General features: G+C 41.4%; 2 protein-coding genes across 4 annotated transcripts; one reads left to right on the forward strand and one right to left on the reverse strand.

The window, feature by feature from the left end:
* Positions 1 to 8,485: 8,485 nt before the first annotated feature.
* LOC308043690 (putative cation-transporting ATPase 13A4) lies at positions 8,486 to 47,795 on the reverse strand (the record flags this gene model as incomplete). Its single annotated transcript, XM_080349912.1, has 30 exons — positions 8,486 to 8,707; positions 9,220 to 9,300; positions 11,069 to 11,157; positions 11,864 to 12,078; positions 12,552 to 12,726; positions 13,957 to 14,029; positions 14,729 to 14,825; positions 15,143 to 15,252; positions 16,209 to 16,251; positions 17,306 to 17,385; positions 17,967 to 18,089; positions 19,133 to 19,296; positions 20,269 to 20,393; positions 22,245 to 22,356; positions 22,929 to 23,082; positions 23,765 to 23,851; positions 25,235 to 25,385; positions 26,098 to 26,159; positions 26,477 to 26,665; positions 29,907 to 30,064; positions 30,499 to 30,669; positions 31,897 to 32,028; positions 32,665 to 32,737; positions 33,160 to 33,294; positions 34,092 to 34,161; positions 35,011 to 35,091; positions 35,183 to 35,253; positions 37,510 to 37,647; positions 40,141 to 40,314; positions 47,733 to 47,795. 30 exons carry the CDS (start codon positions 47,793 to 47,795, stop codon positions 8,486 to 8,488), a joined length of 3,618 nt encoding a protein of 1,205 aa, XP_080206038.1.
* A 3,615-nt stretch (positions 47,796 to 51,410) lies between these two features.
* OPA1 (OPA1 mitochondrial dynamin like GTPase) lies at positions 51,411 to 104,636 on the forward strand. 3 transcript variants are annotated; one of them, XM_080349774.1, is made up of 31 exons: positions 51,411 to 51,567; positions 54,762 to 55,080; positions 55,376 to 55,472; positions 56,554 to 56,661; positions 57,892 to 57,945; positions 58,565 to 58,632; positions 62,643 to 62,753; positions 66,089 to 66,142; positions 67,650 to 67,754; positions 68,664 to 68,750; positions 69,592 to 69,705; positions 70,025 to 70,105; positions 70,526 to 70,600; positions 70,925 to 70,996; positions 71,146 to 71,245; positions 71,775 to 71,905; positions 72,428 to 72,500; positions 72,592 to 72,664; positions 73,096 to 73,211; positions 73,787 to 73,851; positions 74,468 to 74,544; positions 76,737 to 76,902; positions 77,415 to 77,567; positions 78,190 to 78,298; positions 78,943 to 79,022; positions 80,162 to 80,302; positions 81,672 to 81,788; positions 83,044 to 83,137; positions 84,703 to 84,813; positions 102,101 to 102,178; positions 102,705 to 104,636. In XM_080349774.1, the coding sequence occupies exons 1-30, from the start codon at positions 51,539 to 51,541 to the stop codon at positions 102,163 to 102,165; spliced, it is 3,045 nt and encodes a 1,014-aa protein (XP_080205900.1). In that variant the 5' UTR covers positions 51,411 to 51,538; the 3' UTR covers positions 102,166 to 102,178; positions 102,705 to 104,636. The 3 variants fall into 3 exon arrangements, with proteins under 3 accessions (XP_080205900.1, XP_080205901.1, XP_080205902.1); XM_080349775.1 differs by lacking the exon at positions 62,643 to 62,753; XM_080349776.1 differs by lacking the exons at positions 57,892 to 57,945; positions 62,643 to 62,753.
* The last annotated feature ends 39,543 nt before the right edge of the window (positions 104,637 to 144,179 follow it).

Here is a 144,179-nt window from a genome sequence, read left to right on the forward strand (position 1 = left end):
CCACAAGCAAGATTGTACAGTGCTTTGTATAATACTGCCTTTAGACTAATAAAATAAGGCTATTAAAGAGGAAAACAGTGTACCAGTAAAACTTTCACTGCAGACCATTATCAAGAGCCTACGTGAAAGGGCAGAGTTACAAATGTGGCCATGGTCAGCCCTAGCAGTTGCAGAAAGCACGAGCACTCCAGGTGCATGTCACTGCTCAGCCATGAGGCAAGATATCCCAGCTCATGGGAGATGTTCAGTCAGGAATAAGAGCCTACAGCAGAGAAGGAGGACATCAGCCCCCCATACTATTGCACTCCAAGAAGGCACACGGTCACCATAAGGGGTACACTTAGCTCTTACAAGTATGCAGCACCAAGCATCCTCTTAGCTTCATTTTCTTGCCTGTAACCTCCTGCCAGGAATGTGTGCTAATAGCCATAAAGGAGGTTCATCAACTTTCCCCCACGGCTCATGCTTGTCAAAGGTCAACCACCACATCCCAGTGTGCCAAGGTAAAGTCTTCAAAACACTTCAAACCTGTCCCACCAAGTGCTAGTCTGACTTACTGATCTCTTTAAAAAGTAACTTCCAAACAGGACAGATTTCAATTTCAACGGCATGAGGGACACGCACCAGCTGCCTGTAGGAAGGTAGAGAAGAGTTCCCCATGTTGTAGCTTAGTCACATAGGTTAAGACTTCACGTGGAAAACAGTACGCCCAAATAACAATAACACAACTAAAAAAGCAAGTCCTGGGGGCACCATATGGCTGAGCAGGACAGACAAAGCTGTCAGGAAGCTATTGTATTTGAGGGGACTTTACACAGAGGCAGAATTTTACTATTTCCTTGCTGAAAAGATCATCTGTTTGCTGCTAAACCCTATGATGATCTTTCCAGAGGGCTTTTAAGGAGAAAATGGCAAAGGAAGCCAGTCACAGCTTGCTGTGCCCTGAGCCCAGGTGGAACTGGTAGCATTTTCCCCATACTTTGCCTGGCATCACTGAGAAAATAATGAGCTCAATAGAGAGCAAGGGATAGTGATTTTGCACCTTTCCAAATGTCACCCACACAGTTTGCACTTTCTTTCTACTAAGGTGAGTAGCAAGAAACTCACCTGAATTTGAAAGGAAGAATTATTAGGTCACGCTGTCACAATTGCCTACTTATATGTAGACCATACCTGATCTTCTTCTTCTCTTGTGAGGCCAGCTCCAAACTTGCGGTGTATGCTGTGACACATGTTGCTGTCTTCTAATGACTTAGGATAACAGGAGAAAGACAAAGGAGCCGCCTGCCACAAAGAGGCTGTTGACACTCGCCCAACTTTCTTGAATTCTTTTACAGAAAAGTCCCAAGTATGATGGATTTTCAGCACCTGGATACACCTCATCTGCAAGACCAAATAGAAAAAAGTCCTTCTGCCATTCAAGGGAAAAGCATCTCACTGTTACAGAAATGTTTCCCCATGTTTTATGAGAAAATTTGAGCTTATGTAAACAGGATTTGCAGTAAGATGCTGACAGAGCACCCTTGGGAGACTCCAGGTGCCTTCACTCCTTTTTTCACCCACCTTGTCCCTGCCGTTGTTCTTCTCCATTTTATAGATGAGTTACCTTTAGCTGTGCCTTCATTATGGCTCTGTTTATGACAGAGTCCATATCAGCCACAAGAGGATCATCTGAATTACTACCAACAGGTAGTGCTAATGTAGACAAATCAATCCAGGTCACTTTCTTCCATGTGTATTTGTGAAACTCATCCTAGAGAAACAGAGCGCAGTTCAGTGAAGAGCCCAAAATGCTGCCTGACCCTGTTTCCTGACCCTGGGAAGCATATATGAGATTCCCAGAGAACTACTGTGGCATCATTGCAGTCATAGTAAATGTAAGCCCATAGTAAAAGGGATGCTTGTATCAGTGTTTTCCTACTAATCACTAAGGCACTTCAAAGAGAATCTTGCAGTCATCTCCATTTGCTTTGATTCATGCTGTAGAATTTCAAAGACTAAACTAAACCAGAAGCTTCAACAGCTACTGGGTGCATATTTAGTCTGTGGGACCAGACTAGAGCTACTTGGAAGCAAAAGTCTTCTGAAACACTTCTGGTGTGGACATTGAGACCTCAGCACTAGGTGCTTTGCTCTACAAAACTCCTGTAACACTGTGTTACTTGTACATCCATAGCCAAAAGCAACTCAGTTTTACTGCTACAGATGCACATCAGACTGAATCACGCTTTAATCAGTTTAGTCTAATGTAACTAGTTACAATGAGTAATAGATTACTCATTTAGTGGTTTGAGTGCATTTATTTTAGGAATATCATTGCAATGTTGAGCGTTAAGTGCTTTAAACATTTGCTGTGATAGAATTGGGTTGGGTTTTAATTTACAGTCGTGAAGACCTAGAATATAACTAATGCCTAAAACCCAGCTCTCTAAAACCTATCTACTTAGCATGGAGGTTTAAATTATTATTTAAAACAACAAAAAAAAGGAAGTCCCACATCTGAAATGTATGTCAGAGAAATTCCAGAAGGACAACTGCTGCTTTACAGGGTTTACAACAAAGCAGAGCTCCTTGGAGAGGGCTTGTACAAACAATTGTACTGGTTCAACTTCAAATATAATTTTCAAGTGATTTAAAGGCTGTGGAGTAACCATCTATTTAGGTTTAAGAGACCAATTAACTTGATTTATCTGAACTCCGATCATAATCAACATAAAGTAAGCTAAAATCAATGCAGCTCAACTGAAATAAAGGTAACCATGCAGCCCTTATACCACGTTAGCAAAATCCATTTCAAACCAGCTCTGCAGCTTTTAGATGTGCAGCCTTGTTGTATACAAAATATTCCTTCAGAGGCCACAGGAGTTTAAACCAGTAACATGTGGTGCTTTCAGGCTGGGAGGACAAACCACTGTGTCCACAATTCAGAAAATTCCAGATTTTAATTTGCTTACAGAAGCCCAAGTCCCCCAGGGCAGAGAGGCGGCTTCAGCCAGTGCAGCTGGTCCCTGCACAGCTGCGACACACATCCCATCAGCTGGACCACTGTGCACAGGTGCAGTACAGAGGCAGCCAGTGCTGATGCACAGCCTGTTCTTAGAGACACACGCCGGGTGCTCACACAGCGCTTAGAATGAAGCACTGAAGGCCAAAGTGTAGGGAACCCGCATTCACGGCTGATTTACCTCGCTGAGCCTGTCTGCAGTAAGAAGAGTTTTCCAAGAAGCACAGCACCTGGGAGCAAGGCTGCTTCAGCCAACAGGACCGCAGGAAGATGTGTTTGAAGAACATCACTCAGTGTGCTGCAAACAACCTGGCACAAGGCAGCGATCTCAGCAGCACCCAGTGCCCTTCTCCTCTAGCGGGGTTGCAGCCACAGGCCAGATAGGACAAGGATGGAGTCTCCTGGAAGTGTGCGCAGCTCATCTGGGGTGCGTAGGCTCCCAGCTCAGTGGACACTTGCAGCAACAGCCTCACTCCACCCATCCACCCTGGCCCTCCACCCTCAGCAGGGAGCTGGCACCCCCACTGTTTGTTACACAAGCAAAGGCAGGCATTGAGGGCCATATCCACACACCAGCTAGTGACTCCCTAAGAAAATGCTGCCTGCAGCAATCAGCATACCACAAATAATCCCCACCTGACTCCCTACCTGTCTCCAACAGCAAGCTTTTCATTTTATGCTGCAACAAAGCTGCTGCAACCACCCTGATCTCACTAGTCTAAACCAAGCTCACATAAGCAGCAGTTAAAACCCAGCAGGAATTTGCCAAAGGCAACCAGGGAACCTGGACTCCCACCGCTATTAGTAGCCCTGCAAGCAATCCTGATATAGAGGTGCAGGTGTGCTCTTCAGGGCAGGACCTCTCCCACCTGTGCATGCCCTGAGCACCTGCATCCCCATGACAAAGGCACTTTCTCAGTCTCCAGTACTGGGCAAACAGTGACACTGGAGATGCTGGGAAGCACTTGCTCACAGGCTCTGCTTGCATAGGACAGAAACTCCCATCCTGGGGGCCATGCTGCTGTGCATCCAGTGCACGCAGCACCACATACATATCTCTAGCAAATTCAGGAGTGACAGGACTGTATTTTACATCTGTGCAGAAGTGTCTACCTCTGTGCACATTCTGTGCACTAGAAATATCTGAATTCCAGTTGTTCTCTGCACAGAAAGCTGGAGGAGAAGGTCTTACACCCCCACCAGACTCTGTAATCACACCATGTTAGTAAGTAGAGGTAGAGTTTCCAACTCATGTTTGCAAAGCACTCAGTGCAGCCCTTTTAGGCTGCTGCACATAATTATATGGTCTAATCTTGTGATCCATCTCAAAAAATATCAATCAATCCTAAATTGCTGCTAAATGAAAGCCATGTAAAAAGTCATATTTGGGACATGTCCCCACTGTTGACAGCCAACCAGGAAGAAAATTTACACAGCCTGGCTTGGCTTACAGTGTGTTTGAGTGTTGCCATTCCTTCTATGTATTTAGCAATCGTGCAGCACGCACAGTGTGACCCTCCCAGCTCGGGGGCTGTGTGCCATCTGCCCACAAACTGCATGAGGGCTGTAGAGGGGTTAAGCACTGTCTGGTGGGCGATATTAGCACAGGATGCTCCAGGACTCTTTTTCCAACATGACAACTTTAGAGGCTATAAGAGTGAGTAATGAGTCCTCTAAATTCAGTTGTTGTCACCAGACACCCTCAATATATAACTGAATTCTCTGCTTCCTTTCCTTGAACTGAGTGGTCCAGGTAGCAGCTATTTGTGCTTTCCTATCCTGGTTGATCCTTGGCAGGTACTTTGTCTTCACAGCCTCCTCTGTAACCCTCCTGAAGAGCTGTGTTGTGCAGCAAGTTCGTCAGACAAAAGGTGCCATGTGAGTGGAAAGCTGGTGTGTCTTGTAAAAGGTTCTGGCGTGTTAATATTATGCACACCTACAGCTATTATTGGCGAGGGTCTGAATCTTTTAAATGGAGCTTTGCTCCTCCGTCGGTTGTGTGAGCTGCCAAGAGACTTGAGCTCTAGAGTGCTGATGAGATACAAAAGCTGAGATGACTGTATCAAGATAAACAAGTCATGGAAAAAACGTGAAGGACAAAAATAAAAGTGATTTTCTCCTTTCATTAACTAGGACAAGTGTATTTCAAAAGGAAATCAAATTTTGAGACAAGCTGTTCAGAGTGGCTGTGCGGCTCAGCACTTTGGCTGCGCTCCAGAGTCTGCCCCTTTGATTTAGTTGTAAGAAGCTAACCAGGATGGATAGTGTCTGCTGGCAAGGGCCACCGGGGTCTGTCCAACCATGCCCACTGCCAGGCACAAAATGGGAAAGTGAGCCTGGAGCTTCAGTCCTCTAGGGGATTCTTCAGCTGCTTGGATAGCTTGGAATGCAGACAGGGACTGTGGAAGCCACATCCAGGACTGTCAATCTGTCTCTGCCCTTACGAAGCCTCAGAATTTGCAAAACACTCGTAACACTCCTACAAAACAACTCTTTTCATTAAGGGGCTTTTATTTCTGTTTCTCTACTGTTCTGTCAGTGTCACAAGCTGGGAGTTACAAGCAGCAAGTTCAAACACTCAGACAAAACTGAGCACCCACGTTGCACCTACCTCTCTTGCTCGCATGAGCTAAGATGGGCACAAGGAGCCCGACAGGTGCCTGGCAGACAGACGGCAGGTGGGAGCAGGCTTGCTACTGTTTGTGCCATCCTGATTTCCAGAAGTATCAGGTCCTTTCAAATCAAAGAGACCCTCAAAATGCAAAATGCAGATGTGAATCCTAAACACACTTGAAGCTTGTATTTTTGCTTATTCCTTATCCTGACCCTAAATACATTCTCAGTCCACGTTTGAGGAGACCAGCCCAGCAGTGAGATGTGGATTGGGACCTCTGATATTCCACCAGAGATGAGGGAGCAGAACGCAGGGGCTTGGTGTGTGCATATGAGCTGGTTTCTGCAGCAAGGATGTGTGGATGGCCTGAGTTATGCTATATAAGCAGTTCAGTGCAGCTGGGACATGCTGCATCACTCTGCTGTTCAAACTGTCCCTGATGCCACCCAGGGAAGATGATAAAATACGCCCCAGTACAACTGAAAATATTGGACTTGCATAGGAAGATGGAACACAAGACTGATATCTTAAAGAGTGGTGCAGAGGTTAAATATCACCTATCATCTGAATTCTGTTCTCTTGCAGGTAAGGTTGTATTTCAGCAGCAGGCAAGCAGGTCTTTATCTTGTTGACCCTACAACCACCACAGGTTCAAAAGGAATCAATACTTTTATACTGTCAGTTGTGACATAAACATAAATTCTGTGCCTGGTCGGCAATGCTACTGCAGCTGCCAGTTTAGCACATGCAGCAACATATTTCTTGTGTGTGCGAGTTCATAAATAGGACAGTGAATTTTGTCTCCGAGACAAATGGTACTGTATCTATCTCAAACTGAGGATGGCAGGAATATCTCCTCTCACCTGCTCTGCGATGTCTCCTTAAGCTGCAAGGAAGGCACAGAGCATCTAGTCTTCACTTTCCAATGGATTTTGCTGCAAACTGTGAACTCATCCAAACTTTGGAGACACTTTCATGAATAAATGTGAACTATTTCTGGTTTGTGTCAAGTTGTGTGGCTTTGTGGCAGGTATTTAGTGTTCGGTAAACTGCAGAAGGTAAAAAGGTATTTACTCCATTTGCTTAGGTCAAATTTGTTTAAAAGAGAGAAAAAAAATGCTTTGAGTCAAGTAAATATTTTATTCAAGTTGAAACACTTTTCGTTTGGCTTTTTTTTTTTCTTTTAAGAAAAATAGTATTGGGTTTTTTTTTTAAATTGAAGTTAAATTATTTTCAAATGCTGTTCTGGTATGGACATATTTAATCAAAACAATCCACAATCTCCTCTGATCTGCTCTCGGTTTTCCAGAGCTACTTTTTACCCTTGAAGATCAAGGGAATCTTTACTGTGACTCCCAACCTGCCTGATTCTGAGCTTCTGTCACAATCCAAGAGTTCTTTAGCATGGAGGAGTGGGAACGTCCATTCCCCAACACCAAAGTGCTCCCATTGTGCTCCTCAGCCCCATCACTAAAGCACAGGCAAGCTCCAGCTACAACAAATTTTGCTGTCAGTTCAAGGGGCCAACTCCCCTGCACACTTTATCCGAAGAAGGAAGTGTTCCTCTTGGTCTAAAGCCTCTCTGACTGATGTCTTGTTGTACTCAGCTGGGGACAGAGACTACAAAACATGGTGAGCAGGAAGCCAGCCTGGCATCAAAGGGCTAAGAGAATATGTGCTGGTAGAAGCTGCTTTTTTTAGTAGGTAAAACCTGCAGAAATGAGCAGCGCTGTTGCATTTATGCACTCAGCACAGCAGAGTGAGCAGAAATCTCCATCCAAGGTTAAGAGGTGAGGTATACAACTTGATGAATGACACATGGTGTATAGAATGAGCAATTGTGGTTGGAAACTAGAGCCAAAGCCCTCAGATGGTTCAACTTCAGAGCATGCCACAGGATTTAACAAAATTGTTCTGAGACCTAGGTGGCTCCCCGTCTTATAATTCAGGACTGACGCCCTTGGAGGTAGTCATGCCTTCAGTATCTGCTTGGTTTGGCACTGGTAAACCAGGAGCTGATGCCAGGCAGCAGCCCAGCCGTGCAGCAGCCACTCTAGCACAGCGAGCTCACACCACAAGGGACGGCATGTCCTTGTACAGAATGAGATCATAATTTGCAATTATCATGTGTTTCATTCTACATTTTTGAAATGGATATACTGAGCAAATACCTCCCTCAAAAAAGAACTGTTAAACGATTATATCGCTCTGCTCTGTAGGTCAATAGTGTTTTCACTTAGAAAATGCAAGCACCACATTTTAAACTGAGAAGATGGCAAACATGTTGCCTGGTAGCAGTGAGCTAGCAACAAAGCTATTTGCATCTCCACAAAGCCAAGGACTGCCAGAAGGGGAAAAAGCCCCAAGAAATGCCAGACACCAGGTAGAATTATCTGCAACTTTGAGAGCTCTAGGAGTCCCAGGACCTGTCAATGTTCAGCAGCCTCTATCAGGAGTAAGTTCTAAATGTTCTGTTGAAGGGAATTTCCCCAGGGGAGTGCTGGTATCTGAATTAGCTACTTCTCATCTGGAGGAGCCCCATCCTTTATGGACTTCATAATGCAGTTCAAGAGAGGAATGCAGCAGTGGGGTTTTTCAACCATGAATACTTTGTCAATATTCAGCAAGCTGTTCCGTTTACAGCTGGCAGCCATTCATACATGGGCAAGAGGACAGGGGAAACACTGTTGTGGCTTCATGCTACTGCAGCCAGCTTTTCTGCTTCCAGTTAATTTAAAAATAAGCCAGAGCTGGTTAGTCTCAGAATAGGGGGGCAGTGAGGGGTTGGTCTTTCCTCTTATGTCTCTGAGATAGTCCTCCAACAGCCAACTGCAAATGTCCTGGAAATGTGTCTTCTGTATTTTCCTTCAGAGTGCATCCTCGTTGCTGTCAAATGTTGGATTGCTGTGGCCTCCCATATTTCCCTCCACAGATATTGCCACAGAGTCTGAGAAGAAGGTTTCATTCAGAGGTGGCCAGGCTGGGTCCTGCTCTAACACTCGCTGCAGCCTTTTGTAATGGCTCTTTGACTGGTACCGGAAGGTCTTTTTCAGCAGCAGCCACAGGGCTCTGTTCTCAATGACAGCTTCCTGTAAAAGCAAGAGCAAAAGGACAATTCTGGAGGACCTGGACAGCAGTTTTCCCTCTTCATTCACAGGACACACATGGGGCAAGTAGTGGAGACCCAGATCTTCCACCCTGTCCTGCTCATTCACATTCTTTAAATAGCATTTTGCTGACCACTTCTCATAGCAGCTCCACCAGAGCTCTCCACCAGAAAACTGAGACCAGCTCCTCCAGACAGTTTTCAGGATCTGTGTAGAAAACACCAAAGATTGCCCATATTTCTCTAGTCTGGGGCAGAGCCTGATACATCCCACGTACCAGAGGAAAGAAAAGGTGGTTGGGCCTTGCACTCCCTTGTATCTGATCATTCAGATGTGGGACTTTGAGGAAAGAGAGTAAGGGCAAGGTAGCAGCAACCACTCTTGTTTTACTAGATATTTCCAAGTTGGGCTGAGGAAAAGGGAGAAAGAGTGAGACTTGACACTTTCATCTCTCCAGTTAGTGCTGACAGGTATTTTCAATGAAGCATGCTCACCTCGACAATAAAGGACACAGTGAATGTGACCGCAAGCATCATCACCATGGAGATCCGCCACATGGTAGGGGTGCAAACAAGCTGCGAAAAAAGCAGGAGAAGCTGATCAACAACGTGTACACACACTGGACACCGGTAGGAGCTTGTGTCATAGAATCATAGACTCAGAAAATCATTTAGGTTGGAAAAGACCCTTGTGTCCAAACGTAAACCTTACACTGTCAACTCCACCACTAAACCATGTCCCTAAGCACCACATCTACATGTCTTTTAAATACCTCCAGGGATCGTGACTCAACCACTTCCCTGGGCAGCCTGCTCTACCGCTTCACAACCCTTTCAGTGAATAATTTTTTCCTAATATCCAATCTAAACCTCCCATGGTGCAACTGGAGGCGTACATTTCTATTACAGGAAGCAGTTGGAAGTCTGAGTATTTCAGCTCCACACTCAGCTCCAGCTTCCCACAGCTGGCAGCACTGGCTTTCTGGCTGTAGCTCAACTTATTTTGGAGCTCAGATCCAAAATTTGGATCAGCAGTTTCTCCAGGGCAAGGCTATTGCAGAATTTCTTACTGCCACTCCCTCCTTTTGTCTTAGCAAATCCACTCTATTCCCTCCAGACAGCCCAGGAGTTCTGCAGTTCTCCTCAAAGGCATTTTAGCCCCTCACGGCTACAGTGCTGACGATGTCCTGGGTCACCACAGTCCACAACTAGACTGAGACTTGCTTTGAAGTGCCATCTCGTGGTACATTCTTTAACTGGTTTTGCCTGCCGAGCCACTGCTCTGGGAAGTTACACGGTGAGGCAGCTTTAGCTAAGCTGCTTAGTATTCAAAATCCAGATCCATTCCCCTTGTCTGTGTTTCTCTTTCCATGTTTCATTATTTCCATTTCTAAATCCACTTGCCAACCCTCATGCAAAACTACAGGACTGGAAGCAGCATCTTTTTCAGTATTTGCTATCCAAAGGCACAACACTTCATCATTCTGATGGCAAATGTACTGAAAAAATAGCTGTGCGATGCTTTTGTTGTTTTGTTCCTGCGACTTCTGCTACAAGGCTGTGTCATAGTGGATGAGGTTAACATCTCCCAGCCTCAACACCCTGTTGCCAGGTCCACTGACAACCCTGTCCTACAGCCGATGTAGATCTTATCCTTCCCTTGCATTTCTCCTAAGAATAGATTTGCATAAGGCAACTCCCAGTTTGCATTCTGCCAGACTAAATAAACCAAGCCCTATCAGTATTTATTAATCAAGGATCAAGGCAGATCCCTTATTGCCATGACAGTCCCACTAGTCTTTCTCTACAACTGTTCCAAAGCCAAATACCGCTTTAGGAAACTGAGAACTGTCTGAAATTTAAACAGGAAGCCTGAAAATATTTGGGACTAAGAACCGAGAGGTGCTGTGAGTGTGAACTGGCAGATCTTTGCAGGAGGATCTGTGTGCAGAGCAGCACAGCCTGAGAAACACAAATGCATGGTGCCTTAGTTTAAACTTGCAGGGCCTAGCCCCTTTCCTCTCCTGGCTTCACAACTATCAAGACATCAACATACCAAGCATGGTAAACTTAGTGATGTCATCTTCTCTTGTATGGACAACGTGCTGAAACAATCAAACGTGCATGTGTAGTTGCCCAGGTGCCAGAATGCACAGATCTGAGTTTGGAGCTACTGTTATCTCCAGGTTCTTCCAGCCCATCATCTAAAGTCCATCTCTTTAAATTTGATTTGCCTTTAGAGGTACCATGTATCACTGCAAAAGTCTGTGCCTTTTGTTAAAAGCAATCCCACTTACAACAGGACTGGCAGCAGGAAGAAAACGCACCTTGGAACAATACTCACATCCATCTTAGAGTAGAGATCATCAATATCAGCAAACAGCAAGAAGAGGCAAATGCCCAGCTGTCCTATGAGCACCAGTATGAACACATCTGAAGAGACAAGAAGCAGCAAATAAAACCACAGCATTGTGAGCAATCTCAGCTGCTTGCCTTTACTACTGAAGACTGTAATCATTTTCTGTGTGAAACAGTAAAAAATAAAATCCATTTTAGCAAAGTGAACAGAGTAAAATGCCAGCTTTACTGGTCAAGCAGATATAGGTAAGGCTGGGACAAGCCTTGTAGCCACAGATTTAAAATGCTAAAAGCATCTTTCATAGAATCATAGAATCATTTAGGTTGGAAAAGACCTTTAAGATCATTGAGTCCAACCATAAACTTAACACTGCCAAGCCCATCGATAAGCCATGTCCCTAACCCCTAATTCTGTCTCATCTCAAGAAGACTCATTCAGGCTGCCTTAAGTAATGTGATGCTTCTGTGAGCCATCACCACCTTCCTGCTACTCCTTAAAAGTTTTTATCAAACTCCATTTGTCTATTTCAGAAATCCAAATGCCAGGGCCAAGTTTTTAGCATTACAGAAGCACGAAGTGTGGGCCCAGCTCAGAGAGCTGCTGGTCACAGGATGCCACTGGCACTAAAACTTCTGAAAAGTTGGCCTTTAGTCATTTAGAAATCTAATACTGGGCTTCTGCTTTTTTGGCTGGCATCACTTGAGTCAAGTTTTTATTTTTCTCTATTGAATTGACCTCTTGGGTTGACTTATAGATCCCTCCCTTTCTCCCCACACTTACAGTTTGTGTAGATAGGTTGCCTGAAAGGCTTTCCCTTGGAAAACACTAGTGCTACAATGATGCAGTTGATGGTACTTAGCAGCCACACTGTGGTGTTTTCATAGCTCTTGTAGCCATTGTCCATTTGCTCAAGGGTTACGTCTCTCATCCCACCATGTCCCAGGCTGGAAATAGAGGAGGAATTCTCCATGTGATTGTTCATCAAGAGGCAGGCACTGAAAAAAAGAGTCACACCGGTCAGCAAATAATCACTGTCCTGTTTATTTGCCCCTGCTTCCCACACCACTATCAGGAACTCTCCCTCACAGCCATGATTTGCTCCTGCTATCACAAGGTTGCACGTTTTTGGCAATATCCTCAATTTTACCCACTGGATTGAGCTTTCTGAACTTGGCAGAGCCTGAGCTCAAACCTACTTGGATACTCTGGTCTTCTCTGCAATCAAATACTCCTCTTTGTGCTCAACAGCAGCATTCTCACCACATGTGCTGTGTTGCGTGGAAGACTTGCTGGAGAATGTAGGGACCTGCAGACAACATTGTTTAATATGTCTGCACCCTGTGAGGAAGCACAGGCTCTGCCTGCAGCTGCCGATCAGGCCTATAGTTAAGCCGATTAACAGTACCATGCAGACCTGTCCCACTTGGGTCTGCCCTGTGGCACCCAGAGTCCCAAGAAGGGGACCTACCTGTGTATGTCAGTCTTGGAATACCAAGGCTGCTCCTGGACCACCACGAACCCGAAAATCTGCATGCTGAGGCTGAAGAGGATGTTAAGTACAACAGAGAGCAGCAGCGGGGGCGAGACAAGTTGGCTAGGAGGCCTGTAGGGAACCAGCTTTGGATAGGCACCTGTGAAACTCACTGAAACACGCACAGACATGTTTACTAGTGTGTCCAAAATACAAGCAGTGCTGCTGTATATTACTGTTATCAATGGCCATCACTTTTACAGTCTATAATATTCTTTATAACACATACAAATACTAGTATCAAGTATAAAATACAAAGGTTTTTTCTCACAAAATCTTAATGGCCACAGAGCAGGTTAATTAATGGTGTCTGACTATCATGAGGCTTTCTGGAAAAGAAAATATTGGATTTTTATTTGGCTACTGTCAGGACCAAGGGTATAAGGATATGCTCAGGGTCTCCTGTTCTCTTTCTGTCACTTGTCAACTATGGCTTGGGATTTTCTGTTGCCCATGTTCTGTGCATTCTCCTGGACTAAGCACCTAGTGCCTGGTTATTTCAGCTGGTGGAGGACTGCATTAGCTGAATCAACAGGTTTTCCTTTGTTCTTAGGTTTAACAAAGTTATCCAGACTTTGAGTAAAACTGCTATACAGAAAGCCTTGATGCAGTGTCCCAAATGGGCTACTTGCAAGCAAGGTAGCTTTTGGCACATGGTATTGCAGCTGAGCCTTTTAGGCTTGATTTAATCAAAGCCTTTTCCAGTTGTCTATGTTCCAGCAGAGACGGAAGACAGCTATGTACTTTTGATATGTGCTTTTCATGCTCCTACCCTTGCCATTCCTGATTTTGAATCTCTTCCTGCATTTATCTCAACCACCACTTCTTTCCCTTTCCCCTCTAACATCAGTTTCCTCTCCAATTCTTGGATTACAGCTTCTTGCTCTGTAGTGTCTGACATCTGTCTATTCTTTCCTCTCCATTTTTGTGTCTCTTTCCTCTCATATCTCCTGCCTACACAGCTTCAAATATGAGTTGGATTCCAAACAGTCAGTCCCTACACTTCTTCATTTGTGCACAGATCCTTAGGTATCTTCTTGATCTGCTTTCTCAAGTCAACAGGAAAAAATCTGAATAGACTTCCCACTTCATTCCTCCTTCTAAAGATAACATCCCAGTTACCCACAACCTCCATGTTCAGCAAATGCACCATTAAGAGCTACCCATCTTATTTCAGAGCTTTTCTCAAACAAGAGACCTCTTCTACTAACCTAAACATCCTGTACTCTACATAGTCTCTCCCTTTTCTTCCTTTCTGTACACATGATTATGCATTTCCAAGGAGCTGAAAAACATTTTTGATCATTCTCGCATTAATACATAGGATGACTAAGGGGCTTACTTGTCACACCAATTACAGTGGTAATAGCCAGATCTTGGAACAAAAATTGGTAATTCCCAAAAGAGTTTAGTTGCTGAAAAGAACACAAAGGAAAACAAAATCACAAATCAGACATTTGCCATGGGCAAATATATATCGTCTTCAGAAAGCTGTATTATTTTCATGGAGCTAATGCTCTCCTGTTCGTTCTGAAACGCTAGTCAGCAGATAAGAAGACTACACAATCCACCACCCTGCAGTGAACACTCTCGTTTTGTGCATTGTTCAGCCTAACAATGTTTCCAGTTCCCTCAATGCAATAAAAAAGAAGGCTATTTGAAGAGATGTGCTTTCTCAATGCTGGGTGACTTCTGAAAGCAAAGCCCTCCTCTCTATTTGGGAAGAAGCCATGCAAAAATGCTTCAAGGCACTCTAGGGGATTTTGCTTACTGTCAAGCTAATTCATGCTTTAAATGCTGAGTAAATTGCAACAGCATATGCTTATGCCAGATTCTCCCTTTTCACAGACATATGCCCTCACCCAAAATACTGTTCAATATCTCAGCATTCTTTTTGCCCAGCTTGGATCTTGAGCCTGCTGGCTGAAGTTAATGGGAAGAATCCAGTTTTCAGCTGAGGGTACAAGAGGACCATATGATCATGCTACAGAAATCTGCAGCTCAGATAAAGGTAAAGCTCCATACTCTAGTCTTATTGTGGCTTTTATGGATTGTTTCTCCTACAAGGGAGTAGTAGCTCATCCAGTTCTAGCCAACACATTTGCAAGACATACCCAGTACAGCAGGAGAACACCAAGGTACTGAATGGTGCTGTACAGCGCCATGTACTTGAACATGCAGAAGGAAGTGACAAGGGCAGCACGGCCTTCCCTGTGTGGAGACATGAACAAAGGACAGCAGTTAGATGATGGGTCTGCTCCTCTTGCCAGTCCTCTCAAAACGCTGTTCAAAAAGAAGGCATGTGTCACAAGCAGAGAAGTCTCCACTGTAGATGCCCTCCTCCTGTAGCTTTGAGATAGTTAATGTATCTTAAAGGAATTTCAGATAGGAACTAGGCAAATGGCAATTTCAAGGTCAAAGGCATTTATTTTTTCCTGTTCTGGCTTGGTGGGAACACTCAACACTAATATTTGAGAAGAGTGGGAACTGTCTCCTCTATGTAACAGGAAACAAACCCCCATGCTTACCTGATTAGCTCTGGCACACATGCTATGCTGGGGGTTCGGGATGTGAAAGGTGAAGCCACAGATGCCTCCTGCTCCGACAGTGATATCCCTGCATGTGCCACTTTCAAAGCCTGAAAGTTAATTCTCCTTCAGCACTCACAGACCAGGAAGACACAGCAACTGATATGTCAGCCAAGAAATTACCCCTTGTTACACGACCCCTTCTGTGAACAGCAGCCTCTTTTCACTCCCTGGATGTGCTCTGCCTGAAAGGTTCCTCCAGTGGGATGTGGTTGAGGCATCACATCCAGAAGAAGAATGGGAATGACAGCATGGGAAAGCCCACCTCCCATAGAACCCAAAGCCATCCACCACCAGCTGCAGAAGACACGTTTGCCTCTGCCTCCTTTGTCAGCCCTCACTTGCAATCACACCTTATGTAGACAGTCTAGGTTCTCTGCTTGCTTCCCCCAGGAGAACCCTTGGGACTTATTGTTAAGGCAAGTGAGTGCTTCACTGCCTAGGTGGCATTGCTCCCACTGACACAAGGATGTGCAAAGTCATGGAGTGAACTAAACCTGCCCAGAAGGGAGTTCTGGGTTCCACCTGAACATGGACCCTTCCTTTTGGAAAGAAAAAAAAACGAACCAACCAAACAAAAACTAATTAAAAACAAACAAACAAAACAAAACACAACCCACACACAAAAAAAATTCTTGCACTTCAGTAAAATGTGCACTTATGAAAACCTTGTAGGGCTGCGGCTGTTCCCCATGAAAACTTCTCCTCACCTAAGTCTTCTTATGAAGATGAACACCAATGGAGAATTTGGAGAATCCTCTGGTGGTTTTTGCAAAGGAAATTAATCAGTCCTTGAGACCACAAACCACAAGAATCTCTGCCTAAGGCAGCTCTTGCAATGTGAAGACCACACTGTGGCCTGAATAAGAACTGGCACCAGTACATCTGCTCTGTGACTAAGCAGAGCACTCATATCTCCAGTGTGTGCTCAGTATGGGGTATTCTACTGGCATTGCATTCATTTTTCATTTTTTAAATAAATATATTGTAAAGAATTGTCACTTACCCCACAGTCATTGGCTCCATCTCCACACATGCCCACAAAGTAACTAAAAAATAAAGCAACCTACAGTTCAATGCTGGAGAGAAAATGAGACCTATAAACAGGAGGAAATCAGAGCCTCCTCCATGCAAGTCATTTGTACAAGTCATGTGAGCCTTTTGTTCAAAGCCCTTCTGGAAAGCTGAAATACTGAAATACAAGCCCAGGACCATGGACTGTGCGCGTGCCTTGGGCTTGCACCTCAAATGTGCCTATAGTAAAGAGTTTCTGCTATGACGGACTGAAGAATTCATTACCATGAATTTTTATGTTCACTACAACAGACTCAGTGTCCCACCCTCACTGGGTGTGAGATCAATTGTAAGAGAGGAAAGGGCTAATGCTGGCAGCCCTGCTCAGAAAGGAAGGATTGCAGTCACTGGTACCTCATGTTCACTGGGAACAGACATGAATTGATGGTTCAGGGAAGCCAAACAATGGTTGGGGTGCTCAAAACTGCTCACACCAGGCTGATAATTCTGAAAGAGCCTAAAACTCACCCTGTTCTAAGGCAGGGCAAGGGGCCAGCTAGTTGGCTGGAGGTCTTCAAAAGATTTGGGAAACAGCTGAACAACAGGCAACAAAACACCTGGGACTCATGGATATATATACACCTCTGCAACTGTGAGCAGCACATGACATACTAATCCAGACTGTCCTGCCGTGTTTCCTAACCCATCACACCAAGTCAGTAACAGTGCAGTAAAAGGACTGCCAGCATCTGAGAAGCTGCAGTGCTGGGAGATATTCCCAAAAATCTTGGGTAGACAAGTGCCCCTCCTTCATGCGCAGAAAGTTAAGTAAGGATGAAGGATGATGTGAACAAACGAAACCCAGAATCATGGGAGTGTTAGGTCTTTGATAAGTTGCCAAACCAACATGAACTTCAGCATCTCTTCTTTCATAGGCTTTTGCAATTTAAGTGCCAAAGTGTGGAAGCTTCAGTTTTGTGCACTTCCAGGGAATGCTATGTTAGACAAAAGCTAACTCTTACTAGACTCTTTTCAAGCCTGGAAATTCACCAAACACCTCTTAACTCTTAGTGCTCATTATGAACTTACTCCAGCTTTTGAAACTCTTCTACAAGGCTGGATTTTTGACCAGGAGACATTCGAGCAAAAACTGTTCCGTTCAGCAGGAGCTGGAAGGAGAAAAAAGGAAATTATTTTTAAGCACTTGAGGCAAGCGTCACAGTGATTTCAGTGATTATCTGGAATAGAAATCACCAAAAATTCACATTTCCAAACAACTCACACTAGACTCCAAAACAGAAAAGGCTGATGATCAAAGATAAAAGGTATATTAATTAATATTTTGAAAAAAATAACAATTACAATAAGGACAAGAGGCCTGGTGTGTCATTTGAATTACCTGATGAACAGAGATTACCAGGCAGGGATTTACTAGAAGACAATTCATGAGACAACCCTTTCCGTAAAACAGGCAAATCATGCTGAATTGCATACATATGGGCACAAATGTTTTAAGTTACATCCTCCCACCATGAGGCAGGTTTGCTCCTCTTATGTGCAGGAAAAATCCAGGGATTTTCAGATCCTTCTCCATATGTTAGTATCAGAGATACATCCAGCCCATTAAGTATTTCAAGGTTAGAATTGCTCCCAAAAGATGTCCTGGTACAGACCTCTTCAGCTAATTATATCAGGACAATCCACATCTACTGAATGGCAAGCTGCTCCAGTTAAACAATCCAGACCTTACCTTTGGAAGTAAGTGTCTGAAATGTTGTGCTATGATTTGGTAAGATTTTCCACTCATAGCAAAATGATACTGGCCCGACTCCAACGCTGGCCTGATTCGTCTTTCAGTCTGACTGTCATTCTCCTATAAAACAAGACAAATGAGTGTTGCCTGCAAGCCCTCAAAAGCTGCTATGTGCATTTACACGAGCACTACTACAGACAAAGAAAAGGACATACCAGGGGGAGGGCACTTGTGAAGACTCTGGGAGACGCGGGTACAAGGCCCATTGCCTTCGCCTGGCTTTGTAAAGGGATTTAGGCATATAATGCCATTAATTTCAGTGTGAACTGGATCCTTCATTTGTCTTAAAAGCTGGCCCTCAGCATTGCCACGTTTGATAGAATTTATGCAACACTGCCCATCTGGTGGGCTGCACTGTGAGAAGGGTGAGAGAGCATATGGGCACCACAGCTGGGTGGTGCCTTTTTGTGGTGAAATATGGTGAAGATGCTGCTCAGGCTGAGGTTTGGCAGAAAGGAGGCGCTCAACAGCCCCTGCAGAGACTCCTGACCATCTGCCTGACTCCAGTACCTCTCAGAGAATGGTCAGCATCTTCGGACATACTCTTCAGGGAGTCTTTGTCTCAGTTTCTTTGTGGAGATGCTTGATTAAATATAATTTCTTAGCATAGCCAGCCTATGTTTCACCATGTATATGCAATTTCTCAACAGTTAATCTGTGTTTTAATTCTGCAGGTATGGGGAAGTGCTAACTACCTGCTTGAACAGGTCTGGTTTATAGAGTGCAGTTCCATAGATTTTAAGTCCACATCTGTACTATCGAATTTACCTTGCAGGGAAAGGAAACATGCTTTAAACTGGCATCAGCTAAGCATGTGGGCTGGAAACAAATCTTCCTTGGGTTTCTGCAAAGCTATTCTCAAACCTAGCTAGGCAGTTAGCAAAAACCTGTTCACAAGATAATACACTAGGAAGGAAGATCTAGGGGAGTACAATATAAACATCCATTCTTTTTAAACACTTTCCTAGCACATAACATTCTGACATGCAGAAAATGGTGAATGACTGGTCTCTGTTACACCAGCATAATCTCACTGTATTATTTAAAGCATTCCAGCTGAGTTTGTTTAGCTGCTGCACAACACCTGCTTCTCATATGCTTACCAGGGTTCTGTAATCTCCAGTTTTGTTTTCTTCTAGTGGTTTCCAGGTTATATATGCTGAAAAAGATCCAGGTATTTCATTCGCTTCCACAAGAATCACTCTGTTCATTGGAGAAATCATCCCAGCATTTTTGGCAACAGTTACAGCTGTCTGAATGTTGTCACCTAGAAAAATCAAGAGGAGTGTCATTTTTAAATTTCTGCAATGAGGAATTGCTTATGGAGGAAACATGAGTCTTTTCCTTAATCTCACAAGAAGCAGCAAAATTTCAGAGCATTGCCTAAGAAAGCTTTGGTAAAAATCAAAAATTTGCAGGTGAGGTCCATCTCAACAATTTAATGTATTTTCATCTGGAAATGAAATATTTTCATTTTGATGTGGAGATGAAATATTTTCATCTTCAGCTTCAGGAAATCCAGATGGGGAATGTGCTCCTAGATGATGTGTTCTAGACAAAAAACAACAAGGGATTCACTGCTAGTATTGCCGATTCTCACCAATTGCCCTTAGACAGCTTTGGTGTAGGATGTGTTCTGAAAGAGAGGAAGCCCAATAAGACAAGATTTGCATTACTCATAGAAAAATGTCTTTGGACCATGTGAAAACTGGGGGTCATCCCATCCAAATACAAACCAGTCCTTCAAGAAAAAAATGGGATATATAGGGACTGGTAGGTGTGATAACCAGATGTCATAAGGTTCAGTGACTTGTCCTGGCATCCGTGCTCCATCTCTGCTCATTTATGAGAACAGGATTTCATGAGGGCCTATGAAGAGGGAATCTTGCATGACATGTCTTTGTCCATGTCATCTCGTAAACTTAGCAGGGAGAACAAATGGACTCACTAGAAAGCATCAGAGGAACAGGAAGGCTCTGATCTGTGGTGAAAGGCAGACAGATTAAGAGTTGGGTATCTGACACAGCCTGGTGAAGTTGTCAGGAACATAAACCTGCATAGTTCAGCTCACACCATTATTACAACACAGTTGCTTCGTGGACTACAGTTGTCTGAAAGATACCAATGTCTGTGCCTTCCTACCTGTGGTGGCGAGAAAGCAATAGACTGTTCACTCAAACATCATTGAACTCTCTGTCTGGGACAGCGGCCACATAAATAATCCACCTTTTTTAGATACCTGTGACCATAACACTCCTGATTCGGGCAGCACTGAGCTCTTCCAGGACAGGCTTTGTCTCCCTCTTTAATCGATTCTCCATTATCAGCAGACCCAGGAATGTCAGATCAGATTCTATCTCCTCCCTAAGAGTGAAGAACAGACAGATTTAATTCTTCTTTTTGCCTTTTGCCTGGTTTTGCATTGAATTTGGTGATAGTCAGTTCTAACTGTTAACCACCCCACCTAACTCAAAAGAATGAAAATAAGGTAGTTTTGTTGTTTGTTTTTTTTTTCAGCAGTCTCAGGCTGTCTGTATTTCATGGTGCTACTTCAACACCAGCAGGGCTTGCTTCCCACTGTCTGGAGAATCTTCACATGACTTTTTATCCTTCTCTTCTTCTCTTGCTCTGAAGAATGAGTTCAGGGCACAGTCAGCTTCCAGATCATGTTTGCTTAATTACCAAATCAAAAAAAGGGCCAATTTTGACCTACCTGCTCCACATATCAACACGAAGCCTGATGGATACATTGGATGGTTTTCCATTCATACACCATCCTTAGCCAGCATAAAAAAGCACCCTGAATTATTTCCTGCAGGATTCCCAAACTGTGGTGGTCTGATTTGGAAAATTCATGTACACTAGTCCTTCTCATTTGAGGACTGTACAACAAAGACACACACCTTAGTAAACATATCTGCTACTCTTGACAGTAGGATCTGTGCAAACAGCATGTGAGAACGCTGATTCTGTTCTCTCCTACTCTTTTCTTTATACCTGTGCTATTGCCTGTTTTACAGTTCAACACATGCAGCTGAGAAGAGAATTGGGTAAACAATCTGATCCCTGAGTCATAAACTACAGGTCTCTTAGGGAGACAGGTTGTCTCCAAAGAGTCTGAAAAAAACTAAAGCTTTCACATCCTTATTTTAGCCACTGTAGTGAGAAGGTGATGCCAAACACTTTCATGGCTGTCAGAGTAGCTGAGTCAGGTAGTGCTCGAATAGTCACTGCTTTCACAGCAGATCTTGCGTTTGACCTTCAGTTTCCTTTTTTCGCCTGGCAGTACATACATCACACATGCTGTAACTGCACACACAACTGCAAAATCTGAGCCATATCACACACATTTGCTCATTGGGTTGGATAGGTCTGTTGTGACACCTGTCACAAGAATTAAACAAGCCACTTGCACTTTGCCTCGGTGTCACTGGCCCTTTCAGCAATGCAAAAAGCCCATGAAAGAGCAAGTGACTCCTGTCTGGATTAGGACCCACAGCTATTAAACAGAGAGGACAGCAGATGCTAAGTAATGGCAAATGTTTCAGAAGTGATGTTTTTAGAGTATCACAGGCAAAAGCTAGAGGGATTTGTGTAAAAGCATATGGATTCATGTGTAGGTGTTCTTGTGTGAGGCTTGTGGAAAACTAATACCATGAGCACACCAGAAGAGTTTGTTTGCTTCTCTAGAAACTAAAGAAAGCTAAAGCGAGAAAGCTAATGGATTGGACCTAGGCAGCAGCAGAAGACAGTCTGCTAACTTTGACTGGGCTAGAGAACAGACGGTGTAATGGAGACCATCTGCTGCCTTTGCTTAATCAAGGAACCAGGATTAAAAAAGGAAAAGAAAAAAAGATACTTCTTTTGAGCTGAAAGCCTGGATAAACTTGCAAGAAGACTGGTAGAAATGATGCACAGAAGGACGCGCATACTAGCCTTCAGAGTGTACTAGAGTTGTACTTCCTATATTGATCCACTGTTAAGAAATGTGTAACAATTGTGGGCACGTGCTATAGGCATGGGATAGTGAGGCGCCCTCCACCCGTTCTCAGACAGACCTATATCCAGACTTGAATCAGATTCCCTCTGGCCTAAATCTAACAAAATTCTGTACAACATCCCTGCTCTTGGTAGAGGTGTTGTGGTAGTGGTACCGTGTGAGGCACCACTAGCCCATGGCTGAATGTGGCTGATAAGAAGCAGTCTATGCCTTACCTTGTCAGATCCATAGATTGCTTCCCTGCCTGGAGAGATTTACACGCCAGTCCAATGACCCTGAAGCCCTGCGCTGTGTAGAGCCGAAGCTTGCTTTCAAAGTTTGGTGGAACTGTGCAAAAGAGGAAAAGAGAGTTCATCAGTGCATTGACAGCTTTCTAATAAAAAGAGCACCTTGGAGCAGGGAAGGTTCTTTTCCCAGAGGGCAGGTACACTTAAAGTCTACGAACAGGCCAAGGACACCAAGGAAAGCTGCTAGACTGAACTTCACTTGACAAGAAAATCATTGCCTCTCCTCTGACACTTTGCACTTAGGATCCTAAACTATTCTGCAAAGACTTAGCTCCTTCCAGTGTGTCACCCTCCCAAAGCTTGGAGAAAAAAGAAAACTTTTTTTGGTGTATACTGAATCAGTAGACAACTTTTTCAAATATCTATTCTGGCAGAGACCGTACACCTTGTACAAGAGTTGATACTTGCTTTTATCTCTCAGCAGTCCTTCTTTGCTGAGAAAGGCTGTATGGGAGCTCAGCCTTAGCCCTGGAGCACAACAGAGAGACTCTGACTTTTCAGGCTGATAAAGTCTTAGACCCAGAAATCTCATTTGGACCTTCCACTTCACTGCACCATCAAAAGTCACTTATACAAATGTGTTTCTAGGAATCATTTATAAATATTACTTACCTGTTTCTGCTCTACATAACATGGCTACCGTTTCTGGAGCCCCTTTTGTGAAGACCTGTTGTTCACCACCAATTTCCTGGGCAATGACAGACATTCTCTGCAAAGCTGAAGAAAATGGAAACTGATGTAAAATGGTAACTCCTTCCACTGGGGCCTAGGAGAAAAGCAAGTGGATTAGATACTGCAACAAAGATTTTAAACTCAGGCTAAAGGATTTTAGGTCTGTCCTTTGGGCAATGGTAAGAAGCTAACCATGTATAAGAGGCTAATTTGTCACAGTGGGACAGAAAGGACTGGTATATAAAGAGGAGGTGAAATTTCTACAGAAATATTTAGCTTAAGCAGTAGGAAAAGTTCACTGACAGTTTTAGCAGACTATTACATGTAATTGCTGAAAGGAACTCACCAGTCTTGTTTCTTTAACAAGACTCTGTTAGATCTTACACTGGTCTTGCAAAGGGAAAATGGATGTCTGAAAGCACCCGCCTTGGTGTCTATCAGCAGTAACAGTCTGACATCAGTTACCAGACTCCACTGCACTCCCAAGTGCTTTTAGAGATCTTCACTACTTGCCTGAGTTTGGACTGAGTCTAGGACCACCAGGACAGGCAAATTCCTGAGATGGACAAAATGTCCAGCATCCCCCTGCTTCTGGTGTGAGCTGCATCTCTTTTTAATCAGAGAGAGCAAGTCAATCTCTCTGCAGGCAGTACAAGAAAGAAGAAGTGTGGAAGAGCTGTCCTGGCCACTGACAACCAAGTGTTTCTCTACCATGAGGTAGCTCTTATACTGACAATTTAACTTGATCATGAATGTGAATCTTGCAAGTAGCTTACACTGCTGGCTTTAGGCCCAGGTCTAACAACTGTGGCATGTGTGGATCCATGACCTTCAATCTGGTGTCCGCTGGAATCATCTATCACCTGTGTATTGAAAGACAAAAATCTTTCAGGTCACAGCACCAGCAGAGCTAAAAGGAACCCCAAGAAATCATTTAGAGATTTTTCTTCTCTCAAAAGAAGGTATCTTATCCATTCCTGAGGGAAATCTGCCTGATTTCACACTAAAAAGCTCTAGTAATGGAAATCCTAGTGCTTTCCTTGGCAATCAAATCCAGAGCTTCACCACCTTCACTAAAATACTGTTGTACTCTTGCATGGCAAATAAATTATGTCTTTTCACAGACAGTAAATCCTTTATTCATTACAACTCACTTAGATATGCAAAAATCTTTAGATATAACATAGAGTCAATAGGAAAATAATAAATAAGAGTTTGTATTAATGTAGAAAGCACGATCCTCTGCTACTTGAAGTACTGCACAAATCACCTGGGTTTTTCAATCATCACAACGTGACTGTGAGGAATAAAAATATTTCATGGTGTCAAAGGGCACACTATTATTCATGTTTCACAGGAATTATTTAGCAAGATTATTCCTGTTTAATTTACAACTTCGATGGGCGTCTGCCCAAGGCTGAGATGGCAAAGTGATGCCCCTGGGGAAAAACACCCTCTAACTCCTGTCATTACTGGATAATTTATTCCTTGAAACTTGGCTGGTTTACATATTTTTCAGATGCAAACCAGACAGGTGTTAAGTACAGATGTTGTCACCCACGTAACTGGCTAATCCTGCCCTGAGTCTCTTATCTTGCATCAGCAATGGCTTGTGGATGTACCTTCCACCAGGTAATTATTTGCTGTTTTCCTCTTATCCATCTCAAACTTGCAGACTTTTAGTTTTCATAAATGCCCATTCCCCCCTCTTTATCCCTGCAAATGATCGGAGTGTAAATAGTAACACTGGTGGCTGTTTGTAGGTCATGGGACAGAGACTGAACACTTTCATAGAGGCATGAGCTTTAAAACATGAAGATGGTGGAAATATCTTCACATCGACAGAGCTCTAACAAAGGTCAAAATCTTGTATTTAGTTCAAAGCTTGCTGAGGTCTGTTACACGCTCTATAAAAGCAGTCTTAATCTGCATTTCTGCCATATCTGGGAATGCCTGTTATCTGGCAGCAGCCACAGTCAGAGCTGATAACCCAGTGGAGTTCACATGATATCCACCACTTCCAGTCAAATGAGTGAAGTATTTGAAGTACTCATAGGTGAAAGCTCTAGGCAGAAACAAGGAACATTTCTCCAAAAGCCTGCACAAGTGCTGTCTCTCTGGGTTTTAACTGTTTACCTTCTGTGTGAGAAGTGGCTATGTGCCTGGCAGGGCTTGGGACCTTTCTCCTTTGCAAGAACACCAAAACTCCCCACCACTATTTGCATAACAACAAAGCACAGCTTTACCCAGTTAGTGGCCTCAAACATTTTCACATCCAGTGGGTCTCCTTGGATCTTGCCCTCCCAAACAATTAATGAGTGACAGACCGCCATAGCTCTGAACACTGGGCCCCAAGGCAGGCTGCGGTCTGCAGGAAAGCTGTGAACGTCCTGGAAGCTAACACAAAAGAAAACATAAAAATTATCATCAGAGAACACCAAACAACATATAACTAACAGAAAAAAAAAAATCTTAAGTCAGGAGGCTGTTAAGGCCCTATCCTGTGGTCAGACCACAAGCATATTGCTGGGGAGCTATTTCTTACACAGCTGTTAAGGGCTGGGATACACTTGCTCAGAACAGGGGTATTCCACAGAGTTAAGGAATCCATTGGGATGGACAGAGGAACAGATTATTATAAAATACCTTCCTTGCAGCTTGTGTAAGGGCTCAAGCTGTGAGGATAAGTTTGAGCATTTCTGTGCATGCTCATTTCTGGAAATGTAAACGGGCAAAAACATGGGCACTGAAGGAACTGAGTGGCAACCTCAGGGGTAATGGTGATTTTCTGCCACAAAGGGTTGGTTGTGGATGACTGCAGCTTTGAGATCTAACCTGGCATGTCTAGGGCAGCCTATGTTGCCTGGATGTGCTGTGCCAAATGCTGGTGACAGCAGCTGCATCATTTCATGTAGAGCATGACTCCTGGGATAAGGCAACAAACTCATTTTACAAAGGCTACAGAAGTAATATTGGAAATCTAAAACAGGGAACTTCAAACTGCTGTTTTGACATTAATTATCTTTCAGATTTGTTCATATGTGTATGAGGAGAATCCAGTCACTATCCCACCAAATTTAAATGCCATTGGTGTGTCAAGGAGCCTTACCTGTTTCTTTCAGAGGGCAGCAAGCCCCAAAGATCCAGGCCATCTTCTGTTAAGGTGCCAGTCTAAGTTAAAATGTACATTTACATTAACTTCCCACATGAGAGCTCCAAGAGGAATAAAAAGCATGACTTATTTTAAGAAGTTACTGTTCAGAAAATGCCAACACAGTGCAGAGCAAAAATGCTACCAGCCAGTTCCTAGATTCCAAGAAAAACAACAGTTTGCAACAGTGTCTGTTTAGACAACACAAACTTAAGTACACAAGAGTGGTCAGTGTGTTTCTATAGTATGATGGAAGTGCTTGATCAAAACCCACACTTTCCCACCGCCAGCGTGGCTCCCATTACTACTAAGAGAGTAACCACCACATAGCAGTTACTTTGTCAAAGCAGATGAGGTTCAGCTGTCCACACATGTTGATCCTTTGTGGGCTGATGCAGAAGATGCCCTTTTTCTTCAGCCTCCGCTGGGTATAAATGATCCCTGTTGTCAAGGCAGCTGGCAGAGCTGGGGGGACAGCAATAGTGATAACATCCAAAGCCTTCTTCACCACTTCTCCTGTCTCCTCCTGACATGAAACCAAAGGCAGTTATCAGCAAGAGGGTGGCAAGGAGTGCTGCTTGGATTGTCAGAATGCAGCCCTCTTCATCCCTCCACCTTTCCACTGCAGGTACTTCATGCTGTGGTGTTTTCTGCCTATGGTCCATCACGTATTCATCTCCCTAAGAAATTAATTGCTTTGATTTAACCAAAGGCTTTAAGGCTACACCACTGCTAAAGAGCAGCCTCCAGGCCTTCATTCTCCATGCCAACAAACCTGCTGGGTAGAGCTTACAGCCTCCTCCACAGCATGAGTTCAAACATGTCAGTTAGGCTATTGCACCCTCAGTCAAGCCCAGTTTCCCATGATATAGCACACAAGAATCTGCCATTTATATGGGCATTCATCCAACTGCCTACAGGCACAGCTCCGGACTTGATGTTAAGGTGAAAGGTGAGACATATGGGATGGTGCTGAAAAGGAGGGCAGAATGCATGAGCTAATGATTTCTTCTGACCTTATGTTCTAGGAGTTGTGAAAGGAAATTGCTTTTACCTGCAGGAAAAGTCATGTAAGTAAAAGTTACATTTCTAAAAGTGATCTTGAATTTGGGAGCTTAGAGGTCGGTGTAAAACTGCAACTATGCTGAATGTCGACACTGTTATTCTTGGCAGTTGATATTACTGCTAAAGGATTGAATGCATTTCAAATTAGGGTCCCAGAACCAAGACACTGCAAACTAAAGCCAATTTGCAGTTCAGAAGGATCTGCAAACTGTCATTAGAGCTCTATTATTACTGCTTCTGAGCTTGGGACTTTGACCATAAATCATGTTGCATTTGATGTGATGAATTTCCATCATGTGCTCATTCTCCCTTCATTGATATTATTTCAGACCACAGAACACACCAGTTTGATAATATTTTTTTATATATTTTATGTGAGAATGAAGCACTTATCACTTTTAGAGAAACACTCTCACAGGAGAGCATTTAGTGTATCATGTGACCGAGTCTTACACCAGACAACAGTCTGACAAGACAGTTTCAGCTGCTGTGATAACATCAGCATGTATTTTACATATTACAAGGGTGAAGCTAAACAAAAAAAAAAAAGGAAAAATGGCAAAGCAGACACCAAGGTGTGTTCTTAAACACACTTCCTTTGATATCCCGAGGGGAATTAATCTTCTGAGACAACTGACCATAGATTATTGCAAAGGAGAAAAATGATTCAAAAGCTGAATTGCAGAATCAACCTTGCAACTCAGGACTTGGACTTGACATAGGCAGATAATTATCAAGGCATGAAATGATGTCCTGAAAGTTTTTGCATAAGTTCTAAAGCAATTAGGCTTTAAAAACTGCAGAGTTACTGTTTACAGTGTACAACTTTTTCTTATACTGACCTTGATGCATGAGAATGAGCAAACTGTTTTTAAAAGGGCTTCAAGTGAACCCTTCAGAGACTTCACAACCAATATGGCAGGGCCCTAGGTGCACTGAGTGGTCTTAATTAACCTCACTAGCCTCAGCTCCACCTGCTTATGAGTTCTGGAGCTCCAGTTAAGCTCAGGCCTGAGCCTCCAGTCCTTGTCTGCACCATGTCGTAGGTGTACCTGCCTCTAGCACTGTCTCCTCAATGGATACCTTTACATACATGTTGCCTTGTCTCCTGTCCTCATCTCTTTCTGCTTTTGACCAGTCTGCCTGGATTATTTACCACTTTGCCTTGCCTGGGAATACTGATGGGCTGTTCGCAGCACACAGCTCTGCCTGCCATGTTCAGATCCTGTGTGACTGTGCCCTGGTCAGTGAGGGTACTGCCTGGGCTCTGCTCACCCTCAGCTCCTGGCTTGCCTTCCCCTAGGGAACAGCTGGCTCCTGCTGCTTCCTAACACTGTAAGTCTTAGTTCTATGTTGAGAAACTTGTTTAAAATTATCACATAGAATTAATCAACCTTTGGTGTACATGGCACATTAGAGAAGAGCTAACATGGTCTTCACAGAGGGAATTAATACTCCATAAGCCTCCTGGAGTACTCTGTAAAAAATCAGTGGAGATGTGGGTGACTCAACTGATACAGGATAGTTGGCTTTGCAAAAGTTATTTCTCAAAAGATCTCAAGGATATTAAGCTGAGTTATAACCAAGTGAAGGTTATATCCCTTTCCACCACTCTGCAAATGACTATACAAAGATATGAAAAAAAGTAGAAGGAGTTCTACATGATATCAATAAATTTCAGGGATCTGTGTTGATACCTGGACTGTCCAGGGCCCTGTAACGTGGAAGAAAGGTGGCTGAAGGGGTGGCAGATGATCTCTAAATCCTGAATAGTATAGGAAACATCAAGTAGAAAGCTATTCCTACTTCTCTAAAACAAAAATCTACAGTGTCTTCAGTGATTCAGATAGCAGCTTTAAAAACATTTTTACACAGTATATAATGAAACTGTGGGAATCATTGCCACAGGTGTTGTCAAGTCCAAGGCACAAACGAATTCAGAAATATCTTGAATCATACTCTGGGAGATTTTCAGTGGCTATTAACGCTAGATCATCTAGATACAAAAGACAGCTTTCAGAACTGTTAAACCTTTTTCTACAAGAAGTCAGAAGAATATATCAGGGAAGAATTGTTCTATACTTGCCCTACTTCCTAATCAGTTTCCATGAATATTTGATACCAATTACTCTCAGAGACAGTGGACAGGGATAGATGGGTCTTTGATCTAAACGGAAGTTTTTGGAAAGCTGCCTTGTCACGACACATCAGTCTGTGTCCCATTTAACCCATGACTCACTTGTGATTTTTCTAGGAATGAACATAAAACACCAAAAAAACTCTGTAAAAGCTCCTTGCAGAGTGCTATGGTCTTGGAATCTCCCATTTCCACAGCTCTAGAAAGCATTATGCTAATTACATGCATTGTTAATTACACATATCAGCAAGCACAGGGCAGGTAACATAGAGGTAGTCGGCATACAGAAGGCTGCTGATAAGACATGAAGTTCTTGCATAGGATTTGCTAAGACCTCAAAAGAAATTACTATCGGGAAACAGCCGTTTTTGGCACCTTGGAATTGAATGTATGAGAGCTTGTGTATCATTACAAACTGAATTACATTGTAAAACAGCCTCATATACTAAGACAAAAAGGAGAGTGACAAGAACTGTATTTTTATATGTAACTGTACATGAAGCCACTCAGGTTTCAGGTCTCTTGAAACTGTGTGTGACCATTTCTCCTGCATTTAGTAACTTACCCCATTAAGTGCAAATACACACACTGCGTAGATCATTCCAATGGCTGCAAATGCTATGAGACACATCAGGAACCGGAGGGCATCTCTGTACAGCTTGAAGTTCATGGGTTTAGGGTAGAGAATGGACCTCACCATATCCCCTTTGGCTGTATTGAAACCTGGAAAGACAAACTAAAATGATTCCAAGGGAAAACATTCCCAAAAGTTCGCTATAAAAAATAGAGGGTTTTAAAATGACTCATGATTTCTGTAATTTAAGAAAGGAGGCCCAGATCTTTCATTTCAACGTATGTGACCTACTCTGCAGAATATAGAAAAAAGTTATTTTTGTCTTCAGGAGGAAGATTTTTTCAATGTCTCAGAAGCAAAGTAAAATTCTTCTTTGTAATCATACGCTAGTGGTTTTTGCAAAAGCTATGCCAAGCAAACGAGAACAATGCATAATAGCTTAGCCCAGCCCAGGATATCAGTTCTCCATCTAACTGTTGTGAATTTGTATTAATGCCTTTCACTTAATGTCTGGGCACATTAAGTCAGACTGTTCCAGTAAGAAAACGCACGAAAGGAAAAGCAAACTGAAGTGTTGACTGACCAGTCCGCAGCACCACAGCTTTCACTGCTCCTCTGTCATCTGCCTTGGGCTGTATGACCTCTGTTCCACAGAAGAGGACATGTTTTTTGTAATCCTCTGCACAGTGCATTCTCCAGGGCTTGCAATTATCAGCTGGGGGTAAGTGGGTCTTTGTTACTGGAATACTTTCCCCTAGGGAAAATTAGCTCAGATGAATAAAACTGCATTATACCTTAAAATCAGTCTATTGATTTCCAAATTAGTACAGTAGCTAGACATCTAGATGGTAAGTTAAAGGTATTTACTAGAGAAACCAGTTTAGAGAAATGTTACTTTTATTTTGTGACAATTTCAGACTGAATAAGAGTTTGAAGCCTAGCAAACCAAGAGACTCTGCCAGAGAAAAGCTCTCCTTTGCATCGGTACAACTGCCTCATGTAAGCCAGAGAACTGAAAGAAGCCCAAGGACTCCAAACCCTCTCTGCAGATACACAGACTTTAAAAGAGACCTGAACTGGTGTTGCAAGACTCCACTTGATGTTCACACGTTGTTTACCAAGTTTGAACCTCATGTGCAGGTCACTACACTATTCCCTTTGGTAGATTAAACATGAGATTCCCTATTTCCCCTTTCTGGTAAAAAGGATAGCTTTTAACCCAATGCTTGACAGCTGACAAATATCCTATTTATGTCAGAGCAGATACACTAAGGTGAAGCAGAAAAAGAATCTCCTGACATCTGAAGCCTTCTAAATGAAAGGGGTTTCTGGAATTTCTCATTTACATGAAAATTCAGAACTGTGGGTTTCAGTTTGATTCAGACCAAGACCAAATTTAAAGACAAGAAACAGAACTGTTACATTAACATCTCCTGCACCAAAAATCCTGCTTTGCAGTGAACTCTTCCACTTGGTGTGTCCTCCACTGCTATCACATGAATGTGAGGTTAACTATCTGGAGAGCTAGACAGATACTTCAGCAGGTTGGAGATGTTGCAGTCATCAGCGATGAGACATTCAGAGTGACCAAGAGAAACCCCCACAGCCTGAGTAGAATGGGGGCCCTGCATGGGAACAGCTTTTCTCCATATCTACTGTTTCTTCTCCTGTCCTACTCATTCCTCTTCACTGTGCACACTTTCCTTTCTAATTAGAGGATCTCTTCCTAAATTCTGCACCCCAGAAAGGAAGAAAAGGATGAACTGCCCTTCCTAAGTCCATCTTGTCTATTTAGATAAGCTGAGGCTAACTCTAATTCAGCCTTTATTATTGCAAACACCCAAAAGAATCCCCTTCTAGGCTAGTTATGGACTATCTCTTTATAAGAGCTACACAAAGCACCATATGTCCTGTGTCACTGGCTGAAGCCACAAGGCGATGATGATGTTTTGATGGTGAACCTGGGAGGGATGAGCTGTACCTGTCAGCATGCTTTCGTTTACAACACACTGCCCGCTGATCAGAATGGCATCACAAGGCAAGAGGGTTTTGCCCTCTTTCAAAACCAGCACATCTCCAGGAACAAGATGATGCGATTCCAGCTCTTGGAAACCTGCAGGTGACACGTAATGCAAACTTTCTGCTTCATGTATTTCTCTGCAGTAAAGGGAAAAAATACAAAGAACTACCTGCTGAATAGACTGTCACTTCTTTATAATGATTGATAAATAAAGGACCACAAGTAGGACCTAAGAATGCAACCTCCAATATTTAGAAAAGCCTAGGCATGTTTGAACTGCAGAATTCCCTCTTATCTCCCCAGAAGCCCAACCAATGGTTATTGTTCCAATGCACTAACCTAACTGAAGAAGCTTGGATCTACATTACTTAGTCTGACTCTGTCTTTCTGGATTGTGCTCTAAATACCATGACAATGAACAGGATTTGCATGAAGCCATTATGTGGACTCACAGTCATTTAATGGTTAAGTGGTTGGCTTTGTCAGCACTGCTTGAAGAACATGGTTTTCCTGATAATTTTTTGCTAAGGCTGCACTCAAACAGTTATAAATAGAATCAATGTGCCACAACGTGCTTCTGGGTCAAATTAACCCAACATGAAGAAGCTAGTTAATCAAGCTGAGATGAGGAAACTGATCTAGAAGGAATTTAATATTGTACATTCTTGGGTTTAATATAAATTGCTAGAGAAACTAAACACATTGGAGAAAGAAGTGTAGAGGAGTCACCTTCCTTATTTCTGCAGACAGTGACCATCATGTTGTTATGAGACTCAACCAGTCTGTGCAGTTTAATTGATTGCTATAAATTAAAGGAGAACACAAGAAAGTGTTACATTTTTCTTACATGATGCAATTAATCCACTAACAATTATTCCCTTTTGTTATTTGTGGTTAAGAGAGACCTCATAAAGTCAGGTCTGGCCTTGCCAGCAACTGTGCAATCATACAGAGAAAGAAACTCCCCGCCCTAATTATGGAGAAGGTGTAGCAAAAGGTTACAAAGCAAAGCACTGGAATGGGGAAGGGAGGATGTGGGTGAAGAACCACACAGAGATCATTATGACTAGGAGGCCAGGCCATTGCACCTGCTACTACACAACATCACGAGACTAAACCTCTGAGTAACTCTCAGAGCACTGTACATGTGCATGTTGTAACATCCTGGCCTTTCCCAGATATTAGAAATAAAATTTCCTTGTGGAAAAAGGTGAGGTGTCTCACCTGCCTAAGATCATATACTGTCAAAAAAATCGAGAGGAGAGACATGATTATGATGGCAACGGCATACTCCATGTATTCTTCAGCAAACCACAGACACACACTGAACAGCTGGAACACGTAAAATGGATTTAAGACCTGTTTGGAGAGAGAGCAATACTCAAGACCTGGCCACATTTAAATGGCTCCAGTATACCCACCCAGTCAATCCTGTTAGAAATGGGCTGGACTAAAAGCTATTAAGTTAATGTTGTGTCTCCCGACTCCCTTTCTGATTTTGTTAGCAGTGGCTTCAGTCTAATCAGATTGAACCATCTCCATCTGACAGTAGGGCCAAATAATCTGGACCAATAGGAATGTTATTTGGGATGTGTACGGCTCAGCCCAAGCCTTGTTTTTCTTGCTTATTTACAAGAAATGTAACAAAGGTGAGAGAAAAGCAGGTTATACTGTGAGGATGGAGCTCACATACCACAAGTACATCTCCACAAACACTGTTCAGGCCACATACAGCCAGTTCCTGCCTGAAAAAGATACCGGTGCTTTACATGGTGCTGTGCCAGAGCTCACTGGATCTCTCTGCAGCTGTGGGCACATACCAGCCACCGCTGTTCACCTCTGCTGATTAAGAGATACCCTTTGCCTGTAAGGTCTGATGTCCAGTGCAACTTGGAAACATTCCCTGACCCCTGTAAGGCCAACAGAACGATTTCCCAGAATATACAAACACCAAGCAGCCATCCAGGCACAGAGATGGATGACAAGGAACTATGGAGACTACATGAATTCGTGGCGATTTCATTAAGAAGTATTTGAAGAAGAAATGTGCTTGATGAGTGAGTACTCAGAAGCTAATTTAGACATAGAATCCATGAACTCAGAGCACACTCTGCCTCCCCAAGCAGCCTAGAATAAAAGCAACAGAAATACTTAACCTCTTTGACAAGTAGTTTCCAAACAGGGATAACTGGAACATCAATAGTGTTTGGCCCACATATAACTCTCCTGTATGGAATAAAGATACATCACTTACAGATCAAACAGTGACAATGGAGCTCAATCAAGAAGCTGCAGCTTTCAATAGTTCTGAGATCTTGTATCGAACCCAGTTTAAAGGCTGCGAGGATCTTTCTCCAAGAAGAAGTTAAAAAATTAAATGCTCCTACAGTGCTTATGTCAGAAAAGGTGACTGTACCAGTGAAATGGACTTAAACAGATGAGAGATGTAACGCAGCCTTTTAGGCAAATGTTTCCATTATGCAAAAAATCCTTTGAAACACCATAAACAAAGGAATTCTAAACCTAAAACCAAATCATTTTGTGTAAAGTTAAGGGTGATTTGAATGTAAGATTCAACATGAGCTAAGGTCAGGAGCTGGATTTTCAGAATTCAATCAACTGAAGATCATTTCTTTATTTAGCAGTTTCAGGAATACCTTTTGTGTCAATGGTCTAATGATACAAGAGTTCGTGAGAATAAGTTCAACCACCAGAACTAATTGATTTAGAAGTTCAAAACAATTACATGGAGCCCCCATGAAGAAGCACACACACAACTGATCTGCACTGTCTCACAGAGAATTTCTCTTATTCCAAAAAAGAACTGCTTATAGTTAGTTACGGGACATAATTATTTCCTGATTGAGAACAACAACAGTGATAAATACTGAGACACTTCAAAAATGCTGATAAGGAATATAAAACATTCTCTAGCCCTATTCATTCCATTTTTCATGTATGGTTATTTCATTTAAAATTACGTGCATATTAATGGATACACAAGAAACTCAAGGAAATTAAACCAACAGCAGTGAATTTACATTTCTTTGATTTCCATATGTTTTAAGTGTGTACCTGACATTCTGCTCATCGCAGGTGAGACCAGAACCAAATTTGGCATGTATAGCTGAGCAAGTGTGGTGATCTTCTAGGGCTCTAAAATATAAAGGGAGTGTTTTCCTTAGGCCATTATTCACAAAAAAGCTTGACTTCCGCAGAGACTGTGTAACCAGGGCATTGAACTCACCCAACTTTCTGGAACTGTTTTGCACAGATATTCCAGACATAGCGGATTTTTTGTACTTGGATACTCCTCACCTGCAAAAAAACCAAAAAATATAGGGATAACAATATATATTATATAGCAAAGAAAAATACTCCCACGCCTGCTCACAGATCTCAGCTAGGCATCCTCACTGCGGTCAAGCACAGATAAAGCAAATTACACGGGGGGCAGGGAGGGAGGAAAGGCAAGACTGTATTTACTAACTCCCTAGTTATGTTGTGGAGTGAGATCCCCACCACAGGTTCCAGTGAGCTTTACAGATCTTCAGGTCAAGGAACTACAAGGCAGCATTCTTCCCTCTTCATTTAGTGAAGCAAAGAATACAGTCCTCACTCTCATTTCAGAGAATGAAGGGATCACTGACGCAGTGGTGGGTATGCAGGCAGCTGTCAAAGCCTGTCTTCAGTCAGCAACCCTCTTATCTTCTGTCTGGCTTTGCGGAAAGCAGAGGACTTCGGGCAGTTTGCAGGTGTGGTGCTGAGTCCAAGTGAACAGACATGCCAGCAAACAAGAAAGGCCATCCCAGGATACGTCCTGAGTCACTGCTAACGCTGGGCCCTTGCAGAGCAGTTATGCATTAGGAACACACGCTGCCATTTATAATTTGCAAAAGGAGTCTGTCCTGTCCTACGCAACAGCGAAACCTATTAGTGATAATAGCGCTTCATATCAGCTGGAGGAAGGCAAAGCCGTACACCTATATACATATATAATAAAGAAACCAGCTCTAGGGGACTCTCCCGACCCAGTGCAATAAACATTATTATAGGCTAATGAAATATACACTCAGCTCATGCATTGACTCAAAATGGAGCTATAACTGCAGTCATTAACCTAACAAGAGGTCTGTAGGTAGGACTTCATGCAATAGGAACTGCAATATTTGCTATGCTAAAAACTGAAGTGGGAAATGAGGGACTCACTCAGCTGGAACAGGTGCTTGGACAGCTCTTGGGCACTACCCATTGCTCTGTGGACATAGGTAGCTTAAATGGTGAAAAGTTTTTATAATTGCCTTATAAGTAGGGGCTTCTAAATTGCTAGTGAAGGATTAAACTGTTTGCTCTTTGCTGCTTTGAAATCTGTTCTTTTCTATCTAGATGTTTGGACTGATAGGAAAGTGGTGCTCAAAGGGCTTATTAATTGAGGCTATACTGGGCTTTTTTATGTTACTAATTCAATCCTCTGAAGAATGTTACAAACCAGTCTTCCCCTTCATACTGTGCCAGTTGATTAAACTAGCTGGCACTAAACTTTCTTACGTACTTTAACATATGCCCACACAAAACAGCAGTAATAGCAACAGCTTTGCTCAGCTAAGTTTAGGTTTATAATGAAAATATCCACTAAAAATTGCTGTAGATATTAAAAATGCTAACAAGTTAGAAATCCATTTTCTAGAAGAGAAAATAGCTCTCTTATGGGTTTCCCATTGCAGTCATCTAGTACCTATAATCAAAAGACAGTTATTAGCAAATGTACAATTGCATTCCTATTGCTCACATCAATTTAATGTGTAATGCTAAGGAAGACATATAAGTGAACTGTCTGGTTCTAGAATGGGGATAATTATATTTACCCAGCTCATAGGGGACTTTGTGATCTGCTTGGATCAACTAATCATCTACCTTCTTCCCAGTACCTCACTGGGATCTCAGGGCTATGGAACTGGCAGAGCCCAGGACACATTTTTGCAGGAACAGTCAACAGTGCAAGACCCAACTCTAGCAAAGGTACTTTAAAGCACAAATTGGTACATACAAAGGTAAGAAGGTAAAATGCGCTTCAGAACCTCCTTGATGAAACATTTCTGGAAATACTGATTCAGGTCTGCAGAAGCACTTTCCTGTTCTCTTCCCCCTCAGCTGCTTTCATCCCTGTTCTCATGTTACTGTGGGAGCTGTGATGTTCAGTTCCTCACAGTCTCCCTTCAGACACACAGCCACCCCTAAGTTCCTTGATTCCTATGCCAGAAATGAGTTTTTTATTTGGAATTCTGACTCTCCACTGCCAACCCCAGTGTCTTGAAGCTCTCCTACCTATAATGTAGGTCTTCTCTCAGGAGCAATGAGGATCCTTTTTGCAAAATCCACCTCAGACTAAGTAGAGGATTTTTACAGAGGTGAGTATGATTCTCTAACATCTCCAGCTTGGTTTTCCACTGCTCACTGTGTTCATCAAGCTGCAAGTTTCTTAGCTGACTATGTTTCACAGCTCACTTTCACTCTACAAAGCATGGCTGAGATTTGCTATCATCTCCCATATGCTGCCAGGAATACTTTACTTACTTGCAAACTTGGCTTCGTTATGGCTTTGCTGAAGAGTGAGTCTTCCTCAGCAATAGTTGGATAATCCGATCTACTTTTGATAAGTGCAGCCACAGAGATCCATGTCACGGTCTTACGAGAATAAATCTGATACTCATCCTAAATGAATATAAAAGAGAAATGTCACAATTTCCCTCAAAATCAGAACAAACCTTGGAGTGAATAATTACAGCAGGCCTTTCTAGAGCACCACTCCAGCTTTTGTAAAGAACTAGCCAAGAGAGGCCACCCAGCACCTGTGACTGATAGATAAATCAGCAGAACAGGAGCAGAACCACAGTCCTGTCAAAATGTGAGTACTGCAAATAATTCACTGAGTGCAAGTCTGGACCCCAGGTGATAAGGATGGAACATGAACACCCAAGTTATGATGTAGGCCAGGCAAACAGCACAGGACAATCTGATATGCAGTGACCAGACTGTAAAGAAAAGATCAAAAGGAACATAGCACTGTACTGCAAAATGCATGTTTAGTGCCAATACCTTTCCACTGTCATTCTTGTGTTAACGCTTCATTGGAACAAGTGTGTTAGCATCATTCATCCCTTATGGTACCTTAGACAAGATTTTGGCACAAATTGGGTTCATGATCTTGCTATTTTTCATAAAATCAATTAAATTGCAACTGCCTGGGAGAGATTAGAGCAACTACTGTAATAAGTACCCTCATGTTAAGTTTCAGTCCTGAATACTGAACCTCATGTGTTAAAGGCAACTATGAGACTGACATATATCATGTCCAGCCTGTGAGCAGTTTGGCAGATGGAAAAAACTGATTACCTCAGCCAGGCAAGTTCTGAAAGCACAGTTATTAAACCCCTTTCAGAAATGACAACAAATAAAAAAGATTCTGAACCAAGTGTCCTTTTGAATAATTTAACAGTTCAAAAAAAGAACTTTAAAAATATTTACGTCTTATTTTTTTGTGCACTTTTCTTCTTAAAATAGTATTTTTCAGTAGAATAACATTTATTTTCTGATATTTATCTTTAATTTAAATTTCAGAATTAGTAGACATTAGGATGCAGATTGAGATGGGAAGCAGTGAATAACACAGGTGCTCATTACTTGAACTAAAGTGAATTAAAATTCAATAACAAAAGTGAGTTAATAGGCTCTTATATTGCAATTGCAGAGATGATAATGAATTATGAATGAAGGTTTTATGTGAAGCAAAAGAGAATTTAAAGGATCAAGCTGATGGGATTACTTGTATCCTCATTAGCAGTAGCCATGTTTGAGAACTGACATAATCAGAATGTAGGGGAATAAAACAAGCAAACAAACAAATGCAAACACCCAACAGTCATTTTCATACAATGAACCATGAAGGAAATCTGAAATTGTCAAATGCCCAGAGCACACGTTGAGAGAGCTTCCTGACAACAATATACAATATGATCCAATTCTTGTTTAATTACATAAAGTATCATTTAAAAACTCATTTATTTGAAAAGTGCTTGGCATGGCAAACCCATTTAAAATGACACACAAGAATAGGTAATTAAAATGCAAACCGAACTGAAGATTAAAAAGGGAGATTAAACCTAACATGCTTCTTTAAAAAAAAATAAATACCCCAGTCTACTAGGATGCAGATTGTTTCAATATAAAATATTCAACAGGCAGATCGGTGACGTTCAAAACTCAAGATTTTAACTGCATGCTGCTCTGCTCATTTAAGAAGGCAGCTCAAACACAGTGGTAGTAAGTGATCGTTTCTGCAATTGCACGATTTGCAAATGGCATTGTTGAGGAATCTTTGAAGCAGAACAAATTAAACTTCTGGAAGAAAACCCACCATGCGAGCTCCTGGAGTATTCAGGTTCAGCTGGGATTCAGAGTCAAGTCTCAGTCTGACATTTTAGTGTTGCATTAGCTTCCATTAAATGAAATCAGGGTTTCTGTATGTTGCAGTACTTCAGTGCAGTCCTCAGCAGATATAAATCTGTATTAGGAAACTACTAGCAAAACCTAACAGCCCTGAAAGCATTAACTGCAGGATTACAAGCTTATTGGACATGTGGAAGGGCTGATGGAAAATGGAAATATACAGCCAAGAAAACAAGCAGCCTAAGCTTGTCCTCTTCCTTATCCTGATCCCTCATCATGCGCTGTTGGACACCACTGGAGACAGAGATAGGCAAATCTTTGGTTTGGCCAACTGGCTAAATTTTGGCAGAGAGGGGCAGCTTCACCACGACAGCCAAGTGAGGGAAGAAGGATCTGCTGGACAATGCTAATCAAATAGATGCTTTAGAATCTGGAGCACAGATCTGCAATGTAGAAAGCACAGGAACGGTAGAAGGGAGGAGGAAGGATTGAGAGCAAATAACACAGTCTTGAAAAGACAGATATTACAGCTTTTTTCACCCCAATTTCTTACAGCTTGTTATCTGATCAGCTAGATGTCACTGTCCACTCCAGTCATCATCTTTTACATAATTTGTGGGGTACTTGAGAGTTCTTTAGATCAATGATGGTAAACACAACATGTTATTGTATGAAATCAGCAATGTAAGAGATTTCAGCTAGCTGGATTCCTTCCAATTAACTACATACTAATGACTAAAGATTAAAGTAGGCACCTACTGTTGTTCTAAGCAGAACAACATCCGCTTCTTCCAAGCTGCAGCGGATGCAGTTTGCCCACACATCCCACTCTGGCTTCCAGTAAAACAGCAGCAGCAGGGCCCCACAGGACAAGATGTATCCCGCAATGCACAAGGCCTTTCGGCAGCCTTGGGTTTTGTAGCCAAAAATCTCCTGTGTGGCAAAGACAAGGAAAAAAATCATTACTATTTCACTTAAAGAAACACCTGATATACTACATTTTCAATCAGCCACTGGTCTCCCACAGGTACTGTTCCATATGGTACTGTGAAAAAAAAAAGTCATAGAATTTGCATTTGGCTTCTTTATGTCTCCTAAACATGACTAGAAAAAAACTTCACATGTTCCATAGAATTTTTCATCCACCTTCACAAAATCTGGATTGCTGTAGTCTGCCCAAACCTCTAAAATATTTCTATGTAGTTATGAAACTCAGTATGAGACACAGTTACATGTGTGCATGAGTTGGATTGATATGAAAAATATAGAGGCCCTAACCTTTAGGTCCCAAGTCATTTGCCTGGTCAGTTTTTTTAAGGTTCCTTGGTGAGAGAGCTGCAGAACTTGAGTACATTTGCACTAGGGGATGGAGAGTGATGCTGCAGAGGCTGGAACAGAGTCTGCTTCAGAATCAGAAGCACTGCTGCTCTCTCTCCTGCCAGAGCAGCATGTCTGCATTCACGCACCTACGCTTTACAGACTCAGCTGGTGTCTCTGCATGGTGCCAAACAACACTGAGTGGTGGCACGAGTTGGAGCTGCTTTGCACAACTCGGCACATATGCAGCCTTTGTATGGCTGTAAACACGTCCCATGACAGCTCCAGCATGGGCATCTTGGACCTCAGCAATGCGCCATTGTCCTAACATCCCCAAATAATAATAATAATAATAATTGTTAGTAAGAACAAATAATGAATACTTGCAGAATGCTTTACATGTTCAGAGGTCCAAATGAAGCTACTCACTGCATGAGTAGGTATTATTATTCCATTTTTAAAGCTGGGGAAATTGATATAGTGAGGCAAGGTGACTTGCCCAAAACTTCAAAGGGATGACTGTCAGCATTGCAGTTTAAGAGCTGCCAGGTCTTGGTACCATGGCCAAATTCCCTCTCAGTAGTGCTAGCAGGGACTTGGTAAAGGTGAAATTAAATGTATACCATGAATTTATAGAGGAGACCCAGCCCTGATCTAAGATGGGAGATTACATGGCTGCAGTTAGCAGGAGAATTCACTAACTATTCCTCAATCTCCTTCTTCCTAGTATATCTGCAGCAATTGTGCAATCTGCTTCTGCAGATCAGATAGCTGCAGCCACAGATATTGCAAGATCCATTCATAAAGCGAAAAGAAAAGGCAATGTAATTGGAAGGATGAGTAATACATAATTCCTGGTTCTGTGCTGGTGTCTTTGCTTATTATGAGAAACACAGGCCCTACCCAGTGGTTCCATACACTGCCTCGGCCTACTTGCTCTATGTCATTCTCCAAAAGACAGACTCTATCTTCCTAGGTAATCTCCATGGTGTTTCTAAAGGGAAGAAACTGGCAACTGTGGGGAAAAGTATGGTAAATTACACAGGGAAGTGGCCTGCATTGCACAGGACCTGGTTATACAACTTTGAGATGCACAAGGTCAGCATTTTCAAAGGTTTCTATAATCTCTGAGCAGCCCAAGAGAATAAGGCAACACTGCAGCAGACAGAAGGAAGCTCCTATAAACAGGTAAAGGGCTTTCCATGCATACAGAATAATACATAGAATGATGCGAACTTACAGTTCACAGCAATGGCTTACTAGGAAGATCAAGATGCTTGGATCCAGACTTCAGAGCTTGTCAGCAAGGGAAAGGAACTCCCAAGGAGACACAGATGCCTAAGGGAAGAACTGTTAAAAGAAGATGCTTTCGGACTTCCTCCATTAAATGTCTGGACCTGGAATAACTGGAATTATATTTTCAATTTGGGATGGGCATAAATATGAGGGTGGGGAAGAATGAGATTGCTGCCATGTGCATCTTGCTTCTGCCAGTGAATCATTCCTTTAATTTCCAGCTTTTCTGCCTTACACCCAAAGTCAATGAGGCTGTAGTTAATGCAATTAAGAAGGGAGAGGGTGGGCACTCAGCACGTGAGTGGCAGTCACTTGGGGTCATCTTCTTTTGGCAATGTTCTCTGCTGAAATGCTCCACGATTCTCCAAGACTGATATGACAACACAAACATAGACCCAGGGCAGACTCTGTCTTTCTCTGCCTAGAAAATCATGCACCTATATACCAAAATATGTATCTGAGGCCCCCTAGACCTGCATATGTTTCCAGAATAGCTTTCCCTCAAAAAAATGTTTGATCTCTTAGATCTCAAGACACTTCCCAAAACCAAGCCTGAATCAGTATTCTTCATCTTGAAAACCAGGAGAGAAAAAGACAAGGCAACAGCTCAGCTGGTAAAAAAAAAAAGGCCATTCTCTTAAGACATTCATTACGGTGTCTGCTGGATCTGGTTCCTTCTCACAAGGGACTTTCCTGAGATAGATAGACAGACAGACAGATACCCTTGAACAGTTCGGACACAGTGGACATTCTGCCCTATGAACACAGGTGTTGCTTAAGATTTAGTTGGTTTGTGTATTGATGAATGTGACATTTCTGAATATAGGTGTTCAGGAGCTCTACAAGGGGTGAGCTGGGAAAGAATAAACATCAGGTCTTAACTGCTGGTTGTCCATGTAGGAATCTAAAGACAAAGCAAAGCACTTCTCCCAGTTTGGAAATCACTGGAGCAGGTTTCCTGGGTCACATCATTCAGAACTAAAGCTAGCCAGAGAAATAGACTGCACTGCAAACCTAACCTGTGCCAATGTTCCCTGGGCTGGAACCCTTCAATATTTACCTTCAGAATAAAATGTTCTGCTAGGCTGAGATGTGAATATTAGACCCACAACAGAGGTACCCACACTGTACATGAGGAAGGGATGCAGGTTTCTCAGCAGGTCTATCTAGCCACGTGAATGCCTTACAGTAATTAGGGTTGGAAATTCTTCAAGCTTATTCAGGATCCCCTAGGCCTACATTACAAAGATCTCCAAGCCAATGCATGTCCACTATGGCAAACAATACTTCCAGGGCTGGCAGAAATCCTGGTGTTGATGTCAGCAGTAAGAATATATCTGTCAAGTTGGTTTTATGTTGTTAAAGAAAAGAGAATAACCTTTGCTGGGTTGTACTTCATTGCACAAAGAGGCTGTGCTGATGTAGACATAATTCTTTTGAAAATGGTTTTGATTAATACAGATTCACACTTTGACACCTTTTCTACTGCGTGAGCACATTTTTAGGGCTCACAGTGTGCATTTGGCATATGTAACGTCACACAGCCAAATAACCTGGGTTCTTGAGGGCACCAGACTAAGAGATGGTGGAAAACAAAGCTAAGATTAGCTATCTGTAAGATGCCAAAGGACTTCTCATTATCTCACAGGAGATAGCACTGTCTACAAAAGAGGCTGGTGTGCTCATCTCATCTTTGTAGAATAATTTTAAATAAATTGTAGTGTATTGTAAAACTTTGTTTCCTCATCTGTTAACATCCCCTTTCTCTTGAGATTTCCAACAGTCGGAAGAGTGACTAAAACAAAATGGTTTAACTTGTGAGTGAAGGGTCTAGGGAGGGGCCACAGATTATTGGACAGAAAAAGCTGCCAGACCTGCTCAGTTGGCAGAAAACGTGCTTATTCCAAGAAAGGTTCATAGCTGCTTTTACAATAATACAAAGCCAGCACTCAAAGGCTTAGCACTCTGGTGACCAGGAAGTTTTTGTTTCTTATGTTTAAAAGAAAAATCGCTTGTAACTGCCAGGTCATCTGCACAGCAGAATTTAAATGCAAAAGTCAAACAAGTTCAGGTACCCTTTTCTTTGGTGAAAACAAGGGCTGTAGCTGCCAGGAAGGAGCCTAAACAGTGGCTGTGAGCAATCATATTTCTGGAAACCCAACAGCCAGGTACCCTATTATGAACAACCTGTTACTATAACAACAGATAATAGGATTAGACTTGAAAGACTCGTTAAGATTCACAAGGAATTTAATAACTGAATCTCCTTCTTACCAATCAGAACCTGTTTCATAAGAGGTTTGTTTCTGTTCCCTCTGAAGCAAGTAGCAACATTCACTATTGTTCCACTAGGAACAAGGTTGTGCCTTTCAGATTCTGTATTAAAATTAAATCTTTCAAACTCAAAGTATTTAAAATTCTGGGGTCAGATTCTCTTCAGAATTCTGGCACCCCAAAGGAGGCAGACAGCTGCCAATATGCAATGGGAAACTGAGGTTCACCAGCTGACTGACTGCAGTTGTCCCATTCCTTCAGACACAGGCAACTGGGGGACACGTGCTTTGGACAGGCTTGTGGCAAATCCTTCCTGAAGCAGTAGAGACCATTGAAGTCTATCACAACCTTTTGCACTGCAGGACTTACGCTTTGCACTTTAGAGTCTGTGCAAAGGGATGAGTAGTCCCAACTATACAGGGAGAAGCATCAAATTGAGAAGGCACAAAGCTGTGGTTTTCCTACCTCTTCTTATTCCACCAACAACTACTTCATCTCAAAAACACCTTCAAGCAGATCCTTCTGAAGAGAAGTAAAAAAATAGAAAAAGGGAAGCTAATTCCTAAAATAAATCCATTCCTGTTACCACAGCTATCAGCCCTCTCTGAGGCAAGCTGTTGTGTCCAGAGTGCTCTCACACTGCTGAGATTTTTCCAGTACTACATGTGGTTATGAAAATAAAGAGATTATCTTATGCTCCAAATATACACTGCAAAGTGTTAGCTGGGTACCAGGAGAGTGACATCTTGGTCAAGCAAATGTTTTCCAGCCACACAAAGTAATTGCAAAGATATGCACAAGGATATATAGGGTTAATTTCCTAAGTCAGAGCGATTATTCTTAAATACAGGACTATCTAGCATCTCAGCTATACCAAGAAATGGAAACAGTGAAGAAAACTTACAAGTATTTATTCTGATTAGAGCTCCCCAACTTTCCTCAGCAAAATGGACAGCTCGTTCTACAGAGGAAAAGCTCTGCATGTTCAGACTCCAAATGAACTACTTGCATGCTTACTTGAACTCCGGAACCTGCACAACGTCAGCTGTAACATTACTACACCAACTGATATGATCTTGTTTCAAGAGACAAGAACTGCTTGTTAATAGTTTGGTTCAGGTGGATTAAACTGACTGTTAAAAATAATGATGTCAAAAAAGAAAAAATTGAATGGCTTGGAATTTTAAAAAAATGTTGCAGGGTCACTAGGACATTATGTGCAAGTGCCGCTTGCTGTGGCTGCCAATAACTTAAAATATATGTTTTTAACAAAGAAAGAATGCCTGCACATAATTCTTTTACCCCACGTACTCTCCTTGTCTCCTCTACTTAAACACAGCCTTCTTTCTCTCTTCACAACTCTTACCTACGTATTACTTTGTTTCACACAAATATGTACACCAGCTGTTGTATTTACTCATTGGTTTCTTCCTCATTCTCTTTACAGAACCTCCAACACCTTCATAATGCTCCTCTCTGTTACACTTGTAACTTTCACCCTCTCACAGGTATGTAACAAAGACACACGCATACCTGCCAAATCTAGCGCAACTTGGCTATGGGTTTAATTGCACCTACCACTCAACTGCTTTATCAATCTTTTCTCTGTGATTTTCATTTGGGAACGGCAGGTGAACGAGCAGTGCTCATGTTTGCTGCAGGCACGGAGAGCATAGCAACTGGATTCACAGCGCAGACTGACACTGCGCACACACACCAGCTGTGCACGGAAAACCTCAGATGCATAGAGCAGATCCCTGAGCGCTGGACTCGTGGGATACATGCTCAGTATGACACTGGTGAGAAACAAGGACATTCCTGGAAAGATAATGTAGGATAGCTGGCTCTGTGCAAGCACAACCTGGGACTCCCAGCAGGGCACAGCTGGAACATGCAGGGTACTGTAGCGTGGTTCTATACAGCACACTTAAACCTCGTTAGCTCAGGCTTAATTCTAGCTAGTGGCAGGGCCAGCTGTGGGAAGAGAACAACAGGTTGCTTATAGTCTTAGAGCAGGGATGTCAAACTCATTTTTACAGGGGGCCACATGAGCCTTGCGGTTACCTTCAAACGGCCAAATGTGTACAATCCTAAAATTACATTTGGCCCTTTGAAGGCAACCGTGAGGCTGATGTGGACCCCAATGAAAATGAGTCTGACACCCCTGCCCTAGAGGGATGGGAACAGGGAGGAGCACAGACACAAAACCAGGAGCTGTTGGAGCTGGGGAGCCGGGGCCCATCAGCACTGGGGCTACAGCCAGGAGCTGCCAAGCAGGTTCAGGAACTCGGCAGCGGAGTCACTTGGTTCAGCAGCTTTCACCCTCAGAGCCTGAGCCCTGTGCTCCCTGCAGCACTCAGGTCGTGCTGCTGGACGACTCTGCACTGCATTCCCCGGCACATGCCAGATTATCCAGGTTTGTATTACACAAAATATGACATCTCCCCTCCCCTGGATGGCAGAGAGCAGGCTGAGAATCTGTGTATCCAGGGATAGCAAATGTTCGCATTTTTCCATGATGCTCTTTTTCACTAAAACAGAATTCTCAGGTTTTGAAGATTTCTTCACGATTTCTAGAAGCGAAGAGTCATGTCAGCTTCTAAGTGACTGTTTCGCTCAGAGAAATCCTATGCAAACTCACAGCAGAGCTACAGTGGCTCTGCAGAACAGCAATTTTGAACAGCACTGCATCTACCAGACATGCAAGAGAACTGTTGCTGTACAGCTGCATCACCAGCAGAATCTGTTAGATGGACAGAATGTATATGCGATGAATAGCTGATCTGTAACACACAGTAATACCAAAGCAGGTAAGAAGCACTGAATTTACTACAGTTGTGCACTGGGCTTACTAGTTAAGAGAAGCACCATGAAGTAGAACAGATACTTCATGTAAACATGAGTCTTATTTCCACATGTTATGGAATACAAGTAAACATCCTGCCCTCTGAGAAACTCTGGAAAGAAATATGGTAATTCTGTATTTAGCAATCCAGCTTCATACACGTGCTCAGGCTGGAATAGTGTTGCCAGTTCAACAGACTGCATTTGCTAATAATTTATGCAAATATAACACGTGTTTTTATGTTCCAGAGAAAGCCATAGCTCCCGGTCCTCCTCTAACTGTGGCAGACCCTAGAGATTCAGCTGTCAAATTAGCAACACCACTCTGGCCCATCCCTCAAGCTCATATAAGACCACTTCCACCTTGATTTATAATGCCACATCAATATAATCTGTCGAACCATTCCCTGTTGGGGGAACAACCAATTAAATCCAGTGGATACATACAACTTCATTTTCTTTCTGCTAAAAGAAAATTATATCCCATTCTAACTGTATGTTTCTGCTATGGGAACACCTCCACTATCCAAAACTAAATTACAGACTGTAGCATTTTATTGTAGAACATGTGCCATCTGCTGCTTCAAGTTGAGAAAGACCTAGACAGAGATACGACTCACCATCTCATTCTCTTCTCCCTGGTTAAGTTGCGCATAATGGTTCTTGGCAGGATTTTCCCCCATGAAATGACCCTTTGGAGACTTTCTAGAGCACCCTCAGGACAGGTCTTCAGCGTTGTGAGCTTGAACTTCCACATTGAGGAAGTGCTCTAAGTACACACCTTGCTTATAACTCTGCTGATGTTTGAAAACTGAAGCTCCTCCCTCTCTGTGGGGCAAGCAGGTAACATTCATCCCTCCTCCCTTCATTCTGCTGTTGGAGTTTGGCGACTGTGAGGCTATATGCAAAATTCACTCAAAGGCACTGCAAGAAAGAAAAAGTTAGGTCTCACAAATGTTTGCCATAATATGACTCCGAGTCATAACTCTGATAGGTGCAAGCAAGTGCTGTTAGCATACAACTTTCAGGGGAGGGCAAAAGGGGAATATTTTTCTTCAAGAGATTATGGAATCACTGGAGACCAGGATTGTTCCCAAATAAGAAGGAAAATAGGCATTGCTGTTGTTAACACTCTTAGCAACCAGCCTGAACTGAGTGTCCAGCTGTGATCCCCACATATGCCTCAGAGAAAAATCCAAGCTCTGGCATTGGAAACAGGGGCCCCAGTTTGTGCAGGTGGATTTATGCCCTGGCTGTGTGTCAGAATCCAGCCATGCAGGATCTGTAACCGGTATTTTTATTCATTATTAAGAATACCATCACAGAACGTCTTCTGACCTCATCATACAGCTTTGAGAAATGTCACTGAGGTTATTTACTCACTCCTGGGGGGAAGTGGAGTTCCCCACTCAGGTCAGTGAGCTGGATACAAATGTCTCTGACCTCCAAATCAAGGCTAAAAGGAAGCTGGCAGAAAAACAGCACTAGGGATTTTATCACCTCCTTTTTTGTTACTGACAGGCTGCATTTATTTATTAGTCTTACGATTCATTCTCATTCTCATTACTATTTCCTTGTCCTTTGCTAATTTTCAAGAAGTTACACACCAAATATTTTAGGAATGAGGCCAAGAGGGACAAACCTGTTCTTCCAGCAAATATGCTAAAGAAACACTGTTTTCAAGGGTGACTGAAACAATTCAAGAAATGCCAAGTCAGTTCCTATTCACCAGCGTTTTACTTCCATGTGGCATGGGCTCAGAGAAACAGAAACAGGAGAAAAACAGTGAACAGACAAATGAGGGAGCGAGGTCAATCAATACAAGAAAAGTTGTCCATTGTTAATAACGTGAGCCAGGCACAGACCTGCAAACCAGACGTACCTGAATGCACAGCACAGGGACAGACATGTTTGTAAAATGCTGGTGACAAGCAGCTTGTGCTGCAGCTAGAGCTGTTTGGTCTTGACACAAGGCACGCTTCCAAAAGGAACCCAGACCAGAGGCTGGACAGAATCGGATATAACTGTACTAAGCTGTGTTAGGGGTGATTTGTTGCGACAAGACCAAAGGGGAACAAGCTCCTCTCTGTACCCCAGCTTCAGTGTCACCCCTTCCTTCCCTTCGCTCCAACTCTGAGGCTAGCTTTGAGTCACTCAGCTTCTCATTTTGTCCTTCAGAGGTCCAGTAACAGGAACTTCAGTTATTACATTAGAATAACAATTTTCAATGAAAAATTAAAAAGAATGCAAAAAAAGTCCGTTTCTGATAAACTTGATTCTACGCGAAAACTGAGCAGTGCTATCTGGAAACTATAAAAGACAGGAAACAACTGCAAAGGTACCTTGTCCAAAGCAGGCTGATGATTCTGTGAAATGACTCATTATTTTGGGAGGTTCCAGGCGTGGAAAACAGGAGTGCCACACACGCTTTTTCTGCCTGGTCAGCTTTTGCTGCTTCTCCAAACGTCAGCCTCGCTCTTTCTAGTGTCTGTAGAAGACTGAGGTGCAGTAGGGGTCCTTGGCTGCCCTTTCACAGAGCAGGGAGATGAGCTGCATGCAGAGCATCCCACCAAACCCAGGCCTCCAGGGAGGAATCAAGGCTCATCCAAACCGTTCACTATTCATGGGCTTAGTCCAGCTCCTATTGAAAATTTCTGCTTCTACAGACCATTCTTATTGGAGAGATTGATATCTTTGCAACTGAAAAAACAAACAAACAGATTAAAGGTGTAAAACATTCATCATTTCTATAGTTCAGCAACCTGTCTTAATATTCTGATAATCCAGGACCAATGAACATGGTGGAATTTGTTCGTTTCCTTAAGCAGGTTCAGTTGCTCCTGGAGAGAACATCTCTAAAGCAGCCTATATTAGAACCTTCAGTTATATGATGCCCTCTACTGGTCAAAGTAACAATTACATGTTAGTTTATAAATAAAAAGTTATTTATATCATGTCTTATGGAGTAACATCAGTCTTTTTTAACAAAAAAAAAAAAGCCTTAAAAATATATAAATCATAAAAATAACTAGTCAAATTCAAAAATACAAAAGCAAAGGTAAAATTTAAAACAAATATAGTCCCTTAAATTTAAAAATAAATAAATACATAGATCTAAAAGCGAGCAAGACACAGAAACGTGCCTCACCTCATCCCTACAATTTTTATCTCGGTCCTGAAAATACATGTATGTATTATGTCATCCTTGTGCAACTTATTTTGCTCTGAAAAAATCCCACTTTATAAACAGAAGCCTGGCCTATAAAACACCCCAAATCTTTCTGTTTTGCTCAGCACATGAGACTCAGTTCTGGGCATATTACAGAAAAGCAGCTGGGAACCAATGCATGACAGTCCACGGGGCAGCACAGAGACAGGAGTCAGAAAATATGGAAGAGGGACTTAGGGTTGCTTAATCTAAAGAAAAGGAGATGGGGAGGAGTTCTGACAAGAGTTTCCAAACATATAAATTTGCACATAGGGAGAAAATCATATTCTCCATGTCCGCTGTGGATAGTGCTAACTTGCTGCAAGAAAGTGTCAAATTGGGCATGAGGGAAATCTTTCTGCTAATGTCAGCAAGCGCTGGCATTGTAAACAGGGCCCCCAGTTCATGCAGGTGGATTTATGCACTGGCTGTGTGTCAGGATCCAGCCATGCAGGATCTGTAACCAGTATGTTTATTCATTATTAAGAATACCATGACAGAATGTGATGCCTGTGGTGTTTACTGACAGATGAGGCGTGTGCTTCCCAGAAATGACACCACTGCAAGTGACTCTGTCTGAGGGCAGATGGGCAGATGTGCTGAGCGCCCCTGGTCCCTTCTCTGCCTCCCGCTCCCGTGGGGTCCTGCACCAAAACCCCCGAGTACTCACAGCGGCCCATGTGGACACGCTTTGTGCTTTCCAGCTCTCAAGGCAGCGCTGCCACCCATTCCACCCGCTTCTCCAGCGCGACAATAGCTGCGAACTCATCTGGGAATCTTATTTAAGCGGCGTGGAAACACAGGTGTCCACCCGGGACTGGGCCCGACGGTGCCGGGGTGCCCTGCGCCGGGACAGGGACGAGGCGCTGAGGCCACGGCGCTGCCGCCGCTGGGGTGTGAGGGGAAACACAAGCCCCCAGCATGGAGCAGCCGTCACCTTCCGCCTCCTCGCTCCTCCTGCCCGCGGCACCCCCAGCGGTGTCCCTTCAAAACCTTCCGCCGCCGCCGTGCACCGGAACCTTCGCGCGGGGTTGCGCGGTTTCCAGCCGGGCCGGTCGCGCCGGACGGCGGTGCCCGGAAGCGGCGGCAACTCTGTCAGCCCGCGGCGGCTCCAGCTGCCCTTGCCCGCGGCAGCCCGGGGCGCCAGGAGCGGCGGCGGAGCCCTGGCGGGCGGCCGCGGTGCGTGCGGCTCCTTCGGGCCCCTCCCGGCCGTTAAGGATGTGGCGGACGCGGGCGGCGGCGGCTTGGTGAGCGGGGCGGGCCGGGACAGGGGTCAGGGCGGGCGCGGCGGGCCCTGGGGCGCGGCGGCTGTGCGGGGCGAGAGGCCGGCGGGGCTGCCAGCCTGTCCCGCCTCTTCCGACCTCGGGGCCTCTGCCCCGAACGCCGTGTCGGTTTTAATACCCGTGCCGGGTCTTAAAATTATTACCTGTCCCATCCTTCAGCCCCCCAGGGACCTTTATGGGATGTGGAAAGCAGCGGTGCCCCCCACATTCCCACCCCAGGGATTCCGGCACCTTCGTGTCCAGGCCCGGACCCTCCCCGGCAGCTCCTCTATGTTCTTTGTTTCCGCTGTTCTCCTACGCAATCTCAAACAGGAGCAGTGAAACTGAATGGCTCGTAACCACACAGTGTTCCTTGGCAGATTCAGGAGCAGCAGCAGGAAAATAACCGTTGCCAAGTGCTTTTTGTCGGGTTACATTTGCAAGAATGCTTTGCAGTCATAGCTATTGAAAGTGTATAAGAGCTATCATACAAAAGATTTCTCCCAGCTGAGGTGGGGACTTTTTGGACACTTACACTGGAGCAAGGTGTGTAAAATTTTGGGTATGACTCCCAGGTGGAGTCTTTGGTTATCACTAGTAACAGGCCATTTCTTCTTGTTTTACAAGGTATCTATAACCTCAGTTTGATGCAAGAGTAATCGAGTTCCAGGCTTGTAATCAGGCAGATTCTAGTGGCAGAGCTACTCATGTCTGAAAGCCTAATTTTTATTGCTATTCAAAGTGGCTTTCCACAGGCTTTAAATTTGGAAGTAATGAAATACATCATTTGCTAGCATTGCTTTGGGATACTTTTTGGCCTAACTGCGCTTTCCAGTCAAGATCTTATGGTGGTTTTTTGGTCATCACTCATTATTAATTTTTAGCAGTGGAAGGAGAAAAGGAAGAAGAAAATGGAAGTTTTGATGGAATTATGTGATATATTTTTAAATGAAATATAACATTTCAGTATATACAATTATACAAACATTTCAATATACACAATATATACAAAATATACAATTAGAGCAGGTAGGGTTTGAAATGTACATAGCACTTAAAAGGCAATTGTTGATCAAGTTCTTGCCTTGAACTTACTGGAACTCAGCTTTTTTTCAGTTTAATTGTGCAAGGTGAATGCTATAAAAGATGCTGTATTTTAAAAGAGCAATCTCAGAGAATGGAATTATATCATTTTTTGAAAGTGCCTTTAATCTTACTGAAAACTAATAACAAGAAGTGCCTGCCATAGTATATAGTATCTCTGCTGAAAAGTATGAAATGTCTGTGTAGTGGCAGTGACCACAAAACAAAATAAGGCCAAAACAAAATAATGGCCAGTCATCAGGCTTACCACACTCTGACTTAAAAAAAACGTCTTCAAAAGCAGGAATTAGACATTTCTAGTGTGGGGGAACTTTCATTTTTTTCTTGTTATGCAGCCACTTTCACATTGGTGCTATATGCGGTTAGTTTCTAACCCTTTTGTAATTTCAGGTCAAAGAGGAGAAACTTGTCTCTGTTTTGGGGATTATTCTGCTCCTGCTTGTTATGCACTTTCTAGATACTAAGCTTGTTATTGCAAAGGCACACTCTTTGAGGTAGTTTAAAGAAATGTAGCAGCAAGAGGGGATACCCTTCAAAATCATAGTGACTTTTACAAATGAGGATTTTCATAACGGTTGGTGGAGTTCCCTTTTTTTAAGATTTCCATTACACTAAAGGAAGTTACTAAACGTAGTCGGTAGAATTGGTCGTCCGAGACAGGAAAATGTCTCAGTTCACATAATTCTGATTTTTCATTTATCTTCCAAATGCTCAATTTCTGACTCAAAAGTGTTTTTATTAAAAAGTCTTCCACTTTGGACCTTAAGAATATGCCTGCCATAGACAATGTCATCTCTACAATGTGGTAAATCTCAGTACAAAGAACTATGAAGATTATGGAGCATGTTATCAAAAATGCTGTAATATTTTCCCTTTTATATGATTCACTTATTCTCTTTAAGATCTGTTAATCTTAAGTGATTTAGGATTACAGGGTAAATAATTTGCCTTCTCAATAGTGTGAAGTGCTTTCTTTTTTGTATTTGTCCCCTTTGTAAGTAAATACACTTGGTAATATTGAAAACCTTGAAAAACACATCAAGGAACAATTATTAATTTCAAGAACCGTAACTTCACTCATATTTTGCATCCAGTAAATGATTTAATAGTAACCATTCTGATATGACAGTGAGACTAAAAGTGACAGAATAAATTCACTTTCCAGAGCTGTTGTCTTTCCCTGAGCTAGCAAAGCTGCCTCAAAATGTTGAAGCGTCCAGTAGTGCAAGTGACCTTTATACAAGGACCTTTATTGCAACCTATGCATGTACCTGAGTATAGGCAGGATTTATAAGGTTCTTGTGTTTAAACCTGTGCTTTTCACGGCTGAGCTCCGTTTTCAGCATCAAATCTTTCAGACCGAAATTTTCACTCTTGCATAAATCTGAATTATTTTATTGAAGTCTTCAGCAAACATGGTGCAGCCATGTCCAGAACTGATCTTGTTTGTGCATGACCTAAGACAAAACAGTAGCGCTGTAATCCTAGACCTGCAGAATGTTAGAGTGAAAGGAGCTGAAAGATATCATTAAGTAGATACTTCAACTCCAAAAGAGAATCCGCCTTTCCAAAAAAGTACAACTGTATTTTGCAAAGGGATTTTGTCTGTGTATTGTTTTTTGAAGTCTGAAAATCCTCTACAGGCTTAATGTTCTCTAAAATTTTGTTTTGAATTACAGGATAAGCCAAACTGTCAAGTTTTCTTTTAAGTTGCAAGTTGATCTTAGTCTTCTGTGGAATCTTAACTCCTGTTCGGCCAAACTGTGTTTTATCACAGACATGTTACTTGCCTTAATCCAGTATGCAAGTTAAATTTAATTCATAGCAGACTTCATAAATGGTATTTAACATTTTATTTCTGTAATCACTAGAAATGCTACACCCATTAACGCTGTTTACAGCTTTTTGTTTTCCTGATATCATAGCATTGATAGCTGGAAATTGTACATTCAGAGTGGTGCTCTGATTTATCCATACCCAGCTAAAATGTAATGTGAATTGCTTCTAAAGAGGTTATAAAGTTAATGGTGTGTTGAGGAAATCTATTACTCAGAGTTTTTATTTCTTTCTTTTAGTGTCATCTGCCGGAGTCTAGCAAACAGCAGCTATGGAGTAAAAAGAAAATCACCACTTCAAAACTTGCATCTTGTTTCCCGAAGTATACATCATCCCTATTATCCAAGTTCAAAATTTCAAAGACCTCCATTAAGGATATCCACTCAGCTGTTCTCTTCTCTTAATCGTCTACCCCTACGTAAAACAAAACTTTTAGATGTAAAATATGGATATCAGTCCCACAGGAACTTTTGGCTAGCTAGACTAGCATCAAGGCTTCTCAAACTTCGCTATCTTGTTTTAGGATCTGCTGTAGGTGGTGGTTACACGGTCAAGAAGGTACTACTTTATGCATTTTGTCTTTGTTACTAGTATATGTTTCAGAACCAGAGTTCTTGTTGTATCCACCAAAATTGCAGAGTATCATTACAGGATGACAATAAAGATGAGTGAAAATGGAAAACAGATTGTTTAGAGAACTGGCATAGATTTTAGAAGATCCAAGTAGTATTATTCATATCTAAAAGATGGTGGGTTATTATATTTTATATGTTGGTATTACTTTTCACTAGATTTCTCTGTGCTTTTCTACATAAATTTCTATTTCTGCTGTATTTTTTCCTTTTTGTATTAGACGTATGATCAGTGGAAGGACATGATGCCAGATCTCGATGAATATAAGTGGATTGTTCCTGACTTCATTTGGGAGCTTGATGAGCATATTGACTTCGGTATCACAAAAGCTAAAATGCTACTCTATCTAAAGACCAGCATACATACAACTTAAACATTTGGGTGTAGGTCCTCAGTGCCTCCCTCCAGGAGCACCTTTATAGCTGTAATTTGAGTGAACTTCTATTGTTAGAGTTTGATGTGTGTCTTATGAAGGGATTTGTATCAGTGTGTTTGTAGGAAGAAATTAAACATCGTTTTGTAGGAAGAAATTAAGCATCGTTCAGCATCGATGTTCCATAATTCATCCTTTCTTTTGGGAATATTCTTGTCCTTTCATATGGCCATGTAATCCCATTATTGAAAGGAGACTTGCAGTGTGATCAAGGGGACTTGGAGAAGCAGTGGTAGTATTATTCAGCAAGTTCTTTCCTTCTGTATAAATGGCACAAGTAAAATACAAATATAAATAGATAAGTAAAAGATATGAGTAAAAGACCAGTTGAAAATACAGAATAGTGAGCCTACTTACCTAGAAAATTATTTTGAAGATACAGAAGAAAATGAAAAATAGAGATTCTGTTTTCCTGAACCTTCTGGTTACTGTAGGTTTTTTGCATATTTTGAGATGAAAGTTAGAAACCTAAAAGCCAAGCACTTAGTTACTTTTTATACACAGGGTAGTAAGGTGGTCTTTCTAAAAAAATTATGAAGATTTCACCATTATAGTACTCTAAAGCTAATAATATTTCGAAGGATTGCACAATTGGCTGACTTATGTGACTGAAAAATAAGCTTTTCTTTACATGTACAAGAAATGCACTTACTTAGTGTCATGTAATTTTAAAATATCCTGTACAAATATTTGAGAATAATGTATGAAATGCAGCAATACATTTTAGAGAATTGTAAAGTATCTGAGGCAACCAACTTATCAGGGAGTTCAAAGTCTAGAAAAGCAATTGGTTTTTCAGATATGATAATCTTTCCCAACACTAATGGGGGGAGGTGCATGGGGAAAGAAACCTTTTAATTCTTTATTAAAAAGAAAATAAAAATAAAAAGACAAGTCGCAAAACAACTGTTAGGATTTACAGCATAAGCAGTTTTCACACATTAGCTGTTTTACTGTTTTCCCAGAAAAACTTATTAAAGCCCTTCCTGATGCAGATGACCTTGCCAAACTTCTGCCTGACTTTGACAAGATTGGAGAGAGCTTCACTTCACTGAAAGGATTTTTTTCTCCTGGTGAGAACAATTTTTCAGCTTGGTTTTAATATTGAAAACATAAGCTATTACAAGATGAGGTTACAGAAATGTCCTTAGACGCTAAAAGAAAGCAGATCCTGAAAATGCATGCATTTTCATTGAGTATCTCATCTGAAACTCTAATGGGCGCAGGTAAGTATAATGTATTTTTAAAAGCAAGAATTTGGGTAGCAAGTACAGAGAACCAAAATGTGACATTGAATAGAAAACTAGAATTCTTATACAATTCTAAACAAACAGAGTGAAAGCTAGATTGCTTCAGTGAGCCATAGGAGCTGGACCTGTCCAGTTCAAATTTGGAGAAGATGAGAGTGGTATGGGACAGTAACAGTAGCACAGCTGTTACAGCAGAAAAGTGTTGTTAAGCATGATTGTTCTTAATGTTGCAAGCATGTAAAATAAAAGATTTGTAATGAAGGTGTTCCTTTGGGTTGAATGATATTTTTCCATCTGGACACAGCTGCACAAGGACTTGCTTGAAGATTTAGCTTAGTCAACCGCTGCATTTCAAAGAAGTAGGTAGGAGTTCTAAATCCTTCACAAAAGACGGGATAGTTTGTGAATTCAGTATGTCCAGGTAGTAGTAGGCTTAATGGTTTTCAGATTTTGGGAGACTTAAATAAGATATTTCTGATTGGTGGGCTTTTTAAAAGTAAAAATGATTGATTCGATCATTATATCTGACTTGCTTCTGAGTACAGCTCAAAATTTCGCCCAGTCGTTCTTGTAATAGTGCAAGATGATTCCTATTATATACCTTAATAGTTGTCAAACCACATAAATTTATGTTCATGAAAGATCGTATCTGTGAGGTGTTATAGTTATTGCTTTAAGTGTGTTTAAAAGTATTTTCGTATCAGTGTGCATAAGTGCAACTTCATTTTCTTTAAATACCATAAATGGTGGAACTAATGTATTAATCTTGGAACTTCAGCAAGCACCTAAGTAGGGATCAAGTCCAATAGAGTGACAAGTAGATTATAATCTCCTATGTATTTTGGCTGTTTAAAATTTTGGCTGTTTAAAATTGTGGTGTTATCGAGTGGTATTGTGAGATGTCACCTATTATTTGTTGTCATACTCACACAGGCATAGCTGCCGTTTATGATTATGTGGTCCTCCAAATGAGACAAAGATCCCTCATCTTTGTTTTGCATTTTGATTTGTATTTATAATTTTTATTTCCCCTCTTCTGCTGATTTTTCACAGGTTACAATTTGTTTAGTGAAGTCATAGGAGCTTCTGATCTACTTCTGTTGTTAGGTGTGTAAAAGCCCTTTTTACTGCCCTTAACCTGCCTCTTTAAAGCAAACCCTTAAAACACTTCTGTACTAAGAGGAGTGAATATGGATGTAAGCACAAGTATTTACAGCAATTTAATATTGAATTACAAATACTTTCCAACTATTTTAAAAATGCTTTGGTCTTCCCCTGTGAGAACGAATAGATAAATAGTTGTTATTTCTCTCCCACAGTCCTTAGCAGATACTTGTTATTTCAGGCATTTTTGGAAACCTATGTAATTACAATAGGGAAGATTTTTTTTTTCTTGTTGCAATAATACAAATGGAATTTGTATTATATTTTCCTGTTTATCGAAATAATTAGTTTTAAAATATTTTCATAACTTTTGATAGTCAAATTGGAGCTGCCTGCTTCCTTGTGATGCAACTAATTTGAGTCACAAATTAGATATAAAACATTCAGATGAGTTTTAAACTGAATTTCTTTTCCGTTTTCTTAAGGCAAATTTTCTTGATAGGAACTTCAAGGATTATTTAATTAATAATTCAGAGGAGTTGAAACTTTAATGTTAGGTGTAGTTCAAGAACTTTTAAGTGCCTGTTGCATGTTGTGATGAGTTTCTGTAATTATGTCCTAGGTCCTCCAGGAGAAACAGCATTCAGAGCTACTGACCAGGCATATGACAATGACAAACAGTACAAGAAGGTAATTACTCTCTTGCAAAACTAAAAATGTCTTGACAGCAGGAAATTTTTTTTTAAGGGCTTCAATAGCTAGTTGCAGGTGTTTATTTGAAGGAGCTTGACTAGATTTTATCATTGAAAGTGACTTGAGTATTCCTTGTTGGTTTTAATATATAAACAGTACAACGATAATAAACATTCTGGTATAAGGAAAATACAAGGCAATCATAAAAATCTTTAGGAATTGCGTTCTTAAGAAACCTGTTTTGTACTAAGAATGTGATTTTTAGGTATTTTGTGTGCATTTACATTTTTTTCAGGACATCTCAGTGGCACTTGAGCTTATCGCTTATTACTGAAGTTGATTTAGGCTTTTATAATTATTTTTGGCATTTCTGCTTGCAACCTCATTTCTACTGACATGTTCACAGTTGTGATTCTTACTTAAGGGTTTCTGCCTTAAAAAATGTCGAAGTCTTAAAGCAGTCTGTCTTTTTACTTTATTTAGATAAAGTATATGTTACAATTTTGTTATCATCTTCTGGAAAATAATGTTCCTGTATTATGACAACTAAAAGCTTTAGTATTTTTTTCCTTGAAGTAAAGAAGTGAAGTTCATTTTTTTTGCTTTTGTGAACAGTAGATCTTATTTCTATTAGATTTCTAAATCATAATGTTTCTCATTCTCTAAAGGCTTTTCATTTTTCTTGTGTATATTTAAAAAACCTCTTTTTTAAAAATGGATGGAAAACTATAAATGTAGGGGAATTTGTAAATTATTAAATATTTATTTTTTGAACTGAATGTGTCTAAACTATAACTGGGTCCTCTACATAAAAGATTCTGTATATGCAGGCATGTATACATTGATTCTACATTAATTCTGCATGGCAACATGTAGTGAAACCTGTACAAAGCTTGTTTTTTACAATTAATTTTTATCCCCTTTGGAACAGTGATGGATTTCTACATGACAAAGTCAGCTTTTTGTTTTCATGTTGTTAGTAAACTGTCTATAAACTATTTTCTCTTGAGTGATTGCTTAGCACAGGTTTCACTGTTTAAAACATAAGAATATGCTTAATTTTTGACTTGTGAAGAAATGACCATCTTAGTTTATTGTCTTTGATAACTAAACTAACTGAGATTTTTACTGAATGCCAGTAATATCACTAATACTTACTATTCTGAGGGGTTTTTGGATGCAGTGACAACTGCATTTTAGTGTTACCAACAAAACTTTTGCTGTGGTACAGAAAATAGCAGCCCATATGAAATCAGTATGGTTTAGAAAATTTAATCTGGCATACTAAGTTGTTACTGCAATTATATCCAATATGCCAGGCTTAGAAATTGTTGGTTTGCTAATTACTATGATCAATTTCAGACGTAATATTTCAAACAAAGCACATATGAATACCTAACAAAGTATAAGCACTTAGTTTATTGGCAAACAAAATGATTCTTTTCAAGACAATGGGTTAGATGGCCTTTTTTTCATTCAATGCTTTCCACTGGCAATCAATACAATGTTTGGATGCATAAAGTGCTGTAGCATGGTATTAAATGTGTCTGAGGAGCTGATTTTCTTTGTTTCTTTGTGGAAAATGAGTAGCTGGTAAAGGAGTCCAGGAATTCCTCATTTGGAGGAATGTTCTGTAGAGCTGTTACTGGACATTGTCCTTAGATGGGTCTCTCAAAACTGCCTGTAGAATGAGAAACCATTTAGTTTGCAATACAACTTTGAGAGCAAATGTTGTCCCAAACACGGGATCAGGCTGTGCTGCTTCTTGCCAGCTAATGCGTTTCTCATAATCTCTCATTTAATACTAAAGATACCATTTTTTTACAGAGAGAATGAAAGCATTCAGATAAGTAATTTAAATACCGGAGTTTAAGTGTTTCTACTTGGATTAAATAAGTAATTTCGTTCTTGGGGAAAGAGGAGAGAATATAGTTATAAAAGCTGTAGTGTAGTAAAGTGTTGTATTTCTAGGGCTAGTTCAGGCTTGCACTTCAAATAGCAGCGTTACCTTCTTAGAATATTATCTTGCATTATTGTCTGTCTTAAAACAAACAAACAAAAAAACCCAATATAATGATTGTAAACAATTTGTTTTTCGAAATCCTGTTAATTGATTTTTCTAGATAAAATTCTTTAAAATGAATACAGTTTTACACTGGAATGATTGAGTTGCAGGGGGAAGGGGAAACAATGGTGGTGGCCAGTGACAGGGAGGTGTAAATATTTCTGTGTCCTAGCTCATACAAGCCTGGGTGTCGTGTGTATAGTTCTGTGCTATTTGAGGTTCTTGAAATATATATGTATAAATATATAGTTTTTGTTTTCATTCAAACTTATAAAGTAAAAAACAGAAAATCAAGGAAATAAGATTATTTACTGATACATACAAATGTTATTGAGAAGGTATTAAATCACTGTATTTTTTACTTGAATATTTTATTAAATAGGGTAACTGTCATTGAAAAGGGCTTTTCATACTTTACTATGAAGTCTCACATGGACCAAATGTCTTAGAAAGTAATTGCACGTTAAATAGATTGGATGACTTCAAACATTTTATTACAGTGCCTGTTTAAATGCTAAAGGACTGTGCAGCAGGTTTCTTTCAGTGCGTTTTCTTTTATTGAGCTATAGCATAATTTTTAAAGGGACTGTGTCAGATCATATTGAGAGTTTCCTTGTTTGCGAAATGCAAAATATTACTATTGTTCCTCTAATAGTAGGTGTAGCCGTGAGGCCGTCTCTCCTTGCTGCTGTATAGAAATGAAATATTTTGTTTTGCCTCATTTTTTGGCACAGTTCTAAGGCATTTGCTTTTCTGGCAATACAGACATTTATTACATTTTAAAATGGTTCAATAAAATATGAATGTGAAGATTTTGGTATTGATGAAATGTTATACAAATCTCCGCTTAACGAATGTTTGTATTGGGTCATTTGATTGTCTCTCCTTTTATCCATTTTCTCCCATGTTTGTTTATCCTTATGTGTACATGCCTGTGTTTGTATTTTGTGCAACCAATGTATAACTTGATGGTAGTTGTCTTGAATTCTCACACCAAAGTTCTCTTTCGGGGTTTGTTCTGATTTCTGTAGTGCATTTTTGAAACCTTTGCTTTCACTTAACGTTTTCTTAGAAGACATAATATTTTTTAAAGAGCTTTATTTAAATAGTTTGTTAATACTTGTGTCTACGTTCTCTGAAATAAATTGTAGATAAACTTCCAGTAGTGGCTGGCATGATACCTCTAAGCCAATTTTGAAAGACCACTGCAAGAATGTTTGGTGTGGAGGGAGATGAGAACTAAGCTTTGTGGAACTGCTGAATAAGTAAAGGAATAAGCATCAAGTTGAAGGGATTTTGAAGTGATCAGGAAGGACGATGGCAGCGTGATTTAAAACTGTGGTGTGTTACAGAAGTGGAGCGGAGACCTTTTCTTTCTTTATGCTCTGAAAACTGTTTTACTTCTCCTACTTGGCAAGTCAAGTAGCAGGCAAAATCATCTTTCTATAAACTGTTGCTGAGATAACAACAAAATGGAAACTTTACTGCTACTGACAAAGTTGAGCCTCTTAGCTGTTGTGCACAACTTTGTGGAGAATATCCAAAACACTCTCTTTAAAAATGTCCGTAGTGAAGTTGTGAAAAATTGCTGATACTTAAGAAGTTCTGGTATGAATAATTGAAATGAAATCCTGAAACTATCGAAAGCCAAGATAGCTGAATTATTTTTTTTAAGATTAGATGCTTAGTTAAAAGTTTAATATAATTATAAAATGTTGCTAAACGTTTATTATTTTATTCTACCTGGATGTGCAAAATGCATGGTTTTGCTGGCTATATCCACTCGCAGCTAGCAAGAGACATTGCTAATGAAATTTCACTTTTGTTTGAACTGACTCATTCATACCTGTTTTTCATCTGTCTTTGTCATGCCCTTTGCTTTAACTTTGTTCTCCTTACACCCCCAATTTTTCCTCTCCTTTTTATTATAAACTCATGGCAGGGCCTGCTTGGTGAACTCATTCTGTTACAACAACAAATCCAGCAGCACGAAGAGGAAACGCGCAGAGCCGCTGGCCAGTATAACATGGGCTCTTCCCAGCAGAAGCGAAAGGTGATGGCTTAAAGGACAATATGTACTGTATTCGCACTAATCAAATACTTCAGCCTTCTGTATTAGAGCTAGAAAAATCTAACTAGTTAAATCATGGGCCCAAATAATTATTAAAGCCAACTTCGCTACAGGTGTATAATCCTGTTGCAGTTTAACCAAGTTGTGTTTAAAGCATGGTGTTAAAAGCCAAATGAGTACTTTGTGTTGCTTTGAAATTATATGTTCTCTGCCTCTATAAAAATATTATTTAAAGTTCATATGTTAAAAATTCATTCAAGGGAAGTATGTGAGTAAATGTCTAGTCTGTTTTCTCTACTGTTGCTTTCTTACTGTAGCTCTCTCTTGTAAGAATGTAGCCATCACAGGCAATATATCTCTGGGAACATGTTTTCCTGCTTTATACTGTTACAAATCTGAAAATGACAGCAACTCCTTAGAAAGAATCTTGCACAGATAACTAAATACGGCTGGGGCCTATATTATTCAATATATTCATCAACGATTTGGACAAGGGAAAAGAGTGTACTATCAGCAGGTTTGGTGATGACACCAAGCTGGGAGGAGTGGCTGACACGCCAGAGGCTCTGCTGCCATCCAGTGAGACCTAGACAGGCTGGAGAGTTGAACGGGGAAAAATGTAATGAAATATAACAAGGGAAAGTGTAGAGTCTTGCATCTGGGTAGGAACAACCCCAGGTTCCAGTATAAGTTGGGGAATGACCTATTAGAGAGCAGGGTAGGGGAAAGGGACCTGGGGGTCTTGGTGGACAGCAGGCTGACCATGAGCCAACACTGTGCCCTTGTGGCCAGGATGGCCAATGGTACCTGGGGTGTATTAGAAGTGGGGTGGTTAGTAGGTCGAGAGAGGTTCTCCTGCCCCTCTACTCTGCCCTGGTGAGACCACATCTGGAATATTGTGTCCAGTTCTGGCCCCTCAGTTCCAACAGGACAGGGAACTGCTGGAGAGTGTCCAGCGCAGGGCAACAAAGATGATTAAGGGAGTGGAGCATCTCCCTTATGAGGAAAGGCCGAGGGAGCTGGGGCTCTTTAGCCTGGAGAAGAGAAAACTGAGGGGTGACCTCATTAATGTTTACAAATATATGAAGGGTGAGTGTCATGAGGATGGACCTGGGCTCTTCTTGGTGACAACCAATGATAGGACAAGGGGTAATGGGTTCAAACTGGAACACAAGACGTTCCACTTAAATTTGAGAAGAAACTTCTCAGTGAGGGTAACAGAACACTGGAACAGGCTCCCCAGGGATGTTGTGGAGTCTCCTTCTCTGGAGGCATTCAAGACCTGCCTGGACGCCTTCCTGTGTAACCTCATCTGGGTGTTCCTGCTCCGGCAGGGGGATTGGACTGGATGATCTTTCGAGGCCCCCTTCCAATCCCTGACATTCTGTGACCATTAGTCATATGTGACTGTTAGTACTTCAGATTGTCATGATAGTTTTAGATTGCATTGGCAACTTCAAAATTTTTAGTAACATTATGAATTATATGTTCAAAATACTTTGTGTACTAACTGCAGCTAAACATTCAAAGCACCTAATTCAAAGCTGAACCTAATGCTGAAACATGTACATCAGTCTAGACCTGTTTGTTATTTTTTTCCATAACTTACCTAATTGTTCTTATTAGAATTAGTCACCTAGTGCTGGATAATTCTTTGCTTCGTATCTTGCAACATGTAGCTGCGTGCAATATTTTTGCTCACTGTGTTTAACATTAGTGTCTGTACATAAAAGACAGTGCTCATGTGGTTCTGCTTCCAAGTCCGTACCTCAAAGATGTACCAAGGCCTCTGAAGGACTTTCAGGAACATCTTGTTCAAGAGCAGAGAGTGGGAAAACGTTAACTGCTTTGAAAATCTGCAGCGCGCAGCAACACGTTGTTTTCCTTTTCTTTCCTTTTTCTTGCTTCTTCCAACTCACCACAGAATTCTCATTGCCCTTCTATTTTTACTTTCCCCTATGTCTCCAAGGTGTTTAAAGTGTGTGTGTAAGTAAATGTTTATTTACACATACCACCTTGTAGATGCACGCATCCGGTTGTCCATGTGCTAAACTAACCCTGTTTCCAATGCACTTTTGCTATCGCTGTATTAATGAACAGAAAGGAAGTCAATTTACAGCATTGCTGTTCATGAATAAGAATGTAATTGGATAGAGATGGAAGTGTCAGCTTGGATTGCTCTCTATAAGTGCAGGCACAATCCTGTATGTTATAAGTTTAATATATGAATAATATCAGTAACTGTGATTTTTTTTCTTGTTTAATCTGTAACAACCGGTGTGAAATTAAAGTAACTAAATTGATTTGTGTCTAAATGACAGCTGTCTTCTGCATGTTAGATCATATGCTTTTTCTGATACGCAGCTAACCTGAGTTGTAAATGTCACATGAGCTTATTATATGAACTTTAGTTAAATATCGAAGCTTTTACCTATACCATTCTTTCAGTAATTGTTTCAATTATATTTTTTCTAAATTTAATATTTCATCAGTCAACCATTAGGTTTTGTTGTTTGTAAATATTTGCATCATATGAATTTGTATTGCAACATTTATGCTTTTGTCTTTGTGTTATTAAAAAGGGAATTTGAACAACTGTTATTACATCTTGATGAGCTATTTTAAGAATATTTGACTAAGAATGGTTGTAGTTGCCTGATCTCATCACCTTTATGCCTTGAACTTCAAAATGTTTTGTATTATAATATCCTAATTTTTCCAGTTTTTAATATACTTTAAATAATTTTAAAGTAACCATTCGAGACTCTCCCGATTACACTTCATTAATTTGTGCATGCATGTTTAGACTTACAGTTCTGGAAAACAAATATGAAATAAGAATCCTCTGGAAGATTCAGAAATACTCACCTGAATGTAGTTTCTGTAATAAGCAGATGTTTTAGTGATTGTATCCTATTAAGATCATGCTAATTCAGGAAATGAACATATGAGATCCTGAGAGTCTGACCACTAAAATTACATTTAGGGCAGTGGCCTGAAAATTCTGAGCTCCACACAGAGTTTGCTATTCCCTAAGCATAGTATTAATATCACTTTCCTAGTACGAAGTCTTGAAGGGTTAATTTTTGCATTTGCATGCCCTGGAATTCAAATGTGTTTTTATGTGAACCTCCTGTTGCAGGTGGAACTTGCCATATGCATTAAATCTCAGATGCTAATTGAAGAATTTTACTTGCTTTAAAATGCATGTAAAGTCAATTTTCTTATGTGGAATGAAGCTTTCAGTTTGTGATTTGATTATTTGCAGTGGATGAACTAAACAATGTGTTAGTAGCCATGATTATTTTTCTTTATAGGTTTCTGACAAAGAGAAGATTGATCAACTTCAAGAAGAACTGCTACGCACTCAGGTAACTTTTCTAACTTACTGATGTCTCAAGTAGAGATTTATGTGCAGCAGACTTAAATTTACTAGACAAAAGCACACCTGAAATCTATTTGGTAAAAATGCAGCGCTTTTTTCAATCTTTGAGTTTATCAATACAGAGTTGACTGTTGGCACAGACCAGAGGTCAGTCCAGTCTGTTCTTTCTCTGACAGTGCCTGACAGAATGCAAGAGGGGAGTGTAAGAATAGGGCAGATGTGTAATCGTGCTTTCCCAAAATACCTTGCTTGCCTTCAATGCTGTATTTTCCTGAAGTGTAAAGTTAGTCCAAGAGTGTTACGTAAGTATAGTGTTGATATTCAAGTTTGTAACTTGTTATGCAAGTTAACTTTACTCCTAACATTCTACAGTTCTGTTTTATAACTTTAATGCAACTAAATATGTGATATCTCGTGTGTTTAAATGGCACATTTGTTGCAAAAAAGAAATTTAGTTTACTTATTAATGAGTTATGTATTAATCCTTTATCTAGGAAATGTCATTTCTAGTAAAGCAAAGAAGCTTTTAAGTGAGATGTCCAAGAGGAAAAACAGACATCATATGGGATATGGGGGGTGCAAATGTGGTATAAGGTGGGACTCCCGTCTGTCTAATTAATTGCCTTGAACTTCACTGAATCTCATTGCAACGAAGTTTTACTCTCTGTAATTAGTGAGGCAGTTATTTGTAAGCTAGGCTTTTTTCAGGGTTGATGCATATTGGTGCAGGGTGCTGGGCCATCTTGTCTAGACCATGCTCTTGTCAAGGAAGGTTGGACCAGATGATCCTTGTGGTCCCTTCCAACCTGGTATTCTATGGTATTAGTCATACTAGTCGTTACTTTGGTTTGCTTGCCTACTTAAGTTAATGTACAATTAATCTTTCATTGAATACATAGGCTTCTAAATTGACTGGCTCTTTGGCTCAGCCACATTGTTTTGATACGGGGTTTTGTAAACTCTTTATGTATTTGCTAGTTTTGAAAGCATTTATTACTTACTGGTTTTTATAATAGCTTGAAATTTAGATTCAATTTGTTCTTAAAAGCACACAGAGACCAAATACATTTCCACATCATAGTAAACAATTTTCAGACTAGGTATCAAAACTGCATTCATGTCTCATCTTCAGAGGACAATCATAATCTCCTGAACAGGACTGAGCAGCCAGTTCCCAACTGTCTGACTGCGTATGTGTAGCTTCTTTGCAAATGATGCTTGTTTAAGATGCTTAGGGACATATTTGAATATCCCCAAGTTTGACATTGTGGTCTTACTGAAAGTTTCGAAGTAAAAGTGTTGTGTTGCAGCAAAAAAAAAATCTAACAGTCTTCTTTTGGTAGCCTTGTATTTTTAAACTGTGGTGATCACAAGTATTCTGTATTTTTGAAAGACTTACCTAAAAGGTAGCATGTTTTTCATAGGTAAAGCTTTGCTCATGTGAGTGTACTCTTCCTGTAATTAAAAGACTATATTTTACCACTGTTTTGTAGCTCAAATACCAACGAATGCTTGAGCGATTAGAGAAGGAGAACAAAGAATTAAGAAAATTGGTACTGCAAAGAGATGACAAGGGAATTCATCAGAGGAAGTTAAAGGTACTTATGTGTTACAAATCAGCATAGAAATAAAATTATGCTGTATTTTCTGTGATGCTATTCTAAATTGTATTTGTTAATTTATATATGAACTTTTAACATTTGTTATAAGATACCTATACTCTTTTTTTTTACTTGATGAGACTTTTATACATCCCTTATTTTTAAACTATGTAACTTTTAGAAATGTCTTCAGCTGAAGAGCACAGAGAGCTTACTAGGTCTAATTAAATAATTTACCTAAGTGGGAAATGTGAGTTGTGGTTTTTGATGTAGCTTCACTGTATTTGCTAATAAATATGCTTCCAACTTTTCTTATACACACAGTCTGATACCTTTGTGCTTTGTCATGGGTCTCACTAACTGTGGTAGGGATGTAGTTACAGGATCAGGGAACATCTTTTAACCACCCTGTAAAAATCCATGGAGAAGGAACTAAGTATGCTTTTGCTTTTGTCTGCCAACATCCTGAGTGTTCTAAAAATGGACATTTTCTGCCTCTTGCTGTGTCACTTGTTGACCAGTATGGATCCTCCTCTTTCCTCTGGGAACTGGAAGATGAGGAGCTCTTATCTAGATGTTTAGTGGAAGAAATTGAATTTACCTTCTTAACTTGGAAACTCTGAAGTCTGAGCACTGTTCTCTTGTGCTGTACATAAGAGCTCTCATTTTGCTCCTTCAGCAAGATACGTCTCCAGCTGTAGTATTTTCATGCACAGAACTTGGTATTGTACTTCATAAAACAGAGGTCTGTGCTGTGTTATAGACAGTTTAGGTTTCAAATCACCAGGAGAGAGTAAGTACATTTTTACAGATGATTTTACAGAATATACAGATGGAATAGTATGAAACCCAGTCTTTGTTCTGTTAATTGGCTGTGTTTTCACTCTCTGCTTTTTTTTTTTGTAGAAATCGTTGATTGATATGTATTCTGAAGTACTTGACATTCTGTCTGATTATGATGCCAGTTATAACACTCAAGATCACCTACCTCGAGTAAGTAGGTAAAAAATACAGGGTTTTCAGTAAAAAGTATTAAAATTGTACAGAACGTTTAATTATATTCCAGAATAATTCAGAGCTAGTGCCGGGCTATTTCCTTGTAACTCCAGGATTTTTGCTTAAGACATGTTCTCCATTTTAAAGGCAACAAGAGAATTTTGAGAACAACCATTGTAACTATGGTAAGTCTACCTTGGCTCTAGATAAAACCTTATCTAGATCCACATGTTGCTGCTGTGCTCAGCCTTTCATTTTAAATGGTTTCAGTCAGGGCACCTTGGCCTTTTCCGCATTGTAAAACGACTGTTGTCTCCCAATGTGGAGCAATGGAGCTGAGAAGGTGCCCCAGCTACTCCCCACAGCAGTGCTGCTGTTGGAGAAGGTTTGGGGAGCCTGAGTGCTGGTGTAGGGGAGAGCTGGGAGTGAATCCTGCTCACACAACCACCCATAGCACTGGTGACTCCAGTAGGAAGCCAGTAAGATGAGGAGGTGACAGCAACAACATCAGAACTCAGCCTTCTCCAGGCAGAAGCAACATTGACCAGATGAGTAGTCTTCAGTGTTTCACCTCCTGAAAGGATTTTGTACAAGGAGAGAACTGCCTGTCACGAGAACAGCAAAACCTTCCTCCCTTTGTTAGGTGGCCCATAGGGTGCTTTGTGACTGTGCTGCCTTAAGCACAAGTCGTTTTTCTTGCATGATTAAAAGTTAGTATTTCTTCAAGGATTTCATATTGAAACCAGTGCATTTACTGTCAAACATAATACAGACAGTGTTGTCTAAGCTTCCAAAATGTCCAGCTGAAAGCCAATGGTTGTTTAAACTTTCACTTAAGGTGGTGGTGGTTGGAGATCAAAGTGCAGGAAAAACCAGCGTGTTAGAAATGATCGCCCAAGCCCGGATATTTCCTCGAGGGTCGGGGGAGATGATGACGCGTTCCCCTGTTAAGGTAAGAAAAACAATCTCTGAATCAGCATTGCCATATTGTTCTCCCTCTGATTATACAATTAATTGACATACGCAGGAACATTAATTTATAAAATGGCCTCTAAGTGAGTTGTAGTCAATGACAAAACTTCTGCAAGCCTATGTATGACCTATATATACTGTCAGAGTAGTAGCAGTTCCTACTATAAGTAATCCTGTGTTAAATAACCATTACATGTAGTTGTATGTCTGCAGTGGGAAGTGTACATATGTGATGTACTTCTCATGTTTCTCGGTGTTAGATTTACCATATTTTCTCATATAAGGCTTTTACCATTTAGGTAACCCTTAGTGAAGGGCCGCACCATGTGGCTTTATTCAAAGACAGCTCTCGGGAGTTTGATCTGACCAAGGAAGAGGATGTGAGTATAAAGAAGTGACTGGAAGTTAATGTGACTTTTATTAATTATCTGAAAAATTCAATGTCTTTGTGAGCGGTTAGCCCCTGTTTAATTAGAGTGAAATATGTTTAGTGGGGCAAGGCACTATATTAGTTATTAAATTATCTCTTAGTGTGGTTCTTGACTGGCACTGAAGTGGATACAATGTAGAAGGAGCTCTTGTGCCAAGACATCTTTTGGATTTTGCAGGGTTCTGCCGGTAATCTGTCATTTAGTGCCCCATTTACCAGCTTTAGTTATTCAGTGTGCATTTGGGATAATTACTATTTATAAATAAAGATCTTAATCCCTAAGTAAACTTTTTTACTTATGTTGGTGATTTTTCTTCTGTCATGATTGTAAGGAGCTTTATATTTGATATTTTGCTTCTCTCAAAAACAGCTTGCAGCTTTGAGAAATGAAATAGAAATCAGAATGAGAAACAGTGTGAAGGAAGGGTGCACTGTTAGCACTGAGGTAAGACTTGTCAAAGATTTAGTGGCAAACATCTCTGCATGTGTATCTTTTGTAAGTATCCTTCAAATGGGAAACTGTGGTGAGTCCAGTTTGTGTATATTTAATATTTTACACAATCCAAAGTGTATTTAGACTGTTAAAATCACTTCTATATCACAATTAAGTGTATATAAAATTGGACTTCCTATTTAAAATTACAGGCTGTTGCTGGTTTATATCGTATGTATGTGTAAATTTGCATTTATATCATTTTATAGGTGTCTTTGTGTATGTAATTACAAAGTATGTGTGTGTATAAACCTTAATTTCAATTTTACTTCACAGACCATCTCCTTAAGTGTGAAAGGTCCTGGTTTGCAGAGAATGGTATTGGTTGATTTACCTGGAGTCATTAGTGTAAGTATACAATAAATTAAAAGAAAAAATCTTTAAGATATATAAGTGAGGTAGCATTATTGATGAGAATATTAGCTGTCATTTTTCTTTTTTACATCTTTTTGTTTTCTTTTTCCCTTTAAATATTTATCTCTATATACATATTAAAGACTGTGACATCAGGTATGGCTCCAGATACGAAGGAAACCATCTTTAGCATCAGCAAGGCCTACATGCAGAATCCTAATGCCATCATCCTTTGTATTCAAGGTAATAAGAGTCCAGACAGTTCTCTAACAGGCAGGATTTTTTTTTTCTGTTTTAATTGGGATTCTTATCTTGCTCTGGGGACTTTCCTGATTCTATATCTTTTGCATTTGTGGTAGATTGTATAGTGTACAAAACAGCATGCTGTGGAATGTCTGTTTGTAAGGCATCTTTGGTATCCGTGGAAAAAAAGCAACTTCTGCTTAGAGTTTTTTATTATATCATTTAAAAAAATGGTGATGATAATAAAATTCAAGATTTCTTCAAAAGAGTTTCTGGGGGTAACAGACAGTAGTAGAGTTTAATAGCAAGCTGGTACTTGCTCAAAATGTATATTATTGCAATAAACTGATTTTTTTTAATGATACTAGAAATGACAAATTTTCACTGTCTGTACACAAAAATTGAATATAAGTATAATTTAACTGTTTTAAGTTGTAACGTGAAACTTATTTGATGCCTACTCTACCTTTAGTACTGCATGTTAGATTACATAATCTCTAAAGTATCAATTTGTTTTTGTCTATTTTAGATGGATCAGTGGATGCAGAACGCAGTATTGTCACAGACTTAGTCAGCCAGATGGATCCCCAAGGGAAAAGGACAATTTTTGTGTTGACTAAAGTTGATCTTGCTGAGAAAAATGTGGCTAGCCCAAGCAGGGTGAGTTACAACTATTTTTCTCATATCATGATGGCTGAAGTCACACATGGAAAAGTACTTGAGATGCCGTCAGAAATATTGGACCTCACCTACCTGTTCTAGATGGTTTTCAGTGCTTATTTCTGTATTCAGTGGAATTTTTGTGGGGTGATTGGGTTTTTTTAATATCAGGTTTTACTTTTAGTGATCAGCTACATGATTTCAGTCACAGCTTGGCTGCCGCTTGCTATAATATGGGTTCCTTTCATGCAGATCACCCAAGCAAGTTTCATTTCCTGAGAAGGCTTTAGGATATTGTGGGATGGGCTTTTCCACTTTATTTTGTGTTTTGCTATGTTATGGCTTATTAGTTTTATGCCTTTTTTTTCTTTAAACATCAGTAGAACTCATAGTCCCATGACAAACTGCTTCTTATAGTAGTGTATTCATACATACAACTAGATCTGGCTTTAAAACTGTGCTGAAGGAAATAATGTCTCTGTGCAAAGTTAACCACTTTTTTTTAATGCTTTATTTTCATAGATCCAGCAAATAATTGAAGGCAAACTCTTCCCAATGAAAGCTTTGGGTTATTTTGCAGTTGTTACTGGAAAAGGTAAAGAGAGCTCTGGCTCTGCTTATTTTCTCCTTGATAGCAGAGAAAACTGTCTAAATGGAACTGTTGCAGCACTCTTTCCTTTCTCCAGGAAACAGCAGTGAAAGCATTGAATCAATTAAAGAGTATGAAGAGGAATTTTTTCAAAATTCAAAGCTGTTAAAGTACGTTGCAATTCATTTCTTTTACTAGAATGAGTCTCTGTTCGTAAATGTTACCATCCGTTGTTCTCGTTGAACTTAAGAAACGGATTGTGATGTGGAAACGCTATTTGAGATTTATTCTGTTTAAATTATCTAGTTGAGGTGACCGAGTTAGCCAGGTTTCCTAACACTTGCTGTAGGTCAGTGGAGAGAGACTGGCGTCTTGAGGCAGCGATTCATTCCTGTGCAGCTCTGAGCCTCTCTGCAGAGCTTGCTGTGTCCATCCGTTGGCTCTGGAAGAGCTGAGTACCCAGCTCACTTGGTACAGTTGGGTTAGATGTACATTGATATGTAATTCCCTTCTATGGAAAGCAAAGCTTTATTCTTGTGAGGAGAAAATGGGGGCCAGGGGTATGCATAAAAGAATTTTCTCGAGCTGTCTTCCGCTACAGGACGTGCATGCTGAAGGCACACCAGGTTACAACAAAGAACTTAAGTCTTGCCGTGTCAGATTGCTTTTGGAAAATGGTGAGAGAGTCTGTGGAGCAGCAAGCAGATGCTTTTAAAGGTAAACATCTCTTTGAAAAACAAGTGAAGTAGCTGCTTGTTGTTAAACAGTTAATTCTTCCACATCTATATAATACTGTTTTGCCAGCATTCATGGGCTGACATGTTTTGTATTGTCCCAGTTAAGCTTTACAAACACACATGAAAAAATACTTAATAGTATGAAGGACCCACTTGTCCTAAAAGCTGAAAAAGTAAATAAGTATGAAGAAAAATAATCAGGGTTTTTTTGTGGGCAAAACACAGTTCTTCCACTGGATTCAGATATTGTTTGAAATGGCTTCCTGTATAAAGATACATCTGATCAGCCAGGGCAGGACTGACTTGTACAGAGCTGGAAGCTGAATGGTTCCCTTTCCACTACATTTTTTCAATGCATTAATCCTGCAATTTTTTTACAAAATATCCAAGCATAGACAACAAAAAACTGCTCGGTTGCAGAGACCCTTAAAGTTCTTGGAGGGTTTGTATAAAGCAAGATTTGTAGCAATTTTAGGAGCTGCTAAACTTCTAAGATAGTCATGAAGTGCATATAGACAGTTAAAAAAATTAAGGCCTTGTTTCTGATTTTTGCAGCCACGCGTTTCAATCTTGAGACTGAATGGAAGAACAATTACCCCCGGTTGCGAGAGCTCGACAGGGTAAATTACACTACTGCTTTAATTTGAGTCCTACCGAGTGTTGAAGATTATGGATTAAAATTTATGCCATTTAATGTCCTTTGTAGAAGTTTCTTAAAGTACTGACATTTTAAAATGTGAGGAACAGTGTAAGTTATTCTAGGGGAAGGAAATACTGGGCTCTCTGTTTTATTAAATAGTGTGCTTCAAAACTGTGATACTTCAATGCTTTACAAGTCTTTTACTCGTCTAGTAGACAGTTAACTGACCTAACTTGCCCCCAGGAGCAGGTCAGTGTTTCTTTGTGGTCATAACAGAACTGGCAAAGAGAAGGTAAATTCCCTGGTCTTTCAGACAGAGTAACAAAACAATTATGACCCCATTCTCTAATTATTTTATAGAGATCCTGAGTATCAAAAGCTCTGCCTGGCCAGGGTCATGCAAGAAATGGGTGGGAAGATGTATGGAAAACCAGTGTGGTAGCTTAAGACAAGCACATACGTTGACCAGAAATTATCATTTCAGGCTTAAAGGTCATAAGAAAAAGGTTTGGTTTTGGTTTAATTTTTGTATGGAAACATGATCAATCTGTATTTAAAAGATATATATGTTTTGTTTTGTTTTGTTTTTTTCATAGAATGAATTGTTTGAAAAAGCAAAGAATGAGATTCTTGATGAAGTCATAAGTTTGACTCAGGTCACACCAAAGCACTGGTATGGTGATTTTTATTTATTTATTTTTTTTTTATTAACTATCAGAAGTTTTCCCTTAAAATGCAAAGAATTTTATTAAACAAAGTTCTCAAAGCTAAATAAGGAAGTGTTTTTCTTAGGACAATATTTTATTATGTCCTTTGTCCCTGTGGAAATACTCTACGTTTGTTTATTATTCTGAATCAGCAAATACTTCTGTAATCTCTGTGATGTCCATTTGTGTTTTGTCCTGGTTTTATACAGTATAATGAACAACAGATATTCCTCAAAAATGAAAAGGAACAGTTGTAACAAAGATGTTTTCAGATGTTAATTTGAAGTGTGAGTCGGTAATTCCTCTAAGCTGATGTTCGGGCATTATCATTGTGCATATCAAAATAATATATATGACCTTAAAAAAAGAAGATTTGTATCTCTGTGAATCAGAGATTCGGAAGTTGAAAGATTATGTAATTCTTGGCTGTAAAAAGAGCTGATCTGGATGTTTGAGAATTTCATGCCACATGTTGATCTCCTTGGTAGCCTCAACCAAGCAGCACCGCGCTGCCTTGCCCTACAGACGTAGGAGTGAGAGAGAACGAGCTTAGCCGGGGTATTTTAAGGGTTGCGCCTCTGCCTGGTAAAGCCGCTGTAGGTACGGGCTGAGAGAACAGCCAGTGGGAAGGGGCACTTCAGTGACAGCCTGCATCACAACTGAGAGTCACACAAAAAACATGTCTTTAATCTTTGCATTCAGCAACCTGAATTGAACTGTTACTTGGTCATAGATTAAAAGGCAAGATAAAATATCTGATTCTTCATGGCATTAGAATAATTCTGGGCACATCGATATGCTCCAAGGACGTGTTGCAGGCAGTGTATTAGGCTGAAGTTATGTTCTAATCCAAGCGTAATGCAGGTTTACGGTTCTGATGTTTGCTGCCGTTTGCTGTGTGGTAGATGCTGAAGTGCCCTGGCCCATGTCTAATCTGCTTTGTTTTGTTGTGAATTGGGTGGGTGCATAACGTGAATGTTTCTGTGCATTTCTGTTGGAAGTTGTAGTGGTGATTAGTTTTATACCACTACTCTAGTTTTATACCACTTACTGAGCTATGAAGTAGAACTGGAAACCTAAGATATAAAAAAACCTTCTGTTACATGCAGCCTAAAACCAGCAGTGCATTTGATGAATGCCATTGTTGAAATAGGAAGAGGAGTGATATATATGGGAAGTTCTTCAGTCTTTGTCCACAGACAGCCCAGTTAGAGCAGGGACGTTATCAGGGATGGGGTTTGTGTCCTGAACTTCAGCCCATTTGGAAGAAAAGGGCCTGGCTGAATCTGATAGTCTTGTACCAGCAAAAAAAATGGCAGTTTTTATTCTTTGGCTCTTAGCTCTCACCATTTACCAAATCTGGCATTCATATAACCTGTTGGTGAGCTGATTTAGCATTCTGAGCCAGCATAAAATTAACCTTCAAGAAACCCACAACCAGTACTGGGGACTGTGGTGGGAGCAGGAGGAGCGTGACGGCCTCAGCTGAGCTGTCTTGCTGCAGCTGCAAAGTTTCCTGAGTAAGTTTATTGTTATTTTAAAAGGTTAAAGTTTGTTTCCATTGTTACTTCCTGAAATGCATCATAAATAGGAAAGTGGTACTTAGTTTTGTTAGTGATGGGAGGCAGGATTGTAAATGAGTGTCAATATACATTACGGTAAAAGGTTGGGCTTCTCAACTTGCTTTATTAAATCTGGGAATGATCAATTAAAATCCCAGATGGAAAATGACAGCATGTTCCAACAAACAAATTGGAAAACTGTGGAAAAAAAAATCCACATTCTTTTTTGGGACCGTGGACTTTTTAGTCAAATCATTTCAATACTTTACACTCTTCCCCCCTCTTCTGCATGTATGTGCACACACAGGTCTGCGTGGTTATACTGGTGTAATTCAAGGCTGCAAAGAACTGTTGCGCAGTGCAGTGACAGATATGAGAGTCACAGAAATCAACTTCTGAAGCTGTATTTGCTGCTGAAAATATCGCGTATCTGTGTCCTCAGTTCCCAGCAGATTTTTGGCTGAAGTTGTGTCCTGATATTAAGGAGTTATTTCCTCTCTTCTCTAGAATTTTCTCAGTGTTTCTAACAAATTGAATGCATACCTATTAGACACTTCTGTATTGGAAGCCATCGTGTGTTACAACTTCCATTTTAGGGAAGAGATTCTTCAGAAAACTTTATGGGAAAGGGTATCTACTCACGTGATTGAGAACATCTACCTTCCAGCAGCCCAGACTATGAACTCAGGGACATTTAACACCACTGTGGACATCAAACTAAAGCAGTGGACTGACAAGCAACTCCCTAACAAAGCAGTAGAGGTGAGAATTTAGTTTTAAAAAATTAAATCTGTATAAAACCTGTTGAAATTACAGCAAAGCTCCAGAGAAGAAAGTTGATGTTTGAAGGGCTGGCTGCAGTTTTTCTAAGCAGCTTACACGTCAGAAAATGCTAGCAAAAGCTTCATGTTGAAGCATATACAGGAATATTGTATTTTGCTCCTCCGGTGACTTTTCTCTATTAAAAGACAAAAAAAATCTGTCCTTTGAAAAGGATAAACCATTAAAGCTAGATACGCTCATATTTGATAGATTTATGCAAGTTTAACAGAATTCTGCTTGTTACAACACAGCCAAGCAAAGTTTATTGTTGACTTCATTAGTAATAAATAAGGCAGCAAAGGAAAAGTTGATGACTTACTCTTATGCTTTTATAGTGTTTTCAGCAAATATGCACATTTTCATACTTGCACGAATTGTCAGGAATGTTCCTTTAGCAGCGGGTGCGTGGTGTGCCGGGTTGTTTCAGCAGGGCTTGTTTGCTGACTTTCTAGGTGGCATGGGAGACTTTGCAAGAAGAATTTTCCCGTTTCATGACAGAACAAAAAGGAAAAGAGCATGATGATATCTTTGATAAACTGAAACAAGCCGTCAAAGAAGAAAGTATTAAACGACACAAATGGAATGAGAGAGCAGAGGATAGCCTGGTATAGTGTAGTGGGTTTTTTGCATCGTTGACTAAGTGCTGTTGAAATCTTTTTACTAAAGTTGCGTATTAAGTATTTTTGCATTCTTTTAATGTAATCATAACATGATAGGGAAATTTGTCTGTCTCTCTTTTTATATATAATGTTTTAACTCATTGTTCCTCAATTCATTTTATTATTACCTTTTGTTAATTATTGCCCAAAATAACATCTAATAAAGTTGTTTTGGTTGGTTCAGGAAAAAGTCCTCTATAATCCACTGGCTGCCCAAGAACAGCCTTCTGAGAAGTGTTTGGCATCAATTCATTGGTTCTGTTACGTATTGCCACATAAAATAATAGCATTTCATTACCATCTTTAAAGATGGTGTAATCTGAAGGGATTTCATATTGTTTGCTATGTTTTTTACATTATACGTGCTAGGCTATAGAAAAGAGTCAAAGGCACAACAAAATATTTTTGGCAGTGCTTGGGAAAGATGTCTCTCAAATAAAACCTGCGTTCCCCATACATGCTATTTTTATAGATGTCAAAAAAAAATGAAGAGAATGTCAGCAATAATTTTTTACTAAGTCTGGAATAAATTCTTCATTGTGTGCAAAACCAATGTTCTGTATTGCAGCGAGTGATCCAGCACAATGCCTTAGAAGATCGGTCAATATCTGATAAGCAGCAGTGGGATGCAGCTATTCATTTTATGGAAGAGACTCTCCAAAGTCGTCTCAAAGACAGTGAGTTGCGTGATATATTCCACTCTTGTGTGCTTTTTAATCTGGGCCAGTTTCCATATCTAGTTCACTTCACTGCGGTGCAAGCTTTTGTATCACCACAACTGATATAGTGGTAACAGTTTACAATGGTACCAGTACTGATAGAAATGTTTAGGAAAATACAGCCTCAAACGTTAATGCTCTTGCAGTGAGGCAACTGAAACATATGTCAGATCTGTATAGTCAAAAAGTGGTACAAACACACATGTAGAAGAATAAGATAAATTCAAGGAAAGTAGTTGGTCCATTTATGGTTATGAAGCATAATTAATTTTTATGCATGTTGCAATAAGTTAAGATTTTTTCTTGTTTTGTTTTGTTTTTCAAATGGCTGGCTTGGAACCTGGAAATCTATCTCAGTGAAAGGATGTTATATTTTTCTTATACTTCCTTGAAGTATCTGCTGGTTGGCTGTCATTTTTAAATTTTATTAAAAGACATAAACTGTTGCTTTGAGTAAGAGACGTCTGACTTGACTCAGTATGGCATCTGATGTGCTGAGGCATAAAATGTCCATTCTTGATATTGTACCTAACTTTAGAACTATAAATTTGGCTGGTTTCATGTATTTTGAGTGATACTTAATATAATGTTTCCCTTTTTAGCTGAATCTGTTATTGAAGGTATGGTGGGTCCAGACTGGAAAAAGAGATGGTTATACTGGACAGGCCGCACCAAAGAACAGGTAAAGGGAAAAAAAATACAAACAATTTGTAGTTCACTACCTTTAAAAAACTTTGATTATTGCTCAGCAGACTTTCAAAAATACCAACATTCTTCACACCATTTAGAAGACTGCAAAAAAAAATTAAAATACTTTACATTTACTTTTATTCTATATTGCTTTAAGTATTACACCACAGAGAATTCCATGTACTTTTTTCATATTGCAGATACATAGTGGTTTGTAAACTGTTTTCTATTCTTCAGCTGAATTACATCTTTACTATTATACCATTGACCTCAGTATTCCAGTAGAAAGAAATAGATGAAAACAGGGTGGAAATTGTGCTGTTTTCTTCTATACTTTCCAAGTATGCCTTTTATGCAGAAGTCATGTGCAGTTTCCTGTCATGCTCCATTTTGCATTTAATTAGTATGTGAGAGCATTGTCACTTGCATTCTAGTCACAGTTGTATCTTCTGATTGATCTTTTTCATCATAACCTCTCCTTGTTTGCTCACAGCTTTTGAGAATTTCTTTTGAATTTAAGTAGCACTTTCTGTTCAGTGCCCAGAGATGATGGGCTTTTTATGTTACTTTTTCTAGATACTTCTCAAACTGAATCATACTTTAAAGAAGTAAGTAGAGTTTAAAAGAATACTGTAGAAAGTAATTGTTTCAAAGGAAGGAGTTTTACAGTCAGCTATATGCAGCCAGGTATGGGAGAAAGGCAGTGACTTCAGCCTATCTTACTTGAATTTTATGAGCAACAGCTTAAAGGTATGAATCCATGGAGAATTCTTGCTAGCTATTAGGCAAAAATTACAATTCTTGTCACTGTCACAGGTCATATGTGAATGTGAACCCCACAAGTGGATGTTCATGGAGGAGAAAGGAGGCTAACACCCATTATTTTCTGCCCCCCCTTCTCCTGCATTTGTTTGCATAATGAAAATTAAAAAATTGGAAACATTGACAGTGAATTCTCTCTCTAAAAATACCATATTTGACATGTCTTTCCACAAATATCCTTTGTAATAGTTAATAGTGTCAAAGATATTTTGTGTTCTGCCTTATTAAGCAGGTAGACTGTTGATTGAGGAGGTGCTGATGATGTCTGAGTCTATAGTAATTTATTCTAATTAATTGTTCTTATTCTAGAATATTCGTAACGAAACAAAAAATGAACTTGAGAAATTAATCAAATGCAGTGAAGAACATGCAGCTTATCTGGCAAATGATGAAGTGACGACTGTCAGAAAGAATCTTGAAGCAAGAGGAATAACAGTGGACCCATGTCTGGTAAGATGCGGAGTTGTAACAAAACATATGGAAGCCTCCTGTGGACGTTTGAATGTTCTTTCTAGATAGCACACAAAAAACTCAATCTAAATAGTGAATTTGTAATCCAGATGTTTCCAGATGAGTTACTAAATGACTGCTTGCACGCAATTCACACACTTCTGTTGGCTGTCAGACAAATGCAGTACAGCGCTTTGGAATCTGTCAGTTTAGACTGAAATCAGAGTCTGCTGAGCAGATTTTCTCGGCTGCATTATGACAAGGCTTGTTTAAAATTGTTCAAATGTTATATAGTGGAATCAAGGCCTTTGTGAGAAAGATACGATAAAAACATTGTGTGTTCCTAAGCTTTCAGTGTGATTGTATGGGCAATTTGAAGCTCATAGGTACATTGAGGAGAGGGAAGTTTTGTAAAAATACTTGGAAAAAGGCAGGGTGTTTTAGAATACCCTGAAGGAATGTATTGTTTGTTTAAAGTGTTCTGGAAAATTATTTATTTCATTGCAATGTAAGGCTCTTAACCATGATTAGACCTTTTATCTAATTAAATGTAAGATTTTAAATAAGTGAGAATTCAAACATCAATAAGTAATAGATGTAGATTTCGTCTAATGATGATTTCTTTTCTACAGAAACATTGGCTACCTTTTCAACATTAATACATGTACTTATCCCAGGTAGAAGAGTTATTTAAATACCTGCTGCCCCTTTCCTGTACAGTACTTACCTTGCCGTTTTGTAAAGGTCAGAGTAGTGATCCACATCCTCCATATGAGGAGACTGAGTACAAATTGAGTTTCCTTTCTACCTAAGCAACTGATTTTCTTAATTTTATTTTATATTTGGGTTGTTTTGTTTGGTTTTTTAAGAGCTATATTTATATGCATATTTAATTTTGAAGAACTGGAACATAAATAAGCCTAATCAAGAAAAGTTAAAAGTGTTTGTTTATGTAAGACCTATTAAATATTTCTCTATGCTTTAATGTGGTTTAATTGATACATTAGTGGGTACCACTCAAGAATGTGTTCTTAGTGCATCATGCCAAGAGCAGAAAAATCTGTCCGGTTTTATAGTATATGATTTAAATATATTTTGGCTGTAGATGATGTTTTTAAGCATTCAGTTATGTTACAAGTATGGAAGAGTAGATTTTTAAATTGACAGTCGTGTAATGTTTGCCAAATGTAACTAACACATTAATCATATCCTAGTTACAGACAAATTACTGAGAACTATTTAAACATATATTACGTGACAACAATAGTGGAAATTTGAGTTAGATTTTAACATTAAATATGATCGTTAAACTGTGCACGACAGAGAGTGTATGTATTTCTTTAGTCAAATTTAAGTACTGTTTTCCCAGATTAAAGACACATGGCACCAAATTTACAGAAGACATTTCTTGAAGACTGCCTTGAACCACTGCAATCTGTGTCGAAGAGGCTTCTATTATTATCAGAGGCATTTTGTGGACTCAGAGGTAAATTGAAGAGCAGATGTACACTAGTGTTTTGTCTTTAAATTTCAATTTCAGTTGAGAAAAAAAGAATTTACAACTACCCTAACGTTTCTTTTATATCCTTTACCTTGAGATAGCTGGTGATTTTGGCTATGTTTTACATGAGGCTTGTAGTTGGTAAAATGCCATTCTGGTGGTAATTATATAAAATGACCACTAGGTATCAGCCATGACCTAATCATCTGTTGCTTATCAATGTGTATTGAAAATACATTGTTAAAAACAGCATTGTAGAGCTACTGATATCTTGTTGGTAACCTTTTCTTCCACTTTCCCATTGATATTTATTTACCTCACTGATACAGAAAATTCAGAAAGCATTTAATAAGGGCATTTTATGGGATAAGTTAAATAAGTAAGTGTTTAGAGTTAATGCTTAGAAGCACATGGTAAACAGGGGGAAAAAATTATGGAGCTTACAGACAAATCTTTTAAATGGCTTTCCAGTTTGTAAACCCAAGCTTGTGCTACAACTGACAGTATGCAGGAAGTCACACCAATAAAAGAATCGACAGGTTTTTTACCATTATATTTAAATCAAAAATAAATTACTGGAAAGGTAGGGCTCCTCAGTTTCTGTAGAGTTTTGTTTATAGTGAGACACAACGATTCCCATGGAGCCAGAAATCTTTACCACTGCAGGAATAGCTTTGCCTGTAAGAGAGAATGAGCGTAGACCAGAGACCTGCCTCTGTGACACTTAACCTCCTGTTCCTGTTGGGTTTTCTTTAAGGTGTCCTAGTGTGAAGTCAGTGTTCCCTCCTGCCACACTTGCAGATGTAGAAACTGTCTCTTCTGCTGTTAACAAATACAGCCCTTGGCCCAGCATTTGTCAGAGTCACAATGTGGAGTTCAGCTGTTGTATTTCAATGCATTTGCTGTGAACAGGAGTGGTGTTTCAGTGAGCATTAGGTTATACTCACCAGCCTGCACGTACTGTGTGCAAATTATTTTTCTGTGGCATCCCTTGATACAGCTCTTTCTCTTGAAAATAGATGTTAAGGAGGTGCAATGTATCCAATAGGACTGATATGACTCTTGAAGTATTTTTGATGTTTTCTTGTTACTTAGAGCGGTTATTTTGTGGGATTTTTGTACAACATCAGGATATGCACGCATGAGTTACACTTACCACTAACAGTGTCAAGAGATTCTTGTAAGTGTAGGATGCTCACTGGCCATCAGAGGTCTGACGCTTCAACTTCCCTTGTTTCAGCTCGAATGTAACGACATTGTTCTCTTCTGGCGAATACAGCGCATGCTGGCGATTACAGCAAACACGCTGAGGCAGCAGCTCACTAACACTGAAGGTGAGGCTCACCGTGACTCAGGGTGTTTGAAACAAAACATTGCATAGACATTTTCTATTGTTCCTCTGGCTATGTGTTCCTTTCATGCTTAGCATGGCTGGCTGATTTTTGTGTCCTGGTTAGATAATTAAACAATGTCGAGTAAATAGAATTTGACATTCCGTTTTACATTAAATGGTTTAGTGTAAATAGAATGTCAAATAATTAAAGCACTCTCCAGTTTAAAATTGTTTCAGCTTGCGATGCCAATTATCAATGTCTTTTTTGAAGCAGCAAGAATTTCCATAAATAGTGACTATATTCTTTTTTTTTTCTCAGGTCAATCTGGCTGTAGATTTTAACTTTAAAGTGTTTGACATAAAAAATAAATTCTAATGGATTTTTTTAAAGCCATACAAAATGTGGTTGTTATACAACAGCAGCTTCCTTATAAAGTATGTAGCGCTCAGCTAGTGCTGTGGTACAACTACTAATAATGACCTTTGATCTATAAAATAGTTTCCAACCTGCTTTTTGAAGAAGGTGCAAGTAAAAGGTTTGAACATTGTCATGTGATGCAAGTTACCATTAATGGAGAAGAAATTGCCCCTAAATGTAGGAAACAAGGTCCTGTCTCTTCAAACCACCTGCTTCATTGACAACTGCTGGCCTGAAAACTGGGAAGCTTCGTTAGGAGGTTCTCCCTTTGAGTATAAAGGGCAAGGATATGAGTATTAAGATGGACATAATGCTGCTTTAAAGAGCTTTTGATTCCTCTTAAGCTTGTATATACATCAACACCCCTGTGTATGTCATCAGTCCTTCAATACCACACTCTGCTGTCATCATGAACTTCTTTTTCCATTTTTCACCTTTAATTGACTTGGCCTTGATTCATCTGATGAGGGTGATGTTGATAGCAAAAGTGTAACTGTTAAGGAGGCAGCAAGGATACTTACAGTAAAAGATTCATTGGACACTGAGTCTCAAAGAAGAAACTGCTGAATGTAATAGGCAGCAAAGCAGCCTATAGATATTTTTATCTCCTCCTAAAGAAGTCAGCCAATAATGTTGTAATTCAGAGAGAAAACATCCTTTGAAATTTAAACATCTTTCTCATAGGACAAGGGGTAATGGGATCAAGCTGGAACACAAGAGTTTTCACTTAAATTTGAGAAAAAACTTCTTCTCAGTGAGGGTGACAGACACTGGAACAGGCTGCCCAGGGAGGTTGTGGAGTCTCCTTCTCTGGAGACATTCAAAACCCACCTGGACATGTTCCTGTGCAACCTCACCTAGGCGTTCCTGCTCCAGCAGGGGGATTGGATTAGATGATCTTTTGAGGTCCCTTCCAATCCCAAACATACTGTGATACTGTGAAAGCATTTCCTGTCCCAGTGGCCCAAACAAGGGGCTTACGTGTTCAGAGGTTTGCCTCCAACCAGAGTAGCTAGTCTGGCAACATTCACTACGTTTCCCACAGACCTTCCCAAAATGTTGTCCTTAGGTCATTACAAGTGCAAAAATGTTACCTCTTACTTTTTATTGGTTGATTTGTTGCTTAACTATGTATTTTTTTTTTCCAGTAAGGCGCTTGGAGAAGAATGTAAAAGAAGTGCTTGAAGATTTTGCTGAGGACAATGATAAAAAGGTGAAGCTACTGACTGGCAAGAGGGTCCAGCTCGCAGAAGATCTCAGTAAGTACCTTCTCTGTAGTGTTTCAGAACTAGCTTAAAATGAAGCAAATTCTGCCCACTCACCTTGAGAATGTTTATTGCAATATGGGTTGTTTATGTGCTAATATGTAGTTAATATCAGCAATGGAAATTTTCTTAAATATAGTTAGGCCTTACTGATTCAAAGGTGGACATCCATAGTATGGCGTGATAAAACAATGTAATTTACATTAGATATGAATTCACTATTCTAAATATATTACATCAGTATATTGAAAAATGTAGTTAAAATGGAGTAATATTGTAAAGGGAAATTCTTGTTTTTCTAGTACAATGTGCAACAAGGTTAATGAACATCTCAGACACCTGTCTCTGGGTGATTCAGTCTTGACCGTGTAAGAAGGTTTTGATCACATCTCTTTTTTTAATTAGCGGGTGAGATATGCTGCCTTCCCACAGATAATACTGGCATTTATTACAGATTAGCTGGAAATTCCTGTGACTTGCTGGCCAGCTTGTTTTAGGCCTTTTGTACAGAAACAAAACCTGTTGGACATGAAGATCTGATATGTCATGCTTATTAAGCTGAGACAACCATTATATTAAGACATTTAGCAAGGAAGAAAATCAAGCAGATTTAACCTTCCAGAGGGTTTACAGTAGTTTAACACTTCGAGTCACTTGGAAAGTGTTAAGGGATCACAGATGACCTTTCTTCTTATAACTTTAGTTTGTGTTTGATGTAGCAACTAAGTTTCTCCTAAAATATGAGTTTGGATATTTAATTCAGAATAAATGAATGCTGCAGTCAGTGTTTCTTATATTTGGTGATGTTCCGATATCAGGGTTCAGTGAGAGAGAGAATCCTTCAGTTGCTATTAGTGTTTCCTAAGTATGAATTAAGTCTTCCGTTTTCTACATCCAAAACGTACAAAAAATATTTTGTATAAAATAAACTCAAAACCTGAGGATTTATTTTTGATAGTTCTGATTTTGTTACATTGCAAGTGTTACCTTATTATTGGAAGTATTGTTATTAGAATCTCAGTCACTTACAGTATTTGTCATTTAGAAAGTTTTCCTATATTATTTTGGAATTGTGAGTGGGAGTTTTAGTGAATCTAAGGCACATTGTCTGGTGTTTTTTTACTGGTCTCTGAAACAACTGGTGCGACCATATAATTTTTATTATAGGTTCATAATTCTCTCCAAACATCCTGTGTTGCTTTTGAAACCCTGTATCTCCCCTCATGTAGCCATTCTTAGAGTGGATGGAATGTGTTTTACCAAATAAGGCTTTTTCTTCTCTATATATGTACGTTGGGGTAAAACTAATGGCAACCTGCATGGTGGAACACACATTCAATGAGGAAGTTCTCTCTTTTATTAGTGAGCAGTGGCGTTTGCTTTCTTGCTTTGATACTGGATTTTACCTTTTTTCCTGAGCAAATACTGGCATTGGAGTGAAATGTGGTGATTTTTGATTTACCCTTAAATATTCCCTGTTTCAAAACAGAGTAAAGGAGCACTAGAAAATACCTAATGTTTCAGTGAATCTGACTTCAGTTTGTACTGAAATCGACTTGGAATTTTTGCATTGTCAGTTTTGCTTCTCACCGGCATCAGAATAGCCTCCCATTTCAAAGCAGTAACAGCTGGGTAGTTATTTTGTAAACCAAGACTTCACTTGTAAGAACCTGTGTGTGTATAATCCAAGATGTCTGCGTATTTAGTAAATATGCTTCAAATTTGTAGTATGCATTTTGTAAATTGCTCTGTCACTAAAACATTGTCACTGCACTTCATTTCCTTAGATTCAGGAGGTCAGAGATCCCACACACATTTTTCACGGGAAATAATCATTATTCAGTACAAAACGATGCATGATGACGTGTGCTGGTTTATTGTACCTATGGGAAGATGTTAAAACAACCACTGCTTAGCTCTGTAGTCAGATCAACAATGTTCTCTCTACTTTTCTGCATGCTTTTATTGCTAAGTCGTTATAATTTTTATGGGCAGATGACAGGAAAAAAGGCTTTCTTTGCCTTTCCTTCAGTGAACAGAGTCCTTTTCTGTCATGCAGGGATTTTTACACTCCTGAGACAGACTTCGATAGCTGAGAGCATTGAACTCTCAGGTGGCTATACAAGTAATTTCCTTTTTACAGCATTTCGTGGACTCTGCTTAAGGAATGAAAATCTTGACTCCCACAACTCACATTCATAAAGTATTTGTATTTTAATTAGGCATGGAATGGAAGAGATCTCCTGAATCATGGAGTCCAGTCTGTCTCTGTTCCAGGCAGCTGTGTTTATATAACCCAGCTCATTCAGGTATCTTGAGCTCCATCTTTAAATCACTTAACTTGTTGGAGCTCACTATTGGTACTAAAGTCATGTTCCAGGACTTCATTCCTTTGATGGTTATAAATGGTCTTTTAAATTCCAGTCTAAATTTGTAAATGTGAGGCTGGGATTCGTTTCCTGATTGGAAGGTGTGCTTGCAAATGTAAATTATTCATATTACTGGGGTTAGGATGCTTCCTCTTGATGCTGATGATACAGCAACACTGTCTCACTTCTGTTACATTGGTCTTTTAATGCTGAAGCACTGGAAGTGTTTTGTTGTTTGTTCAGTATACTGGTTAATGTCAAACTGTTTCTAACACGAGTCTCATGTTAGAGAGCTCATGTAAGACTCAAAACTTATTTGAGCAGGTCCTGTTCTCTGTGTTCTACAGCTTTGAATGGTATTTTAACCCTGTATATGAATATTCCTTGATGACCTTTAGGCCCTGAGTCTTGCTGCGTATCAGATTTTACTTCTCAGGAATTGTTCTAGGTATTCTAAAGACTGTAAATAGATCTTTTGAGCAGTTTCTAACAAATTACATATTTTATAATGCACTGAAGGTTACTTTTTCTTTAAAAAAATACTTTTAATGTAATGTGAATGTACTCCTTATCGTAAGTATCATCATGATACTTGTACCAGTGAACAGTGACTAAGCTTGTGGAAATAAAGAAGCCCTAGGACTAAAGAGCATATGTAAGAAAGGATCATAAAATACAAAAAGGGGCAGAGCAGAAAATTAATAGCTGAATTGGAAAAAGTGACTTTAAAAATGTCCTAAAATGCAATCAATCCATAAGCATACACGTTCTGAAAGAGGCCCAGGTCGGTGTACCCCAGTGTCCTGTCCATTGCAGTGAGCAGACATGGGTTCTTGGGGACCAGCAGAACAGGTTAAGCACACAGTGGTACTTGCCTGGTGTGCTCTCTCAGCATCTAACAATCTGTGCTTCCAACATTTCCTAATCCAGAGGTAATATCTTTGTGATTAATAGCCATTCATGGATTATTTTTTTTCCCCTCCTGTGAATTTCTCTAATTGCTTTTTGAACTCATGTAAACTTTGGCATCTGCAACATCCTGTTGCAATTAGTTCCAGAGTTTAATGACACATTGTGTGAAAAAGTACTTCCTTTTGTTTGTTTTTGAGCCACCTGCCAGTTTCATTAGGTTCTCCTTAGTACTTGCACTTTGAAAAACATTCAGTAATCTTTCCCTATTCATTTTTTTTTGTGCCACTCATGACTTCATAGTTGTTTATGCTGCCCACACTTGATCTTCGTTTTCCTGGCTTGAAAATTTCTCATCTGTGTAGTTGCTCTTTGCGTGGACATTGTTTCATAGCTTCACTCAGCCTTGCCACTCTTTCCCTCTTCTTTTGTTCTACTAAACCCTTTTTGAGATCAAAGTGCAGAACAGCACACAGTATTCAAAATGCATCTGCATTATGGATTTATACAGTTGCATTATGATGCTTTCTGGTTTTTAATCTGGTCTTTTTACAGTAATGTCTTGTGGTCCATTTCCTTTTTTGCTGCTGCTGAGCAATGAGCTGATGGCTGCACTGGACTGTCTGCTAGGACTTCATGTTCTTTTGTGAGAAGTAACAGCCAGTTCAGAGCCCATCAGCCTCGTCATTTTCCAAGCTGTGTTTTTAAACTCTAGGTACAGTTGAGATATGTCTAGTATTTTGCTGAGGATGCAGAAACAAGAGGAAAGTGCTGTCTCTGACCTGTCTAACTGGGAACTTCAGGCATATTCAGCAATTGGCAGGAATCTGTTTTTAACACAGTGGTTCACAACCTCCCTCACAAGTCTGGTAGATTATTTATATTGAAGTTCTTCACCAAAGTTGTCTGTCAGTTGAAGAACATACCCAGGTCTGTCACCCTGGGCTAGATAGTCTCATCAGCAACAGGAAGAATTATATTTCCTTTCCAGTTGACACATCTTGGTTGCGCTTGTAAGGAACACTTAATGAAGAACTGTTGTTTTTACGTAACTGAGGACCTGGCACCTGACCCTAGCAGGGGGGAAGGAACGAGAGACATCGGACTATGAATTCTTAATGTAATACACAGTCTCTTCCCGGAATATATACTGATACCTGTATACATACTGATACCTGTATTTAGAAGTTAATTTAGGGGGGAAGGACTGAGAAACATCGGACTATGAATTCTTAATGTAATACACAGTCTCTTCCCAGAATATGTACTGACACCTGTATACATACCGATACCTGTATTGATAAGTTAATTTAGGGAGAAGTGTAGCCAAAGTACCAGGAATCCATATCTTAAATAGACTGATAAGGGGAAGGGTATTGTGTGCGTTGGGATAGTCTGTAAACCCTGAAGTACCCAACCAATGGGAAACAGGGGAGGGAAATTGCGGCCAGGATTTTGGGGAGATATAAGCAGGGGCTTTTTGCCCTATTAGGTGTGCCTGCCTTTAGGTAGAACACCCGGTCTTGCAAAATCATTATTAAAATACGGGCCTATTATATTTGCAAAATAATTGCTTCCTACATGCTCTTTGCTGAAGGACGAACTATTTTGATTTGAAACTTCGACACAACAAGTATTTTACTATATGCTTGTTTAAATCAGTATCTTAAATATACCATGTGCTAAGTTCTGTAAGAAGTAAAGTAGGGTAGAGGGAGCTAAAAGTACAGTGGTAAACATTAATCTTTTAAAAGATGATTTTCCACTCATAAAAATGCACCTGCCCTGTTTGCATTGCAGGCTTTAAGGCACTGAATTGCGGCTGGAGGGAAAATCTAGTATCTAATGGTGTGTGCTGTACACAAAGCTTCTCCACTTTTTTTTTAGTATTACCTGTTGTTTCTACAATACCTTAGAAAATTGATCAGCCACTGTATCTCATTTATTCTATTTGTAATCTTTTAGTGTTTGCTAGTTCATACTTTTTTGTCCTGTATTCATGTTTAACTTTTCCAAAGTGACTGACATTGGACATGCTTGCAGGCTGCCTCCGAACTTACTGAAAGTTTTTAAACTTTAAATGTCTTTTTAAATGTTTAGGGTTTTTTTCTGTAAAATCTGTTAAAATGGTAAGGCTGCTGGCATTTGCTGAGTTTCAGGATCTTTTTGATGGCAATGCTAAAGTGGGTCGATTATTTACAAAAGGCAATTCTTTGAAGTCACACCTTCCCTGGAACTATTATCTTTTTAATGATATTTTTCCAGTATTGGGTAATACTTTTTTTTGAGAGGGGGGAGAAATGAATCTGTAGGTGGAATAATTTAATTTCAAGATAAACAATATCTTATTGTTTATCTTATACTGTTATATTTTTAGCAGAAATGACAGAATAATAATTCCAGCAGAAATACCCTATAGTTCTATGCAAAATTGATAACATGTGGATAAATCTTAACTTCCAGTAGACTACTTTTTAACATGGCAGGTTTTTTCCATGTTGAGCTCCCAGTGAAAGGCTTCCCAGAACTACCTAATTGCTTCCAGAATTCCACTCTGCTGGACTTGCTCTTTATATATAAAGGGCCAAAGCAAACTTGCTCCCTAGTGTGGACATCATGCAGTAATTAAGTTGCTGTACAAGTTTCCGACACAAGATGGCAATGAGTCACCTCCCCTCTCTGGTTACTTTTTCTTGCTTTCCAGTGGACATGGGTTTCTGGATGTTAGGGTTTTTTCTTCTAGGAGGAAGATGGGTTTGCATAACCCTGTCCCTCATGTTTTCCACTCTCTGGTTTGTTTTTGTTTAGTTGTATGGCATAGAATTTGTGAAGATTGCACGGGATGGTCATTTTTTCTCAGTTACGTTTTTCTCATTAGCAACTGCATGGAAAGTATTAGTTTGTTAAGCTTTGTTACTAAAACACTGTTACGAACTGAATGTTTTAATCATTTCAGAAAGAGGATCTTCCGGTGTCTTATCCTAAACCTAAGATGCATATATTCCTAGTGCAGTAGCATTTAAAACATGCTCGGTGGTGCACATGTGCATTGAATATTTCAGGCAGATCCTGGCTTCAGGCAGTCGGCAGGAGCTTTGCCACTGACCTCACTGGTCACAGACCCCAAAGAAATACACACGATCCATCTTCACTTCTTTCTTCTCCTTTACTCCCTTTAAACAGCTAAACTAGGAATGTTGCAAAAGCATCTTTTATGTGCGCAGGATAAACATGTGCAATATTAGTACATGTGAAGCATCTTTTTAGGTCAGCGTACTATTCCTCCAATATCCAGTTTCCTCATAAGTTTAAAAAAAGGAAAAGAAAACCCAGAATTTCACTGAATTGTAAGTAAGACCATGTGCATTTACACAGGGAGAGTCATTGGCTGGAGGTGGGAAGGGACTTGCGGAATGCCTGTGGAAACTCAATCCTGAAATTACTGGATATGAATGTGGAGGGGTCAGCTCTAAGTTCGTTTGTCAGTAATATTGACACCTGTACAGGTGCCATGGGCTACCTGAGACTTCGTTCTGCACAAAAGCTTTTTGAAACTTCTGAGCCCTCACATGAAGAAAAGATAGCTTAGGGCCATTTGTTTAAATTCTGTCATACATTTGTAAGGTATGGAATAGAACAGTTTGCAGAACTTAATTATTTTCTTGTAAAGGCTAAAACAGAAAAATTAAATAAACCAGTGTTACAGTAAAGTACTTTAAAGATTTATATCTAAAGTGATTGCTTTAAAGTTGCTGCATTAAATTCTTAATGGACTTTTTCTCTTGTGTTGAATCCATTAGTATTTAATGTAAACCTTTTGCAAACTTTAAGTATTAATGGTTTAATATCATGTGAATATAATAAACTTGCTGTTTTAATGGAGTTAGAAAGCTGATGTTAGCTAGGGTTGGTACTTCCATATGCAAGTGGCTGAGTCAGGATCTGTGATGTATTTGGCTAAGCTGAGTGGGCTCTGTTGTATGTAACAAACCAGTTTAAATCAAGCAAGTCTTTTTGTTGTGCATCTATGCAAATTTGGGGATAAAGTGTGTGAGCAGTACTTCACAGATCATTACTTGCTCTGCAGTTACTTTTCATTGCTGTTAGCTGCAGAATAAAATTGTTGTGTGAAACTAACTCTATATTGTGGTTGTTACTGTGGCCTAATTAAGATTTAGTCCCTTGACATGACTCAACACTTTTTGATTTTACTTGCATCCTACAATGTCCAACATGACATTGTTTCATGTACTCCTTTAAATCATGCTTTGGCTTGGCTTCCTAAAGTCTTTGCTTCCATTTTCTCTTCCGAGTTTCAATGTTTTTAAAAAGTCACAGCATTTCATAGGGGAAAATCTCAGCTGTAAGGGGAAGATCTCTCAAATAAGCAGATCTTGGGTAATTTTACATTAGAAATCAGAGGCAGACAAAGCAGTTTGAAGGCTGGGGGTCCTTAAATCAATTCTTGAGGTCCTTGTTCAGAACCAACATGGGTTTTGGTGTTTACAAGATACAGAAAAAAAAGGTAGCATGTTGAAGATATTTGAATGTAGAGCCTAAATGTCACCCCCACCGCACAAAGACAAACATGAAGAAGAGGAAAGCATCTGAAGCCCAAATGGAGGGGTAATATTATTAGAATCTGCAGAATTACAGTTACTTTGTGCTCTCATTTCTTCCATAATGCCTCAATATTGGATTTTTAGAAGTTACATAAGTAAAAATATGGTCACTTCGTAGTTGTGAGACAGTTCACAGAAGTGACAGCGGTCTTGCTTTGCTCCTTCCAGCTGGTTGCAGCAGTGAGGAGTGCTCAGTTATGGTCTGATCCTGAGCTGGCAGAAAGTTACACCAGGAGACACCGTGACCTTCTAACCAGACAAAAGCAGAGTGGCCGTTTCCCTCTGGGAATCACGGAACAGATCTCCAGCTTCTGATCCACATCTACAGGGTCACTCCTGTTGTCACTGTCCCCTGCCAGCAGCTTTCCGTGGGTCACTGGTGGGGCCTGCATCTTATCAGAGGCTGCCTGTCACTTAGAGCACGTTCATTTCTGCCCCAAACTCAATCAGTCAAATGAAGGGCTCATGTGGGCCACCTGTGTCCTACGAGTTAGAGCTTGTGCTGGTGTCACGGTGAGCTGGTGGCAGTTTGACTCCTGTGTCCCCTTTGAGCTGTGGAGAGGTCCTGTTGCTCCATAGCACGGGAGGGCAGGGGGCAACATGCTTGGAATCTGTGCACTCATGTCTTCATTTCCCTTGCCTTTGGACGTGAGCAAGTCAGCAACAGTGCATCTCATTATTTTTAGTAGATCTGCTGACTTGCTGGTACTCTGACAGAGTGCAAATTGGCTTTGCGTGATTATCCTGTTTTTAATTCCACGTAGATAACTTATGAAATTAAACCAAGCAAGTGTGCTTTGACATGAAAGACCCTAGTTGAATGTTTAAGTTTGGTTTTTTGTTGTTTTTTTTTTTTTTCCTCAGAGTTTTGAGGCAGCTGCATGAAACTAATGAATTAAAACCAGAAGAATGTGTAGGATGGTCTGTGTCAAAGTGCAGATAAGGTAGTTCCTGCTTTGTGTCATGGCAGAAAGTGCTTTAAAAAGATGCATCTTCTCAGAGAGGGAAGTAATCCTCAAGGGAGAACATACATCACTTGTAAACCTCCTGTGATGGAGTGATGGTTTACTTAACTTGAGAATCCCAGATGACCACAGATGTCTGCTGTGATTTCTTAAAGTTATTGATGAAGAGTTAGGCACTGATGTCCAGATTCTAAAATGGATCCTTACAAAGTTCAGCACATTTGTCACTGACTAAGCGAAGCCTATCACTTAAAGTTGACATTGAAAAATAATGATAAACTGCTACATGAGTAATGACGTATTTAATGCCTGTTAATCTTACCCTAGACCCATGTCTCTTGTACCCGAGGGTCATTCTGGTGTTGTCTGCCAAATTTTTGTTTTGCTGAAAACTTCCTTAGTAATGCAAGGATCAAAACATCTAATTGGATGCTATTTTCTTTTTAGTACTGGTTGCTAATGAGATTACCTATTAATCAAAATTTACATAAGTACTTATCACAGAAAGATTACTATTTGTATAAACGCAAACCTTTAAACTGACCAATGCTTGTGTTTGGTTTGAACTAGTGTGGAACTGTGGAGTGTAACGTTCACGTTTCCAAACTCTGGAGGAGTCGGTGTGGTGTATGTTGCACAATGTTGATGTTGTAGTGGACTCCACTTTGCTTCTAATTTGGAAGTCTGTATTAAAAAAAAAGAGGAGGAAACATTTTTAGCTAGAAATGATAGCGAACTAAGGAAAAAGTAATAGAACAACCTGTTTTTCTTCAGGGCATGATGACTTACATTTCTGACTATCAAAAATGAAGTTCATTATGATGATGATCTAAGAACTCATCGCCATTTTATTTTCTGACATGTTTTAGAGAGACTTTAATGTAACTAATCCTGATAGCATATTATTTTATTATCCAGTTACTGAGTATGCTCTATTTTGGGTGGAGAACCAACACATATCAGTTACTTCTTATGTTAAAGTCTCTTTACAGTTTTAAGGTTTTATGTCATTTCTGCATAAGTAGTAGTTTTGGTTTTGTTTTTTGGTGTTGGGTTTTTTTTTCTTATATCACTGGATGAATCATTGGATGGTATTTTGATTTACCCTTATACTTTTCACTATTTCCACCCAAAATAGTGAGCATCATCGTGTTCTGATTCAGTCTACTTTAAGAGTTTTGATTTTGAAATTAAATCATTCTGTGTCTGTAAGTCTGATTCAAGATGTAAGTCTGTTTTATGTTCATGCTGCTGTTAAGCTCCTCCTAGTTGTCCAGTAAGCAGCACCACTGAATTCTGTTGGAAGACGGAGTTATTAGAACAGTTTTAATTAAAAATCTACAGTAGAGAAGGACTGGATGTGCCCGAGTCCTTCCTTGCTATTGCAGAGATCATGACTCTCATAAACTTGCAGCTTAATATCGTTTAATAATCATTTGTACATTAATCTAACCTTAATGACAGTATAGAAATGTATACTCATTTGTGACCTCACATCACAATTTGCCAAAATGTAGTTTCTCTTCTGTAGACAAGCGGGAGTGATGTGTAACAGCCTGTAGAAACATATCTGGTATAAAGTCGGCAGGCTCCACAGCTGTCAGGTTTGTGTCAGCCCCTACCTTGGGCCCATGTGTTCTGTCAGAGACACAACAACTTGTTGCATACCAGCCTGGGGAGCTCCAGGGACCCCTCCGAGAAATACAGTCGCCGATGTTCTCTTCGAATGGGGAGGGGGAAATGTGTTGCCAAAGCTATTTTGCTAAACTGCAGGAGTCCTGCTTGTGTACCTGGGGCAGCTATAGGTCAAGACATTGATTAGCAATCTACAGTTTCATCAGCACAATGCACAATTCCTGTTCCTGGTGCTAAAAAGCCTTACTGGTAATGCTAAAATGATGTTCCAGTGCCCAATACCTTGTGAAAATAGCTGAAGTGTTTTCAGACAAGCTCCATTCTACTGCTGCCTGGTTATCTTAAGTCTGAACTAAAGATGATACTGTTTTGTATAGGCAGCTGGTAGCTTTGCTCAGGTGAGATATGCAGCAATTAATAATTAATATGATATTAGTACTTGCAACAAATGTAACTTCAGTGATGGCAGCTGCGGTTTGTTTTTGTTTTGGTTTTCTATATAAAATGACTTCTTAAGACTCAGATTTTATTATGTTTCTACAGCAGGCTACGTATATAATCTAGAGGTGGCCTTTTCCTGTTTCAGATGTGGATTCACCTATGACAAAGAAAAAATGTACACTATATGTATATGTCTTTGTAGGAAACGGCTCCTTGATGTTTTCTCCTGTTAATACCATGCAAAAGGAGATTTTCAACCAGGTCACTAACAGGCAGTTGTTGATGAACTCATATCTATGAAATGAATATGTTGACTGACCCTTGCAGTTTTTAATAGTGATATTAAAATGATGTTTAGCACCTTGTCTTGTTCTAGGGTTTAATATATATATTTCTGAGAGGATGTTGAAACATTATCTTTGTCTCTTTAATAATGAAATCATCTCACCTGATGCACTTGGATAGTTAGAGCTTGTTCCTGTCCTTCTCAATATCTTTCTGGAACTGATAACCAGAGTACAGATATTCTAGATGTTGCTCAGGTCAAAATACCTTTTATCTCAGGATAGCAAAGGTACTCATGCAAGTTGAAAAATTGTCAGTAATGGGTGAATATAATGGTGAATGTTGAGCTTTCTATGTCTGAGAGGGGAAGTTTGATTTATAGATGTATTTACAATGTTTTATATCATAATTTTCCCATTCCATTGCACATACTTTGAGGTTAGAATTTATTGAAAGAACTCAAACTGGCTGCAAATTCATCATTATAGATTGCAATACATGTACGAAACATTTTGTAACAATAAAGGAAAACTACTATGATGTAGCATCAGTTAGCATCTTCATTCTAACTACTAGTAACTAAAGAGTATGCTAGCTTGCATTTTAAAGGCTGTATATTTTAAATGATTAATGAATTTACTACATGAACTATTATAAATTCCATTTAAACTTTTCAGGGTTCTGCAATGCTTTTATTAATCTAATGAGCTAATTGTTAAAGATTCATTCACATGATTCATCCTCCCGCTCAGCCTTTTTTAAAGAACTTTTAGCTATGGACTCTTTCTCTTGACAAATCAATATTTATAGCAGTTTGACAGCAGGATGAGGAACAGCGTTTGTCTTTGTAACAGCTTGAAGAAAAGGCCTTTCCCGCACCCAGCCATGCAGTTACAATCTTGACCTCTTTCTTAGCTGGGAACATACACCCAGCAGACAAGCAGCACCTCCCATGTGTTTTCTTGACCCTGTGACTGTCCATTCACTTCCCATCTGTTTTGCAGCCTTAAAGGAACAGAGGGGGCCCTCTACTTATAAATCTGTCTTTGCAGCTGATAAATGATGTTCTGTCTCTTTAAAGGCAGCCTGGGTGGTTTTGCCTTCCTCCCCCCATTAAAATTTAGCTTTCCTCTTGGCCTCATACAGAGGAAAATACAGTGTGTGAACAAGAGGAAACTGGCAAAAAACACGAGTATTTTCAAAGGATTTTCTCAAATTCAGCAGAACGTGACACTGCGGTGATCAGTAAATTGGAGTAGCTGCCAGGCTGTGCGAGACATGAGGAATCGTGTTGATGCAGGTCTTGTAACCATGGTAGAAAGTCCACATTCTGGGGCATGATTTGGGTGATGTGAGCGTGCTGCATCCAGCGGTTTCAACCAGAAGTCAAGCTTGTGTGTAGCCCTTGGAAAATCCAGAATGTGATACAAAAGGCTGAACTCCCGAGAGGTGTTTCCCCGACTCACACACACAATTCTTCACCCAGCTGTTCATAGCGGCTTGTGTACAACTGCGAGGCTTGTGTCTTAGACAGCCCTTAGCTAAAATTCGCCATTCATTATGGAACTGTGGATGTACATTTCCACTTTTTAACATTGTGCTTCTGGGCATTCGGATGAAATCTGGCTACAAACTGGGCTTTACTTTTTACTAGAGGAAAGATGAGCATTTGCAGCAGTAAATTCAACATTTCTACCTTTATGGTTAATTATCCATAACATAGAAGTAGCACAGCAAGCACTGGGAATGTTTGTAGGCAAGGAAGGGATTAATAAAGGAAGGAAGATTAAAAAAACAAATAAATAAAGGGGGGGGCTAAAGTATGTATGTATGATTTTAATGTCTCAAAATTAATTTATCTTCAGAAGCATAAGTAAGACAGGTTCTGTGAGCAGAGGCCACACCTTTTATCGAACCAGTTAATGCAGTTGGAAAATACCTAGAAAACATTTCCTTGCTACTTAGAGCATGGTTGAAATCAAATCAGTAATGTACTTTTGTAATTTGTGTTTAATATTAATTTTGAGGCTATTTGGCCTTACCTCAGGAGATTCACTTGGTAACTTACTTTAGCTGTTTCTTTTTAGCAGTGATTCCCCAGCTTCTGCATTGTTCATTACTAGATAGGCTCACCTGTATAAGTCAGCAAGCACTCCTTGTAGGACTATTTCAGGGGTTTCATTTCTGACCAGCTTGTGATATTAGGAAAAGCAAACTTTTATCTGTATCTGTGCCTTTGTGTGTTCACACTGTACCCAAATCCTAATTACAGATCAATTAGTCTGGTTTTGAGCCTTTTAGATTTAGGATCACAGGATTCATGAAAAGAAAATGAGTGGGCAGCAATGTCATTTCATATGGAGATAAGGAGAGGCAGCATGAATGAGGATTTCAAGACATCTGAATAAAGAATTTCCTCATTCTGTCAGTGAAGTTTTATGGGATGTGGAGGGAGGATTACGGGAATATTCATGACAAGATCAAGAGGCGTAATGAGTTGATGTATGAACCAGCTTATCTTTTAGGTAAACACGGGGTAAATGGGAAGTAGAATAACCATTCATTGCCCCTAGGCCTGTGAATTCTGCTATTCTAAGATGGAAACAAGGGTTTAGTTACAGTTATTCTATATTGATTTCATTTGATTTCTTGATCACTGTTTAACAAATGCTGGAAGAATTATGTGTTTGTGACTTCACGCTTGCATTAAAAATACCAGAGACCACGTTGTCTTTCTAGAATCCAGTGCAAGTGATAGTATATATTTAAACTTATGCACTATCATATAAGAGTGTAATAATTGAACGGCCTTCTGTGATATTAGAGCATTGTATAACAGTGCTGGGGTAGTTCAACCTGTTACAAAAATGATTTCATAGTAAGCTGAATGCATTTAATCTGTGGTTTGCTTGTACATGGAAAAACGCAGTATCTCCAAACCTAGGAAGTGCAACATGTCACCTTTGTCTATCCTTCAATTTACTTATGTAGTGAGTATTCTTATCTGAAACCCAAATGATAATCTGGGTTTAACATGCTGATAAACCTTCCTCAGGACAAAATGTTCTGCAATTTACAAGTGTAAATCACTAATATTTTGATCTAGGTGTCAATGAGAACCCTGCAAATGTGAGTACACAGCTTTCACAGAGGAGTGAACTCCCCCAAATAAAGACAGGCATCATCTGACCCTTGAGTTGTGACAATTAATTGTTATTCCAAATGCAACATCACACGGTGCTGATGAAACCACGGGCACTTACCCCAGAACTGCAGACCCTGCGCTTGTGCTCATCGATCTTGCCTGAGCATTTACATATACTGCTTTATTAAGACGTGTGTTGTGTAAATGCACAACTCTGAACCCATTTAGCAGATCGCACAGAACGGACCTGGGGGCAAGTGCTGCAGGTTGGCCGGGCTGTGCTGCTGCAAAGGGCTTTTCTGCTGCTGGGAGCACAGGGCATCGCAGGAATAATTGCAGCTATTTGGCAGCCATTGTAACTGTTCTTTTTTTAAGAATAGCCAGTGTATTTTTTTCAAAGTATTAAATTACCGCAGGATCTCATAATTATTACAGTTAAGCAATCATTTCAATTCAGTCCAAGTATAGAAACTAATAAAGTGCTCATAATATGGAGGCAATTTTAGGATGTCTGTTCTCTGAGCAAACACAGCTGATTCAGTATATTCTGCTGGAATACATATTTGCTATCCTGTTATTTTAATATGCTCTAATCAAAATATTAAAATAGATTTTGTTGGCACAAACCTTTTTTTTTTGTTAAGGGTGAAATAATAATTACAGAGTTTTGCTGATGCTATTAATTTTCAGGACTGGAATATTTCATTAGCAAGAGGTTGAGAAGGGAAAATATTTGCATTTAGTACTGCTAAATCTGCCTGCTTTCACCAAGTCTAATGGCTTGATCAGTATAAAAAACATACCTGGGGAAAGCATGTAGCAATTAAAAAATCTACATCAAAAATAAAGGTATTAAAAGCACAAAATGAAGAGATCTTCTGGGTCATGAGATCTAATCTGTTATTGCTGGCAACTTCTGCTCATTTTGGATAGCGAGGTTATAAGTCAACTCTGTCCAAGATAATGGAACATTATTTCAGAGGCTAATTTTGTAAACATATATGGAGCGTCATTACTGGAAGCTGTGCTAAGTAGTTGACTAAATAAATACCATGGAATTAATGTTTTAATTGCAGAAGAGGTTTATATACTGACATGCAATCAATATTTTTTTTTAATATAAAAAGATAATAATGAAAACACTTTGTGCTTAGTAAGGAGAAGTGATCATGGGACTAATTTTTTCATTGGCAGCTTTCAAAGATTACCTCTGTTAAACCAAATTGAGGATTCTTTTATTATTATTTTTTTTTCCTGGTAAAAATCAGCTATTGCTTTTTCTTCACTTCCACAATCCAGCTTTTGCCTTCACGCTGACTGTAATTTTCATTTAATATCAAAGTACTTAAATTCAAGAAGGTTCTTTGGTGTTTCCTTTAGGACGCAGAGTGTGATTCAACTTTGCTGTACATCAGCATGTGGATTAAACACCACTGGGAAGGGGACACTGAAGTGCTGAAAGTCCAAGTGGCTTTCCCTTCATCACCTAAGAATTGCATGATAAACATTTAAATTTGAGATTTCTTCATCTTCATGCAAGCTATTCTCCATACTTCATTTCAAATGCTAACTAAAATTCTCTACTTCCATTAGAACAGGACTACACGGTTTTGTTGAGGTTATTACTATCATTGTTATCACTGTTATTATAATTACTCTAAAATGGATTTTGTAGCCATCTGCGGGATTGTCACTTTGTTACTGGGTGAAACTTTTAGTTCCCTTGGCTACATTCTTAGGGCATTCTCTTCAGGTTTGGGGGTTTTCCCACTAGTGCTTATGTAGTCCATTGAAGACCTGATTGTTTTTCTTTCTGTTTTGCTGTTACTTCAGCTCAGCAAAGTAACTTTGTAACATATAGCATTGCTAAAGAGAAAAAAACGTTAACAAAAGATAACCTTGTATCTCCTACAGGGGAACATAAAGCCTTAATCCAATAGTATTTTTATCTTGAAAAAAAATGTAGTCTGTGTTTATTCTCATCTGACTTATTTTTGTCTGTCTTGCTCTCCCCCTGCTTCTTCGTGTTTCTGAATGGCTGTAATCACACACAGAAGGAGCTTCAAATGAGGATGTGGTGAGAGAGAAGCAGGAAATCTCGCAGGCTTTGGATTCCAGCTGCATTCTGAACCTTGCTCCATAAGCAATTTAATAAATCAAATAGGTTATATGATGACAAGTGGCTTATGGAATTGAGTAAAAAGAGTGGAAAAATGCCTAAACCTCTGAATTTTTCCCAATGTTGCGTGTTCATTCTTAGTAACTATTTGTAGTTGCGTTCAAGTTGTGTTTTTATAGAGAAATAAACTCCCAGCTTTAGTGTTTGTACAAAATAAAGTTCTGCCCACATCCAATAAAGTGCAGGTTTATACATTCTTAACATTGTGTGTGCCCTTCTGAGCAGGTGTGTTGAATACTGACATTTGGTTCCCTGAAGCTGTCCCTGCTGAAAGAGCACCGGCTTTCAACTCTTTCTGGGATGATTAGTGGTGTTTGTGAGACTTGAAGTAGAGAATACGGATATTTGGTTAAAAGAGAAAGGGATTAGCAGGCATTACTTAAAGAATAATAACTCCCTACTTATTACAGGTGTACAGTAGTTCTCCTGAGCATCATCTAATGGAAATTTCAGGGTTTTGAAATACAACATTTCTCTTATTAGATTGCTTTGGTAAATTTTTGAATTATTAAATTAGCATAATAATGTTTGTAGAAGTTCTTCAAATGGGACAGGATTTCATCTGATGTAGAAAAATATCCTAAATCCTAGTAATTAAGAAATTAAATGCATAGGGTAATATTGACAACAGTGTTAGTTTTTGTTCATGTTTGCAGGTGTCTTTTTTCTTTCCGGGCATGTCCTCAGTTAAGCAGCAGGTATGTGAATGATGATCTTTTTAATTCCTGCAGAAAAAGTTCGGGAAATCCAGGAAAAGCTTGAAGCCTTCATAGAAGCCCTCCATCAAGAGAAGTAGATTGTTCAAGCAGGTAATCATGTTTAAATCATAAAAAGATTGCAACGGTTTTCTCATTGTTGTATATGAAATAATTATCCGTCTTTTTTAGACGCACACGTTTTCATGCAGACTTGGTGAAAATTCCTTTTGGTTTTATTCCAGTGCCTGGCTGCTGCTGCCTCTTGTTTCTAACCTGCAGAACTATACTTTCAGCTTTAGTGCTACAAGCTGATGTGAAACTTATTAGAAATATGATTACTGGCTAGTTATTCAGATACTGTGACACACTGTATTTGATTACTCTCAGCTCATTATTTTTATCTGTGTTAAGAGAAAGAGGGCAGAACTAGCTGGAATCAAAATTGAGGGAATATTTTTCTTGTCTGTAAAGCACTTTGATTCTCTTTTTTTCCTTAAAGGCACTGTGTATTGTTGGCAAAAAATATTTGCATGCAAGTAATTTCCACATTTCTTCTCTATTAATTCTCAACAACATAAGTCTAAGCACTGTCATATATTTTCAGACATTTAAAAAGAATCTCCTTTCTTTTCCACAGCAACTTTACACAAGAATGCAGGCTTTTCCAGGATACCTTTCACAAAGAAAACTGAATAGAAATGGCTTTTGTGTCCCATTCTCTTTCCTGTCTTTTGGGGAGAATTCTGAAATGTTGGAGGAGAAGAAAATAATGTCCCATGGGATTGAGAGGTTCAGTTAAAATCCACCTGCTCTTTTAATTTTTGAAGCTACATGCACATGACAGAAGAATCTGACTTGTATGTCAATGAGACAGCTTGGGAGTCTGCTGAAGTTGTACATTTGAGGTTGTTGGGTTTTTTCCTGAAAAAAAGCAAGTTTTGTGTTTGGCATCGGTCTTATATGGTAGAGCTGGATCGCATTCATGAAGTGATTTTATCTGTTGTCATTTTCTTGCTTGCAAATGATCCTTCGAGTTTGACATAAAGTTTAAGTATTTGTATGTGCATTAAAATTCCCTTCTAAGTGATGCCATTTGTATTTGTTACGCTCTGTGTTGAAGCATTCTCTGATCGCTCTGGCACAGATTTAAAAGCCTGGTATTGGCGTCTTGAGAGGAAGTTGTGGATTTTGTTAAACTCCTAAACTCTTGAGCGACATCATCCAAGCGCTTCTTGTGCTTTCACGTGAAAGTACAGACTGCTGTTCACTGGCACCTTGAAAGGTTTGGCTCAGGAAATAATGTCAACAGCTGCTCCTTTTACCTGTTCTTCCCTAATATATGTTGTTCCTCTTGAATCATAGCCGATTACATTTCATTTCTGGGATTGCAAAGACTCTCATTTCCATGATAACTTCTCCCTTCGCCGTAGGTACAAAGTAACCTGATTGAGTACGTGCGAGATGTAGAAACATACTGTGTACATTTCCAACTTGCCCAGCTTCCTTAATTTAAAAAAGGAAAATTGTAATTAATTTCATTTTTCTAATAGCTACTCTAAGACCAAAATTACTTTTATGAGAATGTTATGCACGAGGTCCTTCCACACCCACTTGGTTTCTGTCATTCAGTATAGTAAAGAGAGTAAGTGGTCTTTCTTTTATTGCCTTTTAGTTTTGCCATAGAAATGCCATGATATAGCATGATAGAGGCTCTATATCACAGGTGCCTGGCAATTAATCACCACCATATTTTTCTGCCCACGGTTTGCTACAAATGATCTAGAAATACTTCTGAACACTTCTGTGGAAGGAGATATTAGGCCTGAGATAGTTTGTTATGTACATTGAAAAATTGACCTAGGTTTATTTTACCCTTTTGAAAAGGCTACTGTTTTATATATCAATTAAAATAGAGGAATGTGAACGTTTTCCAGCAGGTACCATTTCTGTTTGCTCTCAGAGGAAACAGTACAAAATTTGGTAGGATGTTCCCCAAATGTGCAGACACAGAATGTTTAGTCAAGTGAACAAAAAGTTAACATAGAACTATTCATAAAATGGTGTTGAAAGGTTAAATATTCCAAGGTGATCTGAATGAATGTTTTGGGATTATCTGCTTTAAATTACTTCCTGAAAATGAGTCCTTGAGAATGGAAAACATGAAAAACTGTCTTGTGTCATAGTCATTCTCCAAAGAGAACTTCAGAAACAGAAGTTTGCACAATTCTGAAGGCGAAGTCCTTAGGTTGTATAGCAAGTGAAATAGGTCTGTACTTGTGTTAAATCCCTCTTTGTAAAAAAAAAAAGGCACCAAGAACACAACAAAACCAGAACTTGTGCATTTACCTAGAGATCACTGTTTGAAACTCCTATGTGATGTAAATGTTGCAAAATGTCCATCCAGTGGCCCAGCGTTTGTATCTTTTAGTGTCACGTTCCTGTAGTTTTAGTTCTGACTTCTCTGTACTACTCATCTAAGACTTAGCATGATGTATTCCATGAAAACTAGGTATTTATTGAATAAAAGTGTAACTGAATAAATAATAAAATGTGGGTTTTGAACACAGTACTACTGCACCTAACTTAGAAATCGCTTTGGCCTTCTTTTTCTCATTGTTAGATTGCGAAAAAGTGTGCTGTTAATGATACCAAAACATCTGATTCTGAAGTGCTGTGTCAGCACCAAGTGAGTGGTAACTGTGCAAAGTGTTATCTTTTACTATATAAATTAATGATTGCCATTTATGTAATATATCTAGACAAAAATGTCCTAAGAAGAATAATTATGGGCCAGTTGAAAGCTGATCTGTGTGGAAGTTTAGATAATGAACTGATATTCAAAGCAGAAATGAAGACTGGTTATGGAGTCTTAGTTTCAGGTGTGCTTAAAGTAAGCATGTTACTGGAACAATGGCTTTGGGGATTACAGAGCAGTCATCTTACCAGCCCTTGAGTCCAGGAATATATATGTTTCGTGTTATTTCTTAGAGATGAAAAAAGAATTTACAAAATCAATTTAAGAAAAAATATATTCAGTGTAAAATTGTGGTGTTGAAGGTGCTCCACAGAGCTTAATTTGCAGATATGGGCATGTTAGGATCAGTGAAGGATTGTAACTCTATGTTAACTTCATTCATGATTAAGTTAAGCAAAAAAATGGCCTTGACAAATAAACAATGGGTAATTTTATGCTAGTTTTTATACAACTTTATGTTAAGGTTACAGGACAGAAGAGTTAATGGCAAGTTGTGCTTATCTCACTGTTATTTGAACTGTCTCCAATTCTTGTGATACTGGCAAGTATGTTATTCAAAAGTGTTTTGCACAAGTTCAGGATATTTCTCTGTATTACATACACGACCTTCAGATTCTGCATAAAGAGATTTATTGCAAGGAGCAAAGACTAATCTGTAACTTCTGTGGCTTTTTGAGATTAGGGAGAGGATCAGCAAATATGAATGTAATTATTCCTTAAATGGATGTTTCATTTCCGATGGATGTTCTTTACTGTTATGTAAATATGGTAAGATATTTCTGGTTTTCATGAAATGAGATGTTTATGAGCCACGGTTTAAATGTTAACGGCCAAGGATTCTTCTGTCACTTCCTCATGAAAAAGGCACAAATGGTGCTTTTTCAAATGTCAAAAATTATTCCTTCTGAGCGGTTACTTGTAACCTCATCCTAAGGTATCAGACAATGAGACAGAATGAAAACTTAGAAGTGTGTAAAAGTGTCAAAAGCAAGCACAGTTAAGTTTGAGGGTGAAAATGTCAAGTAAAGTTCTTAGTTATTACAAACATACCGATGTGCTCTGTTTCACCATCCAGGATATATTAATCTTTTTTTTGACTGAGTATATTCTGAACCTAAACTGAGTTGTGATGTATTTTCAAAGCTAAAGCATAGAGAATTGAATTTATGTGTGTCTTAAATGTAACATAGTAACTCCTAACAATTGTATTTTAAAAGATGCAAGTTATTTCATCACTTCTGTTTAGAAACGTTGATATATGGGATCTTTAAGTCTGACCCAGGGCCCCTTGAGTCATTTGGAATTCTTTGTTCTTGGTGGGATGTGGTCCTGGTGATGTCTTTGGGATATTTGTATGTCAGTGAAGGTGTTTCCATGTGAAATCAGGCTGTGATGATAACTCTGTGTTATTGCAGAGTTGCAGTGTGGGTTTTCTTTGACTATTTGGAATGTGTTTCTAGGTCTTGAGGCACTTCAGGAGCAGTTCCAGTTGCGCTTCCTCCATAGATGGGATGTACTGTGGTGAAGATTACTCAAGAATCCAGAAATAAGCCCTCTGATGCTTGTGGAGCTGATTCTGGAACTGGCTCTAGGTGCTGTTCTAGAGCTTATTCCAGAAATATTTCCAGCCATTTCTGCTGAAAATGTTTATGATGCCTGGCTACAAATGGCTGCATGTTTGTTGCAGAGCGCTGATAGAAGGTGGTTTATTTGCTGCTGTTGGAAGCCTATAGGGTCTAAGAGGGCTTCCAGGGCAGAGTGTCCTAACCTCTGTGGTGATTTCGTGTTCTGACATTTAAAATGGATTTTTGAACTGTCCTTGGTAGTGACAACCAACAAGATGAGCTTTGTTCAAGTTTTTCACCCAAAGGACAACAACGAACTTTTTGAAGGTTAATCAGAGTGGTGCATAAGTTTTATAACAGAAATAGCTTAAGTGTTGTATCTTCTTTGACTTTCTAGAGACTTTTTTTCAGGAAGGAGCTGGGCCTCACTGGACAAGACAGACAGCTGTCACATCCTTAGCACTGCGATGGACAGGCACATTCTGTTTGTGTTCTATTGCTATCAGCCTTGCCATTTGGAAATGACATGAACTCTACCCTCAGCTGAATCTGCACAGTCATGTTTCATAAAGGAGCATCTCTTCCAGCCTGCTGCAATTCAGCAGATTGCACAACAAAAGCCTCTTCAGATCTAGAAATTGTTGTACTGCAGAAATCATAACCAAAGTTCACTTTCATCTCCATTTCAAGCAACTGTTCCCTCTTTGCCAGCCCCATGAAATACTCATTAAGGTAACAGTATGCCCCCTATATTTAAGAACACTTGAAGAAGTATTTTGCCTCATCTCTACAAACCAATTGCCTATGGCTTTTGATGTTTAGAGACAGAACATTCATTGCAACCTTCCGTATCTGTTCTGGTTCATGTGAAAATCAACATCCTTTTTTGTGTTGCTGCCTGACAGGATGCTACAATACTATTAGCATTTGCAAAGAGTTTGCTCCCTCTAATAGCGCAACCCCCAGATCACAGGCTGCTCAGTTTGTGTTTCTCTATTATGTGAAAGACACAAAGAAGCTGAAGGCTGGCAAAGGCCTGTCAAATCTTGTAATGTAGCGAGCGACCCCGGAGCTTCATTCTGCTTTATATCATCCCTTGTTCCCCATCCCACCCCTGTCCCTGAATGGGCTCTGAGGTAGGTAAATGAATTCAGCGGTATGGTAGGCGGATGATTCCTTTCTGACCTCATTCCTGTACCATTTGTTTCCAGGCTTGTTGGAGGGAAAGGGACATATCTGAACCTTTTGTTTCAAATAATTTTCTTGCAGGTTGGGGAGTTAATGCAAACCTTGTCTGAACTCACCCGAGCGGAAAGTGTTCTGGGGTACAAGTCACGACATGCTTGGTCCCTTGGAATTGCCAGATTAAAGGAGAAAGCACTGAGTTGGAGTTCTTTCACATTTTACATTGCTTGAACACCTGGACATTTTTTTCCTTCAGTGTGTTTATATCCTCTCTCATGCCTTGAAACATCTATCTTAAGAGCAGACAAGAAGCAAACAAAGAGCGACCTTTGAACAGCCCAGCGTTACATGCTTTAGGTGGGAAGAAGTTGAGGCTGAGGCAAAGCTGGGTAGAGCATCCACTAAACAACAATGGATTGCAGAGGGGCATTTCAGACCTATGTCTGACACTGGTAGAGCACTTTTGAGGCTTGGAGAGACTCGTGTTGGTTTGTTTAGGGATGGATCTTGGTTCATGTGTTTGATGGTAAGGAAGGCAATGGTTTCCTGCATACCAGGACTGAATCTTGGAAGCAATGGGATCGCTCATATCAGAGTTGCCGGAGCTTGAAGATACTTTTGTAGAAGGAAGACTGGAGGAATGTGACCAATAGCAAAATGTGAGGTGAGAATACCACCATAGCCATCCTGCACAGTCATGAGCTTGTCCTCTGCGGTGTCAATGCCATGTTTGGAGGGTCATTCTTAACCTCATGAGTAATGGATTCCTGAGGTATCAAACATAACACAACAATATTACTCCCTCCAAGTCCTAATTGTACATAGCAGTAAGTTTTTGGTATCTGAAGTGTAAAATCATAAACCACAATAGGAACCAATCTATGCTATTGCACTCTCAGTGTTCCTGAAGGTGTTCTGCAGAAGAGGAATGTTCTGGGAAACTTGGAACTGCTACAGCAGCGTATGTCTGGGAGGAAAATGGGAGATGTACAACCACCTCCATGTACTTAGCCCAGCAGAGATCTAGTGAGAGGCCTGTTTATCATCTGGGCTCATGCTCTGTGCCGTGTGAATGCTTTATAGAAGGCTTCCACAAGCCAAAGCAGACACTGGGACAAACCTGCAAGAACATCAAGCTTCAGAGTTGGTACAAAACACACAGACATAAAGGGAATGAAAGAGGATGGTCATACCCCAGGTAAAGGTGTTGCCTTAAGAAATGTAGATAGATTAATGATTTTATGTTGGTGGACTGTAGCTTAAATGTGCAGGCATAAGGAATGTTATCTATCATATTGATGCCTATGCATATTAACGTATTTTCTGCGTGTGCTCCTAGAGCTCCATGATGATGGCACGTTATGAGAAGCAAACTTGCACAGCCTGCACAGATTAGGGGCATCCCCAAAACAAACTCTGCTCCTCCTTCATTTTGATTCCACTGTGGTATGTTCGTAGATCTCAGGTGGAAGATGAGTACATGTAGCAGTTATAATCTCAAACCCACCTAACACGAAAGCTATCTGCATATGCAAATTACTGTGTAGTTTAAAACTAATTATGGGCTAAATATTTCATCCAAATGGAATAACTTCCCTGCCCAACCCTCGGAATTTCTTGCTAAAAACACTTTATATTTTCACAGGATTCCAGTACTGATGGTGTATACCCTCGTGTGAGGCCTTGCCTACTTTCTCACAAGCAAGTCCAGCACAAATATTCACTGTATACAGACCTTTTAAAAATATAAAAATAACTAAAAAATTTTAAAATCCTCCACCAATAACCAGAAGGCAATGCTGTCCCCTTTGTTCTTATCATGTAGTAGCTCTGCTTTTAACCAGTGGACAAGAGATTAATTTGTATCTTTACTTTTACCTGGCAGCTCTGATCAATTAGAACTTTTTGCAAATAAGCTTTTTTTTAAGCTATTCAATATTTGTTTCATGACCCAAGATTGGTTGCCACTGGATCCTCTTGCCATAAGGAAGATAAGAGCTTCCCATTTAAAAAAGACTTTTCCCCTTCTGTCAGCTTATGCAGAGTGCACCGCTTCAGCTGCAGGAGATAACACTTTGCTTTTCAGGAAAAGAAAACAATTTTCCATTGGCTAGCGTCTGAAAATTAGAATTCAACAAGGCTGATGTAAGTACAGCTAGCCCGAGGTTATCTCATGAAGGTTTATCTCTGTACGCTGCTTTGTTACGTGTTTTTACACACCCTGTTTGCTTTTCCTGCCAGCACAGCCTCCTTCCCTGTCCTCCTCCTCCTCGGCATGTGAATTACACCCCCACCAGGTGACATTCTCTGGCCTGTGATGTGCTGAAGGTCAGATTAGATGCTTATAATACTGCCATCTGGCTTGAAAAGTACATAATTCACACTACTGCTCATGTCCCTTTTCAGTTTTGTTTCTGGCGCCTTGGTTTTAGCTACAAGTGTTTAGGACATTTTATAAGTATATCTGTATCCCAACATGTATCCTATATATGCGTATGTATGCAATGAAAAAAACACACTGACTACCTCAGAAATCATGACTCAGTGACTGGTCTCTGCATGGCCCAGAACAGAATTTATTTAAGTATTTAATCTACTCTGAAAGACAAATGCTATTAGTAGATGAGTAACAGAGAAGAAACACAGGAGCATGGTTTGTGGCAAGAGGCTGCTTTCATGTGCGAACAAGGGAATATTATACCACTTGCTGAAGCTTAGAGCAGCTCCCGGATCCTTGCTGAAATCAAGCTTCGTGATGAAAAGGCTGTTAGCCTGTTGGGCCAAGAGACAGGGATTATAAGAATATTCATGACTCCTGAGAATCAGCAGGTGAGACCTAATGCAGACATTTGTCTCTCACCCCTTTCCCCAGCTCATCCTTTTGGTAAACAGTACATAAAGGTTCCCAGAGTGACTGAATTCTGTTCCTGATCTTTTTTTCTTTCGTCCTCTTTTTTACTTTCCATTCTTTATAAAAAAAAGGTTGTGCTGTTTTTGCCACTTGTCCCAAGCACAAGCACGGACTCTCCTTTTCATTTCTAAAGAGCAACTGTGTGGCCAAACCAGAAGTCTTTGTGACATTACTTAAGAAAGTAGAATGGTATCTTAGCATCCGAGGCCTCTTTTAAAATGTAAAGAAAAGCCTTTCTGAGAACTTGGATAATCTCTGTGACATATGTGCATTGTCTTAGGAAAGCATGGGTCAAAGCCAACTGGTGGGCCTCTGCATTTAGTATACAAGGTATTTGTTGTCTGTTTTGTTGTGCTCGCTAGTCAGTAAACTCCCAGTATGTACAGTCTGTGCAGTTAGAAGCAGCCGCAGTCTGTGACAGCGGCAGGACAGTGTCACAGGACAGTGGCAGGGGATGCTCTGTGAGAGGCAGATTCCTTGGGCAAGATGAGGAGGATTCCTTGGGGGATTGGACTAGATGATCTTTTGAGGTCCCTTCCAATCTCAAACATACTGTGATACTGTGAAGTGTTTTTCCAACTTCTCTCAGGTGGAGCACAAAGGCATGGTCCTTAGCAGGTTTCACCATCCGGCTTGTGCAAAGTTGTCTCTTTTCACTGTGGTGTGCGTGAGGAAGGATTCTCAGGAATGCTGATCCTGTCCTGATTCTGACAGACTTCACCTGCAGGCATGAAATTGTGTGTTCAGCGTGATGGGGTAGGGATGGTCTGTCAGTTCTTCTGCTGAAACCTGGGCATTGTGAGCCCTTTGAGGCCTGAAACAGTCCCTGCAGTAAACAGAGGGGAGAGCCTGCTGGATTTTTTTACTTTCACTCAGTGCTGTTGCTTGCTTTTTCTCTGCAGAAATGTTAGCGTGAGTACTCTTCACTCTATCTCACAACCTAGCACAGGCCCTTCTACTGGTTTGTCATTCTCCCCTACACAGATTGCAGCCACAGATTAGTAATAAAGTGATTTGGCAGTGCGAGGTGTCACACTGATTGCAAGGGAAGGACGTTCAGGCTGCTGTCAGTCCAGGGTTTGTGCCACTTACCCAGGACTGGGTGCAGCTAGAGGACTGATCCCCTTGTGCCACTTACCCAGGACTGGGTGCAGCTGGAGGACTGATCCCCTGTGTCTGCCTGGGGTAAGGCAGGGGCAGGCGCCTCCCTGCTCCGTCAGCTTCCCGGCAGCAGGAGCCAGCTGAAGCCTCTCTGGCCACGCTGAGACACAGGTGACTGAACAAAAGCGCAGTTTGGTACAAAGCTATCACTGTGCCAACATTTGCTGTAGCCTAAAGCTTGCAGAATATCTGTCAATGAAGCCACAGCAATCATTTTACGTTAAGGTAGAAGGTAACTTGTGGGTTTTTTTCATGTTTTCAGCGTTTCCAGGAAGGGTGTTTTTACAGCATTTTAAATCCCCCTTGGAATTTCAGTCTGCGGGAGTCGTGGCGCTTGGCCCTGAGAAAACTCTTGTTATGTTTGGTTTTAAAGTGTCTCAACACAAGGATGCTTGTTTGTATCCTGGTGACAGCATCAGAACAAGATTTCAACAGTTTTCTTGTTCATCTGAATGTTACTCAATAGCACTTAGTTCTGTGGTTGAAATCTGGTCCCCAGCAATTGAAACTGAACTGCTGTCTGCTCAATATACTTTTTCTAGTAACTGATGCATCTAGGTCAACAAACTGACAGGCATTGCTCATTTTACTGCTTGGCAAATATTGAACTAAAGTCTTCAGCACTGTAACACTGTTGACAATTGCAGGATAATGGTATTGTCCTCTTTTGTTACCGTGAAGTGCATCTTCGCATCCGATTCTGGCATAACACACTCTGTAAACAGCAAGGGATGTTGTGATCTGGAGTCCCAAGTGTTTGCTCTGACAATATAAACTTACTGCCTGCTCTCTGAAACCAAACATCCTGTCTCTGCCATGGTTACTTCAAACTGACGCTGAAACAAGCCACTCTTTTTGAAAACACTGGAGGGCGATGGCCTGGCTGCTGTTGCAGGAGATGTTTTCTCTTTGGGAACCCATCTGTACCACCCTCCTGATGATGCTGTAGGTCCATGTGGAGGAGTCCAGACTAGGCTTCAAGACTCTGCAAATGAAGAATAATACTTGGCAGAAAAAAATCCCACTGTGAATTAGTACAGTTAAAGGTAGTCCAAGAAGGAAAATCTATGCTCCGAGCCCCCTGTCAATTCTTTCTTTTCCATGATGACATGTTAGAAGGGGCAAAATGCTTATAAGCCAAAACACAGCTGACAAAAAGTTCCATCACATGCAGCCTGTTACCTGAGCAGAGACTGTTCCTTGCCTCCTGTCCTCTCCTGAATTAAACCTCCTCTTGACTTCTGGGGAGGGCCAGGTTCATTATAGTCCCAGCCTCGGTAGTTTCAGTTCATGGTCTCTCCCTTCTGCTTCACTGGCATGTCTGGCTCCCCCATTTGCTAACACGAGTCCTCACTCTGGGTGCAGTTCGGTGGGGACATGCCCCAGAAGCATAGTATCATTCACTGAGACTTTTTTCCATGCTACCTTTGGTATTTGTTCACTACAGCTTTGTTGTTCATTTCATATTTAGGTCAAGGGTGAAGATTAAAGCAGATCTGCCTTTCCTTGGCTTCATATCTCTGCTTGCACCTGCGGTTTATTTTGCATGTGAACTGCATGGAATCTTTATTTAGGCCAGCTTGCAAGCTAAAATGGTAGAGAACATCAATCACAATGAATCTGTTTGGAAAGTGTCTAGCTGCACATCTGCAGTTACATTACATATGAAACATTAACCCAAACACTGTTAGGAGGTGAATCTGCAAGAAGGAGCCTTTGCAAACATTTGGACCTTGCTTCTCTAGACTGGTGCACACCGGCATGCAAAATTGGTCCCCTCCATAGATGTATTAAAAAATGAATCCGCTTTTAATACCTTCGGTGGGCACCCAAATGGGTATAACATGTGCTGTTTGTTGCCTTTTTGGGTTGAACTAATGGTGCTTCCTTTGTGTCTCAGAAAGAAACAACAGCCTTGCCTTTGAGGTTAATGCAGTCACAAGCCAAGAAGAAGTCTAAGGTCAAAGAAAGGGAAGAGGCCAGCATGGATTTCACTGCCGGGTGCTGAGATGGGACAAGTCCTATGATCTACCGTTCACTTTTTGCCGTGCTGCACACTTGTCTTGGGTCATTCAGAGCTGAAGGGGGTGGGACATGGGTTTGTAATTGTATTCGCAGCAAAAAGGAAAGTCAAAGCTCCATGCTTCAGGAAAATACCACCGTAATTCTTCCTATATTAGCTCAGAGAGACTCGTTGATCATGAGGCTGGAAGCTTTTGTGGCTGATGTCAAGTGACTGCTTTTGGGAATGATTCACCTATTGTCTATAAGGTTCCTTTTACCAAAAAGCAGCTGCTGAAGCTTCTATTTCCCCTAAACAAAACTGTCTTGAACTTCCAGGGGAGAGCGAGGCCTTCACAGTGCTGGCTGTGCCTGAAATCCCAGCCAGGAAGGAGAAGTCAAATCAGTTTCACAAAAACAAGCATTTTTCCTCTTTCTTTTAACTTGTATTATTATTTTTTAGATTTTATTTTAGCAATAGCTGTGAAGTGGACAAAGGAATTTAGCAGCCGTCAGCCCTGTCAAAAAGAAGAGCCTGTACATCCCATAAAGCCGCGATATCTTTGTGTCCACCTGCAAATGTGGATGGCAGAAGTAGCTGTTGTTCTAGCCAAGCCACTTGAAGATTTATATTGCCATTTAAAATACTAGTCTGTTTACTTAAAAGGTTTGGCATGTGACCCCCTCTGGCACTGCATATATGTATATAGCAACCCAGGGCTACCCCTGTTGACAAGCATCAGTTCGTTATCTCTGATCCTTTAGAAACTGTTGGCTTCAAATGTATTCCTCAAAATAATCCAAAACTGTGTCTTAAACCCAAAGAGGCAAATTTTTCATTAAAAAAAAAAAATTTGAGAATTAGACCTTCTCCTAATAAATCTGAAGTCCAGTTCCTAAGTACAGAAGCTCCAGAGATCCTCAGCATTTTCTCTGTATTCAATAGCAACAATGAAATCATCTGGGATCAGCCAACCAGCGTAAGAAATTTTATCATGAACAGCTACATGTTGGTAATGTTTTGTTCAGCCACTGATAATCAGGAATTTATAATGGATAAGGACCAAGCAGTCAGTCTTTACGTAGCCTCTCTCCGAGTCCATCTCAGAGAAAGTGGAAATGTGCATTAAGCCATATTCAGAGTGTATTGTAAGCATTCTGCGTGGAACTGTTGGCTGTTACCTGCACAGTTGATTTTAAGATGAGAAATAGCTAGAAATCCATGAATAAGACCTTTTCTCTATCAAAAACATTGGTTCACAGACCTCCAAAATGTATGGCAGGAGGGTTTTCCCAGAATTGGTTGGGTGGGTTGGGCCTGATAGTTTTATAACAAGTGCTGATTTGAAAATTGCCTTTGGAGAAATACTGAATGAAGGCTTTGTGACCCAAACTAAAGCAAAGTAAAACCACAACAGCTTTCCAGCAGGCAGGGAGAAGCGGGTTTGCCCGGGGCCGAGGAGCTGCCTGGGGCAGACAGGCCTGGGGAGCACAGAGAATAGCAGGGCATGGCAGGCTGCACACTGACACAGGGCTGCCCGGAGCCCAACAAAGCCCTGGAAGAAACTATTGTGTCCCGATTGTGCAAACCCACGTGGCTGATGAGAAATACAAGGGTGGCTTTTTTTGCTTATTAGAATTCTAAAACCAGTATGGCCTTTTTCTCTGGAAATGCCTCACTGTTGAAACATGCTGCGTCTGAAAACCCCTTTCTCTGAGCCCTTCTGGAAATAGCTTTCCTGAATGTAAGGCTTAATTTGGAGCCAAAAGGATCCCCTTGGAATTGCATAATGTTAGACGGAAGAGGACTGAGGACTGCAAAGCCCAAGTCAAAAACATTTTAGGAGAGCTGTGGCATGCATTCCCAAGAGTTTGTGGAATTCTTCTTCTCAGTAATTTTACCAGTATTCGGGCTTTCAGGTCCCCCAGAATATCATTCCTGTTATTTATGTTTTGCTTGGTCATCACTGTGATTACACAGTGCCGAGAAGTTTGTTTGCAATTACTCTAATGAAGAACAGGGGCAGAATTAAATCAGATTGTCCAGTCTAACATCCACATGCAAAACTGAGGAGTTTAGGTGATAATGAAGAGAAAAGGGTGGACCAACTGGCTGTATAAGTTTTCAAGCAAACATTTTCAAGATAACACACATTGGTTTCACTTATGCTAAGCTGAAAACAGACTTCTTAGGACTAAGATACATCTGAGGTGAGGTGTTTGCTTGGTCAACAGCAGAGAGGTTCCGAGTTAGAACACACACCAATGATCATCTTTGTTTATTCTGCCACCATTAATCGTGGATTTTCAAGGTTGCTTGTTACTGTTTGGGTGAGAGTCCTCTGACTTAAGAGAAGTTTTTCCTGCTGTTTTTTTCCACTGACACTAGAAGTCAAAGGACTTCAGTGATCCTTGGCATGAAGTATTTGAGACACTTCCAGTTTTGTGGTTTTTTTCTTGATTCTTTGTTTTTACAAGGTCATTTTCAAGTGCAAGACAAATACTTCAGAAAGAAAAGTATGCTTATATCTTAGATTTCTTCCTTATATTCTTATAACAGATTGTCTTAGGTAATTTAGAGACATCAGGGAACAAATAAAAATCCACTACTTGCTTGTAAGCAGTTTGTTCTAAGTGTTTCAATTCCAACCGCTTGGTATTTCTAGGTGGTAAGACCAGAATGGGTCACTGTGGTCATCTGCACCAAACTTCTACCTTCTGGCTGGGCTAAAAGAGACCTGCGATAACGAAACACTGAGGGGTGATTTAACAATCCCCTGTGGTGGATCTTGGCACCAGGTAAGTTTGCTAAGCTTATTACAGTCATTGATAAACATTACCACCCTACTTTGACTAAGTTTGTGCTGTAGCTTCCAGCACTGAGATCTCACTCTGCTTTTCATCTGCAGAATTAGGAGCTGCCTTTAGCTGTTTCCCCAGAGTGTTAATTATGACTGAATGTTAAACTTAGAGGTTAGTAACTCTGTTCCCTCCTCTCCTAAGCAAAGGTATTGAGGCCAGGTTTCTAAGCAGACTCTCCTACCTTCAGCCAGAATACTTTGTGCCGTTGCTTTTCAACAATCAGAGCATTCTGTGCCTGTAGAGATGGTGCCCTGCTTTGCAGATGGAAACAAGGAGTTGATGAATGAGCCAAACATGCAAGTGCAGCTCAGCAAGCCTGACTGCTGCCCCTCTGCCAACTCACCCCGGGCCCAAGATCCTGGTCTGGAACTGGATCGTGGTTTTACATCTATGGTGGCAATATGCAGCCAGTTGCCATCGCTCATGGGATAGACCCTGCAGTGGGCATTCCTGAAGGTTGATGAGGTCTTTGGTGCAGTCATAAAACCCTTGCTCAGAGCTCATAATTCCCCAGAGTCCCTCCCTGGTCACCTGAGGGCCACTGACAGGTGTGTCCCTTTCATCTTTGACTTTTTCAACCCAAGCTATGGGGTCTGGCAGAACTTTAGATGGCTTTCCTTTTCATTTGGCATTAGCACACTTGAAGTGAAAAAGTTTATGCCTGGAAACATTTGGTCGAGGTCTGAAATTAGAAAATATTAAATCCAGGCATGGAGAGCTTTTAAAAGAGCAGGAATTTCATGGAAATAAAAACAGTCTAGTCCATTAAGTTCCTCTTATGGACTTTATGAGGACGATTATTAATACTGTTGAAAATTATACTCGTGAAATGTGTTAATGGGAGCTGTGCTGGCTGCTGCCAGAACAACTGCAACCTTTACAGCTCATTTGGAGACAGAAATATTCGACAAAGTAGCCTACAGGGTGCAAAGGTTTGCGTGGTGCAGGCTTAGACTAACTTAACATATGCCCTCTGTAGCTCTGGTATTGTCCAAAACCTAATGCCCACAATAAAAGAGAGAAAAATTGGACCCCAAGTGGCAAGGATTGTAAGCCCCGGGAATTTTCCTAATCAGAGATATTCAGCTATTTTTAGTTCATAATGTTTAGTCAAATAGCAACAATGATTTTTCTTCTTTTTTCCAATTCAGCTGCACGATATGTTGGAGGGGGCCTTGCTGGCCTGTGACCTTGCCTTTATCTGTCGGTCTGTCACCACTGGTCTTCAAAGTGCAGCTTAAAGGATCTGAGACTTCTGTGTGGCCTTGATGTGATCTGCTTTCCCGGTAAAGTTTTTCATTAACGGGTGCTTTTTTAAGCTGGCTGGAACTTGCTTTGCTTGCTCTGTGGGATGCTGCTGGCTCTGGGGCTCTCCTGACCCCACAACCAGGTTTAATAAGCCTGCATGGCCCATATTTGCAAGCTTCGTATGCACAGTAGATGCTGCTTCTGTATGGTGGATGCTGCTTCCTCCCACATTGAACGGGCTGTTTCTTTTCTCCTCCTGCCCTCAAAATCTCAGTGAAAGGCTCTCAAAAGAGCAAATAATTTTTTGAAGTACAGTTTGTTAGACACGCTGCTTGAGCAACGTGCCCATCCATCTGCACAGTGCTTACCTGCTAAGGTAACAGCACTGTCCTGCCCTCCAGCCTTGGACTCCTATTGCTGCTCTGCCGGCCATACAGTTCTTTTCCTCTGAATCTTAAGAGAGAGAACATACCTAACGAAAGAGCACTCATGCTGTATCAGACCACTGGTCTGGGTAGCCCACTGTCCTGTCTACACCACTCGCCAGCAAGACATGCCTGAGGTAGAGTGAAAAACAGGACAAGCATGCATGACGCGCTGGTGTTCCCTGCCAGCAACTCGTGGTTCGGGAACGTTTTGAGCCAGATCTGTTGTCTGTGTGCTCAGTACAACATAATGGTGTTTTCTTCTATGTGCAGAGGCCCTTTTTTCCAGCAGAATTTTAATCTCTCTCCTGTCCTTTGAATCTAACAAAGGAGAAAAGTGTATTCTGAGGACATGTGGTTCATTTGAGGGGCTTTTTGTGGACACCTGGATTGTTGGTGAGGCTGAAATACCTGTCTCAGCCACCAAAAGAAGGCTGTTTGTTTATCCATCCATGTGCAGAGCAGAGTGAGATGCCCCTGTGCAAAATGAATGGAAGGGCTGAGTGTGAAAAAAAGCCCTGTGATAACTGTGGCTGGGTCTGGGAGACACTGGCCTCTGTCACAGCAGGTAAAACGGGCTAGTTCCTGCCAGTCAGAGAAGTACTTCACTGTTCCTGCCTTGTGTTCTTGCAAAGTCTTCCTCACTTTGATTTTGCTGCAGCACAAGGACAGACAGCCGGTCCTGTGTGTTTTGTCCATTAACAACCATGCAGGGCAGCAGCGTTTGATCGACTGGTGTCCCTGCTCAGCAGGTTCCTCAGGAAATAGGCTTCAGATTCTTTGCTTGGGCTGCCTTTGGTCTCAGGCAGTTTGGGACCCCATGGAGCACTTCTGGAGAAGTTCAGGCTGGTCGCTGTGTAGCCCCTGCCTGGGAAGGGGTATGCTGGGGTCCCCTTTATTGCAGACCTGACCATTGGGGCACAGCAGCTTTTTTTCCCCAATTCCAGGAGGAGGATTTGACAAACACTAATTCTAAATCCAAGGAGTGGAAAGAAGGACACCTCAAAATGTTTGGTTTGCTTTAGCATGGTTTGTGTAAGGGGCAGGACAGAGCAATTACCAGCACACAACAAGATGCCTGCTATGTTCATTGGAGTGTGTTTCTTCACTACGTGTCCATACAAACCCAGAGCCATTTTTCAGAGTTTGCCAATGGCTATAATTGAAAAGGCATGAATTGCCCTCAAGAGATTCCCCACTGCTCTGCATTATTATCTGCTGGATGGCAGCTCTATAGGCCATGTATCATTTTTTTCAAATAACCAGTTAATTACTAAATAAAACAACCCAGCTTTCAAGCTGATTAGCCTAGATTAATGGCCAGCAGCATGTTTCACTCTCCTCAACAATTTATCATGGAAAAGAACTATGTCTTTAATGATTTAGGTACCTGGTCTATTGAGGCTTGCTCCAATCTGTACAGCCTCCAATTTGATTTAATTGCTCTTCTTAGTTTGTGACCTGGAAAAAAACAAGTGACAGCTCCCATTAGTGAAGCCCAGCTTGCAACTCGCTTGCAGTGTTACAAAGGCTCACTGGGTGTCTTTCTCTGCTGACTTCATTAAGAAGATATATAGAGGTCAAGTGTCACTTTGGCACATAACAAGTACCACGCCGTTTATCAGCTGAAACAGGTTGAATCAACCTGTGTATTTTATTTAAGTTTGTGGGCATTCTTTTTCCTTTTACAGTGCTTAAAGGATGTTTTTAGAAGCTCCTTGATTTGTTTAAGCTAAGATTGAAGTTACAAACTGGTCTTAAAGGCATTAATTGCAGTTCGTTTATTGTTACTTTGGCATGAAAACTTTGGCATTGCACTCCTCTACAGTTATTCAATACAAGATCTTTTGTTATAAGGGCCTATTCAGGGCCCTTCAGTTTGCTTCCTAATTAATATTAGACTTCCTCGCAGTTGTGCTCTGGAGTACAAATGCTCACTTCCCAAGGATGTTGCTGCAAAGGCACATTGAATGTGTCTTTAAGTGCATCCTGAATTACTGACTTATTGCTGGGCAAATCACTGAAGTCTTCCCTTAGCCAAAACTTCCACTTAAGACAATGGGCCTATGGGAGTTGTCTCATCATTAACTGAGCTCCAGCAGTTGTCTGGCACTCAGTGAACTAAGTCATGGTCACTGCCCGGGAGAGTTTGCCATCTACATTAGACACAAAGACTAAACCAGGCTGAGAAGATAATGAGGCAGGATGAGCTGGAGCTGGGCTCCTGGACCCAGCATTGCACTTTGTTCTCAAGGTGTTTATGAAGAGGCAAGGAGACCACTGCTGACAGCACTGGTCACTGTAGGGGTGTTAAAGGCAGATTTTGGTGTGAGCTGTTACTAAGGGGCTCTTTCGCTGTGCTTTTCAGCAGATGAAGTCCCTATGTCCTCTCCTTTTAGGGAGATTTGTGGGCCTCCTGGCCTGGGACCTGCTGGCTGCTGGAGAGGGATGCTTTGCACTGTCTTGTTCTGGGATTTTCCATCTGAGGGGAAAGTGCTGGCAGGCTGACGCTTTTGAAGGTTTTAAATCTCTGAGGTTAAACTTGCCTGGTGGCCAGAGCAGGGCCAGCCCATCACAGATGCTTGGATACACGTTTGTGTGGTTCCAGACAGTCTCCAGCTGCAGGTCCCTGATGCTGGCTGTGCAAGTCACTGGCAGGTTACCTGGGAAAAACTCTCTTGTGAGGAACAGGCAGAGTCACCATGTCTGTAACACTGGATCTGGTGCGGGAGCACATCTTGCTCCTATCAAGGCTGACTCCATGGTGCTGGTCACCCGTGGGGGCCAAGAGGAGAAGCTTGGAGGACATGGGGTCACTGATGGGCTGGTGAGGAGGAGAGGGGTTTGGAGAGAGTAGGAGCTGTGGTTTGTGCCTAAGGAAACATGGGGAAGCATTAAGTGCTTTCATGGGTAAACTGTTACCTTGCTGCAGGGTAAGCAGGCTCACAAGGCAGCCAGACAGCCCAGCTCCCCCTTTGATTTTTCCTGTCAAAAGCATAGCAGGCCTAGGAGGGGATGTCTGTGACTGCCTGACATACATTTTAGAGAGCTCAGACAAATCTGTGATTTTTGCTTCTTCCTTGCCACAGGCAACTGTTATTGGTAATCATTTTTGAAAGAAAGCAGGATCTTGGGCGAATATAAGCGGGATTGATTGGTAACTGTGTGAGCATCATTATCAGTGTCCTGGGATCTGTGTCATGTGCCATAAAGGTCTCTACCAAACCTGCTAGAAAGCCCTATAAGTCCATAGCCCCTTTGATCTACCCTCTGTATAAGCCTTTATCTCTGTCCCCTCAGTCCTGTCCCATGTGAACACTGAGCTCTCATATTACCACTGCTGGAGAGAGGACTCATCCCTGCAAAAAGTCCATTGCAAAGAAATGCAGAACTGTTTCATTTTGTATAGTCCTTGCCAGTACTCTCAGGGAAAAAATACTGTAATCAGGAAGAATAGCAGGAAACCAGGGTCTGTGTAGCACTATAACTCCCCGCAGACAGCTTTCATGCCATGGATAGGTACATGTATATACATCCCTACCCTATGGCTGAATGACTCTAAGAATGAAGTTTAAGATAATTGAGCGATTGAGGGTTCCTTGTTTATTTGCCAACCATGTATGTGAAATATGGGCAAAATGTGATCAAGTTTCCAAGTTTTTCACCGATTTTTATTCCTGCAGCTAGAAAAATGAATGTCTCTTTGCTGTGAGCCTATGGTGCAGACACACACAGGTCTGTTCTGCAGACAGTATGGGTGCAGGAGCCTCTGGAGCAGTCCCTGTTCCCAGGGCCATTCAGCAGGACAGGGACCTGGAGGACAGATGCCCGTGGTGACTGCAGAGCACGACTGCTTGTGGCTGCATCTAATGTGGGGCTTTGTCTGAATCACCTTGCAACAGCCATGAAGCTTCATCCTCCTGGCCCCTTCCTTCAGTGCCCCCCCTACTGCTATGAGCTCTGTGACGGGTGTATGACCCCAGCTGTGAGTGAATGTGGGCAGGTGTAAAGGACTTTCCTAATCCCCTGGCCATGCACCTGCGTTCCTGTGGTACACTTTGAACATGTGCCTCAGATCTTCATTTCGGTAGGGAAGAATTGCTTCTCATCTGTGCAAGCCGATGTCTTATGCATGGTTTTGGGGTTTTTCTTAAGCAGCCTAAAATCTCCTAATCCTCCCTTCCTGCCTCATATTTCCTGCTGGTTGCACTCCTGAGCCCTGGTGCCTGCTGATAGCTCATTTTTATCACAAGAGAAGGTGGGTGTTTGCTTTTGTAGTGAACGTAGCTGCTGCCAGCTGACACAAGAGATGTGTGATGGAGCCAGTGCTGGTCCCAGCTGCTGGTGCCTGCACCACTGGGGTGAGGACTGACACCGGGGATGCATGAGGGCAACAAGTCAGCCAGAGTCACCTTTGTCGCCTGCAAGCAGCTATTGGCGCTGAGCATTACAGACCTCTCAAGGGAGAAAGAAGAGAAGGGGAGGTCTCTCTTATTTCAAACCCTCTCCTGTTACTAATGGGGACAGGTCACAGCCATGGGAATATGGCGCGAGGCATTGATTCATTGAGCTTTTTCTTGTAATGCTGTAGATCTTCATTAATGTTCCCAGTCATGCTTTCTGCTGTTCCCAGTGGGGCTGCTTAATGACATAAAGAGCTTAATAAGGAGAAGCTGTGGTCACAGCTGAGGGGAAGGGTCTGGCTTACTGCTGCCAAGGGTTGCACTGTTTGTCACATGCAGCATTAGCCTCTAAATATTTCTTACCATTGGGACCAAGAGAATCGCTTTGCAGAAAAGGTTATCCAGTAAATTTGGAAAGGCTTGTTGGGCCTTTCACATCATTCAAAATCCCTTCACTAGGATACTGGTGTGCAGGTGGACAAATCTGCAGCCAGGATGAGCACTCTGGCATATTAAACATAGCCACAAGCCGAGTTTTCATCTTCCTGTGAATTGATGCTCAGCATTTAGTGCAGAGCAGGTGTTAATGGAAGGTCATCTAAGGCTTCTTTGCAGCATAATTATGGGGCTATTTCCAGCTTTCTCCTTTGGTTTTAATGCAGGTCAATGCCATAAATTGTCAAGAATCATGAAGCGAAAGTGTCTGCAAGGCTGCTGGACCACCTGCCTTCCAGAACAGCTTCTTGCATACTAAATTTAGAAATTCATTACCAGAGACTCCAATTTTCAAGTGTTTGGAATGCTTTCCAACACTGAAAGCATTACCAGGGGCTAAAGGCTGGATCATGCCACCAGTATAAAGAGCATGCAGTTGGAGTTGTTGCTAGCTCTGCAATGTTTAAACCCTGCATGGAGGCTGCATGGGCTAATTTCCCCAAATGACACTATTTCTCATGTTTGTCCCCATCGGTCACCCAGTCACTGCTCTCAGGCTCACACCTCCGTATGCACAAACTGAGACTGGTGTACTTATCTTGTTTGGGGCATACTTAGATTCTCGTTCATTTCTACCCCATGCACAGCAGATCTGCCCCCTTGATTTAAAGGGTTAAAGAATCTTTGGCTAGATTGGCTTTAATATTCTCTGCAGTATCAAGCTCTCATTCCAACGAGTCCCTTGTTGAAGTCAACTTCCTTCCTGCAGTTCCTGCTCCCTAACAGCTTTCTTTGCTCTTCTCACCTTTCCTTTCCCCACAATTTAAAGGTACTTGATTTAATTTCAAGAACATATTTGGAGGGGAAAGTGGTGATTATTGATCCAATGAAAACTAGAACTCTTACTTATGCTTTTCATCCTAGTTTTCAGGTGTAGCATCTGGATAACTTTTGTGCCCTGGGGTTTGCCACAAGTCTAATAGCGGCAGAAAAGCTCTCCCTGCCTGCACATTCCCCACAGCAGCAGGCTGGTGATTTACTCTGCTGTCAGCCGTGCATGTTGCAGGGCTGAACGCCACAGCTCTGCTACAACCCTTCTGCACCCGGCATCCTCCCAACGCCCTCCTTCCACTCAGGTCACTGCTCTTTTGTTGCTTAAATGTTTTTTATCGCAAGGAACAAAAGTAAGTTGAAGGGGAATTGTTTTTAAAATCAGGACTAACCCCTAGACTTGGTGGGGCTACAAAAACAGAGATTCCCGGTGCTGGGGCAACCGTAATTTTTCCGGGGTGGTGTTGCTATAGAGATGGTGTCCGATCTCGCTCTGTTAATATTGCCCTTTTGGAAGGGCCCTGAATAGGCGCTGAGGTAGGTAAATGTATGCGGTGACACCGAGCGGGTGATTTTATTCTGACAAATTCCTGCAACGTTTGTTTCCAGGCTTGTCTGAGGGCCGAGACGCAGTGTTGGGCTTTTTGTCCCACGTGCTGCCCTCGCGGGGACAGAGTTAATGGAACCCTTGTTCGGAGCCGCTGGGGCAGAAATTTTTTTGCTGAGGGAGACAAAAGCCGAACGGGCCACCTCAGAGGTTGCTTTGGGAAGGCTGTCTCTTGTGGGCTCTCAAAGGAAATGGGAGATAACGCTCAGCCCAGGAGACTCCTCAAGCGTTTTCAAGCAGCCTTCTCTCCACCCCGCTGCCTTGGGCTTGCACATCTGCCTCCTACAGCATCTTTTCTGGGGTGGCAGGGAGGGGTGCTTTCCAGAAAACGTTAATTAGAGTTGGTTTTTCACAACCTGGCAAGAGAATAATTGCCAGCGGTGTGAGATGTGGCCCAGAGATGCTGTTGGAGTGGGATGGCTGCAGTGGGGCTCGTGGCAGAAAAGGGAAAGGACACAACATGCTCGTACCTGACCATGGGGCTGTGCGGGCTGCTCCCAGCACAGCGGGGCTGTCTGCGTCCCCATCTCTGCTGGGCTGTGGTTGTACCAGACAGTACAACTGGGAGTTGAGCAAGGACTGAAAAAGCAACGTTTAGAGTGCCAGCACCAAAGCTGCGTCCCTGCAGCTCTCTGTGGGTTTATTCAAGGATCTGGATATTTGTGCATTTTCTGGGTATTTGGGTGTTCCTAGCAAGGCTGCAGCTCCTGGAGTCACTTGATTATGAATGACAGCCCATCAGCTGCATTTTATGGAAAAATATCTGTGGGGTCTAAGAAACATTGCACACCCTGAAGGCTCTGAAGTGCCCAGTGAAGGTCCCCTGGGGTCATGTCATGCAGAAGCAGGTCCCCGCTGAGCTCGTTCTAACCAGACCATGCTCAAGGCCCAGCTTCTGCAGGTTGTCACCCTGGGGGCTGGGAGCACAGTAACAGGAGGGTGTACTGGGGCAGCTGAAGAATCCTCAAGGGCAGAGGCAGGTTGTTCGGGTGCAGAAGGACAGGACTGGGTAAACGCTTGAACCTGAAGTCAGGCTGGTAGTGCTCAGTGGCTGCTGCTCTGCTCTCTGGGGACAGCAAAAGGGAAACGCATTCAGCACATAGTTACCAAAGACCATGAGCAATGTTTTGTCACTATTAAAAATGGCCTTTATCACCATAAAATATGATCTATAAATTCTACCAATTTATAAGAGATGAAATAATTTCTAATGAACAAATTATTGGCTTTAGTCTGTTTCTGCTCTGTAAATGTCCCCGATTTTTCAGATGTACTTTGTAAGTTTCAGGGGTTATTTACTAGTCTGCTTGGGAGGATCAGTGTTTTGCAGTGAGCGGAATGTGAAATAACATTTTTTCAAAGCTTTCCCAATTAGCAATACAGTCAGTCATATCACTGTTCTCCTGACTGGGACTGAGTGTCTGTTGTAGTACAACTAACCAGATCAATCCAACTGGATGTTGGCTTTTTTAATGCAACATATAGAGGTCTTACATTGGTTGTAGGTATCGATGCAGAGATTATAGAGATTATTAATCAAAGGCAGCCCATGGGCACTGATCAATAGAAGGCTCCAGACTTCTGGGTTTTCTCTTTTTTTCTTCTTTTTTATTTTCTCTCTCTGCAAGTATCTTTTTTTTTCCCATTCCTCCTTAAGTTTTTCTCCCATGCAAAGCTGCCATTTCAGTGCTGCTTTTTCACAGAGAGAGGAACAAGTTCTTTAGAGAGATCAGCAGATAACTCATTGTATTGGGGCAAGAAGTCAGGGTTAGCTCAGTGGGACAGTCAGTATGCTCAGATGTTGGCTGTACTGTATGAAATGCTTTGAGGCATGTCAGGAAGAACAATGCTCCGGAGGTGTAAAACATGGCTCTCGTGAGGATGGCTGTCGTATGGGGCGAGCGAGACCCTTCCTATTGTTGGTATAAATTTAGTAGGAGCAAACTGGAAACAGGAAAAGGGGAATGCCTCTGCTTATGTATTAGCAGTGGCTGCTGATGCAGGGTGGGGAACAAAGCCATCTCAAGTGTCAGCTAATCTCTCCCTTGGACGCTTTGTCAGCTGGACAGCAGTTTGGGAAATGCTTGTGTCTGTGATGTGGCCGGTGTTCACGTGAGTCACAGCACTGAGCTTCTCGCGTGCAGAGGCTTTTACACAATGGGACCCTCATCCAGGGATTTTGTTGGAGTCACTGAGGACTTTCCCTGAGCCCTGTGCTACGTGCCTTCCTTAGCGAGCAAGCAGGTGTCTCCTACCTTGAGCCCAGCTGAGAGCTGGGGGGACTGTTGGTTTATTTGCTCCTTTTGTTTTAATGAAAGGGTTCATTCTCTCTGCATACACGTGCACAACTTCCATTTGCTCTCCTGGGGCTGGTGGCCCACAGAGGACCGCAAGGCCTTGTTTCTGTTTGCAACATGTCAGATTCCTTTGTAATGCAAACCTAGCAGAAGCTGAGTTACAACTCCAAACCCAGATCATTTCCATCTGTATCGCTAAGCAAGAATCCACTCTCAATGGCACATATCAACATTGTCAGCCCCTGTAAATAAACCCCGAAGCCATACAGCACTTTTATGAAGTAAGCCTGGCTGGATGACTTGAGGATACTGTGCTTTAAGGTTGATACCATTCCACAGTATGGAAGGTTTTATTTTTTTATGTTTTTTTTTAAAGTCTTCTAATATAATACTGCCATTTAAGAGATATCAGAACTGAAAAGCAGCTGTCAAACTTTAATTTCCTGGCTAATGAATGACCATGGATCCATTCTCTAATGATTCTCGACCCTAGAAACAAAATGTATTAGCACTCTCAGATTTTGCGCAGCAGTGCTAGATGGGGCATGTAATGTACTAATTTAGTGCCTCTTTAGCATAATCACAACCTACGTGCACAGCTACATTTCCTTGGCAGGCAGCTTTCATAAGACCTGCAAAGAACTTAGGTAGGACATTTCACCCTATTATTCATTTCACTGATGTCTGGGAATCGATACATGTGATTTTTTTTTCCTGTCTTCTCCACAAAAAAGCATAAAATCATCCATTGATCTTTATGGGGTGATTAAAGAATTCTGTGTATTTCTCTACCTGCGATCGGGAGATACCTGGTTTTACTATGTGTTTAACTTGTGAATTTTAAAAGCCCAGAAAAACCTTGAGTTTGGGTATAAATCCTACTTTCCATGAGAAATACAGGGTCAAACAGAATAAACTGCACTGGCCAAAGGCTGTATTTAGCATATCACTTTTAAAGAAGTATATGATAATTAGTCCTGATAAAATGAAATTTTGTTCTGAAAAAATACAATTTTCAAGATGGTCATCCTAAAAACTAAGTTTAGCAATGGCTTGGCCTGGCTATCCCATTCAGAAGAAAAGCAGCCTGACAGGTGAAAGCGCTCGGCTTGATGGCTACCAGCTGCCTATTTTGGCTTCCCCTTGGTCCCTGTTTGGCTTTTGGGACACGGGAGAGCACAGCACAGTTATCTTGTAACATCTGTAAGCTAAGAACATTTCATTACAGCATCCATTGTAGTACCTGTGGCATGCCTTGTTCAGCAGCTTCTTCCAATTTTTTTGTGGTATTTTTATTTTCTATTAATTCTAATTTTAATCTCTACTTTTAATCACGGGATAGTTGAGGTCAAAAGTACCTCTGGAGATTGTTTATTCCAACCACCTGCTCAAAGCAGGGGCAGCAAGGGCAGGTTGCCCAGTACTGTGTCCAGTTGGGTTTTAAATATCTGGAAGGATGGAGACTCCACAACCTCTCTGGGCAACCTATTCCACTGTCTGGCCACCCTCCGGGTAAAAAAGGTTTATCTTACGTTTAAGTGGAACCTGTGTTTCAATTCGTGCAAATGCCCCTTGTCCTTTCACTGAGCATCACTGAGATGAGCCTGGGTCCATCTTCTCTACACCCTCACAGAGATATTTGTACATATTGCAAGATCCTCCTGATCCTCCTCTTTTTCAGGCTGAACAGTCCCAGCTCCCTCAGACCCTGAAAGTTCAAGTGAACCACAGAGCGACCTTGACCATGAAACAGCAGTTTTGGGTTCTTTTTTGCACTGTTCTAGCCAGTCATGGGGTTTATATTCTCTCCTCTGTCATCTTCCTTCTGTAAATTATTGCAACAGATGAGCACTTTGGAGGGAACATTTCCAATGCACTTTCAGGGGATGTGGATCCAGATGGAGCCACAAACATCCTGAAGATGTTATTGTAACACCACAACAGGATCCTTGTAGCAGTTTGCTTGCTCCTAACTGGTTTATTTGGATTCGTGGGGGTGTCCACAAGGATTTCATTACAAGATCAGCCCCCCCCTTTCCACAATGCAATTAAGCTACTTGTTATATCAGCATTTACTTGATTTAAATGATATTGGGGCCACTGCAAGGAGCTCTGCGTATCTGTGTGGTCCACAGGAGGCAGAGCACTGCTCAGGCCATGCTCCTATGCCAGGTTTGTCTGAAATCCATCCTTCCTAAACCTCGTCCCCGCTCAGCCTGCGTACAGCTCTGCTGGTCTGGCAGCTTGGTCCCTGCCCGCAGAGGATCAGGACCGGTAGAGGACACAAATCAAACCTTCCACTGGAAACAGACCGTCTTTGCAGTTACAGGAGAAGGTGTGACACTCCACACCTCTTTCAGCTCTTTGAGTGTCCCGGCACTGCTGAGGGCAATTAGCATGGCAAATCCCTTTCTAAATGTTTTTATTTCCATGTGTAGGCTGCGCTTCAGAGAGAGAAACCTGGAGCTGCGCCAGGCTCTTTCCAGAAATTCAGGAAAAGGAAATGGGATTTTTAAATAAAACAGAGTGTGCTGAGGCAGGAGTTCCTCCGGCCGGCTGTGGGGCTGGTGACACTCGCCTCACCGCCAGCAGCGCTGCCCACGCCGAAAGGCTCCATCCGCTGGGTGCACCTTGTGTGCTGGGTCCATTCTAGCTGCTGGCATGACAAGGGTAAGCTCTGGCCCTCGTTATTCTGGTGAGAACCCAGAGAACAGGCCAGATTCCTCTATTACCTTGCATTTCTGCTGTGTGACTGAATGCTCGAGCAGCGACGCAGAATTTAAGCCAGACTGTGTGAAAAACTGGGTCTTGCTGCCCTCTCAGATAAATCTCTGAGGGAGGGTCATCTGTGTCCAAGGCACAGCAGAGCACTGCCCGGCGTTTGATTGATATTTATTCTCAGGGCTTGATGAGTTGCCCCAGCTGCATCTGCTGCTCTTTAGCCTGAAATTCCCACAGATATTCAGGGTGAGGTCTTTAGAGGCAAGAGTCTTTGTGGGGTTTAAAGGAAGTAATGCTATTTTTAGTAGAAATTTCCTTCATGTTATTGATACCGTTCCCAAACTGCAGAAATACAGCACATAATTGCTATATCTGAAACTCCTGAGCTGCATTGTTAACAAGCAATGAGAGGTTGCAATTGTTGCAGGTATTTTTAACATGGAGAAATTGCATCTTTCCAGAGAGAATTCACAAGGAATAAAATTTACACTGAGTTGACCAGGTATAGCATTTTTCTTTTATCTCCAAGAACAATTAATGTTAAAACAATTACACAAACGTTTATTGACTGTAAGTGGGGTTTTTTTTGTGATAAGTGCTAAATAAGTTAGTATGAAAATAAGAATTAACAAGTGCTGCTTTTTGATGTGTGCACAAATGACAGCTGACTATTGCTGTAGAGGTGGAAACCAGCCGCTTCTTACTGGTGCCTGTTCTGCTCTAAATAGAGTCAAATCTGTCAGCTCTGGTTAAGAACCTGTTTTCATATATTAATTTTTAAGGTGATGGCTGTATCATCATATCATCTGCAAGCCTTGAAATGCACCTGAGCCTGAGGACTCTCCAGGACACATAGATATCTGTTCAGCAGGGCTGTTAGTAGGTGAGTAGGGAATGCAAGTTCCCTGCTATACCTGGGAAGCGAGGGGAGGCTGCAGACTGGCCTCACAGAGCCCAAAACCCTGTTCTTGAGTGATGGCCAGAGCTCTGCTGGTGGCTGATGCCAGGCATGCTGCCCCTTGAGAGGGTGTAGGGATGTTGTGCTGTAAGCTGGATTGCCAGATGCGTCTTTTGGGACCAACAGCTGCAGAGCCCAAACTGTGAGTCTCTGGGTCAGGACCGTAAGAAAATCACAAACCACATCTTTAGTATGAGGTTTCCTAGACATGTTATTCCCCTTGTAACCCTCGTGTTGAGAGATTTCAGCACCTTTGACAAAAAGAGGCTCAAATCTCATTCCTCTTCCAGTCCCCTCCCTGCTGCAGCCTCACCCAGCAGATGTTGAAACCAGCTTCAGCCGATAGTGATATAAGTGCACTGAGAAGTAGGTGACCAGGAGGTCACTTTGAAATCCCATAGCCAGCCCAGGAAAGTGCTGCCTGTCCCCGTGGCCAGTGGCCTGGCTTGTAGGGTGAAGATGGGATGGGATGGAGCAGAACCAGGACTGTGGGTGAGGCTCTCGCAGCACTTACTGCCCTGCAAGAACTCAGTATGATCATGGGTTGAGCCCAGGGAAATGCTCAGAGCAGCTGGTGCTGGAGTGTGCTGGTGTTTCATTGTGAAGAGCTATGGGTGAACTGGCAGCTTTTCACTGAGCTGGGCAGCAGGGGCTGAGCCCTGTTCTCAGCAGAGATCACTCAGTGCTACTGTGTGTACTGAGGCACCAGCCCTCACCCACCACAATGCTGCACTCCTTTTTTAGAGAAAAAGTGTATTCTTTTGCACATGTACTGTTTAGTTGGCAAACCTGGATGTGATTTCCATGGACTGTTTCGAATACATGCCTGTAACTATTTAGAAAAGCAGAAACGATATCCTGAGATATCTGAGATCCCCTGGCTCATAGAGCAGATCACTTAGGACAGGATCATTCTTGCCCTATGTGGGTGCTAATGGCACCCAAAGCTAAACCCCTTGAGCTCTTATTGGAGTCAGCCCAGCTATGTCCTGGGACCTGCCAGGCTCAGCCCTGTGCCAACACCTGCAGCCCAAAGAGGTGTGTGCCCTGCACCTTGTCCTGGGTGGCATGTCCCACTCGTGCTCTCAGCAGCTCCTATAATTTTTTGTGACAACAGAGGGCACCAGCAGCCCTTGCTAACGCCGGGCTCAGCCCTGCCTGGCTCCCCGGGACGTGCCGGGCTGTCAGGGCACTTTCGGACCTGTGGCAAGAAAATCCTGCAAACCAAACCCGTCCTGCTCCTCAGGGTTTGGTAGGTGGATGTGGCAGGGCTTGCAGGACACTCCTGCTGGGCCTGTGTGGGTGCTGGTGACAATGTGTGAGTGCAAAGAGCGATGGTGGTTTGTCCGCAGTTGGTGGAGGCGTGTGTTGGTGCAGTGCACTCACATGGGAGCAGGGAGGGCTTGCACCCAGGGGGGCACCTGCGGGCCTTCGTGAATCCTCAAATGGTCATTCTGCACCTCCAGCCCAGCGGGGCCCAATCCTGCCATCGGCACCCAAGCAGAAGCCACTGAAACGTGGAAATTTGAGGTTAATCTGCAGTGCTCAGAGGCTGGATCTGAATCTCCCCTGCATTACCCCAGGGCTCAGCGTCACTGACAGCTGTGTAACATGTGAGATTTGCTCTCAGCGGAGCCCGCAGGGACAGCCCTGAGGTGGCTCCAGGCTGCTCCCCTCCAGCACTGGTGCCAGAGTGGGAAGAAGCTCAGAGCTGCCTAACTGCTCGAGCATGAAACCTCCAGCAAATCTGAGCTGCTGAGATTAGGCAGTTAGGAGTACCAGAGCTGGTCCTTTTAGAGGTAACCCCTGTAAACCGGGGGCAGTCTGGGCATACCCCCACTCCATGCAGAATGGGGCTGCTTCCAGCCTACTCTGCCCCTGATGTGCTGACCCACTCTCCTTCCACTTACCCATTCGTGTTTGTCACCGCTGCAGGTGCATTCAGCTCTAGGATGCCAGTGGAGGGATGCAGGGTCATGGAAGCTGTATTTGTTACTTTCCTGAAGCACAGCTGTCTGAGCAGGTAAGCAGCAGGCACTTTTAGTGACAACCCACTGCTTTTGATCGCTGTATCACATGGCAAAGTAATCAAGGAGTAGAGCAACAAAATACAGGCACAAGTACTTCTGATGAACAGCCCCCTTGCAGAACATCTGCTGTTGTGAAAGCAGAAACAGGCAGTGATTTTATTCCTGCTTTCTTCCATGCCGCGCTGGGACGGAGTTCGCCTCTTCTCTGGCTTGTGGCATGCTTTTTCTTTGTTTCTTCTTAATTTGTGTTAAGAAGGTAAAGGGAGAAAATACAGTGATGGAGGGGAAAAGGCTTTGAGTAAAGAAATGGTGTGTCACACAGTACTGAAAATGTCATGCAACCTAGTGACATTAACAGGACTGCTTGCAAGAGTAAGAGCTCCCCGCTCAATTTAATCCCTTGAGTAAGGGTTAAGTGGCTGAGTAGATGGAGCCTGGCAGGATCAGTCCACCGATTTGTACATGTGAACCATAAGATACAGTCTGTACTGGAGCCCTGGCCTATTCAGTCCTGCAAATTTGATGTGTCTTGCTTATTGCAGCAGGACTCTTTGCATACCAGAAGATTTACTCTCACAAGCACAGGACATTGGATGCTCTGTTTATCCACAGCCTAGAAACGTGAAGGTCCAAAGTTTCTTCCACTGCCAGGGGACATGTGAAAGCTTTGAGCACATGCTACAGAGATAAGTAGAGACATATGCTTTATGCCAGGCCACGATGTTTTTATAAAGAGTTTCTGGCCACATCTGGTAGAACATTTAATAACTTTTCTGCCAGCAGCCAAAAGGCAGTCAAATATTTAAAAGCAGTAATAAAAGTTCCTGTGTGAGTCAGAGTCCTACAGAAATCCTGCTAGTGAATTTCCCCGTGGTAGCCTGCAGGACTAGCTGGAAAAAAAATACCATGGAATTCTGCTGGTATGAAGTATTTTTTAACAGGTCCTTGGAAGTGGCATGGAATGTCCCTGCAAATCACCTTGAACCAGATCCCAGGCTATGTAAAGCCTAAACAGCAATTCTGGCACTTTTTTATTTCATTACTGTAGCTGTAAATCCTATTTTACTCTTAGAGAATGGTAGAGAGGCCAGTTTCAGTGTGATCTTTAAGTGGCATCTCACTTGCTTATAGAAGAACACACACAAGTGCATATTCCTTTAACCTGGAGTCCAGCATGCTGGAACATCCACACCACAGATGGAGCAAAACGCTGCCCTGCCATGTGCATGACCTGGGCTCAGCTCTCTGTTCTCCCTGCTCTTGTAGTGCTAATGAAGCACCTCTTTCCCTTTCAAAGTCCTCAGGTGATCCCTTTCTGCTTAGAAACTGCAATGAGACCCTGGGCTTTTTTGGAAACGAATCTCATTAAGGTCCAAGGCCACAAAAGCTGCTCTGCTAATTCTTCTGCTGCTAGAGCCCTGTTAGTCACCAGCGTGCCCTGGTTTGGCTCCACTGTGGGCAGCAGAGCTGGGGGCCAGGGCAGGCACAGGCATCTCACAGCATCTTGCTCTGACCCCAAGTTCAAGGGGTTGGCAGATGCAGATGTTTGCCCTGCTCTTGCTCACCTGCTTGGGCAGGAGATGATGCTAACAGAGGTGGCAGAGGGAGAGAGGAGAGGTGATGCTGCTGGCATCTACCTAGTAGGTTGTGTGCTCGGGTGCTCTGCTGTTTCTGTGCTGAAGTAGAGCAAGTTGCTCTCTGATCATGTTTTGCAAATTGCTCCCATGTTGCAGTTAGGTCTGGTTTGGATGCTCTTCTCTGGAGCACATGGAGCTGATTTGGAAACTCTGCTTGGCCTGAATCGCCCCCCTCCACGCTGGGACCCTGGCACTTCTCTGGCTGAAAAATCCCCTGGGAGCTACCTGCGTTTCTTTGGCATTTCCAGTGCTTTCACCCACAGAAATGGGAAGGGGAATGTCATTTCGCTACACCAGAACATCAGGAAATGTTTTCCTTCAGCTTGGCTGGAAAAAGTGGGGCAGCTGGTGGGGAAAATAAGTTTTTCTCAGGGCTGCTTTGCTGATCCCCTGCCAGACACACTACATCAGAGTGATAGCATCAGCATAGCTTGGAAGACCTCTCCAGAGGGGCTCTGAACTAAGCAGGATCAAGTTCACATGTGGGATGGTTCCCACCATCCCTGCTGGGCTGCTAAGTCTGTCGGCAGAAATTCCCCATCTTGTGCTCTAACCAGAACACCTCCTCCTTCTCTTGCAGAGTAAAGCCTGATACAACCTGCCTGGTCCCCCTACGCCGCTTGCAAAGCTGTTTAGTGTGAACATGTGATCTTCAAAACAACCTGCAGGCAGGATGAAGACAGTTGCTCTTCTTATTGTGCTTCTCCCTGGGGATGTGAAATGGGTTTTCTGTGCCTGGACCTACAGAGGGGGCCTGCGAACCACTGCATGGGCCGTGTGGCCAAGACGCTGGCCAGGGGAGCTGGGGAGAGGCTGGGGATTTAGCATCCAGGGCAGGAGACAGATTCTCCTTCCCGGTGGCCTTGTCTCGGGCAGAGAGCCCAGCTCCCACAGCCTGCCTGGCCAGCAGCCATCTGCCCAAGGTGTCCGACCTCCGCAGACGTGCCCGTGACTGGATGCTTTGAACACACAGCAGAGGGAAGAGACAGCGAAGCAGTGTCTGGTTACCCACCTCAGCCTCCTCCTGCCCTCCTCTCCAGGGTAGGTCATCTGCCCTCCTAGGCATCAGGAGAGGACTCTTCCTGGGAGGATCTGACAAGCCTATTATGGCTCATTGCAGATTTGGGTAACACTTGGGGAAAATGCTGTCAATGACTGCAGACTTCTCTCCTTGGAAACCCTGGAGAGTCTCCCTGGGCTCGCTCACTGCCAAACTTCAGCATGGCCAAATTGAGGGAGTAGCTGGGTTTCCAGAGCCACCCCTCCCTCGCAGCACGGGGACAGCTGCACGCAGCCAGCTCAGGGTCGCTCCCTCCGAGGGCGGCTGCCCCGAGCGGCTGCAGCCCGTTCGCGTCGGCATGTGTTTGCTGGTCATGGGTGCGATATTCAGCAGAGCAGCACACGCAAGCGAGGTTCTTCCAGCTTTGGATCATCGTAGGATCTGCTGAGCAATTTGGTGTGCTTATCTCATAAGAACAGTGCAGCTTTGGGGCTTGTCTCTTAGGTCCTTGCTAGTGCAATGTGTGGCTGTTCCATCAGAACCAACGGTCAGACTGATGGAGTCATGCTCCCAGGAGGAGGAAAGGTGCTGATCCAGACTGCAAAGTTTGCATTTGCCTCCATTTGCATTTTCAGCTGGAGAAGAAGTGCCAGGGTCCTGAGGCGGGCAAAGGGGACTTAGGCTGAACAGGGCTTCCAGATCAGCTTCAAGTTTGTCATCTTCAGTTTAAAATCATGCAAAACCGAGATGGCACTGGTGACGCCTGCACTTGCTTCTGGATGCACACACATTGGTCCTGGTGAATAAAGCATGCCCTGGCACAGGTAGCATGAGGCAAAGCTGGCTTTTTTAGGCAAGGAAAAAACCTCATTTTTCCTGTCAGATGCCTCAGGGGAAGCTGAAGTGGACATAAACAGTGGAGCAGCTTGCGAGTGTGCAGCACTGAGCAGACAGCATACATCCCATGTACAAGACCTCATTTCTCCATCCTCAGCATCCGACCTGGGAGTGCCAGCAGGAGTGGATGGTGCCATGGATGGCTGCACAGTTGTGTTCGTCACCTTTTGCTGATGGGATGTACAGATGCTGATGTTTCCTGTGTGGTGGGGAATTCATGTTGCACAGCAGCCTGCAGGGTGATTCATGGGGAAAAGGAAAACCTACTCTTATCTTCAGGGAGAAAACTGCTGAGCTTCAGGTTTCAAAGCCCTTGGTTCAGTGGAATTACAGGTTCAAATCCTGAGAGGGTCAAACAAGGTCTTTTTTCCTCTGAGACGAATGGAGTGTCATGCAATAAGTTGCCTATGATTCTCTTTGTTAGATGCTGTGATACTTTGAAAATGGCATTGTGACAAATCTTGGCTTTCTGCAAAATAAATAACTGCATCATTTATCAAAAAAGGTTTGCTTTCAGAAATGTCGCTGCTCTTTTAAGGCATCAGAGACTCCTGGGAATGAAGGAGACCAGAAGAACACAAGATGCCACTTTTCTTTTCTTCCTCCATTTTATTTGACATTTCACTTTTTTGCTTGTTTGAAAAAGCTCTGGTGAGGAGTGATCCCCAGATGTGGCACGTCCCAGCAGACTAGTTGGAGCGTGACAGGGAGGGACATGTGCTGTGGAGGTGGGGAGCAACAGGCACACTGGATTGCTGCATCCTTGCCACCCACAATCGCCCCACACAGGCAATTACCAAGGTCTCTGGTAACAGATGATATGGTTCCTTGGGGACCAGCAAAATCTCGGCGTCAGGACTGATCAGCAGTGAACTACCTGCATGTTTCTTCTTGCTGAGCTGAGCTGACATATCCAGAGCACTGATATCAGCTGGAGCATGAGGTCCTGTGCCTGTTTCTTCCAGACCATTGCTGCAGAGCCGCGTGCTCGGCACTGCTGGGTATAGCAGTGCATGCAAGGCAGGTGTGGCACTCCAAGAAGGCACCTGTCAAATGCAAACACTATCACAGGCAAATTCATCCTTGAAACTTCTACAGGGAGAGCTATGTGCAAGAAGTCTGGGAAGGCAGAGAAATAGCTTTGAAATGTCACATTTCTCTTATTTTAAAGCTATCTCCATTGTTCAACTATTTCCACACAATTCCACTTAAATTTGAGAAGAAACTTCTTCTCAGTGAGGGTAACAGACACTGGAAAAGGCTGCCCAGGGGGGTTGTGGAGTCTCCTTCTCTGGAGGCATTCAAGACCTGCCTGGACGCCTTCCTGTGTAACCTCATCTGGGTGTTCCTGCTCCGGCAGGGGTTTGGACTGGATGAGCTTTCGAGTTCCCTTCCAATCCCTGACATTCTGGGATTCTGACTTATTCCTCCTTTAGGATAGAATATAAGGCACCAGATGAAACGTCAAAAAGCAGCCACTGCTTTCAGCATGGTCAAGAGTAATTTCTTTTATGGTATGTGCAACAGTCTCTTATTTTGTGCTTGACATAGCAAACCCTACTAGTGTTCAGCCAGCACCTTACTAACTGTGTAAAAAGATAGATGAAGCACGAAGTACTGCAAGCTACTTTTGTGCCTTCAATGGGATGCGCTCAGTGCTTTGCAAATGCAGTGGGCAGGAATTGGCATCCCCTGTTTACATGTGGGAAAACAGAATTAAAAGAGTTTATGGCTCCTGTTCCCAAAAGCAGTCACTAGTTTTGGGTCTGTCTTTTTGGTGCCAAACTGTGAGAGTTTTTAATGTTCTGGCATGTGTGCAGAACAAAGAGCAACTGTTCACTGGTTTAACTGGTTTGACTTGTACACAGCTCTGTTGAAAAGGTACCTTAGTGTGAAGTCCGTGTAGTGCAGTGAAGAAGCAGATGTTCCCTCCATCCCCGTTGCCCATCAGGTCTGGATTTCAGAAGTGCCCCAGTCAAAGCTAACAGTGTTTGCAGTGTCCAGCGCTGCCCTGAGCTAGGCCAGGTGTTAGATCAAATGTCTGGAGCCGAGTGTGTAACGTTTTTTCAGATGTGCTTCTCAGTGATTTTTTTCCAGACAGATGCGGGAAGTCTGTGGTAGAGCTGGGAACAGAGCCTGTTCCTGTGCTGCGAGAGGCTGCGCGGCTGACAAGACACAGGCGCAGCCCCACAAAGTAAATGTTGTGATTTCATGGCTGCAGCTGAACATCACCCCACGGTAGCACCAGGGGTTTTTTTTCCCCCCATCTCCAGATTCACAGGGGTTCGCACTGTGGCTAAAGCCTCAGAACCTCTGAAATTCAACAGGAATTCCATGCTTAATTTTGGATCAGTTGTGCCAGTGCATCTTTATACTTACGCTTCTGTGTGCAGCTCAGTTACGAGGTGGCCATAATGGAAGGTAACCCGGCAGGAAGGCTCAGGGAACTAGTGAGATACAAGTAAAAAGCACATCATAGGGCTGAGCTTAACACCAGCTTGCACAGAAGAGTAATTTACACCCGGATCAGTCTGTTGACTCCAGTAGCATCTAATAAGCTGCTCCCTGAACCGGACAATGCAGTGAGGACTGTGCTTATGGATGGATGATACATACGCATACATTGTGTCTTTGCTTGCTTGAGTTGTCCAGAAGAATCACGCATTTCTTTCTAACTCCTTGATTGAGCTTATCCATGATGGGAGAGCTTGTCATATTCTCTGGCCACAGCGCTATGGTGTTGACTGGTCCCCACTGCTCTGTCTTTTCAGTGTTTCGATGGGTGCAACTCTACAGTGCAGATTTTTTCTGGCCGGCTGTTTGCATGAGTTCATGTGTTGAAAGCTTGCTGTCTTAAGACATTCACTTTTATTAGTTTAAAATGTGCTGTTTCTATAGGTTGCACCTGCTTGCAGGGATACCACCATGGGGTAAGCATGGAGAAGGCACAAACCCGGCACCACAAGTGGAGTTTCCCTGGGAAATGCAGGCAGGTGTTTCTGTACACGTAATAAAATGCAAGGCTCTGGGTGTCTGCTCTGTTCCCCCGCTCTGGGATGTAGCGAGGAGCACCCAGATTCTGACAGCAGAGATGGCCCTGGTCTCTAAAGCAGTGAGATGGCTTGGGTGGCTGGGCTCCCTAAAAAGAGCAGTTGAAACCACATCCCAACCACCCCTCTGCCAGTACAGGTCACAAATCGCAGCTTTTCCTGAGTAAAATTCAAGTCAGGCTTAATTTTCTTTTCATTTCTGTTTTAGAAAGTTCTAAATATTGAGCTGTCATTAGACACAAAGTAGTGATATAAATTTCAGACCAAAAAGCAGGACTTAAACTCCTCACTTATAAGGGAAACTCGGAAATTTTTTCAGTAAAACTGCTTCCAAAGAGAAAGGTTGTTGAAGAACATTCTGGTTGAAAGTATTTCAGACATCTGCCATAAGAATGAAGTGAAAACTCCTCAGACCCTTTCCACTGTAAATATGCAGGATTTTCTATATTAAAAGGCTGAATCTTTCACCTGTGGTTGAAGCATCCTTGTTTGTTTGTTTGTTTATCAATATCACCATCACTGAAACACGTAAATGCAAGGAGTTTGAGTGAAACTCTAGCTGATATGGGGCAGAGAGCAATCATGATCTGGCAACAGGCTGGAATCGGTGACCTAATCAGTCATTTCCCTCTCTAATTACTATGATTCTATGATTTGAAGGATTACACAACGCGTATTTTAGTTGGAACAAGACACTATTATTGAGCAAAGTGCATAATAATTGCGTTTCAGAAGGTGAAATAAATGTCTATCACCAGGCACTTTAATCCATCATTGTACTTTGCTAAATTACTGAAATTGCACTACATTCAGTACTAAAATTACTAGTAATAAAGTGATTGCCAAACTGACACTCACAAAAAGATGTCTAGTACCTACATTTGTTTTCCTAATTGACAATTTTAGGCTTCGATCTATGGAGGGAGGAGCACCCACAGCCCTCATTTCAGTTAATAGGAATGGAGGGCACGTAGCCATTGCAAAGTCTTTTAGCGCTGAAGGATTCTGCCTGCATAAACTACCTTTGACCTGTATTTTCAAGTCCTCACTTAGGTCACTGGATAGAGCTATTTCACCTACATTTACAACAACATTAGATTCTGATACAAGCCTTTCTTGTAATGGTATACCGCTTGCCCATATTGCTCTGCAATTTCTTCACTGGCTATTCGTTAATTAATGCCACATTTTGCAGACAACATAAGGGACTTGAGCAAGCATATATAGCATGAAGGAAAAAGGCATGTTCCTTCCCCTGGATCTCCGATGGCACTTTGGAGATGCCCATGACTTTTGTTGCTTTTTGTTCCTGAAGTCCCTCCACCCTGCAGGATTTTAGTTGGCAAAAAAGCAAAACTGAAGTTGTAGCTCTTGGTTTCAGCTTCTGGATATGACATTTAAATCAGGCCCACCTAGAAGAAGATTACTTTGTTTTAGATAGTACTCCAAAGATGTTAACAAACTGTATAATTAACTGATGCTGAGCTAAACTTGGTTGTTTTTTTGAACTTTAGCTCATGAATGGGATCACATGCTTGGAAGACAGAAGAAGGAAGGAGCGGACGTTCAGAATGATGGCGTTTGTCTTCCCAAGTAAGTGTTATGCGTGATGGAGCCTGGCTTTCCTGGGGATGGCTGCACACCTGCCTGCCAATGGGGAGCAGGGAATTAATTCCTTGTTTTGCTTTGCTTGAGTACACGGCTTTTGCTTTATTTATTAAACTGTCTTTATTTTAACCCACAAGTTTTCTCATTTTTGTTCATCCCACCAGCAAAGAGTAAGTGAGCGGCTGCCTGGGCTTGGTTGTCTGCTGAGGTTACACAATAGTAGGTAATATGGAAACGATTATTCGATTATAGTTTACAAGAATTTTATTACTGACTCCTGTCCTTGGGAAATAGACTTGCTTTCTGAAGACCAAAACCTTCTTTTCTTCCTCAGGGGTTTTCCCAGCCTAGCTTAGAAAGGATCTTTAAGAAATTTAATTGCAACATGTAAGAAAGTCTCTTCAGAAGATAAACACATGCTGCATCCAGGAAACACTGAATTTAAGTCCTCTCTTCGTGTTTCCATGGCCTCAGCCAGAGGGATGAAACCTTTCTTCATGACAGGTGACATAATCTGTGTGTTTTACTGACTGTTAACAAAGTATCAAACACTCTCATAGATATTTTTCTGCTTTTTCTTTACATGAAAGGAGATGTGAATGTCTCCTTCATCAGCAGTCACTATATAACATACTCACGTACTGTAAGGTCTATTAAAAAAGTTTTAATAAGCTAAGCAAATATGAGGAATTCTGATGGGAATGAATTAAAACTGTCCATTTTTTTCTTCCAAAATAAATATGCGAGTTAATCTGAAAAAGTGAAGAGTGCCAAATATTCATCCTATGTGCTAAAGTGACTCATGGTGAAGGTAGACAGTTTTATAGTGCAATTTCTTTGCTTGGGCTGGAAATGGATAGCTTCCAAGTGACACTTATGAAACAATTAGCTGTTCAAGGATAATCAGATTTGTATGAAAATGTAAAGATAAGCGATTTAGCTGTGATCTCAGCTGGAAAGTGACTGAGGGTGGGGGGCCATAGTCCACAGTAAAAATCCCCTTTCTTTTACTAAATGGCACTTTTGCTGAAATGTGCTGGATTCAAGCAAGTAACAGCTCCCTTGACTTTCATTGCTAGGATGACACACGACTGATTTGCATCATTAGAGATCCTTGCTGATGGCTGAGCTGCTTTGCATATAAATGAGACCCAACCTGAACAGCTGTTCAACTGGTGGATGTGAAGGATTTACAGTTCTGGATCAGGTCTCTGCTGAGAACTCTGCTCCGGACTGCTGGAAACACAGGGTGTTTCATACCTACATTCCTGGAGCTTGGGTAGGGGAGGAGGTCAGAGGTTCAGGCGGCCAAAAAACATCTTGAAGCCTTTTTACATTTTAGTTAAAATGCTCACTTTTCAGTCTTGCCCTCTCTCCTGAAATTATCTCACATATAGTGGAAAAATCAGGTGCTTTTTTGACTCTCTGTGTGTTGCACAGACTGGTGTCAGCGCTCAGATGATGCTGTCTGGAAGAGACAAGCTACAGGGGTGAGGACCCAGCCAGCCCACCTCCAGTGTGCCCAGGGCAGCCAGGCTTTGCCCACCAGTGCTCCATGGCCCTGTGGGTTTGCCAGCCCACACACAGCTCTGGAAATCCACCTGCACAGTGCCAAGACAGCTGTGTGGAGAGGGATAGTACTGACACATCTTCTGCCACCTCCACAACCCATCCATCTCCACATCGCCTGGGGCTGGGGAGGCAGCAGGAAGGCAGGAGAGCCTGAGGGGTCTCTGTCACTCCAGTGTCTGTGTCAATCCATGGCTTGTCTTCCATTGAGGTGTTTGTCCTTGTGTTCCTGCTCACCAGACCTTTCTGTGTTGCTGGCCATGTGTTTCTCCTTGTAGTGGACTCTGTCTGCTCTGCCTTTGCAAACACTTTTCATAGAGGAATTAGGAGAAAATTTGGCGGTTGCTTCCTTACCCCAGTCTCACTTGAGCTGTATGGGAAAGCCCCTTAGGAAACCTTTTTCTGTGATATTTTCAGCTTAGTTTCCAAATCCCCAGAGGCCCAACTAAGACTGGGAGGCAGCCAAGCCTTGAGTGACTATTCATCTGCTTGAACCCTCCCTGAAGATTTTCCTGTCTGTGGAGAAAACCACATTGTCAAGGGCATTGTTAATGATGTGTCAGAGATAAGAGTAGCTCTCAGTCCCCTGGGAGATCCAGAGAGCCTTGAGATGGTTTGGACCTTTCAGTGGTGATGTCCTAAAATCTAAGGACTAGAAAACACCTGCACTGTTTAATGTCAGAGGTATCACTGCTAGTGGTTGGATTCAGAAAAATATCTAGAGGGGTTACAAGAAAGCATTTGTAGATGTGAGTGTACAAGCCTGTGAAAGCGTTTGGTCTCCTGGCAATGCTTGCATATGCAGATAAAGCATCTTCGTCTTGCAAGGATGCTTTAACACTGTTTATTCCTCCACTGAAGCTGGCTGCAAATTGAATGAGCACTGTGATGCCATCATCTGTGCAATAAATCCCTGATGATACAAAGGCTCAGGGATGAAATCAGGCACCTGGCACCTCTGCAATGAGTGTTAAGTGTGGAGCTACTGATAGTAAAATCCTTCTGATGCTGTTTATTGTGGAGAGAGATCTCAACCTGTTATAAACACATCCTCCTTTCTTGAGTGTGTTTGGTTTTATCTCCAGGTTAAGAGAATGTTCAGATCCCAAATGGAAGAGGAAGCTGTTTGGCTTTCAGAGCTTTGTTTACTTATAGAAGGCCTAACAAATATGGTTGTTAAGGCCCCCTAGGAGGTCTTTCTTATGAAGCTAGGGGCTATTGGATTAGGCAAATGAGAGGCAGAGATTTGCCTAATAGCTTGACAGGCCATGAGGGATTAGATACTTGTGGGCTCGTGTAAACTTGTGGGACAGAGGTGTTGTAGCGTGGGTCTCCTCTTAGCTGTGGATAAATGCCTTGTCAATGTGCGTTAATCTTATTTGCCTTGTCTTCCATTACTGCATTACAGGACACAACGTCTGCCAATTTAATCACTGTTGGAATTGAATTGTAGGCTTTTGTTTTGTGCATGCGCCTCCTACGTTACGCAGCACTTTCAGCATTATAGGGGTCAGTGAGTAACAGTAATTTTTAACTCACATTGGTGCAAGCTCATGAAACAGTTGCTTCCTTGGGGCTAAAGGTAGAATTACAGGTGGCTGAAGGCAGGTCCCTCTGGGGAGACCCACGCTCTGTGAATCTATGGCTCCATGCTTCTGTTTCAAGCACTGCTGTTGACCATGTCTCTCCCTTCCCAGATAACTCGGATTCCCTTCCCCTGAGCTGGGATCCTGCCTTGTCATCATGCTGTCCTCAAGGCAGCGTGACAGCCATGGAATGGCACCCCGTGAACCCTGAAGGACACCCCCAGAAAGCACCCACCTATTCTGGCACACTCTGACACCTGTCATTTGATTGAAAGTGGGAGTCAGTGGTGACCATCCTCAAAGGCAAGTGGACAAGTAGCAGTGGGACTGGCATGCCAGGGCTGTCAAGGGATTCTAAAGAAAGTGGATG

The sequence above is a fragment of the Nesoenas mayeri genome, assembly GCF_963082525.1.
Source record: "Nesoenas mayeri genome assembly, chromosome: 9".
Taxonomy (NCBI): Eukaryota; Metazoa; Chordata; class Aves; order Columbiformes; family Columbidae; genus Nesoenas; species Nesoenas mayeri.

Bases quoted from the DNA above. Each gene is read 5' to 3' on its own strand.
- OPA1 (XM_080349774.1), top strand. From the start codon at position 51,539: ATGTGGCGGACGCGGGCGGCGGCGGCTTG. The intron at 56,662-57,891 runs GTGAGAACAATT...GATTTTTCACAG, and splicing joins GAAAGGATTTTTTTCTCCTG to GTTACAATTTGTTTAGTGAA. The intron at 83,138-84,702 runs GTGAGGCTCACC...TTTTTTTTCCAG, and splicing joins GCAGCTCACTAACACTGAAG to TAAGGCGCTTGGAGAAGAAT.